Raw genomic sequence first — 144179 nt, 5'->3', positions numbered from 1 at the left:
GAGGGGTGTTACCTAAGGAGGAAATCTACCAAGTTTCATATAATATATCCTCTTTTCTGGGAAATGAGAAAAAAAGTTCATGTTTTTGGTAACTGACATACCATATCACATACTTCATCAATATTTTTTTATCAGATAAATGAATTACTGGTGTTTCTTTCTATTGGATTTTATAATGTGTTATGATAATAGCAAGCTAAATCACAGGGGAAAACATCATGATCAAACCTGTTCTTTAAAAATCTGTCAAAACAAAATATATGTCAATGTACCATTTTCAACACTAATTTGTATCTGTTGGGACGGATCTGAGTATTTTGGTGAATTTGGTTGAGAAAACTTAATGTTTCTTTTTAAAAACAAAGACAAATCAAACACACCAATCAATCAGACTAGGAAAAAAAAGGGGAAAAAACTAAACAAGCAACAACAATTACAGTTCGATGACTTCGATTTATAATTAAAATGATTCGAATGTTTTCTTTGACAAATTTACAAAGTGTTTACAACTCAAAGAAATGCCTGTATGATATATCCAATAATTGAAGACAGTAAATAAAGTTATGTCGAATATTCAAAGGAATTATAACAGAGCAATTGATTATGTAATAAAATAGGATATAAACTCCAAAATAGGCCAAAGCGTTGAGAAGTTGACAGTTCGATCTACTTGGCGAATTGAGTTGTTCGACCTGAACTTGGAACGATGAAATACGTAGCTAGGCCTGCCGTATACAACGGAGAGTGGAAAACCGGTCTAGATGAATCATCGATATCATGCAGGACAAAAACTCGTCTATGGTGAGGGTCTCAGTGGAACCCGATAAATATCAGGAAAAAGAAGTAAAAAGTCAGCTAAAACAGGAGTCCATTTCTCCTTTACAAAATGAAGAACCCAGACAGCATCAGTGAGGTATACGCTGTTGGGAAGCTAAGCCGACGATCTCGGGGAGATATTGGTTCAAATCCCCATAGAAAAAGATGCAACCAAAATCTAACACAGACGACTCTGCTGAAGTATCAGCAACCGTTTTTTTTTTAAGAGTCCCATATCGTTAATTTTGAAAGCACGAAACCGCCCTTACAGGGCTAGATCTAATTGGTCATTTTGCGTAACCAAGAAAAACATTATTTACACATTATTACTAAGTCCGTGTCTCTTAGGGTTCAACACGTATTGGGAATGCTTTCTTTTGAAATTCACCTGCTGTTCCGGAAATACTTTCTTTAATAATAACAGGTGGAAATTTCTTTGCGTCCAACTAAAAAATCCAAATTGCATTTGATTCTTTTTTCTCTTTTTTTACACAGTATCACATAAAAGTGCTTTTGATTCTTGTTTTACACAGTATCACATAAAAGTATTTCAGGCTTCTTTGATATCCTAAAATAAACTCAGAAATTGTCACTACATATCCATACTTTGGCGGCCATTTTGAAGTAACAAATGGCTGCCAGAGTCGGAAAAAAAAATTGTCCCAGAAACTTCAGGTCTTGTATTATTAAAAAACATAAAGCATTTGACATGAATATCAATTTGATTTTTTTGCCTCTGTGTCCATCTGTGGTGAAAATGCCCAGAGACGGATGTCGGCCATACAGCTCATCATGGTGGAGGTTTGACTGATGGGTGACTACAGCGTCTACGGAGAAAAGGCTTCGAAACCTCACCTTCTTTGATTACTCCTTAATTCCCCCATTATATTTGTTTTGCCTTGTATAAAAAACACTTATTAATAATAATATTCTATTTTCTTTGTTAGGAGACTGTTGCAAAAACTGATATCAATATTACAGAAGGAGTTCAGTTATCCCAAAGCCAAGTAAGAAGACCAAAGCAAGAAAAGAAGAAGAAGAAGTAAAAATAAAAATCATTGGTAAGTGATTTTCTCTTTATATCAGTATATTGATCAATGATGTATGCAAAGACAGTTTCAGATGTTAGTTATGGCCATGCATCTTGAACTCGCATTATTTGTGTTACATCGTCCGAATCAAATGAGAGCGCACCTATCGGTATCAAAATGGTCATAACTTTTAATATATTCTCCCTATCTATAAAAATATACATTTTCTGTAAGGAAATTTCACTAGGATTTCATAAATGGAATTGCAAAAAAATTAGGGTACACTGCTCAAATTCTATTCATGAGTGAACATGTTTAACTGTATAGGCCCTCAAATATACTTTATTTCAGACATCCATACTTTCTTTCTCTTTGCCCTTACCATTAAATGCTTACCAGATTTATACTGCTCATGAAATTTCCTTTCAAATGATGTATAATTTAAGGGGATTCATTAATTTCATTGAGATAATTTTGATATAAGTATGCAAATGTATGTTAATTTGAAATATCCAAAATGACATTTTTATGCCCCTGCAGACGAAGTCCGGAGGGGGCATTAAGCGTTGCCCCTGTCCGTCCCCCTACTTCAAAGGTCTAAATTTGTTCATTATACAGTGCGTCCCAGAAAAAATGAAACCGATATTAAGCGACGATTTATCATAACTTAATCACAAATAAAATAGACAAACGACCTACCAATGTAAAGCTTAGAATCTCCTCTTTCGTCTGATATTACTTAGATTATTCCTCATTCACGCATGAGTGAGCAAAAACAATTTGAAGAAAGGATACCAAAAACTCATTTGGCGGGGGGTATCTGAATTTCAAAAAGAAAATCACATGCCTAAAAAATTCAATATCTGCTCTTTTATTTGATACCTTATTCACAAAAAATGGTCAAGAAGTAAAAAAGATATGTTCCCTCGAAAAAATGCTTGTATTTCCGTAATTTCATTAAATAATTGTGTTTTCGCCGGTTTCCCACAGAAGCTATCGCATGGTTAACAAAAGTCTTAATGCATGGCTGATCTTCAACAAAACGGAGTGTCGAGTGAGTTTGAACGCTAGCCTGTAAAACCTCTTCATTTTATGAAATTATTGAAATTCAAGCCTTATTTCAAATAACCAGAACTTTGTTATTTCTTGACCATTTTCTGTAATTGAGGTATCAAATAAAAGAGCAGATATTGAACTTTTTAGGCATGTGATTTTCTCTTTGAAATTCAGATACCCCCCGCCAAATGAGTTTTTGGTATCCTTTCTTCAAATTGTTTTTGCTCGCTCATGCGTGAATAAGGAATAATCTAAGTAATATCAGATGAAAGAAGAGATTTTAAGCTTTACATTGGTAGGTCATTTGTCTATTGTATTTGTGATCAAGTTATGATAAATTATCGATGAATCTCGGTTTCGTTTTTTGTGGGACGCACTGTATTTATGCATATTGGTTTCTGCCCGATATAAAGTTCAATCATATTGAATGAATTTCTGATCGCGTTAAGCGAGGGCATCTGTGTCCTTCGGACACGTCAAATTTCTAGTTAAAATAGATTTTCTTTAAATTTCTAATCATAAATAATGATGCCATGTTGCAGAGCTGCCAAGTAATATGTTTTGTACGTATTTTGTCCGTTTTTGTGTTTAAAATCGGTATGTACATTTTTTCCAGGAAAAATATGTTTTTTCAAAATTTTGAGTATACCTTTAATTCATATACATGTGTGCCTTTAATTTAGAGAGTTATTTGTACGAACATAGAGTGCAGCATACAACACATGGAACTGAACTTCCGTTGGCATAGATCGGCGCGACACTTGCGCTATCTCACATGCACACTGATGCCATGAATAGCTGGTCTGCCGCCATCTTGTGTCGTATAAAAACATGTGGCTGCCGTAATTGTTGTTTCAACATTATGTACACGGCTATGCATTTTGGGGGTAGCAAGATGGCAGATAATCGTGTTCGAGGCGTGCCCAATATCCATTCAAGCAGATAAGACTTCGGTGGTTGAACGGGCAAAGCCTTCAGGAGTGATGTACTGTACTGTGCTTACCTGTCACAGACGCCAGGCCTAGCGGCTTAGGGATCCAGTGCGCTGGTTTCTTGTTGCTCGCGGCTCAAGTGTGTGTAGCTTGCAATGTCATGGCGGTGTTTGCTTGAACTCCCGGTATTTTCATCTTGGGATAATGGATTCATGTAAAAGGGCGAATAACACATATGACTCTGGACCATCAAAAAGACGGAGAATGAGCAGCGTTGATGACAAGTAAGTTTGTCAAAATGCAAGCTCCCGGCCCAGCAGGTTAGGCAATGGGGATGTGCCTCGCCCTGCCCTGCCTCGCCCTGCCCTGCCCGAGTAGTGGCTGCTGATGACCGTGCTGCTGCAATGGCGCTCCAGGCCGGGCCGTGGCAGCGTTGAGCATAGATAAGTTAGAGTCTAGCTACGCCGGGTATTTTGTTCACTTGTGTTCTGATTTAGTTTTATTTGATTGAAAATGAGAATGAAAACAAAAGATGGATGGAGCGCTCTTAAAGATGATGTGAAACATCATTTCAATGAACGTACTTGGTTAATCTTAGTACATGTAGACAGGCTAAGATTTGTTAGTATCTGAACAATTTTCACAAATCTTAATTGAGTTTTTGAAATGTCATTACTTTGAAAGTATATGGATCTCGTTCATAAAACTTTGACATTTGAGTAATCAAGTATCACTGATAATTTTGCATGAGTTTTAGGTCACCTGATTTAAGGTCAAAGGATATGTAAGGTCAATGAACTTATTATTTTTATCATGATCATTTTTTGTCTCACCTGCATAGCAGAGTGAGACTATAGGCGCCGCTTTTCCGACGGCGGCGGCGACGGCGACGGCGGCGGCGGCGGTGTCAACACCAAATCTTAACCTGAGGTTAAGTTTTTGAAATGACAGCATAACTTAGAAAGTATATGGACCTGGTTCATGAAACTTGGCCATAAGGTTAATCAAGTATTACCGAACATCCTGCCTGAGTTTCATGTCACATGACCAAGGTCAAAGGTCATTTAGGGTCAATGAACTTAGACCATGTTGGGGGAATCAACATCAAAATCTTAACCTAAGGTTAAGTTTTTGAAATGTCATCATAACTTAGAAAATATATGGACCTAGTTCATGAAACTTATACATAAGGTTAATCAAGTATCACTGAACATCCTGCATGAGTTTCACATCACATGACCAAGGTCAAAGGTCATTTAGGGTCAATGAACTTTGGCCGAATTGGGGGTATCTGTTGAATTACCATCATAACTTTGAAAGTTTATGGATCTGATTCATGAAACTTGGACATAATAGTAATCAAGTATTACTGAACATCCTGTGCAAGTTTCAGGTCACATGATCAAGGTCAAAGGTCATTTAGGGTCAATGAACTTTGGCCAAATTGGGGTATTTGTTGAATTACAGCCATAAATTTGAAAGTGTGTTGGTCTAGTTCATAAAACTTGGACATAATAGTAATCAAGTATCACTGAACATCCTGTGCGAGTTTCAGGTCACATGATCAAGGTCAAAGGTCATGTAAGGTCAAAGAACTTTGGCCACGTTGGGGGTATTTGTTGAATTGCCATCATATCTCTATAAGTGTATTGGTCTAGTTCATAAAACGTGGAAATAAGAGTAACCAAGTATCACTGAACATCTTGTGCGAGTTATAGTAGTTTTCAAAATCAGCACTGCTGCTATATTGAATCGCGTGATGCAGGTGAGACGGCCAGAGGCATTCCACTTGTTATTGACATTTGTGGAGAAAATGACAAAACAACAATGAAAAAATATGCAGGAAATTTCCCCTTTTTCAGCTTAATTTTTTTTTTTTAATCCCTAATGTGGGAGGAGGACAACCCCTCCCCCTTGCGCGGTCAACTTTTCAAATCACTTAACCACAGTATTACCTAGTGTTTTTAATTTAAATTCATTCACAGGACTTTTTTACACCGACCGCGTTTTTATTATGAAAGAAACATCGTTGCAAGAGCATTTTATAAAGAAAAATACTGAAATGGGGAAAATCCTTTTTTTGACCCAAAAATATGTTTTTTCAAGCTGAAAAATACTATTTTTGAAAGTGACAAGTTGGCAGCTCTACATGATGTGTATAGAGGTGTTAGATTATACCTGTTATATTTAGCTCTAGAATGAGACCAAAATCAAAGGTCTCCCTGGCCCCTTGTTATGCATGTTTGATACGAGCAATACTCCAATCCCATAGAGTTGCATTTAATGTTTACCACTCCCACCACCCCTCAACTACCCTTCTTTTATTGATTGTATCGAATGCATTTTTTATACAGAGGCTGCAGTTAATCTCTAAATGTAGAGAAAACCCACAACTCTTTGGAATTTTGGGGTTGCATTCACTTTAATTTCATTTTTTCCTATAATAATATGAACTTATTTTAGTATTTAAGGCACAGGAAATACAATTTCTTTTGCATGACAAATCGAGTGCGTAGCTTTAGGACCCCTTCTACATCGGGCGGCGAAATTAAGAGGTGTTCGGAAAACACGGCGGAATTTTCGTATTTGTGAGTTTTGTGATATTTTCGGCAAGAGTTCCATATGCATCCCCCACTAAAATTGAAAATAAAAACATGGAGAAGGTTCAGAATAATATATCTAGCCATAATATAGAACATTATATATGATGGGGGAGCGGAAATACATACCAAAATATGGCTTTATTCCGTCAAATTTCGAGCTTGCTTCGTTCCTTTCTTTATTTCTTTCCTTCATTCTTTTTTCCTTCTTTCTATCATTTTACCTTTTCTTTATTTCTTCCTTCGTTCCTTTCTTCCTTCTTTCAATCCTTCCTACCTTCCTTTCTTTTTCTTTCTTTCTCTTTCTTTCTTCCCTGTCTTTCTTTCTTCACTGTCTTTCTTTCTTTTTTCCTTCTTTCCATCTCTCCTTTTACCCTTTCTTTCTTTTTTTATTGCTTCGATCTTTCCTTCTTTCTTTCCTTCATTACTTTCTGTCTTTTGCTCTTTCTTTCTTTATTGCTTGGTTAATTTCTTTCCTTCTTTCTTTCTTTTCTTCATTCCTTTATTTCTTTTGTTCTTTTTTTCCTTCCTTCCTTTCCTTCTTTCAGTCTTTCTTTCTTCAGTTCTTTTTTTTTCTCTTCCTTCACACCTATCCTTTCTTTACCTTTTCTTTTTCCTTCCTTCCTTCCTTTCTTTTTGTCTTTCATTCATTCATGCCCTCATTTTTTTTTTGGAGGGGGTAACAAGAAAGGACAGCAAAATAAACTCGCACCTTTTTTATGTTTTCTTTATCTTTTGGGACCAGTAGATTTTAGGTTCGGACCAGTAAAAAATGGAAAAACTGGGTATCTACGACCAGGTGCGACATAAGCGCTTGCCCGGGGCTTGCAAGTAAAAGTTAGAGTCGGGCAAGTGTTTTGAAGCAAAGACAAAAACTGCTTGCCCGAATCGGGCAAGCAAAATTCTCCTTTGGAAATTATATTTTAGAAAGATTCCCCATATTTCACCATCAAAATATAGAAAAGAAAAAGAGACAAAAAAAAGCAATATCATTAATTTCTTCTTTCAAAAAAGTTTGTAATTCGAATTGCAAAATTTGCGCCATTTTCTGCAATAAACACAAAGCTCAGAGACGTACACACACACACAGAATCAATGGCAGTCTAGCATACCTAGCTAGCTAGCGCCTAGTCCACGCAGCCGATGCATGTAGTTAAGTTTCTACGGAGTACGGTGCTGCACGAACAAAGTTTGCTATGGAAGAAATCTCCCACAGAACTGTCAAAATTCACACTTCTTACCAATGAAAATTCTTGTAAAGTCCATATTTCCTAAAAATTGGGGTAGCTCTGTCATTTGTAAGCAGTAAAAGGAGAAATTTTCACTTCTGTTATGCTTAAAAAAGATGGGGTTTCGAATGATCGTCTGTATCGCACACACTGAAATACATTGTTTGACAGTCCCACATATGCATTTGTGTGTATGTTGATAACGTGGTTTATTTCATAACTATTTTTTTTAGGCAAGGAAATTGATAAATTTTTCTTCTTTATTTATGACTGGATAGTTTGAGCTTTCTTCCTCTCTATGTCTTTCTGCCTATCTTTCCTTCTTTTGAATCTCTCTTTATTTCTTTAAATTTCCTTCCTTCTTTTGTTCATTTTTTCTGTTACTATAGCTGTCTTTCTTTTTGTCATTCTTTTCTTTCTATCTTTTTTTCTTTCTTCCTTCCATCCAACTTTTGTTTACTTCTTTCTTTAATCCTTCCTTCTTTTCCCCCTTCCTTTCATTCTTTCTTACTGTCTTCCTTCTGTCCATCCATTCTTTACCTTTTCTTCCTGTCTTTTTTTCTTCCTTACTTTCTTCATCCCTTTCATTCTTTCTTTTCTTTCTTTCCTTCATTCCTTCCTTTCTTTTTGTCTTTCATTCTTTATTTCTCCTTTCTTTTTGTTGTCTCGCCTGCATAGCAGAGCGAGACTATAGGCGCTGCTTTTCCGACGGCGGCGGCGGCGTCAACATCAAATCTTAACCTAAGGTTAAGTTTTTGAAATGACATCATAACTTAGAAAGTATATGGACCTAGTTCATGAAACTTGGACATAAGGTTAATCAAGTATTACTGAACATCCTGACTGCGTTTCAGGTCACATGACTAAGGTCAAAGGTCATTTAGGGTCAATGAACTTAGACCATGTTGGGAGAATTATTTTCAAAATCTTAACCGAAGGTTAAGTTTTTGAAATGACATCATAACTTAGAAAGTATATGGACCTAGTTCATGAAACTTGGGCATAAGGTTAATCAAGTATTATTGAACATCCTGCCCGAGTTTCAGGTCACATGACCAAGGTCAAAGGTCATTTAGGGTCAATGAACTTTGGTCAAGTTGGGGGTATTTGTTGAATTACTATCATAACTTTGAAAATTTATGGATCTAGTTCATGAAACTTGGACATAAGGTTAATCAAGTATTAGTGAACATCCTTCCTGAGTTTCAGGTCACATGACTAAGGTCAATGGTCATTTAGGGTCAATGAACTTTGGCCAAGTTGGGGGTATTTGTTGAATTACCTTCATAACTTTGAAAATTTATGGATCTAGGTCATGAAACTTGGACATTAGGTTAATCAAGTACCACTGAATATCCTGTGCGAGTTTCAGGTCACATGACCATGGTCAATGGTCATTTAAGGTCAATGAACTTTGGCCGTGTTGGGGGTCTTTGTTAAATTACCATCCTAACTCTGAAGGTTTATGGATCAAGTTCATAAAACTTTGACATAAGAGTAATCGAGTATCACTGAACATCCTGTACGAGTTTCAGGTCACATGACCATGGTCAAAGGTCATTTAAGGTCAATGAACTTTGGCCGTGTTGGGGGTATTTGTTGAATTACCATTCTAACTCTGAAGTTTATGGATCTATTTCATAAAACTTGGGATATAAGAGTAATCAAGTATCACTGAACATCCCCTGTGAGTTTCAGGTCACAAAATCAAGGTCAAAGGTCAGTTAAGGTCAATAAACTTAGGCCATGTTGGGGTAATTGTTGAATTGCCATCATAACTTTGAAAGTTTATGGATAGAGTGAATGAACTGTGGACATGGGTGTAGTTGACAAGTCTTAAGTCACCGTTCAAATGTGATCTATGGTCAATGAACGTGGTATTATGTCATTATATGAATGGTGTTTTTGTGAATGATTATCTTACAGTAGTTTTCAAAGTTAGCACTGCTGCTATATTAAATCGCGTAATGCAGGCTAGACTGCCAGAGGCGTTCCACTTGTTTTTCTTTATTTCTGTCTTTCGTTCTTTTGATCTTTCTTTTTTCCATCCATCCTTTCTTTTCTTCCTTATTTTTTCTTTCTGCCTTCCTTCATTCCTTCCTTCATTTCTTTCTGTCTTTCGTTGTATCTTTCTTTTCTTTTTTCTTTTGTTTCCTTCCTTCCATCTATCCTTAAACCTTTTCTTTCTCCCTATCTTCCTTCTTTCCTTTCTTTCTCTAGAAAAAGAAAAGGATTGATGGAGTCCATCAATCCTTTTCTTTTTCTCTTTTCTTTCTTCCTTTCTTTCTTTTTACCTTTTTTCTTTCTTTTTCTTTTTTTATTCGTTCCTTTCTTTCCTTCCTTTCTCTTCCCCTCAATTTTTTCTATTTTTTTTCTTTCCTTCTTTCTTCCTTTCTTTCCTTCTTTCTTTCTGATTTTTTTGTTGTTGTTCTTTTGATCTTTTTTTTTTTTTTCCCATCCATCTTTTCTTTTCTTCCTTATTTTTTTCTTTCTGCCTTCCTTCATCTCTTTCCTTCATTCCTTCCTTCATTTCTTTCTGTCTTTCGTTGTATCGTTCTTTTCTTTTTTTTCCTTCCATCTATCCTTATACCTTTTCTTTCTTCCTTTCTTCCTTCTTTCCTTTCTCTCGTTTTCTTTCATTCCCTTTTCCTTCCTTTCTGTTTACCTTTTTTCTTTCTTGTTTTCCTTTTATTCATTCCTTTCTATCCTTTCTCTTCCTCTCATTTTTTTTCTATTTTTTTCTTTCTTTCTTTTTTCTTTCCATCCTCCTTTTCCCTTCTTTCTTCCTTTCTTTCTATCTTTCCATCTTTCTCTTCCCCGCGCATCCATTCTCTCTCTTTCTTTCTTCATTTTTTCTTTTTTTCTTTCTTCCTTCCTTTATTTCTTCGTCCTTTCTGTCTTTCTTCTTACTTTTTTTTCTTTCATTCTCTCCCCCTCTCTTAATTTTTTTTCTCTGGTTATTTTCAGTGATTTCCCCTTTTTTTATTGTGTGTCCTAGTCCCCTCCAAAATATATGGAAATTATATGAGATTAGGAAATTAATTAAAGAGCATATTTACCATTTATTTTGTCATGATGTTCAAAATAAAAATCATTAAAAAAAAAGAAATGCAGCTACAAGGTACATCAGTAGTCATGTTGAAAAATGTATCTTTAACGCCGTCAATGGTATGGTAAGTAAAACTATAAGGCTATAACTTGTTTTGAAGCAATAAAACTTTGTTTTGAAGGATTTTTTCGGGCAAGTGAAATCTATATTCGGGCAAGTATTTTTCAACTATTTGAAAATTTACTTGCCCAACTGGGCAAGTGCTTCAAAAAAGTTATGTAGCACCCTGTGGTCCGACATGAATAGGTTGGACCAGTAGAAAAAAAGGGTTAGTGTGGAGCCCTGAATAACAGTTGGGTCATTTGATGTGACCTGACTGTATTTTGGTGTCATCTACCCAGACACCAAACATTCTTAATATCTAGTGAATATTTCCAAAGTTATGCTGAAACCAACTCACATATGTAATGAGCTGTGACCTTTGACCTGCGGACTCCGAATTTAAACTTAGCCTGTATTTTGGTGTCATCTACCTACACACCCAATTTTTTAAAAATCTGTTGAATATTTCATAAGTTATCATGCGGAAACCAACTCGCATATCTGTGACCTTTGACCTGTGGAATACACCGGGTGAAAACCCTACTCTTTGACGAATAGTGTATTGGTTTTAACTAAGCCACAGTCATATCGACTATTTTGAAAACCGGTGTTCGACAGCTTTAATTCGATCGAACATCGATGCATCGAAATTTGAAGGCGGGGAAAATCGAGTCATTTTTTTTGCTCCGGCCGGCTGTCGATGCATGCGCTATGCATGCACTACGGTACATGCACTGACGGTCTGCGCTGGTCGGGTGAGCGTTGCAAAAGCAGATGACAGAGCAAAGGTCGTTTGTATTTTCCATGATCACAAAACACAAAAAAGGTTGGGAGCAATGCAGAATTCTTCCCAAAATATCTTCAACAATGATATTTGCAGATGATAACATGATAAGTTTAAAATGAAACAATATTAAAGACATGAATCCCGCAGAGTCGATCCGAATGATTTTCGGTCACGTTCTAGCATTCGCAGTCCAGACTCGCACACACCAGCCCCATACACTCACTCTCCCGAAACGACAGGCGTGCTTGCCAGCGCCATCTAACAAGTGCAAACAGCGGGGAGAGCGCTGTAACTTGCCTGAGATTGTGTAGTTGGCGGGGGTAGTTGGATCCAAAATTAGCTCCAAATAAATGGATGGGAATAAATACGTAATTTTCTCTGGATGGTCATTTGAATTGGTATTCAATGCTGATCATATAACGATTGTGAGGAAAGATTGTGGAATATGAGTTCTAGCGATGTTCGAGACTTAATCCTGATAATGATAATCCATTTTTTAGACACAAGAGCTTGTGATCGAAATAAATACGAATGTCTCGGATCGAGCTCTAAAAGTGTAAATTCATATAAATTATTATTGGATGTTAAATAATTACGATTTAATAAGATTTTATGGCCATACTAAAAATATTGATGTCAGCAAAGAATGTTATGTTCATATGGAAGAATTAATAGTATTATACTGGCATTATTTTTTTTTTTTATTCTATCTCTGGACGTCTCCGAGAAAAGAAGCACAATGCGTATGCGCATTCGATGACGTCTGACATATTTTCCATTCATGAAATTAGAGCCCAAAGTTGGGCACAAACAAGCTTCAAATTGATGGGAAAAAATATCAAACGCAATTTTCTCTGTTTTGTCATGTAAAATGTTATTATATGGTGATATTACGATCTTGAAAAGAGTTTCTGCATGTTGACAATGTTCGAGAATCAATCCTGACGTGATAATTATTTTTTTAGACAAGTGCACTCACTCAAGTCGATCGTCATGTGATGTCTGTCATTGAAAATTGATACGAAATACAAACGTTTCACATCAAGCTCTAAATTCATATTAATGATTATCATATGCAAATTGTTAAATATTACGATTAAATCATGTTCTATGGTCATGATATTAATCTTGTTCATGAAAAAGCAAGATTTACTTTACGTTGTTTGCGTCAATTTCCGGCCATTTTCTGATTTGATTGAAGCACAGTACTGGTACTGCGCATGCACGATCAATGGCGACTTCCATTCATAAATTCATCGTGCATAAATTATCTCGGCACTAGCAGACGAGCCGGGCAGACGAGTAAGACTCGAACTATGATCGAAATAAACTTCAAATTAATGGTGAATAGGCATCATAATTACACAATCGGTTTCATTTTGGGGGCAATATAAATGAAGTAAGTAGTAGTCAAGTTGGATATTACTGTTTATTTTGATGTTTGTGTGAACCAAATGAATCGGCCGGCCGATGTAATTTTTGTCTCACCTGCGTAGCGGAGCGAGACATAGGTATCACTATTTCCGGCGTCGGTGTCGTCGTCGTCAACAATTGTGTTGTACACCCAATAACTTTCTATAGCTTCGAGGTGGGATCACCAAATTCATACAAGAGGTCCATCTCCTGAAGGCACAGGTCAAGATCGAATATGAGTCAAATTGGAAGAAGGTCAAAGGTCAAAGGTCAATGAACTTTCCATGACTGGCACTGTGCTGTGTTGTACACATAACTTTGTACACCCAATAACTTTCTATAGCTTCGAGGTGGGATCACCAAATTCATACCAGAGGTCCATCTCCTGAAGGCACAGGTCAAGTTCGAATATGAGTCAAATTGGAAGAAGGTCAAAGGTCAACGGTCAATAAACTTTCCATGACTGGCACTGTACTGTGTTGTACACATAATAACTTTCTATATCTTTGAGGTGGGATCACCAAATTCATACCAGAGGTCCATCTCCTGAAGGCACAGGTCAAGTTCGAATATGAGTCGAATTTGAATAAGGTCAAAGGTCAATGAACTTTCCATGACTGGCACTGTGCTGTGTTGTACACATAATAACTTTCTATATATTCGAGGTGGGATCACCAAATTCATACCAGAGGTCCATCTCCTGAAGGCACAGGTCAAGTTCGAATATGAGTCAAATTGGAAGAAGGTCAAAGGTCAACGGTCAATGAACTTTCCATGACTGGCACTGTACTGTGTTGTACACATAATAACTTTCTATATCTTTGAGTTGGGATCACCAAATTCATACCAGAGGTCCATCTCCTGAAGGCACAGGTCAAGTTCGAATATGAGTCGAATTTGAATAAGGTCAAAGGTCAATGAACTTTCCATGACTGGCACTGTGCTGTGTTGTACACATAATAACTTTCTATATCTTCGAGGTGGGATCACCAAATTCATACCAGAGGTCCATCTCCTGAAGGCACAGGTCAAGTTCGAATATGAGTAGAATTTGAATAAGGTCAAAGGTCAATGAACTTTCCATGACTGGCACTGTGCTGTGTTGTACACATAATAACTTTCTATATATTCGAGGTGGGATCACCAAATTCATACCAGAGGTCCATCTCCTGAAGGCACAGGTCAAGTTCGAATATGAGTCGAATTTGAATAAGGTCAAAGGTCAATGAACTTTCCATGACTGGCACTGTGCTGTGCTGTACACACAATAACTTTCTATATATTCGAGTTAGGGTTGCCAAATTCATACAAGAGGTCCATCTTTTGAAGGTGCAGGTCAAGTTCAAATGTGAGTTGAATTTGATTAAGGTCAAAGGTCAATGAACTTTCCATGACTGGCACTGTGCTTTGTTGTACACATAATAACTTTTTATATCTTTGAGGTAGGATTGCCAAATTCAAACAAGAGGTCCATCTCTTGAAGGTGCAGGTCAAGTTCGAATGTGGGGTTGAATTTAATTAAGGTCAGAGGTCAATGAACTTTCCATGACTGGCACTGCTGTGTTGTACACACAATAACTTTCTATAGCTTTGAGGTGGGATCGCCAAACTCGTAACAGAGGTCCATCAAAGTCATATAGCATACATGTAGTTTTGACATGCAGTCTCTTCATGACTGCAATATGCAGGCGAGACAACGCTTGGCGTTTGCCTTGTTTTTTGTTTTTTTCGATGCACCGATTTTGCAAAATCTGCACTGGCGTTCGATGACATCGATCGAACACCGATTTTAAAATCGATTCGACTCAGGCATAGTTTTAACGTGCATAAATTGTGACTCTCCCATACTCAGGACCAACATTTGCATCCTTTCCGATGGACGGAGTGTTTTTCCAACTGCATACTGTAATTTAATATTGAAATAAATAATAATAATAATAATAATAATATGGGGTATTTATATTACCATGGACCTATTACGAATGGACATTCAACGAGAGCTCTTTATGACCACCACCTGTTTCCAGCTGTCAAAATCACTGTCTAACCCTTAACTTTCTCTATACGCGGTTTTCACGACGACCGCCCGGGGCGATTGTTTACACAAGCTCCTTTCGGCCAATGATCGTCACCGATCGATCACTGGCCCTCTTTCGACCAAAGACGGTCATGTTTTAGCCCCGATTGCCAATAGGGAAAGTCCCTACATTACCTAGAATGCAATGCGCGATTCATATCCGGTTTTTCAGTACATTATTTTAGGCTGTCTATAATGTGCGATTGTCATCTGACCATAAAAAAAAATCCCCTTAAATTTCATCAATCCTGTGGAATTTTATGCCCAAATGAAAATCAACTTCTGACCGAAGGTAATCGCTACTATCGACATCAATACTGTCCGAAAAAGATGCATTTTAAACGTTTTTCCACACATTTCTCCGTCAAATTTCAACTGCTTTTTTGCCGTAGATATACGGATCTGCAAGGTGATGTCAATGCATTTCATGTGCGGTTGTTTGCGATGTACGTAAAAAATACGTTTATGCACGCCTGTTTTCTTGTTTCTGCTATCATTTTCATAGCGCTAACGTTCGCTGCTGTGCGTTGCTTTTGATAAAGTGAACGAACAACATCGCAACGGGTAGGAGCAGCGTACAATTGATTTCTGCTGTCCATCAGTGAGAGCGTGTTTTACGACCGACTTGATGGGCGTCAGCTGCCAGCGCTCTGTTTATAAAAGGATTAGCGGTGACGGTCTTTGTCCCAAAGGCGGGGGTTCGTTGAATGTCCATTCGTAATAGGTCCATGATATTATGCACATATCCACATATCATATTTTATAGATAGAGATAGAGATTTTATAGATAGAATCAATGGCGACAATAGTCAAATATGACTAATCACCACTCAAACCAACATACGAAGAAAAAGATATATCATGGGACTGGTAAACACTTCACTAACATGATCAGTATGTGGGACTAGAGTGAAATTTCATAACAGATAATTGGTATCTTTCGAAAAGTTTTAAAAGATGAAGAAATAAAATATCATCATTGGTTTTTAACACATTTTGTCAATATCATACCAATAATTAACATACATGATAATCAAGTTAAAAATTATTCATCCGGGGGTCAAACTCAAGGTCAAAGTAAAGGTCAAAGGTCATAACCTTATAAATCACTCCAATGCATTATTTGATGCAGGTTTTGGATTCCTCTCTGAATTTCCTTTGAATGTACCAGTTTCATGAAAATTGGTCAACACGTTAAGACGCAATGGCCATTGAAAGTTGAAGGTCGCGCCCATTTTTGTCAAAACAAGGAGAAAAGGGCAAGCCGATTGGACTAATTTTTTTTGTTTTGTGCTTGGGCCATGGTGAATTTTATGTGTACCAAATTACAACAAAAACTGAGAGGGTCGGGTGCAACCACTAGGTGAATCCAGATGGAATGACCCAAACCATTGTGTCCAAGTTTCATGAACTAGGTCCATATACTTTCTCTGTTCTTCTGCCCGCCATCTGCAATGAATATCACATATCCAGCTGAGGACCTAATGTTAATGGTCAATGCATCCCAATCTCCACTGAAACTACTGTTCTTGGAGTACCGGTATGCATTGATAACATGTTCACATTGTTTATTCAAGTAAATCAGGTTGTCTCAGCAATTTGTGGAGAATTTGTAGATTCATTGATCTTAAGACATATCACCATGCTGTGCTAGCACTTATTCTTTCTCGGTTAGATTACTGCAATAGTTTATATACTGTTTTGTCAGCTAGAGATAGAAGAAAACTCAAGGTTATTCATAATCATGCCGCTTGATTAATTTTTGGCTTTGGATCCCGAACTCATACTACACCCCTACTTAAGGAACTCCTCTGGCTACCTCTATTCTACCTTAAGCGATGTTCGTGCAGGCTCCACTCCACTTCACTACCGCTACACTACGCTCCACCTACCCGAACATCGAGCCCGTAAACTCGCTCTGATATTCCGAATGACTAAGGTGGGATTTTATGGGGGGAAAATATAAAATTCATGCAACATCACTATCTTTAAAAAGAATGAAGGAAAGAAAGGGTAAAAAGAAGGAAAGAAAGAAAGAAAGAAGAGATAAATATAGGATGGATGGACTAAAGAATTAAAGTAAGAACGAAATCAAAAATGAAAGAAAGAGAGAGAAAGAAAAATATTTAAAGGATAGAAAGAATGAAAGAACGAAAGACAAAGAAGAAAATTAAAAAAGAAAGACAGTAACAAAAATGAAAGAAGAGAGGGAAGAAACAAAGAAAGATTGAAAAGAAAGAAAGAGAACAGAGGAAGAAAGCTGAAACTATCATAAATAAAATTAAGTTTCTTTTTGGCTCAATAAAGCTACGAAAGAAACCAAGTGTATCAACAACACACAAATGCATATGTGGGGCTATCATGTATTCAGACGATATACAAGTGACAGAGTTACCCCAATTTTTAGGAAATATGGACATTAGAAGAGCCTTTCATGAGTGTGAAATGTGAATTTTGACAGTTCTGTGAGATTCTGCCAGAGTTTAGCCAAGCTTCGTTCTTGCAGCCAGTAGAAAAATTACCATGTGGGTTGTGCATGTGTGGCCGGCTGGCTACATGTATATGTACACTGTAATAAATTGTATGCGATTCATTCTGTGTGTATCTGTGTGTGAATGACACAAAATCACGGGAGGAAAATGGTTTGCAATTTGAGTCATGGAATATTTTTTATGTTTATGTTGGACCAGTGAATTTGACAATTTCTGGAAAAGTTACTGGCCCAACAATGGTTTTTATTACTGGTCATGTCGGACCCATAAGTCTTGCTATTTTTTGAAAAATTACTGGTCCGACAGCGATTTTTGTTGGTCGGGGACCGTCGGACCGGCGCTAGTGTCGCGCCCTGGTTATATCTTCTGTCAGAGATAATTATGGAAAGGGCGAGTCTTTAGGTCAAAGGTCTAGATTTGTTAGCATGTTGGTTCCTGCACGATATTAAGTTCAATCATATTGAATGAATTTCTGATCGCATTAAGCGGGGGCATCTACGTCAAATTTCTAATTTGTTTCTGTTTCTGTGTGATCATAGAATAAATTCATTAGGAAGAAAGGGATCACGTATGAATATGAACAAAATTTACAAATACATTCAGATTAATGTTATAATATGATTTTGACCATAATTTTTGATGAACAGAAACAACTTGAAACCATGGCGAAATCTAGGGCTAAATCAAGACACTCAAAGTCGAAGAATACAGCAGCATCTTCCAGTAGCAGAGGGAGACCCAGTGGGAGAAGCCCAAAAGGAAAATCTAAATCTGGACGCAAGCCCCTAGAAATTAAAGTTACAAGAGCTAGAGGTAAGAAAGATGCTTGGGAGTCAAGGGCAGTCTTCTCTTCCAACACATCTGGCACAATGTTCAGGAGCATCGGGGTCAACACAGAGCCTGTTGAGTTTGCCGCTGATGTAAAGATGCCAAGGCGAGCTAAAGTGCCCAAGAATGAGCCATTACTACAGAAGGTTGTAACTTATATGCGTACCTTCAACCATGCTAGAGCTCTGAGTGCCCTACTAACTAGCCCTTCTGTTCGCAGTGCTCTTCCAGCAGTGGTAGAAGTTGAAGTACGCAAAGAAGTTCAGAGGTTTGTGAAGAAACCCCTCAGCTTTCCCAGTCCACAGATCGTAGCTACAGGAGACAAGACACATCGTATTACTGAGTCTGCTTGGGGACATATTCTGGCTGAATTCAAAAAGGAGATGCCAGTTTTCTACATGTCATGTATGGCAGCCTTGGCTCCCAAGAACAAACAGTATACAATCAATAAGTGAGTACATTTTTTTAATATTGAGTGAAAAGAAAAAAATTGTTTAGAATATCAGTATGCAACCATCCTTTCTCAGGTTTTTGAAATAGCATGGATAATCACGGCAACAAGCTTCAGTTTGGTGCACCTTTCAATTTTATGTATGGTAAATTAAGCATAATTTATACAGGAAATCTGCATAAACCATGGGTTCAACCAGGGAAGTGTTATAGATAACACTTCCCTGGTTCAACCGATGGTTTACAAAACCATCTTTGTGAATGTGGGCCAGCGGATCCTTATACATCCTGCTTAAACGTATGTGGGGGGGGGGGATGGAAATATTCACTAGGTTTTAACTTGTTCTCAAGCATAAGTTTGATTAGGATGAGTTAAATCAGCTTTTTTCTTAATACTGTGAGGGTTACATGGATAACCTAAAGCAAGGGAGGAATGTTGTCGGTCTTTATTCACTTTTTGGAGAAGATCAGATAATTCGGATTCATTTTACTATTTTGACAATGATATATTTGTAAAATCACTAGAAGCAAATCATTCCTAATGTACTATAAATTGATATTTTTGATGACTATTTATTTCAGAAAGAAACTTTACTTCTAAAAATGTGTTTGTTTGTTGCACCATGGAATGGGATTATCAAGTCACTTTTATTTGGTTGAATTTCATTCTAATTTTCAGTCCTGACAGCTATGAATCATCCAACAGAGGTAGACTTGGTATGATGATGACCATTCCATTGTTTACTCGTCGTGAGCGTAAGTTTCAGTATCTGTCCAGTCTTATTGGAGGTCAACTCTGGCGTCATGGATGTCGACAGAGGGTACGTATAGACCATAGAGATATATACTAATAACGCTAGAGGGCGTACTTCGTCAAATCGCTGTGATTACGCGGAGACCGGCCGCCATTACTCGATAGGTCTTCGAAGCCTGCCATGCGCGTACAGTACCTATGGGGCATGTACAGTGATAGCACAGAAAGGGAACCAAATGATGACATATGAGCGCGAAAGCAAATTGAAAATTTAAATAGTTTTGAATATACTGAATTACAGTTTAGATTAACAAAAACAGAACAAAAATGCCGATAATAGGAATATCAATAGCGCATATACAAGCCAATGATACATCCCCAATTGTTTTTTGCTTTGGTCATAATAAACATTTCGATAGGTCGCTACATTAATTTTTATGACTTTTATTTTCTAATGATTTGGAAGGGATATTAGAAATAACATGTAGGCCTAGGCATATAACCATGATGCTGATAATTTATTTCTTCATTTTTGTCTCACCTGCATAGCAGAGTGAGACTATAGGCGCCGCTTTTCCGACGGCGGCGGCGGCGGCGTCAACACCAAATCTTAACCTGAGGTTAAGTTTTTGAAATGACAGCATAACTTAGAAAGTATATGGACCTAGTTCATGAAACTTGGCCATAAGGTTAATCAAGTATTACTGAACATCCTGCCTGAGTTTCATGTCACATGACCATGGTCAATGGTCATTTAGGGTCAATGATCTTAGACCATGTTGGGGGAATCAACATCAAAATCTTAACCTAAGGTTAAGTTTTTGAAATGTCATCATAACTTAGAAAATATATGGACCTAGTTCATGAAACTTATACATAAGGTTAATCAAGTATCACTGAACATCCTGCATGAGTTTCACGTCACATGACCAAGGTCAATGGTCATTTAGGGTCAATGAACTTTGGCCGAATTGGGGGTATCTGTAGATTTACCATCATAACTTTAAAAGTTTATGGATCTGATTCATGAAACTTGGACATAATAGTAATCAAGTATTACTGAACATCCTGTGCAAGTTTCAGGTCACATGATCAAGGTCAAAGGTCATTTAGGGTCAATGAACTTTGGTCAAATTGGGGTATTTGTTGAATTACCGCCATAACTTTGAAAGTGTGTTGGTCTAGTTCATAAAACTTGGACATAAGAGTAATGAAGTATCACTGAACATCCTTTGCGCATTTTAGGTCACATGACCAAGGTCAAAGGTCAATGAACTTTGGCCATAATGGGGGTATCTGTTGAATTACCATCATAACTTGGAAAGTTGATGGATCTTTCTCTTGAAACTTGGACATAAGAGTAATCAAGTATCACTGAACATCCTGTGCGAGTTTCAGGTCACATGATCAAGGTCAAAGGTCATGTAAGGTCAATGAACTTTGGCCACGTTGGGGGTATTTGTTGAATTACCATCATATCTCTATAAGTGTATGGGTCTAGTTCATAAAACGTGGAAATAAGAGTAACCAAGTATCACTGAACATCTTGTGCGAGTTATAGTAGTTTTCAAAATCAGCACTGCTGCTATATTGAATCGCGTGATGCAGGTGAGACGGCCAGAGGCATTCCACTTGTTTTAAATAATTGTTACTAGATCGACACATAAAAATCAGAATAGGGCATAACTCCTTTTCCCCATGGGTTTAAACGTCGATGTAACCGTCATCACAATAGCTCGTGAGTCATAAAAAATGACTTTTTATTGATAATATTTGAAAATGATTTACGCATTGGTCCAGTTAATTGATGAATCTATAAGTTATATGATTTAGATTTCCAATGATGGCAACCATCCAATCATTTTAATTACTTTCTTACGTCAATGTAGAAAAGTTTGTTGACAGCAAAAAAACGCGCATGCAGTTGTACAATTTTGTAATGTACAGAAGGCCTAATGGGGGAAATTGTGTTTACAGTATTGCCTTGCAAATAACATGATAAACAAATTACAATGCGTGTTTAACGCAACATAAAAGAGTTTCTCTTTGATTTTCTGGAAAATCTAGACTTGATCCCCCCGGCTGAAATAATATGCTGATCGGCTGAAATACTCTGTTGACATATCGCTGGTTTTTATGATCCTTTCCTTTGATTGGACAAATTATGTGAATAAATCAAGGATCGAATAATAATTAAGGAGAGCTAGGAAGAAGGAGGAGAGGAGAAGAAACAGAGCGGGAGTGGGATTACTACAACTGAGTGTATAAAACCAATTGATTACAATATCCTGAAAGAGATACATCTATTGCAAACTTAATAAAACTTAAAATAAAATTTTTTTGCAAAATTGTGAGTACAAAAGCCAAACATATTAAGCAATAATAGGCATATTGTAAAACTGACAAATACTTGGAATAAGATATTACAATATTATTGTCGGCTGTTGAGTGATCCTAATTTTAACCTCAAGTGATACCTGTCAGGGAGGGGTCCAGTCGAGCCCCCTGTACTTGTATACTTTTATTTTGATTTTTCTTGAATTTTCTTGGGTGCGTATTTCACTTTAATTACACCCCACCCCCTAAAAAGCGAATAAAATAAACAGATTCTAACTTAAAGAGAAGGGTATTAAAAGCAAAACTTTTTAACAATAAAAAGACATTCTAGATATTTTCTAAATCACTTCAATTTCGGTGCGATATAGGCCTGCAGATTTAGGGAATTTATCGTGCTCCTATGATAAAAAAGAATTAAGAAGAGCACTGAAAACCCAATATAGTTTTACCATTGATGGTGTAAAGGGGGTAACGGGAGGCTCACCATGATGTAAAAATCAGTAAAATTAATCAGATGCCCTTTAAATACTCTATACTTGCTAATAAAATAGTAATCAAAGATCAAAACAGTTATACAAATTATTGTACATTAAAAAAAACTAGTCTATACTTCATACAAATTAATGCAAGTTACATGTAGTTGGTCATTTATGCTCAATTTTATAGGCCTACTGGGTTTTTTTACGAGATAAGAATGTTCATCTGTGAAATTGTAGGGCCTATCCGATATATATTACTTTGTATTATGTTTGAATGAAAAAAAAATAATTGAAGTGAAGTGAAACGAATAGAGTTGAAATGAATTAAAATTACAAAATTATATCCATCATAAACAAACTGGTCATGAGAACACGGAATCATGTGGACGAAGGAATGTGCCAAGAGAAGATGGGCTAATCCACTGTCTTTTGAAATGATTGTCAAAATTTACTATTAATGTTGTATGTTTTATTTTTTTCTACTTATTTATGTCATATTATCAATATTGTTTTTTATTAATATCTATAGGCCTAATAGGCATGTGGCAGGTAATCGTAAATGCACTGTATAGAGAATTTCATCAAGCCGAGAATCCAGATAAAAAGACAAATTAATAGCAGAATCCCCATGTAATCACACTAATAGTTTATTGAGATGCAATTTGTCATTCATATTTTTCAATTGTAATGAGGTTTGATTCCTTTCTTCAAGATAAAAGCCGGAGACAGCATCCCTTTTCTCAGCGTTACAACGTACGAGCTATGGGTACATCCGGGTACTTTTGCGAATCTAGACCTATCGAGCAATGGCCGACCATGCTCCGCGCAATCACAGACGTTAAGTACGCGCGCCTATGGCGACTCCGCACTCTAGCGTAATTAGTATACATCTCTATGGTATAGACGCATCATATGTACATTAACCCTCAGCTGTTTATCGCACAGTCGCAAGGAATATCAATTTGAATGTCGTCCACAATGTGATGTACAAAGTTATGTATTTGACTGTTCCAAAATTATTCAAAGTTTTATTTGATTAATTAATTATGTTAAATGAGAGACTCTTTAATGACATAACTTGGCACATATTCCTATAATGGCATCCAAGCTTCTTGTCATTTGCAGTCATGCAAGACTAACAACCTGTTATTTATTAACTTTGTTTATTGATTTTTGTCTCGCCCACCAGAGGGGAAGGCGAGACTTAGGGATCCAAATGTCGTCCGTCCGTCACAAACATTATGACACATAACTCTGCAACCATAAGTTACTTTTCAACTAAACTTGGATGGTAGATGTACTTAGGGGACCTGCATGTTATGCTGCAGTCAGAGGTCACATGTGAAAGTCAAAGGTCATTTTCAGGTCAACCTTAAAGTTTACATGCAAGACTCTTATGACCTACAACTCCACAACCGAAAGTCACTTTTCACCCAAACTTGAGTTTTTGATGTACTGAGGGGACCTGCATGTTATTCTGCAGTCGGAGGTCACATGGTATGGTCAAAGGTCATTTTCAGGTCAATGTTAAAGATTACATGCAAGACTCTTATGACATAACTCTGCAACCGAAAGTCATTTTTCAAGCAAACTTAGGTGGTAGATGTACTTCGGGGACCTGCATGTTATGCTGCAGTCGGAGGTTACATGTGAAGGTCAAAGGTCATTTTCAGGTCAACGTTAAAGTTTACATGCAAGACTCTCTTATGACCTACAACTCCGCAACCGAAAGTCACTTTTCACCCAAACTTGGGTTTTTGATGTACTGAGGGGACCTTCATTTCATTCTGCAGTCGGAGGTCACATGGTATGGTCAAAGGTCATTTTTAGGTCAATGTTAAAGTTTACATGCAAGACTCTTATGACACATCAATCTGCAACCGTAAGTCATTTTTCAAGCAAACTTAGGTGGTAGATGTACTTCAGGGACCTGCATGTGATGCTGCCGTCAGGGGTCACATGGTAAGGTCAAAGGTCATTTTCATGTCAACGTTAAAGTTTACATGCAAGACTCTTTTATGACACATAACTCTGCAACCATAAAGTCACTTTTCAACCAAACTTAGATGGTAGATGAATTTCGGGGACCTGCATGTTATGCTGCAGTTGGAGGTCACATGGTAAGGTCAAAGGTCACTTTCATGTCAACGTTAAAGTTTACATGCAAGATAGTGCTGTACCTGAACTGCCGAACCGAACGGAAGTTCGCCAAACTTGGCACTTCCGAACCGGACCGAACCGAACGCAAAGGCCTGGTTTGATGGTTCGGTAAAAAAAAAAAATAGGCATATCAATTTTGCAAATTGATATGCATAAAAAAACATTTTTATTGGTTAGTGATTGTGCACAATAAGAATTCCACACAAAATATTTTTAAAATCCACTATGAAAGCTCCCATCTCATCTTTTATTGAATTGTTATCAACTATGGAATATTTTATTAACATGAATATATTTTTCTTGATAAAATGAGGGTACATTTGAAGCTAAACTCGGTATAAAAGTGTGGTGTAATTATGTATTGCTGTAATCGATCGTGATTGTAATCGGACCTAATTATTTTGTATTTAATAAAGAAAAGGACCAGACATAAATTCATTCCTCGTAAATGACAAAGTATGACAGCTTTGGTCTCGTCTTTGATTGAATTTTTATCAGTTTCAATTTTTTTTTTATAAACATGGATTTATTTTTTTCTTCATAAAATGTGGGTACATTTTAAGCTTAACTCAGTTAAAAAGTGTAGTTGAATTACATATTGCTGTAATCGGTCGTACATTTAATTGTTTTGTATTTAAAAAAAGAAAGACAAGACATAAATTAATTCCCTGTGACTGACAAAGTAATGGTAAAGTATATATATATTTCACCTTCTGAAATTTCCATATTAATATAAAAGATAAATAAATAAGAGATGAAGGAATGAGGGTAGAAAAAACACCGCGTTCCGGAAATGGTTAGTAACGAGAGTTGAAACAGGAAGTCCAAACAACCTGCTCTCAGTTGCTATTATACAGGTAAAATTCGTATTCCGAATTTGAAATGTTTTCCGTTGTCAATATTTTCTTAAAAGTGGTTTAATCTGGTCAATTACTGAAAATGAAATGATAAATTATCAGTTCCGTCTTGGTTCTGAAGATCAACGCCAAGTGATTTCACAACACAAAAATACACAGTACAGTCCCATGTACTCATTTTCGTGTTGGAAATATGTTTGAAGTCACGTAGCGTCGAACTTTCTTGATCAAGAATGGACTGATATTTTATCTTTTTAAAGTAATCGAATGACCAGATTTAACCACTTTTCGGAAAATAGGGACTTTCTAAAACATTTCATATTCTTTGGAATGTGAATTTTACCAGTATAATAACAGTTGAGTGGAGGTTGTTTGTCTACTGTTTCGACATTCCCGATCAACACTTTCCAATCGGAGAAGCTGCGTTTGCAATGACATTGTAATCGATCATGATCAAAGCTACATGAAATAATCATGAAAAAAAATATTCTGATCTTTGTAATTCTGTTTCTGTCCTGATTCTCTCGTTATCAATATTTTTTTCTTTGTTTTTTTTAATTTCATTTTAAAAATAAAAGTAGAAATGACTCTTATTTTTGTTTAAAGATTAAAATAAATAAAAGAAAGTTATGCAACAATTTTTATAACTATTCTTTTTAGAAACAAAATTTATTATAAATATATGACAGATCTTTCTTAGGATTATCTGTTCGAGGGTCGGCGATCTTTATTTTATATGTTAATAATTTAATTTGGCATTAAATTGTCGCAAGAGTCTTGCATGTAAACTTGCCGAACCCTGCCGAACCGAACCGAACCGAACCCGAACCCGAACATGCCCCCTGACTTGCAGCACTAATGCAAGACTCTCTTATGACCTACAGCTCCGCAACCAAAATTCACTTTTCACCCGATCTTGGTTTGTTGATGTACTTCGAGGACCTACATGTTATGCTGCAGTCGGAGGTCACATTGTAATTTAAAAGGTCATTTTTAGGTCAATATTAAAGTTTACATGCAAGACTCTCTTATGACACATAATTCTGAATCCGTAAGTCAATTTCAAATCAAAGTTGAGTTGTAGCTGTACTTAGGAGACCTGCATTGTGTTCGGAGGTCACACGGTAAGGTAAAAGGTCATTTTGAGGTCAACATTAAGTTTACATGCAAGACTCTTGCGACAAATGTTATTCTATCCCAGTTATTTCATAATGAACTTTTGTTACAATTCTGTTGCATGCCCTTGGAAATCGCGATATTTCTGGTCATTTTCACAAGTTGGCGAGACACAACATCGCTTATGCCTTTTTTGGGGGTAAGATTTGAGCTCACAATTTGTTTCCATATATTAGCTGAAGTTGTCATTCAGTTATGATACTTTTATATTCCGTAGCCAATACAACATGTATTTTATCTGTGTGAATCTGAACAGATTTTCCATGAACTTTATCGTCTTGGTGTAAGCCAGAGAAGACATGGATCTATGGATGCTGCTAGATGGTTAGAAGGAGAAACCACAAAAGGAGACAGAATTATGAAACAAAAATATAAGGTAGGGTAATTTGTTCATGGTTTACTGTTGATAGTATTGATATTCTATCGGACTATCCTATGACTATATTGATCATTGAAATAGAGCACACCGTAATTATATCAAAAGCCTTCAAATTAAATGATTGAAGTAGATATTAAATCCCCCTAATTCTCGCTACCTCAATTAGTGATTTCGCCGAGATCCGGGAAAATCCCTGTAACGCGCATTGCATTATGGGATAGCTTTTCGGTATTACAACTTCCTGTTCGGAAGTCCAATGCACTGTTTTGCCATTCAGATCAACAGAGCCGTCATGCACAACAACACAACATCGCTTTTGCTCGGAAAGTTCGTGATCACAACCCTCTCTTTCACGATACAGTTTAACAGCCTTTTCTGCTTAAGTCACGAACTCTGCCCGACGCTTTCCATTGCACGGTATTCCTCTGTCAGTTAAGATTTGTTTAAGTTCCGAAACTGATTTTTTATCCATTTTGTGGTCGACGAAAAATTGAACGGAATGAATGCTGTATATATTTAGCGTCTCGTCGAATACGATCGTGATGTCAGGCCGGGCGCTAAATGCAAAATTTTAAGATATTCAGTTTTTGTTAAATTTTTTTATAACCAAATAAAAACATATATAAAAATTATTTTCACGTGAAATATATTTTTTATTTTTATTTATAATTCAAATGGAATCAAAACTGACCAAATTAAATAAAAAGTATTATAATCTGTACATATTGCGCTGATTGGCATCGATTTCAGCGTGGTGGAAAACTCAGTATCGCGAATCTCGCGCGAGCATGACTCTGAACCGGAAGTGGTGATGACGACCCGACGGAGTGAAAATTATCTCGTCTCGCGCATTATGAGATTTTTGTTCCTATTTGGGGTAGCAAGAATTGTGAACTATAGATTTACCTACATAAAACCTAATGGAGGCTGAAAGCCTGGGGGGATCTTGGCAAAGATCTTGGCTGTCAATCACGCAATTGTGACAAAAGTCAACAGGCATGTCACTCATGACATCAGTCCACATTAAAAAATTTTTTTTATTGTTCCAAAATTATTCAATTTTTTTGTTTGATTTATATGCTAATTTATGCATGAAATTAGAATCTGGCTTCAGTCTGTAAATTTAGCCCTTGAAGTACTATTTTGTGTTTAGAGGCTATGGGAATCTGATCAAAGACATATAAAAAGTAAGAAGTATTGAAAATATTTTCTTATGCATTTTTTCCTAACATTTTGTATTGATTTTTTTCTAAGGAAATTGTCAATTACACGTTTTATATCATAAAAATATTAATTCAATATATTTTAATCAATAAAAGTAAAAATAGTGATACTATTATGAATTCTGGCTTAATGCAGAATTTATTAGCACTGGATTCTTACTTTAAAAAAAACATTTTTAGGAGAAATTTTGGGTATTGCAGTTAAATGATGTTGCATTGTTTTGTAACTGCATACATGTATGCAGGCATCAGAGGATACACAAGACTTGAAAGAAACTTGGACATAAAGGGTAAGCATCCTGCCTGAGTTTCAGGTCACATGAACTAGGTCAAATGTTATTTAGGGTCAATGAACCATGTTGGGGGAAATCACTATCAAAATCTTAACCAAGGTTAAGTTTTTGAAATATAACTTTGAGAGTATATGGATCTAGTTCATAAAACTTGGATGTAAGGGTAATGTTGTATCACTGGAACATCCTGCCTGAGTTTCGGGTTTACATGGCCAAGGCAGTGTTCACACTTGGTACATATCTTTCTTGGATAATACATGTGTGTCCAAGAGGATGATTGGGTCAAAGGTCATCTAGGAGTCAAAAGGTCAAATGATATGATGAGGTCATATCCATCCTGTTTTGAAGTTTTTGTTCACCTTGCTCTCATTCTTTATTTCTGCATCAATTATGTTCACACTTGGTATGATCTTTGAGTAATGCCATATGTGTGTCCATGAAAATGATGGGGGTCAAAAGATCATATTGCATATTTTATTGATTGCGAAATCAGGCGAGATTTGTGGTTCGTAAACCACCTTGTAGTATAAGTCAGCGCTGCTGCTATATTGAGTTTTGTAATGTAGGCAAGACTGCCAGAGGTGTTCCACTTGTTTTTTTCTCAAATTTGCAATATCATACTTTGCATTGTTAAAAGCAACACTGTATTAATAATTAATTTCAACTTAAATTCAGTATGTTTGAGCGAATGGACATTTCACTTGATTTTTTTCTTTGATTGAATTTACCTAATGATTATGTGCATCTTAATGAATCATTCAGCTTTTTAATTAATAAATACTTAATAAGTCTTTTGTTAATCACAAATTAGCAGTGGTTTTTCTTTGATGGTATAATGATAGAGACAATCACAATGAATGAATTAATGAAACAACAAAGGTCGATCCATAATAAATTCCATGGTTTATTTGATTTTAAGAGGTGTGTTGGGATGGATATTTGATGTTGCTACTGTTTGTAGTAAAAAGAATATGAATCTACGCTTAAGTCACTAGATATTATTAAGAAGTGTTTTATCTACTTTGATCTTACCTTACAGATTATGGATGAGGTAGAAGCTTTACAGAATGGAGTCCTGCCGAGTGCAGAGCGCTATGAAACAAGCGATGATGAAGGAAGCAGTGAAAGTGACGATGATGAGAGTGAAGAGGAGGTTGAGGAGTCTAGTGATGGAGAGAGTGAGGAAGATCTTCTAGAAGAGAGTGATGAGGAAGACGAGATCATGGCCAAACCAGAGAGGGTCAGAGGTCGTGGTAAGAGGGGTCAGCATCAAGTGGTGATTGAAGAAGCAGTGATGGAAGATAACTGGCAAAATGATGCTAAAGGGAAAAGAAGCAGCTCAGAAGTTGTCATCTCTGAGATGGTGAAGATTGCAGAACAGATGTCAGAGACATCAGAGCAGATGAAATCCTCTATGAAACGGAAGAGAAGTGCCAGACCAGATGAGGTAACAGTCTTATCACAGGACAACAACCAGATTGTCTTGCAGGTGAGCAAAGAAGGAATGACAACTGGGATACCCATTTCGGATGCTTCTTCAGGTTTGGCTATGCCTATCATGGTGGAATCATCGGGTCAAGGAGGCACAATGAATATCAACCAAGTTATGATGGATGGTATACCCACTCAGATCGTCCAACAAGAAGTTGTTACTGAGGAAGAAATGGATCCAGAGATGATGGCTGCTCAGCTTTTGCAACATGTTCTTCCAACAGAGATCATTACCACTACTCAGACCATTCCACAGGAGGTAGTGACCTCCTCAACATTGCAGACTGTAACTCCAGAGCAAGGTGTCCATAATGTAGTTACCATCCAGGCAAGTCAAGAAGGACAGCAGACCATAGTCACACAGAATATTGTTCCTCAGGAGATAGTCCAAGAGCAAGTGGTTCAGGAGATTCAAGGAGAAGAGATCATCCAGGAGATTGTTCAACAGGAGGTGGTGACAGAGGGAACTTTGGAGGAAGGAGCAACAGAAGGAGAGGTTCTACAGAGTGAGATGGTACCTACTCAGATCATCACTGACATGGGTGATGGAGAAATGGCTACCGTTGTTGTAACAACTGAAGTTGTCACAACAGATGAGGGAGGGACGACGCAAGTCCTTATGGTCGCAGAAGATCAACGAACCCCAGCCAAGAGGCCTGCAGAAACAGAACCCGAGTCAGAAGGCAAGCGGAAGAGGAAAATAAGAGCTCCTTATTCGCCTTGATAGATTGTTCATAAAATCGGATTCCTGTCTATTTTATTATATTTGTGTAATTTTGTAATTATATATCAGTGCTAAGATGCAGTGTAAATAAGCTTTATTTAAGAAAGATTTTTAAGATTTAAAGAAGGAAACAATTGGAACAAGTAAGATGGTGTGAAAACAGGAAATCAAAGAATAAAATAATGAAAATTGGAGATAAATTGGATCAATGATGAAAATGATAAGAATGATAAGAATTTTATTGGTGGAAACATTAATGCTTAGGGATCCTCCAAAATGCAACCAAGACTAGTGATGCAATACATGAACAACTCTTGCCTTTGTAAAAATAAATCTCATTGCTCATTCTAATGGGTAGTACAAACTCTTCGTCCATGATATACATGTATTTTAACTTCTTTACATTTCCTACAATCAAAAGAACCTCAGATATACTGATAAACCTTATATAAAGGAGACAATTTAACTTTGAATTATGTGTGTACAAAAGTAGTAGGAAAGTTGTATGTGTAGCATCACACATCTTGTTCACATTGCTATTATAGGAGGATCTCCATAGCATTATTGATTTAAACATTCAAGTGCTCATACTTATTTTCTCAAATTTTTCTTAAACTCTGATTTATCTATTTCTTTGATTTTCTGTTTCATGCAGTTCAACTGATTTCAAGGGTTTCATTCTTCTTTGATGTTTTTATTGAACTCTAGTTGATTTACTTTCTCTTTCTTAAATACCTATCTGTATGGATTACTTCCACATGACTTTGGTACAAATATTGCTACCATCACTTCCTATAATGAGTGCTCACTTTTCAGTTATATTTTATGTTCCACATTTTAATGGACTTATGAGTCATGCAGATGCCAACATGAATACAAATCCTGCTATTTAAAAAAATGTATATTTATGATGGATTGTTGTTACTGGTTTGATTAAGGCATTTGTTAACATTGATTTGACAAAAAAACAAATTAAACTACAATCTTTCTGTAAAATATTGCACATGAAAATCCTGACCAAATGCTTAAAAAAAGTAAATGAATTTACTAGATATACCATCCAAAGTGTATTCTAAATACTGCATGGGTTACAATTACTCTCCCAGAAAATGAATTAAATAGTGATTTTTTCAGGCAGAGATATCTTGTAAGTGTCTGCACATTTTTTTTTTACATAAGACCTTTGTAATGTTATTCTATGTCTTTACCCAAAAGTGATAGTATGGTCCTGTTGGACAATCATTAGTTCTGGTATGTAAATTATTTCTTGCTGTTCAATGAAGTCATTCTGATTTTAGATCAACCAACAACGTTCTTAAAGGAAACAAAATAATGTATAAACTCTGTATTCATTAATTGCAATGGAAGAAAAACTATTGCAAGAACCCTTTTGTCCAGGATTCTTGTATTCAGTTGGTTGCATCCAACAAATTTAATCTGGACCCAACTACTAAGAGTTTTATTGCCAGACTTGGAATGAGTCCTCCTTGTAAGCCATCCGAATGGCAACTTAATCACCTTAGAACCACTGTCAATAAGAATGGAAAACAGATGAGATGGTTACCAAAGGAACTGTGCTGTGAATTCTATTATCACCTTGGGTCAATGTGATCTGAATGTAAATCCTGCTTCTCATCCAGAACTAATAAAAACCACAATGATTTCTTTATCCAACACTTCTAGACACACATTATTTTTCTTGTTGTATTGGATTGATTTTTATATTCATGTTTCTTTATGAAAATAATTGTATGATAATGAATATTTAATGAACTAGAATGACTACAGTACCCTTTGGTATTCTTTCTTACTATATCACTGTAAAAGCTCAGAAGTAATGGTTAATTGAATGAAATGAAATATAGTGGTCTGTGTTTTTATGATGTTATAGTGAGTCAGAATATGCCAAAAGATGATTTGAGCAGCTTATGAGTTATATCTTTCAAGCTAACTCAAAAGTATTTTTTTGTTTTGTTTTTGTGTTGTCATTTGTCTTGTTTATTGAATACATATATGATGTACCTGATGATGGCATGATTTTGTACATTTCATCTTGAAAATATGTTATCCAATGAATTTTTCTTCAGTTGTACATTAAAGTTGATTAAGTGTTGAATTCATTCAATGTAGATAGTTCTTTGTTTCATATGTAAATAAAACTAAAGCAAAATATTGTTGGTTGTTCTAGATATCCTTTTGGGCAATGTATTTAAATTGAATGCTAAAGCAAAGAATAGCCCTTTTAGTGTATATATATTTTGTATACAAAAAATATAAAAGAAAGCAAAAATGGATATTGTCAAATGTTTTTTTTTTGTAATTTTCTGATTGGTAATGCATTTTTATAGGTAATGTCTGTAATGACTTGTTAAACAGTTATTTTAGAAATACTGTTTAAAATTTTGATTGTGTTTTTATTTTGATCAACATCAATGTGTATTGACTATCATTGGTTTCCATTAATGTTTTAAATCCAACTTGGAGATACACAGTGCATCCCAGAAAAAACTAAACCGAGCTTAAGCGATGTTTTATCATAACTTAATCACAAATACAATAGACAAATGACCTACCATTGTAAAGCTTAGAATCTCCTCTTTCATCTGAAATTACTTCGAATATTTCTCATTCACACACGAGTGAGCAAAAACAATTCGAAGAGGGGATACCAAAAAGTCATTTGGCGGGCTGTATCTGGGTTTCAAAAAGAAAACCACATTGTTAAAATGTTCAATATCTGCTCTTTAATTTGATACCTCGATTACAGAAAATGGTCGAGAAATAACAAAGTTCTGGTTATTTGAAATAAGGCTTGAATTTCAATAATTTCATAAAATGAAGAGGTTCTACAGGCAAGCGTTCAAACTCACTTGACACTCCGTTTTGTTGACGATCAGCCATGCATTAAGTCTTTTGTTAACCATCCGATAGCTTCTGTGGGAAACCGGTGAAACACGTTTATTTAATGAAATTATGGAAATACAAGCATTGTTTAGAGGGAACATAACTTTTTTACTTCTTGACCATTTTTTGTGATTAAGGTATCAAATGAAAGAGCAAATATTGAACTTTTTAGGCATGTGATTTTCTTTTTGAAATTCAGATACCCCCCGCCAAATGAGTTTTTGGTATCCTTTGTTCAAATTGTTTTTGCTCACTCGTGCGTGGATGAGGAACAATCTAAGTAATATTAGATGAAAGATGAGATTCTAAGCTTTACATTGGTAGGTCATTTGTCTATTTTATTTGTGATTAAGTTATGATAAATCATCGCTTAATCTCGGTTTCATTTTTTCTGGGACCCACTGTATATTTAAAAAAAAAATTTCAAGTTCTAGTCACTAATATGAAAATCAGATATTTTGTCAATTATTTCATTTCTGTGAAAATTGAATTTAATTACCTGCTCAAATCAGCACATATCAGTGTTAGTCTTACAAATTATGGGTATATGAAGGGATTCAATAGACAAAAGTAGTTTGACCTTTTTTGGTAAATGACACAATGCTGTAAATATATTTTGATTTGTGTACACCAATCCTCACATATAGGCTTATAGCTACATTTGTATCAGAATAACCACCTCTTTTATATGACAACAAAAAGTTATTCTTATTTTATGGGAATGATAAAATGTAAATATGCAGTACAAACTGCACATTTGAGTTAAGTGTAAAGTTTTGAAGTGCATGCTGAGTTTCTGTGTAAACTATTTCTATGTGTGTGTACTGCTAGAACAAGATATGGTATATTGGAAGGAAATGAAGCACATAAAACAATCATCTTTTTTTTAAGTAGAAGGTTGCTATTTTTATTATTCAGGACAAGAACTATCAGTATTTGGTTGGTTGTATTTTGTTCTAGCAGTACAAACCAACATTTTCATTGTTATCGTGTTCACGTATGTGTACAAAAACAAATTCTATATTTCATTTCCTTTAAAGTTATCACATATTTTGCAAAGGGTGGAAATAAAATGTAGTCTCTCTGTAATTTGGTGTATCAGTAGTTGTTTGATTAGAAGTCTGAGTTGATATCTTCAGTTTTTAGATCAGAAGTTGAATTATATTTGAAAAGAAACATTACACTTTTCCTATCTCTTTTCATAACTCTATTTTCATAACTGCATTTATTTCTATTATCCATATATCGTGTCCCAAATGATCAGAAAACACTTCTGGCCAGGAATGAGTTGTTATGTTTATTAGCTTCGGACCAGTACTTAATAAACTACCAGTCACAATTCTTTGACTACCCGTTTACCTGTTTCAACCAGAGAACAATAGATTTGGTCTACTGAATCTATTGTTCTCTGGTTAAAACAGGTAGTCATATTTCATGCCCAATTGCAATATAGGTATATTTGTATTTTTTATTAAAAAATTTGGTACCAGACATGTCCTTTTCCCCTTCTTCCCTCCCTTTTCCATTCATCTTTCTCTTTCCCTTCTTTTCCATTCATCTTTCTCTTTCCCTTCTTTCCCTTTTCTATTCATCTTTCTCTTCCCCTTCCCTCCTTTTTCCATTCATCTTTCTCTTTCCCTTCTTTTCCATTCATCTTTCCCTTCCTATTTCCATTCATCTTTCCTTCTTCCTTCCCTTTTCCATTCATCTTTCTCTTTCCCTTCCCGCCTTTTCCATTCATCTTTCTCTTTCCCTTCTTTTCCATTCATCTTTCCCTTCCTATTTCCATTCATCTTTCTCTTTCCCTTCTTCCCTCCTTTTTCCATTCATCTTTCTCTTTCCCTTCTTCCCTCCTTTTTCCATTCATCTTTCTCTTCCCCTTCTCCCCTCCCTTTTCCATTCATCTTTCCCTTCCTTTTCCATTCATCTTTCTTCCCTCCCTTTTTACTCATCTTTCTCTTTCCCTTCTTCCCTCTTTCCATTCATCTTTCTCTTCCCTTTCTTCCCCCTTTTCTATTCATCTTTCTCTTTCCCATCTTTCCTCCCTTTTCCATTTATCTTTCCTTTCTTCCCTCCTTTTCCATTCATCCTTCCCTTCCCTCCTTTTTTATTCATCTTTCTCTTTCCCATCTTCCCTCCCTTTTTCCATTCATCTTTCTCTTCCCCTTCTTCCCCCTTTTCTATTCATCTTTCTCTTTCCCTTCTTTCCCTTTTCTATTCATCTTTCTCTTCCCTCCTTTTTCCATTCATCTTTCTCTTTCCCTTCTTTTCCATTCATCTTTCTCTTTCCCTTCTTCCCTCCTTTTTCATTCATCTTTCTCTTTCCCATCTTCCCTCCCTTTTTCCATTCATCTTTCTCTTTCCCATCTTCCCTCCCTTTTTCCATTCATCTTTCTCTTCCCCTTCTTCCCCCTTTTCTATTCATCTTTCTCTTTCCCATCTTCCCTCCCTTTTCCATTCATCTTTCTCTTTCCTTTCTTCCCTCCTTTTCCATTTATCTTTTCTATTCCTTCTCCCCCTTTTCCATTCATCTTTCTCTTCCCCTTCTTACCCCCTTTTCCATTCATCTTTCCCATCTTCCCTCCCTTTTCCATTAATCTTTCTCTTTCCTTTCTTCCCTCCTTTTCCATTTATCTTTTCTTTACATTCTTCCCTCCTTTTTCCATTCATCTTTCTCTTCCCCTTCTTCCCCCTTTTCCATTCATCTTTCTCTTCCCCTTCTTCCCCCCTTTTCCATTCATCTTTCTCTTCCCCTTCTTCCCCCTTTTCCATTCATCTTTCTCTATTACCTTCTTCCCTCCCTTTTCCATTCATCTTTCTCCTTCCTTCCTTCTTCCTTCCCTTTTCCATTCATCTTTCTCTTTCCCTTCTTCCCCATTTTCTATTCATCTTTCCCTTCGTATTTCCATTCATCTTCCTCTTTCCTTTTTTCTTCCCATTTCCATTCATCTTTCTCCTTCCTTCCTCCTTCCCTTTTCCATTCATCTTTCCCTTCTTCCTTCCTTTTCCATTCATCTTTCTCTCTCCTTTCTTCTCTCCTTTTCCATTCATCTTTCTCTTTCCCTTCTTTTGTCCTTTCATCTTCCCCTTCTTCCTCCCTTTTCCATTCATCTTTCTCTTTCTTTTCTTCCCTCCTTTTCCATTCATCTTTCTCTTTCCCTTCTTCCCTCCTTTTTCCATTCATCTTTCTCTTCCCCTTCTTCCCCCTTTTCTATTCATCTTTCTCTTTCCCTTCTTCCTTCCCTTTTCCATTCATCTTTCTCTTTCCCATCTTCCCCCTTTTCTATTCATCTTTCTCTTTCATTTCTTCCCTCCCTTTTCCATTCATCTTTCTCTTTCCCTTCTTTTCCATTCATCTTTCCCTTCCTATTTCCATTCATCTTCCTCTTTCCTTTTTCCTTCCCTTTTCCATTTATCTTTCTCCTTCCTTCCCTTTTCCATTCATCTTTCTCTTTCCTTCTTCCCTCCTTTTCCTTTCATTTTTCTCTTTCCCTTCCTCCCGCCTCTTCCATTCATCTTTCTCTTTCCCTTCTTCCCTCCCTTTTCCATTCATCTTTCTCTTTCCCTTCTTTTCCATTCATCTTTCCCTTCCTATTTCCATTCATCTTTCTCTTTCCTTCTTCCCTCCTATTTCCATTCATCTTTCTCTTCCCCTTCTTCCCTCCTTTTCCATTCATCTTTCTCTTTTTCTTTTCTATTCATCTTTCTCTTCCCCTTCCCTCTTATTCCTTTCATCTCTCTCTTTCCTTCTTCCCTCCTTTTCCATTCATCTCTCTCTTTCCCTTCTTTTCCATTCATCTTTCTCTTTCCTTCTTCCCTCCCTTTTCCATTCATCTTTCTCTTCCCCTTCCCTCCTTTTCCTTTCATCTCTCTCTTTCCTTCTTCCCTCCTTTTCCAATCATCTTTCTCTCTCCTTTCTTCTCTCCTTTTCCATTCATCTTTCTCTTTCCCTTCTTTTTTCCTTTCTTCTTCCCCCCTTTTCCATTCATCTTTCTATTTCTTTTCTTCCCTCCTTTTCCATTCATCTTTCTTCTTCCCTCCTTTTTCCATTCATCTTTCTCTTCCCCCTTTTCTATTCATCTTTCTCTTTCCCTTCTTCCTTCCCTTTTCCATTCATCTTTCTCTTTCCCTTCTTCCCCCTTTTCTATTCATCTTTCTCTTTCCCTTCTTCCCTCCCTTTTCCATTCATCTTTCTCTTTCCCTTCTTTTCCATTCATCTTTCTCTTCCCCTTCTTCCCTCCTTTTCCATTCATCTTTCTCTTTTTCTTTTCTATTCATCTTTCTCTTCCCCTTCCCTCCTATTCCTTTCATCTCTCTCTTTCCTTCTTCCCTCCTTTTCCATTCATCTCTCTCTTTCCCTTCTTTTCCATTCATCTTTCTCTTTCCTTCTTCCCTCCCTTTTCCATTCATCTTTCTCTTCCCCTTCCCTCCTTTTCCTTTCATCTCTCTCTTTCCTTCTTCCCTCCTTTTCCATTCATCTTTCTCTCTCCTTTCTTCTTTCCTTTTCCATTCATCTTTCTCTTTCCCTTCTTTTTTCCTTTCATCTTCCCCCCTTTTCCATTCATCTTTCTCTTTCTTTTCTTCCCTCCTTTTCCATTCATCTTTCTCTTTCCCTTCTTTTCCATTCATCTTTCCCTTCCTATTTCCATTCATCTTCCTCTTTCCCTTTTCCTTCCCTTTTCCATTTATCTTTCTCCTTCCTTCCCTTTTCCATTCATCTTTCTCTTTCCTTCTTCCCCTTTTCTATTCATCTTTCTCTTTCCCTTCTTCCCTCCCTTTTCCATTCATCTTTCTCTTTCCCTTCTTCCCTCCCTTTTCCATTCATCTTTCTCTTTCCCTTCTTTTCCATTCATCTTTCCCTTCCTATTTCCATTCATCTTTCTCTTTCCTTCTTCCCTCCTATTTCCATTCATCTTTCTCTTCCCCTTCTTCCCTCCTTTTCCATTCATCTTTCTCTTTTTCTTTTCTATTCATCTTTCTCTTCCCCTTCCCTCCTATTCCTTTCATCTCTCTCTTTCCTTCTTCCCTCCTTTTCCATTCATCTCTCTCTTTCCCTTCTTTTCCATTCATCTTTCTCTTTCCTTCTTCCCTCCTTTTCCATTCATCTTTCTCTTTCCCTTCTTTTTTCCTTTCATCTTCCCCCCTTTTCCATTCATCTTTTTCTTTCTTTTCTTCCCTCCTTTTCCATTCATCTTTCTCTTTCCCTTCTTCCCTCCTTTTTCCATTCATCTTTCTCTTCCCCTTCTTCCCCCTTTTCTATTCATCTTTCTCTATCCCTTCTTCCTTCCCTTTTCCATTCATCTTTCTCTTTCCCTTATTCCCCCTTTTCTATTCATCTTTCTCTTTCCCTTCTTCCCTCCCTTTTCCATTCATCTTTCTCTTTCCCTTCTTTTCCATTCATCTTTCCCTTCCTATTTCCATTCATTTTTCTCTTTCCTTCCTTCCCTTTTCCATTCATCTTTCTCTTTCCTTTTTCCCTCCTTTTCCTTTCATTTTTCTCTTTCCCTTCCTCCCTCCTCTTCCATTCATCTTTCTCTTTCCCTTCTTCCCTCCCTTTTCCATTCATCTTTCTCTTTCCCTTCTTCCCCCTTTTCTATTCATCTTTCTCTTTCCCTTCTTCCCTCCCTTTTCCATTCATCTTTCTCTTTCCCTTCTTTTCCATTCATCTTTCCCTTCCTATTTCCATTCATTTTTCTCTTTCCTTCCTTCCCTTTTCCATTCATCTTTCTCCTTCCTTCCCTTTTCCATTCATCTTTCTCTTTCCTTTTTCCCTCCTTTTCCTTTCATTTTTCTCTTTCCCTTCCTCTCTCCTCTTCCATTCATCTTTCTCTTTCCCTTCTTCCCTCCCTTTTCCATTCATCTTTCCCTTCTTTTCCATTCATCTTTCCCTTCCTATTTCCATTCATCTTTCTCTTTCCTTCTTCCCTCCTATTTCCATTCATCTTTCTCTTCCCTCCTTTTCCATTCATCTTTCTCTTTCCCTTTTCTATTCATCTTTCTCTTCCCCTTCCCTCCTATTCCTTTCATCTCTCTCTCTTTCCTTCTTCCCTCCTTTTCCATTCATCTCTCTCTTTGCCTTCTTTTCCATTCATCTTTCTCTTTCCTTCTTCCCTCCCTTTTCCATTCATCTTTCTCTTCCCCTTCCCTCCTTTTCCTTTCATCTCTCTCTTTCCTTCTTCCCTCCTTTTCCATTCATCTTTCTCTTTCCTTCTTCCCTCCTTTTCCTTTCATCTCTCTCTTTCCTTCTTCCTTTCTTTTCCATTCATCTCTCTCTTTCCTTCTTCCCTCCTTTTCCATTCATCTCTCTCTTTCCCTTCTTCCCTCCTTTTCCATTCATCTTTCTCTTTCCTTCTTCCCTCCTTTTCCTTTCATCTCTCTCTTTCCTTCTTCCTTTCTTTTCCATTCATCTCTCTCTTTCCTTCTTCCCTCCTTTTCCATTCATCTCTCTCTTTCCCTTCTTCCCTCCTTTTCCATTCATCTTTCTCTTTCCTTCTTCCGTCCTTTTCCATTCATCTCTCTCTTTACTTTCTTCCCTCCTTTTCCATTCATTTCTCTCCTTTCTTCCCTCCCTATTCCATTTCTCTTCCCCTTCTTTTCCTTTCATCTCTCTTTCCTTCTTCCCTCCTTTTCCATTCATCTTTCTCTTTCCTTTCTTTCCTCCCTATTCCCTTTCCCTTCTTTTCCATTCATCTCTCTTTCCTTCTTCCCTCCTTTTCAATTCATCTTTCTCTTTCCCTTTTCTATTATCTTTCCCTTCTTCCCTCCCTTTTCCATTTATCTTTCTTTCCCTTCTTTTCCATTTATCTTTCTCTTCTTCCCTCCTTTTCCATTCATCTTTCTCTTCCCCTTCCCCTTCTTCCCTCCCTTTTCAATTCATCTTTCCCTTCTTCCCTCCTTTTTCCATTCATCTCTCTCTTTCCCTTCTTCCCTCCTTTTCCATTCATCTTTCTCTTCCCTCCTTTTTCACTCATCTTTCTCTTTCCCTTCTCCCCTCCCTTTTCCATTCATCTTTCCTTTCTTCCCTCCCTTTTCCATTCATCTTTCTCTTTTCCTCCCCTCCATCTCAGTTAAGCTTCCAGATTGACTTTTCCTTCACCCCTCGCTCCCCCTTTCCTTTCCCTGTAGCATGGACCTATAAGAAATGGACGATTAACGCGGGCATTCTTTTGATGCAATCATAGTCGCCGTATCCTATGTGCATATTAATGAGAACATACAGGCGTTTTGACAATAGCGGCTACCAAGGCGAATCTGATCTTTACAAAGAAATCTTTTTCCTCTTCTTGGCGTTTGTTGGCTGATGTCCTGTAACAGATTATACCTTTCAATTAAGATGGTTCAGTTTTGGAACAGCAAATTGAGAAGCAGACGATTTTTGTGCTATCAAATATATTATTATCGATTTGCACACTTCTGCACTCATAATGACCTTACTAACAACGAGAGGGGGACGACCCCTACAAGAAACCCACCACGTTTCCCTGGAATATTATGAAGAAATCTTTAAAATGTGATTATAAGTTACAATCAATCAATTTCATTTCAGCCTCTATCTCGAAATATTCATACATTTTCCCAATTAAAAACCATGGAATTAAGATATTTATTTGTATACGACAACTGCACATTAATTTCAGAGAATTTAGGTAATTTATTACCTTCTGCGCATACAATTTGTCTAATGTTAAATGTCTAGTCGCCGAAAGCTTCTGTAACTCATGTTTAAATTGACGGCGACCATGATGGTATCACAGGAGATAAAATATGAAGAGAATGTTATTCACATGACAATAACGGTCAGATGTTAGTGAATTCATTAACTAACCGATGAATGTCCAGCTTTCATAGGTCCATGCCTGTAGTAAACCACTCTTCTTAACCGTAACTAGGGAGGGCTTCGCTTTGATTTTGACAGATTTTTCAAGTTATGCAACATTTTGTAAGTGAACGTTTAAACCCAATTTTGCACAGGATTTCACGCACAGATCCAAAGTGAATTTTGTTTCTAGCTGAAATGCATAAATTCATCATAAGTTTTACTTCTGCTGCTTAAAGTACATGTACATAAATTATATGTTGTTTATGAGTGAATAGTGTCAATGATTTCCATTGAAAAAAAAATACAAAGTCTAAGAAGAAATACATGTGAAAATTATGAAATTCAATACCAGTACATAGGAAGTCAAAGGCCAAGTCCACCCAAGAAAACTGTTGATTTGAATAAATAGAGAAAAATCAAACTTACATAATACTGAAAATTTCATTAAAATCAGATGTAAAATAAGAAAGTAATGACAATTTAAAGTTTCGCTTATTTCTCATAAATCAATGAAATGCACATCTCAGCGACATGCAAATGAGACAGTCGAGGATGTCCATCACTCACTATTTCTTGTTTGAATTATACAATATTTCATTTTTTACAGATTTGGCAATAAGGACCAACTTGACTGAACCATATAGTATTAAACAATACTAATTCTACATGTTCAGGGAGAAATTAATCATAATTTTACTAGACAATGAGAAAATTAGAATATTTCACATAATACAATACAAAACAAATAGTGAGTGGATGATGTCATCAGTCTCCTCATTTGCATACCTAACAGGATGTGCATTTAAGTGTTTTGTGAAAGTAAATGAAACTTTAAAATGTCATAACTTTCTAATTTCACATCCGATTTTGATGAGATTTTCAGTGTTATGCTTGTTAGATTTTTCTCTTTTTATTCAAATCAATTTTTGGTTGGAATGGACTTGTCCTTTAATTTGGATAACATAATTTTAAAGATTTGTCAAGAAAGCTGCAAAGAGGAAAATTGTCATATTTGGACCTTTATCTCTTGATTTATAGAGGGCAAAATTCTGATTTCAGTCAAAATAGGCATATTAAATGAAATTTTCTCCAAAATCACTGCAATTTTTTAGATGAGCAAGATGCCTGCCAAATTTTTGACTCGGACAATGGCCAAGATCCTGACGAGGGCCTGGGAGGCACTCTTCCCAATAGCCCTGCCTAGTTAGGGTTAACCACTCTTTCCCTTCCTTCCTGTAGAACAAATGAAAATGCTACTATATTCTTATTACATATAGAATAGTTTATTTTCTTACACCCAGTACAAAATTGAATAATGACCTCAATTTTCATCTTGAAAAGATTTGGATGACTAAAAACTTATGTTTTAATGAATATTGCCAGATTTCTAGAACCGTACTCTTCTCAGCCTTTTTAGATTCACAAATTACATGCTTCATAAAGGGAAGAGATTTTAGTCACCAAGGTTTAACAAAATGTTTAATCACAAACTTCATAAAGGGACGAATCATAAGCATTTCATAAATTAAACAATGGGGAAAATATAAACCAAGTAACAAATTTCAACAAAAATAGCAAAAAATGACAACTTTACTCAAGGGTAATGCTACTTGATACAGAACACAATTATCAAGGGAAAAGTGAAAGATTGATAACTAAGTAGAATTAATTTTGTTTTCACACTCTTGAAACATTAATCATATACATGTAGGTTTTATTTTTCCAGCACAATAGGACTATATGATATAATACCAGCTTGGCTTATGAACATAGAATTACAAGTAATGAATATACAAAGGCCTGCTTTGTCTACACAAAATAAAGTTTCTTGTGTTTTATTATATTTAATTGACAAAGCCATCTTTTAACATCCTTTAAATGTATAAACTCCACTTTATATAGTAACAGGTGAATTGCACTTTGTATAATGTCTGTTTATATTTCCATCCACAAATTCAAATCCTACTTTCATCTACAGCCAGTCTGACTGTGTTACTGATTAGTCCAGTGCTACTCTTGGGGGGGGGGGGCACTTCCATTGACGAGTGGATACCATACGTGACCATGGGGTTTCGAAAAGCACCCTTAACAAGTATTTTCCATGTTCTGAAAATGCACCCCTTAACAAGGATTGGTGTGTGAAACTCTACCCGTAACAAGTATTGGAAACAAAACGGTACCCTTGACAAGTATTCCCTGAATTGACCCCATAAACAAGTACAAAAATATCTTCATTGTTATGTCACGGACGTCGGCTTTACCTTTACTTTCACTGGGATTATTAAAACCCCACACACCTCGCTCAAATCGGACCCTAAACACGTATTGGGGCAAAAAGAACATGTACATCCTTTATATGAGCATTTTAGTCTTTTTATACCCTTGCAAATTGGATCGTACACACATAGTTTTCCTAGCGAAACATATACCTTTTTTCATTTGAGTGTTTTATCACCCTTATACGTTACTTATATAACGTGCCCTATCTTGAAAAGCTAACTTACTACTATGCCTGTTTAATACTTGGTATTTACCCAGTAAGGCTCCTTAATAAAGTGAGAGCTGCGTCTTTAATGCAGAAATCCCACTAGTATTTTTTCATCCTTATCCTTGCATTCATCATGGACAAAATAAATGGGAATGCAGAAAACCATTGTGATAGATGTAAAAAGGTAAAGTCCCCAGTTTTCCACAATATAGAAAATTGATAAAAAACAGAATTTCACAGAAACACTATTTTCAGGCTAAAAAATTAGATTTAAAACAATGCATCAGTGGAAACGCTGCCAATCAGACCTGGGGACAATTTTATTAAGAGTTACAACTGTTGTGTCTTTGCCACTATTTCAACTGCCATGGCAACAGGGCTCAGCAGCTAATCAAAATCAAGGTTACCATGGTAGTTGCCATAATGACAAAGTTACAACAGTTGTAACACTTTATGAAACAGGCCCCTGGTGGGTGTTTCATAAAGCTGTTTGTAAGTTAAGAGCGACTTACAGAACGACTGGTGAACCTTTCTTGTGGTAAATTGCATACACCAAAATGTTCAATTGCGATGGTTTAGCGCATAAGAAAGGTTCACCAGTTGTTCTTGAAGTCGATCTAAACTTACGAACAGCTTTATGAAATGGCCCTCATTTTGCATGTATATGAATATGACAAAGCATAATTACATGTAGAAACTTTAGATTTTTTAAAAAGGATTTTCACTATTAATAACAATCGTTTTATCAATTGTTTTGAATATGTCACTTAATATTAAAGACCCAGACCGGACCCAAAAATGAAATTGATAAATCATATACCAATTGAAAGCTAATAAAGTACTTAATATAGAAATGCAAGTTTTATGCATTTTCACCGCTTAACAGCTGAGTATTTTGCTTAAGAATAGCGCCAATTATCGGGCTTCCAAAATAGACTTTCTTGTAAATGCTTTCACCGGCCTTGAGACCGTGACATCTTGTTTTAAAAGCGGAGTAATTCCATAGAGTTGTACACAGAAAAAGCAGGTGAGTTTCCCCCTTTCAGAATACATGTTTTATTTTCTTCACTTCTGTCACATCGAGATATCATAAAATTCTTTTTCTGCAAGCTTGAATTGGTGAAATCTACAGCTTTTGACTAGTTTTCACCATATTTTATCTCCTGCTTATTTGGCACAGCTTTCAAATTATGTGTAACAAGCTTACCTGACATTTTAGGCCCAATAAGAGCTAAGAAAATAAATCACAAAACATCTAGAGAAGAGATGTAGGTTTCCATCCATTTGAGCTCTGAATAATTGTCATTGTCATTTTTTTCCTGCATATTGAAAAAAAAATCAAATTCAGAATCTGAAAAGCAAAAAAAAAAATCCCTTCTTTCAGTGTACAAGCCTATGGAATCACAACGCTTCTAACACACGACGCCACAGGTCTTAAGGCCGGAGAAAGGCAATGGAAAGCCTTTTGTCCAAATCCCAAGCGAAACCTGTTAATTTAAGTTTTTCTTAGGAAAAATACTCAGCTGTCAAGCTGTGAATATGTATAAAACTTACACTGTTGTACTATGTAGTTTACATATTTCCCATTTGTCACGTGCACTTTTAAAGAATTTTATGTTAAGAGCACCATAGAACAAATTTTGCACATCTTTCACCGCAGTTTTGCCCAAATTCTCCTTTGTTTTGGCTGTAATGAATAGATATTTGTTAAATTCCTACATGAATGAAGAGGCTTTGACTTGGTAAAATGCCCAAGGACATGCCCATTTCTTCCCATACACACTTATTGTTTTGTCATCAATTGCTAATTTTGATTGCAATTCAAATTCTGTTATCCTGTTTTAATGTCATTGCACTTCTTTTGAACCTCATCAAATTGTGAAAACATGAATTTTTCAGCATGTCTGAAATAATGATTTGAATCTACAAAGATTTGATTTCAACTAGTCGATGGGAATCAAACTGACTGAGAATCTGATTTACCACCAAAAATTGCAGTTAAGTTCTATTGGAAATAAATATGACTTACAAGTTTCTAGCAAAGCAAGACAATTGACCACATTTGATCAACTGACAACTTGACAACTGGCCAAAGAAATAATTGAGTCAATCAACAAACCAAATTCATGTCAACTAAATAGAAATATCACATTAGTCCCCCCCCCCTCCCCCAACAAAAAAGAGTCCTTTTAAGTTGTAAAATGACTCCTGTAAATTGATATTGGTTTCAATGGTTCTTGGCATGGACAGAAGTACATTAAATAGCCCCAATTATAAGTTTTACCCCTGGATAAAATGATTTAGAAAGTAGACAAAGTAGTATTACACAAGTGACTATTAATCTCTTATTCTATACCTTTTAGTAATTTCAGATAAAAATTAGAAGTGACAGATGCAGCAAAAAGAATTCTAAGGAAAAGCAAGCTGGCTCCAGGTCAGCTTTGATCTGACCAAAAAAGGATGTAACAATTATATGATACACCAAATGATATGATCCCTGTAACAAACATATATGCAATTAATAAAAAATTCTGAACATATTTTTTATTGATTAACAATGGGTATGTTAAATATTATGCACACGCGTACTGATTTTGATTGCCTATTGTCATTGACTATTAACCTCTAAACATGATTTTTTTTTGCATGCACAATTGCAAACATAACTTTGAATCTTCTGAACAAAGCAGACAAATAATGGGACAACAGTTAACATGTACATTTGAGACTTGATAGCATGCAAACATTGAAGTCATGTCGATATAGTTCACCATGTGGTTAGGACTGTTTGATGAAAGTGTCATTATCCGATAACACAGTCAAACACAAGTAATGAAATGGATAAGGGAGAATAGTGAGAGGTTCAGAGCTAAAAAGATTGAACCTGAGTGGAATCTAGGTAGTAACTGTGGTGTAATGACTTGAAGCATATGAAGAGACTTGATGTTCAAGGAAGCTTGAAAGTCATTAGGATTGCCAATTAAAGATTGTCAGGGTGTCTAGAACATTAAGTCTTTTCACCTTGCTTTAAGGACTTTACTCAGTTTAATGACCCCTCTTTCTCGCATTTCTATTTTATTCTCATTATTTCCCCAAAATAATCTAGAGCTACCAAACTCAATAGTGCTTGACTGCATGGTGAACCATAAGACTCTTAAAGGGGAATCCAGCCTTGGCCATTAAATGTTGTGTTGGGAAGGAGAAAAATAAATTAAACAGAATGGTGAAAGTTTGAAAGAAATCAGACAAGCAATAAGAAAGTTATAGCTGCTTTAAAATTGAGATCACTAATACTATGTAGATTTCAAATTGGCAACTGGATAAGTAAATTATGACAAAGGGCAAGGACAACTTTCCCATAGGCCATGTACTTTATTATCAGGGATTAGTGGTTTTCTCCTAAGTACCCATTCCCCTGGGGCAGTAATCTAAATATAACCCAGGTAGTATATTGTTTTATGTCCTCATGAAAGAAAAATATTAATTTGAAATAAAACTTTTGGGGAAAAAAAAATCACATTTTCGCCATAATATGAATTGGAGTACATGGAAGAGTAGTCCTTGCCTTACATCACTATGACATCCCATATGCAGCCAATTTGAAGTCTCCATGGGTACAGTGATTACCAATATTTACAACTTTTAAAAATTCATAACTTTCTTGTTGTTTGTCCAATATTGTTCAAACTTTCACCTATCAACTTGTCTGATTTTTCTTTTCCTTATAAAAACAATTTTTTATTTGGGTTGGATTCCCCTTTAAATATTATTTGTATTAACATGCAAACCTTGAGATATCATACTCCTATCAATAAGCAAGGAACCAAATAACCGAAGTTCTACAGTACTGATGACAAGTCACTAAGTTTTCTCAAAATCTTCATAACTTAAAACCTCTTTTCACATATCTCAATCAAAGTGTACCAGAAAGTACAGAAAATAACTTCAAAAGGGAAAATGACACATTCAATCATCTATAAAGGCACAATGTGACATATATAATCTTGATCACACAATTTTTGCTCAGAAAAAAAAGTTTTTAAATCTGAGCACTAGTGTTCATCAATGAGATATTCTTACGACATGGAAAATATGTAATAAATAAATTAAATCTTAATTTAGATAACATCATAATTCTTCACGAGGTGTTTCAGTTAGTATATTTTCTGTACTTTCCTCTGTCACATCCTTTAAATCATCAGGAGGATTTGGAATCTCCTGACCAGCTTTTAAAATATCATTATTTTCCTTTGATAAATCTCCAAATTTATTTGTATTAGCGTCTTTTTCATTAGTTTCCCTGCCATCAATTAATACTGCTTCACCAGTGGATGCATCAACCTCCCCTTCGTCAGTGGTGGTAGATTCCAAATTCTCAGATGATTCTTCAGATGCCTGGTCTGTTTCATTGTTAGCTGGATGGGGACATTACATGCAGAAATTATGGAAAAACACAGAAAGAAACACACTTATTAGCATATATTAGATCACATCAAACTGACTTTTTGAATAAAAAACACAAATAACTTCAAAGTGGAAAACAAGTTCACAAAACATGTGCAACAAAATTGAAATAGAAAAAATTAACACTTAGTAGTACACAAAAGAGAATATAAAAATGGTTAAATATTGCATACATAAAATATTACGAATAAATAAATAGAATACATTTCATTTAAGTTTTAAAATTCTCTCATTCATATTGATGCAAACAGCTATGTTCTAATCAGGGAAGTGTTAACACTTCCCTGTTCTAATAGACCAGTTCAGAGTTACCTCAGGGAATAACACTTCCCTGGTTACCTCATGGGCAAGGTTTTTTTTTTCAAAATGACCTTTACATTCTTCTATTACAATAGGCAAATTTCAAAGCAAGATATTGTGTAAACATGCTTCACATAGCAGGATGCAGAAATTTTTATAGACCATTTGACTAGAATAGTATGTTAATGACTTTTTGTAAGGTATTTGGTATCACGTTTCCATTAAAATGAAATTGGCCAACTGTTAAATACCAGTTGCTAATGGATGCATTGTTGCTTTCCAGTGGATCAAACGGGAAGCACAATTCAAAATTTATGAATTAAGACATAGTTTTTGGTGCGTATCTCATTTAATATTAAACCACCATGTCATTTGCGCTCAAATGACCTTCTGAACATGCGCAGAATAAAACTACATGTTCGTGTATTTTTGGAGAGGAGACTAAACGATCCCTTAGGATACAATGCAATGAATCTAATATACTTATGGTAACCAGATGAACTTGCCAAATTCTATATTAGTTTGCCCTAACATATTTTGTTTTAAAAATGTAATGTTTCACTTCTGACTAGATTTGTAGTACTTTTTTTTTTACTCTGAATATTTTAGATGTTATTTCGAATTAATGTCACCTAATGCCTATCAATCAACCACAATTCATTTTTTCCTTATAAACCTATAGATATGAAGTTTATGATTATCTAATACAATCATAAATTTACTATGCAGGATCCAAATAATGAAATACTTACATGAGCATGTATTATTTGCTTTGACATGGGAAATTCAAGAGAGTTCTTACTGTTCATTGTATTGTCTTTCATTCCTTAATGTAGGATTGTATTATTTTCAAGTTTTGATAGGAATTCAGCAAAATAACATCACCATAAGGTATTAAACCCTATCTTTAATTTTGGTAAATCCCCTCAAAGTGATGTCATTATATTCCACATCATTACTAGATTATATCAATTCATGTGCCCCAAAACAGTTGTGGTGTGAAGGATATAAACTAAAAATGTGTTTTAATTGATAAATTCAACAATTTCACATCAGGATTTCATTTGATCGGGTGCCAGATCAAAATATAATATCTGTATATTTTTGTCTCGAGTAAACACCTTCTACAGCATGAAATTGGCTGAAATTTTCATGATAATCTTTGTCAGTAGCTTTCTAATATATATAATTACTAAAGTGCATGCTCAAACAGTTTTCTTTAATTCAAAACATTACTGAGAGAGGGTGCTAGATTCAAATTTAACTTCACAAACTGTCAAAAAATGCCTTATTTAAATTCAAATTGGTGAAACATGCATTCATTGACCACTAAGCTTTTGTAATAATGTAATGTTTGATGATACTTGAGTATAGTTCACATTACTGACCATTACCAAAGCTAAAGACAGCCTTTAGTGTACATAGAATATTCATTCTAAACTCTTAATGCACTTAAAAAATATCAGTACTCATCTCTGACAATGTCAGTGAATTCACAGTACCCAGAGTTCCTGATTTTTTTAATGAAATCAAATTGTACTTGCACATTACCCCCCCCCTCCAAGTTTTGTTAGAATTTTACACAACAAAACAGAATCAATATTTGCATGGGAAGAAAAACAGAAACCCCCATCCATGTGTGGATTAAAACTTCTCATGAGGAGACAGTACATGCACTGAGATATTTGGAGTTGGACAATGATAAAATGCGTCTACCATGCATCTGATTTTTTTACCGAATTTGTGCGGACTTTATTTTGGTAGATTTTAAACAAGAAAAGATACAGGAATTTGAACTGACCTACAATATATCAAACAGACTGTAATTATACTGTTTACAACATACAATTTTTTTAAATAAAAATTCACAGAACACAAAATTTTCCTGAATATTGTCAAAAGCAAAATCATTCAGGAAGCTCACTATGGTCTGAACTCTGAAGTATCAATTTGACTCAAATCATACAATATGGAGATAATTTGTGTATCAAATCCATATTGTAGATTTTGAGATTAAGAAAATTCAACTTCTAAATCTGGAAAGCACTGTACATGTACCATCAAAGCTATAACACAATGATTACAACAATAGTGGTTCTGACAATGTCCTATTACATCAACACATATGGACTGTAACACAAAATACGTTTTTATGATCTGTTATATAATTAAATAACACATGATGGCTGTGTCATTATCTTTATTGCTTCCATTTAATGCACATTTCAATCCATGAATGTATTTACATGATTTACCATGTTAAATACAAATAGCAATCTTATACGAGGTTCAGCAGCATTTTACTTACATGCATTATTATTAATTACCCAATATTATAAGTAGCACTCTGACAAAGCCTCTATGCCACATCAAATTTTAACAGAACCAGATCAAAATCTAAACAACTAAATATAGATCCTAGATCCTTAACCTAGAGGAAGAGTATAATCAAGTAGTCAATGATAAGCCCATGAAAATGATGAATAATATTCATAACAAAATATTTGTCAAGAAACATCATATTTATACTAAGGTTTTCAGTTTTCAATAAAGATGAAGAATGGCCATCACAATTTTTAAAATTGATTAGTTATTAACATTTATGTATCAAGCTTATCCTAAAGCCCAATGGCTTTTGGCTGGAGATTCAAGCCATTTCAAGTTTACAGCTGAAAAATAAATGGCACTAGAAATAGGCTCTTCATTTATAACACACACTATTATGTGTGTATTCTGATCAGGCAGTGTTTATATATAGTACAAACTTGAAATTTATACTATCATGGCATGAAACCTAAGAATGCAATTTATATTATGTAATTCATTTTTTCTTTTCAATTTAATGAAATCGACCTGTTGTTAGTCCAGTTGAGAAGTGACAAAATCATAATGGTATAATATCATAATAATCAATATAAATACATGCTGATTTCGTCTGAGATCCTTTGCATTTAAAAGTATTAAGGGTCTTTAAATTTAGGCTACCTTTGGCACAGTGACTGAAAAGAACCTTAATCTAAGCTGGTCTAACATACATTCCTTACCACACTCATCATTACACTCAATCATACGTATATGCACACTGGTTTTCACTCTGTATTGGCTTGGAAATTAGATTTACTGATCATATACTGAACAAATAATGTGATTAAGAATCAAATGTCCATTTTGGGCAAAATTGTGTTTGTTTTAAAAATCATCTTCAAATGCATTTGCCAATGACAGAGAAATTCTAAATGTTATATGATAATGCATTTACATTTATCTAAGTCCCAGTCTATGATGATAATAATAGAGCCATAGGATAGATTTACATGTAATAAAATATTCACAATCTAATTGTTTTGAAGCCAGAACACTCATCCTTTGTCATCATACCATCAAAGTGGCCTATTATATGACACATACACCATCACCTTAAGAAAACCAAGGAGCGACAGTCAAAGCACAGATAAGGGGGGGGGGGAGACATGTGCCCATTCAATCACCCTTTTTATCCCAAATTGACATCAACTTATGTCTCTAATTTCCTGTAAACCTTCTTTCCTTTTTGAAGAGATAACTTTTATGTTTTTGCTTGTCAGAAAATTTTTACAAGATACACAAATTTTCATAGAATTTTGCAGTCTTCCTTCCATGAAATAAAGATAACCCCTCTATAAGTTAACCTCAGTCCAAACAATGCATACAGTATTCACATCATCCCTGTCTAATTTATATAATTATCTCCTTTCTATTTATTATTCTTTTTTATTATTACTTTTTTTTTTTGGGGGGGGGGTTGACACAAGTAATTGTTTTGTATAAGTCAGTGCTATGTCATCAGCAGATCCAGCCATTGCAAATTTGACAATAACTTACTTAACATATAAAATGATATCATTGGTCATAAAGCTTATTGCAGAGAGCAGACCTCATAGTTTATATGCAATTGAATACAAAACAGAAGCAATCTACAAGTACTCCTGAATTCATCAGTCAATCACAGATCATCATGTCTAGGACTCACACTATAGTCACACATAAATGTACTAGCTGCATGTGTGCTGACATTGAAAACATCAATAAATAATTCCAAAACAGGGAAAAACAAAAAAAGAGAAAAGAGTAGAGAAGTCTGTCGTCATGATCCTTTATCACCTTCAGGGTAAAGAAACCTCGAGACATACCAGCTGCCTAGACCTATAGCAAAGATGATTGCCATGAAAGGACTGTTCCTTGAAGCTAGCACAGTCCCAACAAACAAGAAGAAGTACATGAGATAAACCAAAACTTCACCTTTAAGACTAAGTTTAGGTTCAAATGGTTTACCCTTACCTTGGACTGTGGAGAGAATAGGATATAAAATCGGACAGACATAAAGAATAGAGAAATATATTTTTGGTGTAATAATTAATAAATGTAAAAATGGAGAAATGGTTTCAATCTGCATCTAGGTATTATACCAACAAAACTGCAATGGGCACAATGAGTTTTCATTCTATAAACCAGCCTGTGTAATAGAAACAAAAACTGATTTTGTGTGTTCTTAGAGGAACACAAAAGTTTTGTTTGAAAATTTGAATGATGAGATATGTCAGGATTTTTTTCGCCTTCATTCTAATAAATCTACCTGTGTAATGATTATTGGATGACTTCAGAAATTTATTTTGTACTGAAGCCAACTGTGGCGAACAATCGCAGTGTAATTACTCTTGAATTATAAAACAAAATATAAAGCTAATCAATGTCAGTCGACCTAATACAACTTCTTCACCACCAGGCAAAATCAATCCTGAAATTCCACTGGATATTTTGAATTAACATTTTTCAGAGACATTACGAAATGATATAATCAAAACAAAATAAAAACAGGATATGGTTATACAGCCCTGCTACCTATGAAGATATTAATAAGTCAATGATCAATACTTACAAAGTGCTTTGTCTATGCATTCACTGCCCATTCTTTCATAGCCATCTTCACAGTCACAATAGTGGCTACCTGGCACATTATGACAAGCCATGTGATCACCTTCACATATATTCTCTTGCTCACACTCATCAGTATCTGAAGGATAAATGATGAGAATTTAAAAAATACTCAAAAAGATCAATACAAAACAGACATGCTTGGATGGAGATTACATTATGTGTATATTATTGATTAATGTTAAACCAGGGAATAATTTTGCTTTACAAATTTGAATAGCATTTTTGGTCATAAGAAAAAAGCTTTCAACTAAGTAATGTACAGTCCTGTAGATGTAAAAATGTGCTATACAAAGGACTTTATGCATAGCAGTCTTTTAAAAATGTGGAGCAAATTGCGATGCGATACCAAAAAAAATTATCCCTGCTGTTATAGTGGGTTGCTTGTAACTGATTTTCAGGTTCGTAGTAAAACCAATTTTGATTTAATAACAAAGAAATAATCAATCACTTAGAGGCAATGACCAATTAAGGTAATGGCTGCAGGAGCATTTTGTTGAAACACTGACCATGAACCAATCAAAATTGTTCTTCTGCACACCTCTGTGTTACAGGACTTACCAATTTCAAATCATGTAAAATAGATCTTATGCACTGACGTCATCACGCCACCATCTAAGCGTCTCAAACCATTACCTTAAAAGTGTTGGTAATCGGCAACTGGCACATCTCTAACAACCCTGTTCACACGTATATGTATATCCTCTAAACGGAGGGCGCTATGATCAGGCACGAATCCAGCCAGATTAGACACAATACCATTTGAGGGCCCACATTGTTTTTGCACAATTGTTTGCCTGCAAGAACTTATCTGGCTGGATCCATGCCTGGATATGAGATTATGACGTCATATATGCATATTCAAAGGTCTATAATAATTGGACTGAATTCTTGGCCCTCGCTGTCAACAAAAGCAATAACAATTTGTGGGTGATAAACCTTCATTATTATGAGGGTGTGAATCATTTCACTATATCTCGTCATTAAAATAAGCATTTTTATTAAGAGGATATCTACCAAAGAAGAGGAATTAGTAAGATTAAACTCACCTCCACACCCATCTTCTTTCATCTCATAGCCCTTCTTACATTTGACACACTTATCCTTGCCCTCTCCTATACATTTATCACATGAGCCATGACATGCAGCACACTTATAGGATCCTTGGGTGTTCTCACAGAACTCTTCTTCTTTGCATGGTTGCTCCTCTCCAACACATTCATCCACATCTAAACAAATGATAATAATGACAACAAAGCATGGTTATCTTGGTTCTTTGAAGAATATTTTAAACAGACAATGATGATGGTGATGGTGATAAAGATGATGGTGGTGAGGATGACGATAATGTTGACAGTCAGTATGAAAGCACTTTATCAAATTTCATTTCTTATAAGTTGATAAAGAGACACTCTTCTATTCACAACCTTTTACAATCCGACATTTCACAAAATAAATATTTCATGCCCTTTTGGGGTATGCTATAGATATGACAAAACTTTTAACGTAGCTTGTCTCTACTTTGACTTCTTTATTTTCAAAATCTAAACTTAATCTAGAAAACTTGCATAGGTTACTTGCCAGCAGACCAGCACCACAGAATGGGTTTGATGGGCAATGTACAACTTAATCTACATTGCTTGTAACCTTAAAAATTGAATTTGTGCCAAAATTGATCCCAACTACCTGAGTGAATCAGTACCTTAAACTGATGTTGCTTATTAAAAATTGATACCCTAACATTAATTTCATCCTATTTACAATTGATTAGTTCTAATTGAATCACCATCAGAAATTTCATCAGTCTTACAAATTCTTACCCAAGGCTATTCCTAATTACAATTCACTTCCCAGAAGAAAAAAAAAGAAAAAAAATTTAAAGGATAAACCTGTAACATAGAGTCACCTATATAGTACAAGGTTGGAAGATGTAATAAATTGAGAATAGTGAATACAAAAACTGAAATCACAAGATCATAGAACCAAAGTGATTCTATTTGTTCTGAATAAACATGGCAGATGTGCAGTAATTGTAAGTATGAAAATGAAAAGTAAATATTGATTTGAACAAGTAAATAATGACCTTGGCATCCTGTTTCATCATCCCATAGCCATCCTGCTTTACATTTCTTACATCCTTTAGGTCCTCCACTTGTACAGAGAGCTGTACAGGCTTTATAACAAGCTGCAAATATTAATGAAACACAGAAGTATCACAAGATAAACACATGCATTAAAGAATACAAACTAAAAAGTCTTACATTGAAAGATCAATACGTCACAATGTAAATGATTATCATTTATGTGATTTTACAGGAAATTACCTTTCTACTTAAAAAGACCGGGAGTAGAGAGACTTATTCCCCCCCCCCCCCGTATCCTAGGGCGTTAAAATAGAAAATAGCCGTCTTTTTGGGGATAAACAAAAGTAATTCTAAAAGAAAACAAGTGGAACGCCTCTGGCAGTACCGCCTGCATTACTCGATTCGATATAGCAGCAGTGCTGACTTTGACAACAGCTATTATTCACATAAGAAACATTCATATGATAATAAACTACTATGTCCATTGACCCAAAATGACCTTTGACCATGATCATGTGACCTAATACAAGTTTAAAATACTCATTCATACTTGATTATCCTTATGCCTATGTTTCATGAACTACATGTGTAGATCCATAAACTTTCTAAGTTATGATGCCAATTCAACAACTACCCCTAACATGGCCAAAGTTCATTGACCTTAAATGACCTTTGATCTTGGTCATGTGACCTGAAATGTGCACAGGATATTCAGGGATACATGGTCACTCTTATGTCCCAAGTTTCATGAACTATATTCATAAACTTTTAGATTTATGATGACAATTCCACAAATACCCCCAACATTATAAAAGTTTGTTGACCCTAATTGACCTTTGACCTAAGTCATGTGACCTGAATCTTGAACAGGACGATCAGGGATATTTAATCGCTCTTATGTCTAAGTTTCATGAACTAGATCCATTAAATTTCTCATAGTTATGATGACAATTCCACAACTACCCCAATAGGCCAAAGTTTGTTGACCCTAAGTGAGCTTTGACCTTGGTCATGTGACCTAAAACTCAGCCAGGATCTTCAGTGATACACCATTACTCCTATATCTAAGTTTCATGAACTAGGTCCATATACTTTCTAAGTTATGCCAACATTTCAAAAACTTAACCTTGGTTAAGATTTCGATATTGATTCCCCCAACATGTTCTAAGTTCATTGACCCTGAGAAGTCCAAACAGAATTGACCATGTTACTAGTAGTCCCAAACATACCTTTGCATGTTGTATGCGTCTCATTCTTCATAACTTGATAGTAACCATCCTTACATATATCACATAGTTCTCCTTTATAACCAGCATTGCATTTGCATTTTCCAGTACCCCCTCTAGTGCCTGCGCCCTGTTAACAAGAAATCAAGAAGTTATTATCACTCAAGTTTAATGGGGTTATTTTCATATTTTGCAGAGAAAGCAAGGATTTTTTATAAGATGATTTTTTCTTCATTTATAATTTTTTTCAGATCAGTTAAACTTTTAATACATATGGGCTTATCCCAGTATTCACATTGCTGTAACAATATTACCATAAAGATTCAGATATTTTTATTGTCCATACTGCCATCAGCTACGAATGGAAATTCAATTTGTTTCCATAAAATAATTGTAGAATGTCTTATGATACAAACAAAGATTACATGATACATATCTGTTAACATTATATAAAGCAACAAAGATAAATGAAATTAAGAAAGAGGCTGGGATGGGGGGGGGGGGGTAATACCGTTTCAGGTATGGCTATTAAATGTACTGATTGAAACAGGAACAAAATAATTTACGAAGCATGAGGTTCTGCAGGGAGGTGGTCTCAGGCGTTTGCCTGACCTCATCAAATTATAATATTTATGGAGGGTATGGTTCTCATTGGTCAGAACCTCTTTGGCTTTTCCAAGGACTCTACCTTCATTCTCGTCTACAAAGACGAGAGGCTTGCTTTTAAATTCTTCCTAGTTTCCATATATCCTCTTTCCTACTTGCATGTATCCAAACAATTTAAGAGAGAACACCAGCATTGATACAGACCTTTACAAGTACCCAGCTCCCCCCTTCCCCCCCCCAAAAAAAAAAAAAAATAGTAACCATCCCAGAGTAAAGAAGTTAAGAAGTCAATTATCAAATCATGCAAAATAAATAGCAATGAAAGCTTCATCAATTATGCAACAATCAATAATGAATATAAAATGTATGTTACTGGTAAAAAATTTCCTCACACATTTACACCTGTGAAGGTCTTTTATACCACATGTCTGACAATTGTCTTCCTGAGATGTTAACAAGCAATTGCTCCAGATATGTGAGTTTCATGATGAGCACACATACACAACTAACACATGCTGACATTTAAAGATTTGTTTATGATGATGATGGTCTATTGTTTTTATAATGTTTTTTTATATATATCATTAGATAATAGAATATAATTGAAAAAGGCTACTTACGTGACATTTTCCAGTTCCTTTACATGATCTTTCCACTCCATACGGACATTCTATGTGGTATGACAATAAAAAGAAAAACAGTTCTCATCCCCTGATAAAGAATACGCACCCTAACTTTACATGAATTGTGTTCAAATCTTAAATTAAAATTGCATCAAGCATTACAGCTCTATCTTACAACAGTGCATAATCAAAAATTCATTTGTAGATTTCAATATAGGCTCAATTATCTCAAGTATAAAAAGTACTAGATTACAGAGGACTCAATTCAAACTGATTTCAGTGCAAATCATTATCATAACTTTATATCAAAATAATTTTCATTCTCACCTTCACATTCAGGTCCAAATGTGTTTTCAGGACAGCACACTGCAAAGGAAGAGCAATAAATAATAAAACTAGAAACATTAAGTATTAATAACTTCCCTTAGAAAACTTAGTATACATTTGCTGATAAACATTTAATGACAATGTTAACAATTTTTTACACCAATCATTTTCCAAAGTGACCGTTTTACATTCATATTACTGTCTTCAGTAGTCTTCTGATACTATCAGAGTTGTTGTCTTTTTTAACAAGGAAAATAATAATTATAATTATAATAATAACATTTATAGGGTGTTTCAAAGTTTCATAATGCAATGAAAGCTCATGAATTTCCACACATTCATTAAACTCATTAACTTTTGCTGACATATCCTAACTAAATAATCTGATAAAGTTTCTCTCACACAATCCAATGTACTTAACCATTTGCATGTTTAAGTAATGTATTACAACATTTTATCTGAACCTTTGGTGTCTTACTCCATCATTCTTGCTGGTAATTATTCTTTAGATGTTACTTGAAGATAAATGAAATGAATCAGTAAACACTGATTTCATGAGAAAGCCTGTAAAACCAAGATTAATTTTCACTACATGATCATGGATCTAGATGTGGTGCAGTTACATAAACTGAACTTTGATGAAATCATTAAGCTAAAAACATGCACAGTATAGATCGAAAGCACAGATAAGCACATGTAGGACAGTGTAATACGGTATCATTGCTAGGAAAAAGACCTGCCAATTGGCTTAAATCCAAATCTTATATTGCTTATTTCTCTACAATTATACAATTTCTTCCAGAATCCTTTAGCACATATTTTTATTTATGCACAGACACTTCATTTTATTGGATTCAGTAGGAAATCATTATTAGATTATTACCACATTTGGAAATTATCTTCAAGAATAATAACAATTTATTAACTTCTCTAGTACCAATGTGTAGAAGCTGCAGAGAAATCTAATTATTATGGTTGTTGTATTTAACTGTACTTATGAGCAAAATTGCAACTTTATCATAGAAAGGGTTAGTATAAGAAATTACCTTTATAGTTTTCAATGCAGAACCATTTGAATAGTTCTGGTTTCTCGAGATGTTCTTTCCACCATTCTTCTAATAATTCCTCCTCTTTCTCTAATAGATTGTGACACTGTGGTAAACAAAATCAGTAATATATAGGAAATTAACTGCTTATTTTTCTATATAATATTTTTTTTAAATTAATTTATTCTACAAGTACAAAATATACTGTATATTTTGCTCATTCAAAGATAGGGGCAAGTCCAAAGATATTTGGTGACAAGTCCAAAAATCATTCACAAGTTAGATGAAGGCCCAAATTGAACTATGAACAATGCCAAATGATTCAGTATCAGCAATTATAATGTCATTTTTTCACTCTTAAATCTAGCTCCAAGATGCTTCCTTTTGTTAATTCACCATGCTTATCACCCTGTCAAGATTACTTCTCCAGCAGAGCTATTAAAGTGCCTCACAAGAAAATGAAGACACATGCTAATTCAAATTTATTTGCAGGTTAAATTTAAATTTCAATATTGTGAAAAAGCTAAAATAAAAAAGAATTGAGAATTTTACACTTGAATGAAATTTATAGTATGAATTGAACTACTGTCACTTGTTTAATCTTGACACTGGATGTTCTACAATGGTCCCCTCATGATTTAAAATAACTGCCTACACAATAAAACTCATTTTGAGGGACAACTTATTTTTGTGTATTTATTCACTTACATCATGTTCTTTGCTGTCACAAAGGCTTTCTGTAATTTCAATAAATCTCATTTCACTGTGAGGAACAACAGGAGAAAAGAGAGAGTACATTAATACAAGTAATTGCAGTACATCAAAATTATCATTATAAAAAAAGGGAGGAAAATTTATGCTTGCATTTGTTATAATTTTTATATACAAAGGATAACTTCTCAGTATTTATACATCATCATCTACTGTTATGAAATTATTACAAAATCCAATAACAATGTTTAACACAAAAAGTATTCATCCTGGTGAAGGGAGGATTATTCTTAGTCACAAGATTTAAAACCTGATTAATAATAGTATACAACTTGAAGCATTACATTATATGATAGAGGCATTCAGGCGTGACTAATCACAGTAATCAATAGGGTAGTTAGCTCAGCAAATGCTTCCAACAAAGATATTTTAACAAGGGGTCTATAACAATACACATTAGTATTGATTTTTTAGTGTTTTATGCACAGCTGGTTAATCTGGGCAGCTGTTACATAACAAATAGGGGCTTTATCTTTTCTATGAAACTAATATTACATCTGCCTCCTTTTGCTTCCAATTTTTACATTTCTTCATTTGACTTGCTCTTCTATTCTACTTTACTTTTTTTGGTAAAAGCATGCCTTCCCTCTCTCTCTCCCTCTCTCTTTCTCTTTCACACTATCTCTTAGTTAAACTCCTGAATAATATGACAAAGAGTCACCAATCTAACAAAGATAGTTTATCAATGCTGTAAAACCATTATAAACACCCTACTACTGTATGTACTACAGGGCTCGGGAGCCCAGTGGCAAATGGCTCCCTAAAACCTCTGCGGGCTCCCTAAGTTTTTATAGCACCAGCCACCAAAAATGCAATTTCTTACCAGCACACTAATCCACGGTTTAATCTATAAAAAGTCTAAATTATGTTTTCAAGATCATAACAACCCTTGAAAATGGCGACAGTTTCAAATTGCTTAGGTGCGTCTTTTTTTCTGTACCACGTTTTTCCATACACATTCTATGGAAAAAAAAAACAAGCGGCCACACTGCCGGTGCGGGAAACAGTTGCATGTACAGGGGTCCATTATCATTACCGCCATGTGTTATTTCCAATGCACACATTTCCCCTAGGGATATCACGATTCTGTGATGTAGGAGTTCGAATTGCACACGAGATAAATCCCATAATAAGCTCGCATTGGTGAGTCCGTCGTAACTCCGGATCTGCTTAAAAACGGAGCCTTACCTAAGACTTAAATAACTTACCTCGGTTGTGAATCATTACTGAAAAATCATTTGTTTCATCTTTTTTTAAGGGAGGGGGTAAATATCAGACAGTAAATCATCAAAAAAGGCACCATCTGATTTTAGGAGGCCGCCGGATTTTACTCACACACACACTGACACTTGTGCAAGTCTGAGCTCTCTCTCTCTGCCAGAGCTCTGGGGGACGATTCGGTCAGTAAAGGCCTCAATGATGATGATTTTCTGTTTCAGATAGAGTTTACATTTCAGGTTTATTTTTGAAAACCACCGATAAAGTTGGATGATTTCTTCATTGTGATGTATATTTAAGTTATTAATGAATACTTTTTCACCAAATTTAGACTGCCCCATAGAGAAATGCAATTTTCGTGGAGATCTGCATTTTCAAAGAACTGCAGGAAAAGTTAGGGTACATGAACGTGTAACATGTGACATACTTAGCCTGTGTGGTTTTGTACTGATATAAACAGGATACTATAGAGTAGAAATTAGATAATGAATTAATCTCTTTAACTAATATACATGTATATCCAAGACCATCGCACAGTCACACCCACACAAACACACACCAACCCACACCCATGATTCTAAGCATGAAAAAAAATAATTGTTTAACAAATAATTTAGAGTTCTAGATCTATCATAATTAATTATTAGTCAGGGCTCCACACTAACCCTTTTTTTCTACTGGTCCAACCTATTCATGTCGGACCAGTAGATACCCAGTTTTTCAATTTTTTACTGGTCCGAACCTAAAATCTACTGGTCCCCAAAATAAAGAAAACATTAAAAAAAGGCGTGAGTTTATTTTGCTGTCCTTTCTTGTTACCCCCCCCCCCCCCCCAAAAAAAAATGAAGGAATGAAAGACAAAAAGAAAGCAAGACAAAAAGAAACAAAGGAAGAAATAATAAAAGAAAGGAAGGAAGAACAAATAAAAGGTAAAGAAAGGATAGATGTGAAGGAAGGAAAAAAGAAAGAAAGAAAGAAAGAACAAAAGAAAACAAGTGGAATGCCTCTGGCCGTCTCACCTGCATCACGCGATTCAATATAGCAGCAGTGCTGATTTTGAAAACTACTATAACTCGCACAAGATGTTCAGTGATACTTGGTTACTCTTATTTCCACGTTTTATGAACTAGACCAATACACTTATAGAGATATGATGGCTATTCAACAAATACCCCCAACGTGGCCAAAGTTCTTTGACCTTACATGACCTTTGACCTTGATCATGTGACCTGAAACTCGCACAGGATGTTCAGTGATACTTGATTACTATTATGTCCAAGTTTTATGAACTAGACCAACACACTTTCAAATTTATGGCTGTAATTCAACAAATACCCCAATTTGGCCAAAGTTCATTGACCCTAAATGACCTTTGACCTTGATCATGTGACCTGAAACTTGCACAGGATGTTCAGTAATACTTGATTACTATTATGTCCAAGTTTCATGAATCAGATCCATAAACTTTCAAAGTTATGATGGTAATTCAACAGATACCCCCAATTCGGCCAAAGTTCATTGACCCTAAATGACCTTTGACCTTGGTCATATGATGTGAAACTCATGCAGGATGTTCAGTGATACTTGATCAACCTTATGTATAAGTTTCATGAACTAGGTCCATATATTTTCTAAGTTATGATGACATTTCAAAAACTTAACCTTAGGTTAAGATTTTGATGTTGATTCCCCCAACATGGTCTAAGTTCATTGACCCTAAATGACCTTTGACCTTGGTCATGTGACATGAAACTCAGGCAGGATGTTCAGTAATACTTGATTAACCTTATGGCCAAGTTTCATGAACTAGGTCCATATACTTTCTAAGTTATGCTGTCATTTCAAAAACTTAACCTCAGGTTAAGATTTGGTGTTGACGCCGCCGCCGCCGCCGTCGGAAAAGCGGCGCCTATAGTCTCACTCTGCTATGCAGGTGAGACAAAAAGGAAAGAAAGAAAAAACAAAAGACAGAAAGTAATGAAAAAAGGAAAGAAGCAATAAAATAAGAAAGAAAGGGTATAAGGAAAGATGGAAAGAAGGAAAAAAGATAGAAAGAAAGAAAGAAAGAAAGGAAGAAAAAGGGTAAAGAAAGGATAAATGTGAAGGAAGGAAAAAAAGAAAGAACTGAAGAGGGAAAGGAAGGAAGGAAAGAAAGAACAAAAATAAGAAAGAAAGAACAAAAGAAAAAGAAGAAATAAAGGAATGAAGGAAAGAAAGAAAGAAGGAAAGAAATGAAGCAAGCAATATAGAAAGAAAGAACAAAAGACAGAAAGAAGGAAAGAAGCAATAAAAAAAGAAAGAAAGGGTAAAAGGAGAGATGGAAAGAAGGAAAAAAGAAAGAAAGTATTGAAAGAAGGAAGAAATAAAGAAAGGTAAAATGATAGATAGAAGGAAAGAAGGAAGGAAGCAAGCAAGCAATAGAAAAAAGAAAGAAAATGTAAAATAGATGAAAGTAAGAAAAAAAAGAAAGACTGAAAGACAAAGAAAGGAAGGAATGAGGGAAAAAAAGAACGAAAGAAGAAAGGAAAGGAAGCAAGCAGTAAAAAAAAAAAAAAAAGGTAAAAGGATAGATGGAATGAAGGGAAAAAAGAAAGAACAGAAAGGAAGGAATGAATGAAAGAAAGAGAGAAAGGGCTGAAAGAAGGAAGAAATAAAAAACAAGAAATGGTAAAGAAAGGATGGATGGAATGAAGAAAGAAACAAAGAATGAAGGAAAGAAAGGGTAAAAAGAAGGAAAGGAAGAAAGAAAGAAGAGATAAATATAGGATGGATGGACTCAAGAATAAAAGAAAGAAAGAAATCAAAAAAGAAAGAGAAAAAGAAATAGAGAAAAATGTTAAAAGGACAGAAAGAATGAAAGACAAAGAATAATTAAAAAAGAAAGACAGTAACAAAAAAAATTAAAGAAGAGAGGGAAGAAACAAAGAAAGATTGAAAAGAAAGAAGGAAAGAAAGATAGAAAGAAAACAGAGGAAGAAAGCTAAAACTATCATAAATAAATTATCAGTTTCTTTTTGGCTCAATTAAGATATAGCTACGAAAGAAACCAAGTGTATCAACACACACACAAATGCATATGTGGGGCTATCATGTATTCAGACGATATCACTCGAAACCCGATCTCTTTGAACTAAAACAGAAGTGAAAATTTCTCCTTTTACTGCTTACAAATGACAGTTACCCCAATTTTTTGGAAATATGGACATTATAAGAGCTTTTCATTAGTGTGAAATGTGAATTTTGACCGTTCTGTGAGAGATTTCTGCCAGAGGTTTGCCAAGCTTCGCCAAGCTTCGTTCGTGCAGCCAGTAGAAAATTCACCATGTGGGCTGTGTGGCTGGCTAGCCATATGTACACTGTATGTTACCCTAGTAAAAATTGCATGCGATTCTTTCTGTGTGTATTCTGTGTGTGAATGACCAAATTTAACGGGAGGAAAATGGTTTGCAATTTGAGTCATGGAATATTTTTTATGTTTATGTTGGACTAGTGAATTTGACCATTTCTGGAAAAGTTACTGGCCCAACAATGGTTTTTATTACTGTTTATGTCGGACCCATAAATCTTGCTATTTTTGGAAAAATTACCGGCCCGACAATGATATTTTCTTACTGGTCTTGTCGGACCAGTAAATCTTGCTATTTCTGAAAATCTACCGGCCCGACAGTGATTTTTACCGGTCTGGGACCGTCGGACCGGCGCTAGTGTCGAGCCCTGTATTAGTAAATCAGATTCTCTCCCTAGATTTTGTATATTCATTTTGTTTGTTTATTTATTTCATTTTTGTTTTTTTATTTATCTTTTTTTGGAGGGGGGGGGGGGGTCATTTAAAATGATAAAAAAATGTCAGTGTATTTGTGATGTTGTCTACCGTTGTCTAAGGGTGTTCGGGTGTTAAAATACACTAAAACACTTAAAATCTGATTTACCCTGAATAAATACACCCGGTGCTGATGATTATTTTAAAAAACGTATCGTGATGGTGTGTTTTAATTTGTGAATATTTAATGACCAGTATTATGCAAAAAAAAAACTGATTAACTTGGGCTCCTTAAAACCCTTGCGGGCTCCCTAAAAAAGTGCTTGAGGAGCCCGGCTGGCTCCCTAAGAAAAAAGTAAAGGTCAGGCCCTGATGTACAAACAATTATCTAAAATTGTTGTCTTTGAGCAATATTGACCCAGACGCATTGCACAAGCTTACGAGCAATTATGTGTTCTCTGTGCAGGAATCCATGATTATCATTAAATCAATAAAAAAGCACTAAACCTGGTAGCATAACTGCCTAGTTTCTTCTCCTCCCAGTCTGCATCTCCACCATCATACATAGAACGTGCTGTGCGCTCCATGCCCTACAGATGGGGGGAGAAAAAAAATCTGATCAGAATTATTTGGAAAACAAGTGGAATGCCTCTGGCGGTCTCACCTGCATCAAGCGATTCAATATAGCAGCAGTGCTGACTTTGAAAACTATTATAACATAATTATTCACAAAAAACACCATTCATATAATGATACAATACTACGTTCATTGACATTTGACCTTGATCATGTGACCTAAAACTTGTCCGTGATACTTGATTACCCCTATATCCACATTTTATACACTAGGCCTATATCTATTAACTTTGAAAGTTATAACAGCAATCTAATAATTACATCTAAAATGGCCAAAGTTCAATGACCTTAAATGACCTTTGACTTTGGTCATGTGACCTGAAACTCGCATGAGATGTTCAGTGACACTTGACGACTCTTATGTCCAAGTTTTATGAACTAGACCAATATACTTAGTTATGATGGTTATTCAACAAATACCCCCATCATGGCCAATGTCTATTGACCTTTGACCTTGGTCATGTGACCTGAAACTCGCACAAGATGTTCAGTGATACTTGGTTAATCTTATGTCTACGTTTTATGAACTAGACCAATACACTTACAGAGATATGATGGTAATTCAACAAATACCCCCAACAGGGCCAAAGTTCATTGATGTTACATGACCTTTGACCTTGATCATGTGACCTGAAACTCGCACAGGATGTTCAGTGATACTTGATTACTCTTATGTCTAAGTTTTATGAACTAGACCAATATACTTTCAAAGTTATGATGGTAATTCAACAGATACCCCCATTATGGCCAAAGTTCATTGACCTTTGACCTTAATCATGTGACCTGAAACTTGCACAAGATGTTTAGTGATACTTGATTACTATTATGTCCAAGTTTCATGAATCAGATCCATAAACTTTTAAAGTTATGATGGTAATTCAACAGATACCCCCAATTTGGCCAAAGTTCATTGACCCTAAATGACCTATGACCTTGGTCATGTGACGTGAAACTCATGCAGGATATATATTCAGTAATACTTGATTAACCTTATGTCCAAGTTTCATGAACTAGGTCCATATATTTTCTAAGTTATGCTGTCATTTCAAAAACTTAACCTTCGGTTAAGATTTGGTGTTGACACCGCCGCCGCCATCGGAAAAGTGGCTCCTATAGTCTAACTCTGCTATGCAGGTGAGACAAAAACTTGAATGTAGACATTATTCCTGAATCAATTACATTTTTTTATCATGAGGAATGGGATGACCCAGAAACCAATCAATACCAAATAGCAACAATGATGGTGAATGAATTACTAAATAAATGATTCGCAGAACTCTGTACATAACTGGAAAAAGATAAGCAAATGAACATGAATATTATATAAATAATTGATAAATCAATAAATGAAAAAACATAAAGAGCATATACAGCACTGGCAGATGACTTAACTTTTGTTTTGAAACCTTACAATATTACACTGTACACTCAGTCAAACAAGATATACATGTAGCCATATTAACCGTGCCATTTTATTCAAACAAGTAAAAGATAAGTTTTTTTTTCATTTACTTGCATAAATTAATATTCCTGTTTTCCATTATAAGTGAAATCAAGTATAAATGTACCTCTTTGAAGCTGTCTGTGAGTGATTTACAAGTATCGCATTTCTTCTTGATGGTTTCATTCTCCTTCTTTCCTCCATCACATAATGATAAGAACAGGAATACCTCAATGATGACAAGGAGAATGAGTCTCCAGCGTAGATTTAACCTCACCTCCATTTGAGCAGTTCTTATAAGGCAAACTGGAACAGATATTTTCTATTTCTATAGATTTTCAAGTCTAAATGGTTCCTTTAGCTGCACAGAGATATCATCTGGAAAATAGAATAAAAAGAAAAGCAAAATAATGATAGAAAGACTAGACAAAGAGGAAATAGAAAAGTAATGATGATAATGATAACACTAGCACAGAATTCTTTTATGGAAAAGGGGGGGTCAAGACATAAATAATTTGGGAAAAAAAGTGAGGGAGCGAAACGACCGAACTTGTTTAGGGGCACTTTTGCATTTTCTAAAGTGAAATTGAAGGATTTTGTGCCCCCCTTGGTTAATTTTGTGAAAATTTTCAGTAGAAAATAAAAGTTGGATTCAAAATTTCGGGGAGGGGGGTAGTCTAAGGGGGGGGGGGGGGGGCAACTGCCCCCTTGCATCCTATGCTACATAAGGCACTGGCATTAGTAAATCAAGTATTTTTAAAAGATCATGTCAAAACCAGACCTGGAGGGCAGATGTTTAACAAACACTGTTTACAATGTGGATTTAGAAAAAAAAAAACACATTATTTACTTTTGATTTATTGAATGTCTCAAATCAGTAATCAACATCTGGCGAACATGTGTTTATTTCAAAGGTAGTATTTTGTTTCTGATTGTTGGTAAATTGATCAAATGCATCAATGGTTTGAGTTTTATTCCCAGTCATAAAGTTCATTAGAAACACTGGGATGCAACCCATCTGGACCTGGTGAGCCTTGCCCTTGTGGTAAAAAAGCACTTCCCTGTCTGTCACAACTTCCCTTGGAATTGCTCATGAAATGTGGAGAAAAAAAATTCATTACAAAATTAACTCAATTTGATGATTTTAGCATCTAACATTTCGAAAACCCACGATCCCCGGTCATGGTGGGGGGGGACTAGTGCTTCGCCACTACGGTTTGCCGTTTACATTTAAGCCTTGCACTAGTAAAAATGGTATATGCTTGTTCGTAGCTACACTGATGATGATTGAATTTAGGAAGTGGTCAGTAGTAGTGAGTAGAGTGAGTGGTTGTATTAGTACCTACCGGCATTGTACATTACCTAATGTGCACATTTACGCATCAGAAAATAATTACAATACGCTTTTAGCCTTCTAACATCCTAATCAATATAAAGATGATGAAAAACGGCAAAAAACATTTCAAAGTCTTTCTGTAAGCCCCAGTCACATATAGACACGGATCATCACGGATCAACACGGCAACGCCGGCATGATCCGTGGAGGTCCGGGATCGTTTTGCCCCGGATTAAGCGTTGATGACTGTAAACACGGCATCTTTACACGGATCTACACGGACCATGCCGGCAGAGCACGTCGTCAACACGGACCTACACGTCAGCTACACGGATTAACACGTCAGCTCAAGGACCAACACGGCAGCTATATTGACCAGCACGGCAAATGAAAATCTGCTCATAATAATGAGCTGATTTTTATTTATTTTTTCTCATCCTTGTCGCAACATTATATTATGTTGTTTTTAAAAAAAGATATCAAAACTTAAAACTTCCTTAACCAGTAAAAACGCTGTTTTTTATACAACGCAGTTTACTGTTTTAACAGTAGTTGTTAAGTACTTTAAGTATTGAACGACAAACTTAATTTCGATTTGATTTGATATCACTTTATTGAAATCACAGTAAAGGAAAGAAATTTACAAAGTCAATAGAAAACATAATAAAAATTAAGATAGGCCCAGGTCATGATGCATAACTGTCGATGCAGGGCAGTGGTATAAAACTTAATGTACAATTTTGATGTAACAGGTACATAACATTTATTTTAAGAAAATGAAATATGAAATAGTAATAACAGACAAAGTTGGGGTAAATATTTACCAAAAAAAAAGAAAAAGAATTATTGATACATGCACTAAGTTTACAAATATTAGGTTGGGGCCAATCTCCAAAGCGAAAGAAAATATCCTGAATCGTTAAATCATCCATTTAATCATAAATAAATTAAGCATGTTTGTGTCAACTGCTTAACAACTCCTGAAAAGTTCATAAAGTAAATAGCGTTGTAAAGATTTGATGGGAAAAAAGAACACGGACTGCCAAGGATACTCCAGGCAGCCACACGGACCTACACGGACCATCCCGGATGCCTTTGCCAACCCGGCAGTCCACGGATGACGCCGGATGTTTTTGACAGTCAAAAACTGCCGTGTTGGCCTCCCGGACGTTCAAGGACCAACACGGACCACCCCGGACCTCCAAGGATGCCCAAGGCACCAACACGGATCTCTCCCCGGACCACCCCGGATCAGATCCGGGATGGTCCGGGGTGGTCCGGGATCTATATGTGACTGGGGCTTTACTCATTATAAGTCCAAAAACAACAAAATATGGTGAAAATTAATTGCTGATCACTGAATTTGTAAATTTTCAAACTTTTCCCACAAAAAACATGCTTGGTAATACAATATAATTTTCAAGTGACTAAAAATAAAATATTTCACATTTGAAGAGCAGTTCAGAGGCCAGCGGAAGCGGGGCTTGAGTGATAATATTGTATAAAAAAAAAACTGATCTCTGCAATTTTTTTTTGTAGGTAAAGGTGCGTCATTTCACCTCAATATCTGTCTGAACTTATTGCCAAATATCTAATCTATCCTTAACCTAAATTTTAGGCACATCGAGCATCAGGACAGCCTATTTTGGCTTCGACAATGTCCTTCAATTGAGCATTTTGCCTGTTCTAAACTTGATACGACCACTGACGTAAATCCCTGGGCCAGGGAATATTGCATCATCAAAGAGTGTGTGTGAGTGTGGAGTGTCATTGTGCAGAGATGATTAAAAGGTGATCAAATAAATAATCATACAAATATTTCTTTTTTTCATTTACCATCCTTATTCGCGTTACAAATGATCCCATTTTCAAATTCTCATTTCACCTAATTTTCATTGAACAAATCTGGACTGTTTATTCTACATTCGATCATTTTGATAAAACTTTGTATTTCTTTTTGCTTTTCTTCTGAAGTTTCATTTTCTTATTGAAAAGGGAAAGTTATTATTCTCTGTATAACCCATTATCTTAAAGGGGAATCCAACTCTTTACTTTTACTCCGTTTTTCAAATGTAATGTGGCTAAATCTTTTGCTATCGAATCTGATCTAACCAAGGTAGGCATTTTATACCACTTCTGTTTTTAATTTTTATACGATATTTTCGCTTCCGTGCTTTGCGCCGGAAGAAAAATTATTTGAAATTCCTCAATCTTATTCCCATATTTGTGGTGCTCATAATATCTTTCAAAAATAAGTTTTTTCATTTCAGCATTTCAATCAAATTCAAGTTCAATTCGGTACTAGAGACGCAAGAAAACATCTCTTTTGATGAGACATCAAAAACTTTGTGCTTCGCAAACTCCCCTCCCCCCTAAGGAGCACGCTTTGTGCGCTCTGTAAGTGTTGGCACGCTTTGCCCCTCCAAAATTAAATCCTGGCTACGCGGTTGGAAGTTCCGTCTGCGTTAGAATGATAAATCCGCTGTTTCGGAGGAGTTTTTAAAACATTTTCTGATTTTTTTTGTTGTCCTCCTCCTACACTGACGGATGATGGCCTTTGCGCTTGTAATTGTGGAGCTCCAACAACACCTTAACTACAGCGTCTAGGGAGAAAAGGGTGCTTACTCCTAAATTTCGCTTTTTTGACGGGGGGGGGGGGGAGGAAGAAATAATAAAGATAAATTTATACAATCAGCTTACCACCTTTCCGAATAATATGCTAATAAACAGTGAATTTTTATGACAAACAGTTCAGGATCAACCAGGTTCTTCGATCGCAGTCAGCTACAGCCGAGCATACGGACGCGCCAGCAGATTGGCTGAATCGTTCATATGCTCAGCTAGCTAGCTGTACTGTAGCTGTGCTAACGGCGATTGAAGAAGAAGCTGGCTGATCCTGATCTGTATGTCATCAAAATTCGCTATTTTTCGGAAAGGTGGTAAGCTGAATGCATTTAATATAAATTTATCTTTACTATTTCTTCCCTTTTCCCTCGTCAAAAAGCAAAGTTTAGGAGTTATTGAGTAGGGTGCACTGGCGCACCCTCGTCTCCATAGACGCTGTAGTGTAACTTGTTTGCGTTGATGTACCTCAGGTGATGGTTCGTGTAGGCTCCACTACACCTACCCGAACCATCAGGGTACATAACTTGCTCTGATACTCCAAGTGACAAAGGTGTCACTTTATGTGGGGAAAACATAGAATTCATGCAAAAATGACCATACAATTCATTTATAACAACTCATATCTTACATTTCATCTTGTTTCACTCCTTTTCCATGTTTTTATCAGTCTCAAAATTGAGTGATTTACAGCCAATAGCTATTTCCTCGCATGTATTATTCACTGCCAAACCAAAACATGGCAAACGCAAATTGCGCATGCGCGGGAATCATGGGTCAAGACTCATGAATATTTATGAGTAGAGGTCTATTCCTTTCGATCGAGATTGTTTCGCCATTTCAGATCGCGATATATATTGGAATACTCATTCTTGAAATTTCTTTCAAGTAAACAGCTGGTACAAATTCAAGTCTTTGCTGCATTCGTTGGTGTAGACTTACTGGGACTTTGGAATAAAAGTTAGCTATTCGTGCAGCAGAGAAGTTTGCGATCGACTTGCAGCCAGGCGCCCGACCAGCAAGATCAGGATCAAACTAACGTTACATCTTGCCCAGAACCAGGTCAAACATCATTTGTATCACTATCATCGTGCAATACCAGCAATCAAGCGATCGAAGGTGAAAAAAAAACAGAGGTTGATTTTGAAGATGATGATCTTTGTGACAGTGATCTTTGTTTATGCTAACATTTTTTCACTTTGTGCTCTTGCATTTCATTCTCTGCAAAAGCATTGCAAACTTTGATGATTGAAGATCTAGATTTCTTAATTGAGTTGATGAATGTGACTCATGACTTACTTCATCTTATATTCACACGCCTAAGTGTAAATGTGGTGGTTTCTGTTTTCATTACTCAAGATTGACAAATGAACTGATTGAATAAGAATTTGTTATATAATTTTAGATGTTCCTATCTTTAAAATGCTGGTCTTAGGAAACAATGTTTATAAATCTATTTTTATGCTCTGAAATTGCTAGGATAAGCCTAACAGTGATGTTGTTAACAGAACATGTATATGCGCATCACCTCAGTGATCCGAGTCCCCTTCTATGCGAAATTGGCAGTCTCAACACGGGAAGGGGACTCGGATCACGAGGAGTAATTAGACAGTTAAATAGTGCTTTTAATGTGATTAAATTTTGTTTTATTCAGTGTTTTTTATCATTGTTTACCAACTTGGAAGAATATACAGCCACAGGAGAAAAGAAAAAGACTATTATTGTCGTTTGAAAAATTGTCAGAGTCATTTGTTAATTATTGTGTCAATGGGAAAACGTGTGGTGGAAGGAAGTCCCCGTTCAGTGAGAAGTTTCGCACCGTTTCGCATCGCGAACAATAGATTTCTTTTGAAAATCTTCCAACCGTGGATTCCATTGAAAGTTTGCTGATATTTGAGGTGTGTCTCAAGTTTGTCCCCAGTGACTTGGATCACTCACACGTATTGTGAGGTTAGTATTAGTATACTAACCTCGCACCACGAACCGCGTTTGGCAGTGGATTTCTAACTAGTGGGTCGCGCGTGCTGGGATCTCACTTCTTGGGTCCACAACACACAACTTCTATTAGGGATCTCAAAAGGAAAATCTATTTTTTTTAATCTATGTTTTAAAAGCGTTGAAAAGTACCTCACCTGAATCAGCATATTAAAAAACCCCAAGTGAATGACTTTTAGTGTTCCAAAGAGATCTAAATATCTGTTAATCTGAGGCAAAATTAGGTCCGAATTGTGACAGATTTGTGTACAAATTTCTCTTTGAAATTTGGTCGACACGTACGCACAGAGCTCGGCACTGAACGAGGGATTGTGGGCGTGTCCTTTCTCGCCTCGGTCTATTATTACGCAAATACACAACTCGAAACGAAAGTGCGTTCACCATATCAGTTAGTCTCGGATCCGAGCTTATACAAATAAACAATGATTAAATAACAAGAAAATAATAGAAAGAAGAGAAAAGGGAAAATGAATGGCTCAAAGGCAGTCGTTTGGTGACGGATAGTATGCTCTGACCTCTTGCTGATATAAGGATTAGATATGATATAAGTTTTATGCCATGATAACTAAAGCATGGGAGGGGGGCGAGGGCACTCTGACTTTCAAAATAATTAATTCTTTAAACATCTATATCTAGGCAATTAAGGGAGGGTCCAGGATTTCCAAGGGGGGGGGGCACTATTAGCAGCGGCAGTCAAAAAATTTAGGGGGGCACCAAAATTTTTGACAAAAAAAGGTTATCAAAGGGGGGGGGACCGAAAAAAAATTTAGTCAAAAAAAAAAAGCTAACAACATCCCCATAGGCAGCGGGGGGGGGGGGGGGGGTCGTGCCCCCCTAAATTTGAGGTGGGGGGACGATCGTCCCCCCCTAATTTTTTTGTTGATAACCTTTTTTTTTTGCTTGTCAATTTTTTTTCCTGCGTGCCCCCTAAATTCCAGTGGACCCCCCCTAAAAAATTCATGTGGTCTCCCCTAAAATTTGGGTTGATAAACTTTTTTTGGGGAGGGGGCTTGTCACAAAATTTTGGTGGTCCCCCTCCCTAAATTTTTGATTTCCGCTGCCAATGGTCCCCACCTCAAATTTAGGGGGGACAGGGCCTATGGAGGGCACATTTTCCCGATGCAAATTTGATGAGCATTACAAAATGTTTTTTTACCAAAAATTGAAAGTCATTTCGTCCCTAAGAATTGACAAGCAAAAAATAGGGCATATATATATATATATCCTCACTTTCAAGGGGGCATGCTTGGGTAAAAAGGGCATGCTTATATTACAAATTACAATTTTGGCTCTCGATAATTATGCCCCTTGGATTCACCAGTAATCTAAGGGGAATTTTTTGTTTTTAGTTTTGATATGGCTACCTTCTCGGAGGGCGTCCTCGCCGCGGTAGCTGGATAGTGCTGCAAAAGAGTAGGCCTTATACATCTTTTGCAGCATTAACTGACACTCCGAGACTTATAATTTTACCTTATACTTAAAAAATGAATAATACAAAATAAAACATAAACACTTGTTTTTAGAGTAAGTTGATGTCAAAATATATTCAGTCTGGGGCATGAAGACTTGGAACTCTGCCACATATCATTGTGCTTGCCTCGCTCGATTTGTATCATTAAAATTTTTTTTTTTAAATGTTTCCACATTAAAATTTTGATCTAAGTACAATGGCCAGAAATAATAGTACGAATAAGCTAGCAGAATTTGTATCATACCACCCATATTATTGAACGCCAACGAAGGCAGTTTCTAAATCATGTTTGCTTTATCCCACTTTTCCACTAAGATTTATCCCTTTTGCGTGTCATATGAAAGCAGTTTTGTGCGCAGATCTAGCGTACCGGTAGGACCACATGCAGTCATTAATAGGTCTCTTTAATTTTTTTTCAACAAATGATGTCTCATGCTTTCTTTAAAATTAATAAATTAGAATCCTTGTATATGGCCCTGGGAAGTGGGGTGCTCGGGTTGTGACCCCCAATTTTTTTTTTTTAGCTGGTGGTGCGTTTTTTGTACACGTATATAGTTTAAAACAGGAAGAAGAATGACATTGATTTTTGTACCGCATTATTTTCATTAATAATTTTATTGGTAGAAATTAAAAAAAAAACATTTTTCAAAACTATTCCGCGGCTCCTCGAAGAATGGAGAGATGGACGGAAGGAGAGAAATACATAGGATGAAGGGGTGGATCCAGCTTTCGCCAAGGGGGGGGGGGGGGCAATTTTTTTTTCACCATTATTTTTCCCCAATCGGCCGCGCAAATATGATTTACATTTGTTTCTTTGAAGAAATGTCACTTCTTAGCTTTTGTCTTATAAATCAACATAAATATATAATATCATAACCCTTTTTATATAATGCGAGCTAATTTATTTAAAAGAATTATGTTTTTCCCCAAAGTTTGAAATTTCTGGGCAATGTTTATCATGAAAAAGATGTGTATGCAACTAAATAATTACTAAGAACGCGAAGTGCGAACAGAATTGAAATCATAGGCACTTTTTGTAACTTAAACAGGATAGGTATATAACTTAGCAATTGATGCGAAGCGCAAGCACAAAATTTGAAGATTTAGACCTAAAAACGAGACATGTCTAGTCATGTCTTTTAATTCATCATGGAAAGGATGTCAAATTGCTGATCTTTGTTACTTTAATAATGCTCGCGCAAAGCGCGAGCATAAGATTTTTGTATACGTTTTGAACTGATCAAAAAGGTACCTGTTAAGGACTGCCTATTTCACTTAGCCATGGAGACGTTACATATTTCAACAATAAAATAATGCAAGCGCGAGCCGGTTTTTTTTTTACACTTCTACATAAAGATTGGAAAATTTTAATCAATTATTGTGACCATGCATGAACAGGATCGTCGCTATAAAACAATTAATGCGAGCGCGAAGCGCGAGCGGAAAAAAAATCGAGATTTAGACTTAAAAAATGAGACACTCTATTCATGTTTTGTATAATAAGGATGAGTAATAGGGGTTCTTCCTACATAAAAAATGCGAGCACAAAGCGCTAGCAGAATTTTGTTTTTCAGAAACTGGATAATGATTGAAATACTAACAAGTTGAGTATCTAGTTAGACATGCGCTCGCGTGTTTCCGATTTAGGCCTACAATCTAGGCATTCTGAATATATATTTAAACATGAAATTGAAAATCAAAGCGAGCGCGAAGCGCGACCTTAAAATATTTGACATTCTGATCTGAAAAAGGGGTCAATTTCAGCTCAAGTACTTTGTGAAGTGGATTTGGATCGCACTTAATAAAGAGCTGATAGATTTGACAAAGGACCGGGACATGAAAGTGATGAATATCTTCCTATTCCTCTTGCTAAGCGCGAGATGAAACAGAAAGGACAATTTAACCATTAAAATTAATATCTGATCTATAAATGCCTAATGAGGCGCGAAATCTGATGATAACATGGTATGAAAACTGGAAATTTCAAGCACTTTTGTAATTATGAATAATAATAATGAACCAATTCTTTTATAGCGCATATCACAAAAAGTAAATTTAAGTCCCTATGCGCTTGAAAGAAGAAAAGAAAAAGAGAAAAAAAGAGAAATAGATATATGGTCAGTGTCATATAAAGATGAAAATACCTTGGCACAAATTCCAAAAAATATTATTATAAAGAAAGAAAGAAATGTGTCTTTAAAAGACTCTTAAAACTCTCAATTGTATCGGCAAGTTTCAGGTTAAATGGTAACTTGTTCCACAGCTCTGCTGCAGCGTGTTGAAATGGCCTCGCACCATAGAAATTTGTTAACACCGACTGGGAAGCCAACTGACATTTTGATTTGGAACGTAGATTTCTTGCAGGAGAGTATTTAGTGATCAATTCTTGCAAATAAGCAGGGCCCAATTCCTGCATGCACAAGAAAACTAACGTCAATATCTTAAATTCAATACGCTGTCTCATCGGAAGCCAATGAAGCTGTCGTAAGATTGGGGTAATATGATCATGAAGTCTAGTGCGAGTCACCAACCTTGCAGCAGAGTTTTGGATTCTTTGCAATTTCTGAATTTCACTCTCAGGAAGGCCTTACAAAATACCATTACAGAAATCAAGGCGAGACATTACTTGAGCATGCACAAGTCTCTCTGTTGATTTCTTTGAAAGAAAAGGTCGAATTGTCCCAATCTTTTGCAAAGCAAATGAAGTAGCCTTACAGATCTGTTTCACATGACCTGACAAAGTCAAATGCTCATCAAGTCTAACACCTAAGTTTCGAGCAGAACCAACAGTATGTATTACCGTGTTACCAAATGAAATGGACTCAATGGATTTACTTTGCCTAAATTTACTTGTAAAATGTAGTACCTCAGTTTTCTCCTCATTAAGTTTAAGACCATTATGAACAGACCAATTCTTAATATCTGTCATACAATCCTGGATTTGCAAAATTGCTTCATTCTGATGACTCTTTTGAACCAGCACATAAACTTGGGTGTCATCAGCATACATCATACCTTTTAATCTATGCTTACAGATTATATCATATAATGGTGCAACATACAGACTAAATGCTACCGGGCCGAATACCGACCCTTGCGGAACACCGTAAGGAGATGACTTAGCATCTGACATGGAATTTCCTATTACCACCTTCTGCGACCTATTTTGAAAGTATGACTTAATCAGTTTAAGTGCAACACCACATATCCCGTATCTTTCCTGTAAGCGCGATAGGAATTTTTCATGTAAAATTGTATCAAATGCTGCTTTATAATCAAGCAAAAGTAGAATAGCCTCCTCTCCACGATCAAGATTCAGAAGGATGTCATTAACAACCCTTACCAATGCAGTCTCACAGCTATGGTACTGTCTATATGCTGACTGAATAGAAGAATACAAATTACTTATGAATATGATGTATCAGGTAATATTTTTAACCGTTTATGCGAGCGCAAGTCGCGAGCCAAAATTTTTATAAGGCCAAGTCACAAGGATTACCCTCCTTTTAACTGCCATTATCAATATGTTACTACATTATAATCATGTATTTACTCTACATATGCATTAAATTCTGTGAATCCCATAAACTAAAGAAACTTGTCTTGCTGAAACATTCTTTGTTTAGAAACGCTAGACGGTCTAAAAGACCTGACGATTGGACTGCTTACAAAGCTCTTAGAAATAAGGTAAAGAAAGAAACTAGGAAATCTTACTGGACTTATGTGAACTCTCTCTTTACTTGTAAAGATAACAGGCGTAAATTCTGGTCATTTATACGTAATAGAAAGCATGCTGTACCACCTCCTAAATTCAAGTTAAATGATATTAACATGTGTAAACCTTGTGACATTGCTAATGCTTTCAGCACTTATTTCTCCTCCGTTTTTGGTCCTTCTTTACCTCTTCCTAAGGCTCCTTCTTCGTGTACTTTGCCTATCCCTTCTCTCTCTGACCTGTCCGTCTCCACCTCTGATATTCATTCTGCTCTTCTTCGCTTATCCAAGAACAAACCACCGGGACCTGACGGATTGTTACCCAGTGTACTCAGTAACATTGCCCTCGAAATTTCACATCCTCTATCTATTCTCCACATCAACACCATCTGGCACCCAATCCTACGTCACCACCCAACTTCTAACCAATCCACAACCAACTCCACAAGCAACTCGCCGTCCACCGTCACCCTACCAAGCCCTCCTACCCAACACAGCAGTCTGATCGAATCACCAACTCAACCAGCAACTTCGCCGACGCACACGCCACCGACACCGACACCTCGCTACAACCTCCGCCGACGACCCAACACCTCATCAGTACACCAGGCCACCCACTCAATCCCGCCGAAGCTTACCCGACGAGTCCGCCGACCAACACGCACGGAACGCCACCACTGATGTACTTACCACGCCGCCGACACACACACCGCCGCCGTAACTCACCGCGCCGTCTACACACCGCGTCCGCATACCACGCCAACTCGTTTCCCGCCAAAACCGCCGACCCACGCACAGAGCGCCACCTACGACGTCAGCCCGCCGGCCCAGCGCTTTCCCCCACGTCCACACGAACGCCATAAGTACCACCGCACGCCAAGCGAACACTCACTCCTGAAGACGGACAGTCAACCTGCCCGAAACGTCGAGTCTCTCTACTACTCATCATCTCTACTCGTCGACTCAAGCCAGCATCTCCTCACTAGCTCTACTACTCAAGCTGTTCTCAACTCATCAATCTTTCCTGGTTTACAGTCCTTTTCAGGACTACTTTCAAGAAAGAATACTCTACTCTCAAATCTCCACTTTCTCGCCTATCCATTTCTTCTCTTCTCCTATCCATTGTTTCTACAACACTTCACATGGTGTACCGTAAACCACATCAGCGATTGTACATACCACCATGCAAACCTTCAAACAACATCTATCTATTCTGTTTAATGCTTCTCTCCACAGTGGAACTGTACCTTCTTCTTGGAAACGAGCCCATGTTACCCCTGTTTTTAAGAAAGGTGAAACATCCGACATTACTAATTACCGACCAGTTGCCCTAACATCTGTGTTGTGCAGAGTGCTTGAGAAGATGATCGTGAAGGCTATTGATAATCATGTCGAATCGTTTGGTCTCCTCAATAGATACCAGCATGGTTTTACCAGAGGGAAGAGTTGTGTTACTCAGCTGGTGAATGTGCTCCATAGATGGGCGACTGTCTTGGATAAGAGATCCCCACCACGAATCGACGCAGTCTTTCTAGACATGTCGAAAGCTTTCGACAAAATGCCTCACAATGCTCTTCTTGCCAAGCTATCCTCTCAATTCAACATTCAGGGTAACCTTTGGAGATGGATTTGTTCTTTCCTTTCTAACCGCTATCAGTCTGTTCTCTTTCAGGGTTCAACCTCTCCTTGGATTCATGTCCCTTCCGGAATTCCACAAGGGAGTGTTCTGGGGCCCAAGCTATTCAATCTCTTCATTAATGACATCTCCATTTCCCTTTCTTCTGAAGCTGTTCTCTTTGCAGATGACCTTCTTTTATTCCGTGTTATTTCTTCTGATGCTGACGAAATCATAGTCCAAAATGACTTAGATAGTTTGATACAGTGGACTGCCAGCAATGGTATGTCCTTTAATGCACAGAAGACTAAAGCTATGCATGTGACCAGGAAGAAGAGAATCAAAACTCCTCATTACTATTTAGGAAACGCATGCATAGCATCCGTATCTTCATTCTTGTACTTGGGTATTACAATTAGTTCAGACCTATCATGGAACCCACATATTGAATCAATTGTCTCTAGGTCGAACCGTCTGCTTGGTTTTATCCGTGTTGTTGCACGTGGTGCTTCTACCAATGCCATTTTTGCATTGTATAAAGCTCTCATCTTACCAATCCTCGAATATGGCATTCCTGCCTGGCACCCGACGACCTTAACTCAATCTAGAAAAATTGAAAAGATTCAGCGTACGGCAACCCGCTTGGCTCTCAAGCAGAGGCGAGGCGAAATGCCATACGATGAAAGACTTCTGGCACTTAACTGGTCATCACTCACATCTCGTAGGGACTACTTGTTATGCTCATTTGCATACAAGTGCCTATCAGGTTTATGTGACTGTGAATCTCTTCTTGAAAACATACTCATTAACCCACGTCATATGGAAGTTCTTTCCTTTCGACATCTTTCTTCTAGGACACAATCCCTTTTCTGCACCCCCTCCAGAAGACTACCTCGACTGTGGGATACACTACCCAACGACATCAAGGATGTTGCTGTTCTTTCTCCTTCTACTTTCATCAGGTCTGTAAAGCAAGCAATTCTATTTCCTGATTAGGACTATTATGCTTTTCTACTTTTTCTGCTTAATACAATGATTCTGGTTCTGCCTTGGAGACATTTCCTTTTCATTATCTCTGCCTCTCTTTCTCTCTCTCTCTCTTTTCTCTCCTTCTTACTTTGTATAAATTATCTCTTTCTCTCCAATCAAAATTATGCAATTATACATTATGCACTTAATGCATGCTTTTTCTCTAGATTTTATCTTGTATTTTATCTTGTAAATTACCTTAATTATTTTAAGACTTGTACAGGGATACTCTTATCCTTCCTCTTTATCTCCTCGATTCGTTAATCCAAAGCTGTATCTTATCCCCATTTCCTATCCTGATGAGTTTTATTGTGTTATCATGTTTTTTTTTCCATTCCATCCTACTTTGGATTTCTACCCCCCCCCCCTATATTTTTTTCCGAACTCCAGTTACCCCAGATCTGCTTAATCTTATATATTTGAATTCCTAATTTCTATTGCAAGTTTATTTCAAATGCCCCTTTCTTTACTGTTCAGCACCGAGGTGTTAATTTTTTACTATGTTATATCCAATTTTGCAGTGGTATTTTTTTCTATTGCTTCTCAAGACTTTCTAATTAATTATTTTGGCACCCTTTTCAGTATTCCCTTTTTTAACGTGCAATATTTTGTGTAAGAGTATATATTTTATTTATGTCTTGGGAGCGGCATGTGTGGGGGCTCATGCCTTCGGGCAACAGTGATGTATTTCGCTTTTGTGCCCCCTGACCCACATGCCGTTCCCGCATTTCTTTGCATGTTAATGTACTGTAAATGTTATTCTAATGTAATGTATATGTTCTTTTTTATATTGGTCAAATAAATAATAATAATAATAATAATAATAATCTTGAACCATTAATGCTTCTTTCTTTGACCCATGCTATTTCTGCCCATATATCTCTTGAGGGTTTTTTTTCTCTCTCTCAAGGTGTGTATGGCACATTGAGGAGTATAGAAGCATGTTGGAGATATTGAAAGGGGTAGAATAATTGAATGAAATTTACGAATGGGAGAGAAGCCGATGGGGGGGGGGGGCAAAGATGTTGAGACAGAAAGGGGGTTTGAGAGAAAAGAGGGGAATTAACTATAAAGGAACAGCAGTCAGGAGAGGGAAAGAGATAGGGGGGGAAGGAAATCGAAGGAAGATATGCATACGATAAAAGAGTCCTTGTAGAAAGAGTGAGAGAGAGGGGGGGATATGGAACTGAGAGATCATAATGAGATAAGAAAGAAGTATAGTAGTGCATGGGCGGATCTATCGCCAATTGGGGGGGGTGCCAATTCGTCTACGGGCCAACTTGTCCACTCACTACATGGTCTACTTTCATTTAGTCTAATGCCAATCTGTCCATCAACATTTCGTCTAACAGCCATTGGTCCATTAACCATGGCATTTGGTCCAATCATCACTTTGTCTAATAACCATCTCGTCTATGACCATTTAGTCTCATAACCGGTTGATCTAATACCCATTTTATTTTCATTCATTTTGCACAATAATACACTTATAGTCCAATTAGATGAAATGGTATATGGACCAAATGGCTTTTGGGTCCACTGGTCATTAGACGGAATGGCATTAGACTAAATGAAAAAAAAAAGACTATGTGGTGAGTTGACGAACTGATGGACCAAACGATAGTAGACGAGTTGGCAATTAGACAAATTGGAAATAAACCGGGGAAGGGGCCGAAAAATATTTGCACCCGTATTTTCCACAATCAGCCGCTCAAAGTTAATAGGGGTAGTCCTAACAGTCACTTCTTTATTCTCATTAAACAGCATACACAAAACACAATATACAATAATCTCATAGCCCCTATAGTGCAAGTGCGATGCGCGAGCTAAAATATTTTTGAAATTTCATTTTTTTTTATCCTCAAAATTGAACATTCTGGGCAATGTTTGTGAACTTGAACAAGATGCGTATTTTACTAAAATTGCTGCGAGCGCGAAGGAGCAAAAAAAAAAGTAAGTAAGAAAAGAGAGAAATATACGTTCTGGCCTGATCGAAAAGGGACTTGCTAATGGCGGTTTACAGTTAGCCAAGAAGACGATGCATATTTCAATCAGAATAATGCGAGCGCAAAGCTCGAGCTAAAATGTTTGAAATTCTGACCATAAAAATGGACATTCCAAGCACTTTGTGTATGAACAGAACACAGTGGGAGCACGAAGCGTGAGCGGATAACAATTGAGATATATAGACCTAAAAAGGAACACTATTTTATATTTATGTTTTCTAAATCGTGAAAAGGGTGGGTAATTGGTTACCGTCTTACATTATTTTATAATGGAAGAGCGAGAAGAAAATTTTTTATATTCTAATCTGAAGCGAGATAATTTAAGCATGCTGTTTTCAATAAAGGATAAGCAGCCCGTCTCAATAAACATGCGTGTTCTAGAATTTGTGCATTCTAAATACACTTTTTATCACGGAAATCAATAATGCGAGCGCGAACTGATAATATTGGATATTCCGATGTGAAAAGGTCAAATTAAGCACTGCACTGTGTAGGAAAATAATCGTTAAGTGGACATGGATTGCTCTTAAAAAATGAGGCGAATGCAAAGCATGAGCTGAAGTTATTCTGGCCTAGGACCGGGACATTCTAAGGACATTTTTTCATCATAAATATGAATGTCTTCCGATTCCTCTTCCCAAGCGCAAAAAGAAACATGTCGATCTTCCATTTTGAAAAAGTGACAACTTAATTACGGTATTAGGAATTAATGAAATGTTATTAATATCTTATTTACTAATAAGCCTAATGAGAGCTCTAAATTTGTTGATATTAAAGTGTTAACCCTGGACATTATAAGCACTTTTGTAATTATGAATAGGATGCATTAATTACCGGTAACGTACTTTTAGAAATTAATACGAACGGCAATTGCGAGCAAATTTTTAATTTAATAAACTTATTATTTACTCAAAAAACTGTCATGAAAAGGCGATTTTAAGTACTTTGATATATATATATTTGAGGTATACATAACTCACCAATTTAAGCACGTGCGCGCAATGCTAGCTGATAAGATTTGACAATGATCAAACCATAAAAAGATATATTTTGAGAAATTTATGGAATAGGGCCTACATGAAGAGGATAGGTACTTCACAAATGAAATAATGCTAGGGCACAGCATGAGCTAAAAATGTTGATACTCAGATCATAAAACGAATATTTTACAAAGCACCTTTTTATTGATTCGTTATACCTCGGTCACACTAAATATAGGTGGTTTGAATAAAAATGAATAAAACGGCTGTTTCGACTCTCCGTACGGCCGCCGCAGAGCAAATGTGACCGAGGTATAAATCAAAAAAAATAATGAAAGTTCAATGTCCTAGCTGACCGTACAGTATATGTTTTGTATTTTGACTGCAAAGCTTAAATGTCAAGCTCATATATATCAGTCTATTGAGCAATATGTACTCATCGAAAATGAGCAATGCGAGTGCGAAGCGCGAGCGAAAATGTCAATTTTGCATGTTCTTTTAAATCATCAAAGTCTCCCCTCCCTAATTTTATTCACTTTTCTCCCTCCCTTTCTCCCTCTTCCTTTTCCCCTCTCTTTTCCTTCTGTTTCTTATTCCTTTCTCCATTTTTTGGTCTTTAATCCGCCAACAGTGGGGGGGGGGGGGATGACCGCCCCCCTGGATCCTTCTATGGTAGCGATGGTGAAAGCATTTAAATTATTCACCTCACAGTGTTAAACGGGGAAAAAAGGAAATGGCTAAATTTTGAAAATCATTAATGTGGAGCCCTATTCAAGTTTAGTTTCATCTTTATATACCTTGACAGGGGCTGATCCAGGATTTTCTAAAGTGGGGGCATTCAAGACCTAGTATACTAGACCCCTCTTCTTAATAGGTGAAATTTTGCTAGGAAAAAATCATTCCATACACAAAATTCCTAGGAAAAGTTGAAAAATAAGTCCTTACTTGAGAATGAACGACAAAATCCACTAACAAATATTTGATACATTACGGGAGGGGGCACCTTTATTTTTCTCCCCTTTCCTTATTCCTCATCCATTCCATAGGCAGATCCAGGTGCCGGACCCAATTATGGGCGGCGGCAACCCCTCCTACTGGCGGTGCGAAAATTAAAAAGGTTAGATCGTGCTGTTTTTTTTTTCTTTTTTTTTTTAACGGCGCAGATCGGGGAGAAAAATTGTAGCCCCCCCCCATTAGCAAAATTTTGATCTACATCGGGTATTTGTCTGTCGTACCTTCCAGTAAATGAAACAACAAAATAAAAAATATCACCGTTGCACTAGTATTAAAATTTTTGCGAGTCTTTATTTTTCAAATATTTTTGTTTATAATGGTATTCATTAATTATAATTATAGTGGAGGTTCGCATCCCGAGAATGTGAAATGAAAAAAAGAAAACAAAAATTGCACTGAACAGGAAACACTAAACGTCCTTTTCAATTCCAATTTACTCAAAGTCATTCAAATAAAAAAAATAAGCATCATTTTTTGATACCTTAACTTGTTCATCACGAATACAATGAAGCCGACAATTATTTGCTTTGTTTTGGATTAATCTTTATAATAATTCACTTCAAATATAAATACATACATAAACAGGAAAATATCACAGAAAACAATTAAAAAAATTAATTGCAGTTGTATAAAACATCATAGAAAATAACATGACAGATAATTTTTATCTCGACAGGCACACTGTTCATTCGATCATAAAACAATCGCGCTGTTTCACTCCTTGTACACGCACAACTCTATCAGTGTTGTTTCATCTTCATCTGTCCTCAATGGCAAGGACACCAGCATAATTCATTCACTTCAAATAAAATTCATGGTACATACAGGAAATATCAAAGAAAATAATATAACAAATCAATTGCAGTTGCATAAAACACGATAGAAAATAACATGGCAGATGAATTTTATCTCGACAGGCACACTGTTTCATTCGATCATGAAACGATCGCGCCGTTTCATTCATTGTAGTGTACACGCGCAACTCTATCTGAATTGTTTCATCTGTCCTCAATGCGGCAAACACCAGCAGTGCAGTGACGATAATAAGTTGCAGTTGCACGTGCGCGGAGAATGAATTAAATTCGGCGGCTGAGTAAAGTCTAGCGAGAAAGGTACGTCACCAGCGAACTTCACGATAGACCACGCCTACTTGCCGAGGTAACCAACGTTGATTGACAGCCCATTTTGTTTTTTGAGTAGTATGAAAAAGTGCAAGTATTGTATAAACTTCATTTTAGTTTGAATTCATTCAAAAAACACATTTTTCTTCTAATATAGATGTTTCAAACATATTCCATGTAGAAAACATAATTTTAAAAACATTTATTGCTATATTTTTATCATGAAAAAAGGATTTCTTACGCAACAACAAGTATATGTGTGGGCAAGAAAACTACCGTTTTAGCCATAAAGCATATTTTTTATGATTTTATTGTGAGCCTACTCAAAGGATTTTTGTTTATTTTTTATGAATTTCCAGACCAAGTTCAACAGCGCCGTCTCGAGCTTGCAATAACGCATGCGATCGCACGCATTTTTCTCCATAGCGAATACACGCGACGATACTCTGTGGATTTAACCTCCAAAGACCAAACGTCACTTTCGATACCACATGAAGGTAAGACACTTCATCCCACATGTCATAAGTCAATTTAAATATAGAAAACACAGGGCCTAATATTTTTCACTAACATGACTAAGATGAACTAATATGCTGAGGAAAAGCATTTCAATGCTCATTTTTGCCGTCGAGAACAGACGATGGTGGTAATGCAGACTGTTTACGCACTTGCAATTGGCTTTTCATTTGCCCATAGCAATTTGGCTCAGTGGATCGGCCGACCTTAGTTTTGGTAACCCTACTTCCGACTAGGCCTATGGCTTGATTTTTCTGTGCGCGGCGGCATGTAATGGTAATGAACCCTTGGGTGGACTTGGATGACGATAAGGCCCCTTCATCCATATAATCGTGGTAAGTGCATAATTTATGTTTTCACAATTCATTTGGAGAAATATTTAGACCATAAATCACGCTAGTCCCGTGAGTATGGTCAAATACACGGTAAGCCCCTGGGCTCCAGCCCGGCGCTCCCTAGGTTACTACTACTAGGTACCGGTAGTAGTAGCAGCGTAGCGCGAGCGTAAGGAGCGCGAGCGTAAGGCAAGCCGCAGCTAACCTCCCTGGATAGCTGTCGAGTTCACCCGTTTCGATTTTCACAAAAAAAAATTCTTGATATCAAACTCAACCCATTTTCAAATAACGAAATCATATAGGCCTATATACGAAAAGGATAAATGGAACCTACAGCTACGGTACCTTGTGAAAATGAGCTCGTCGTACCGTGTATACTTCGACGTTCACGTTAATGCAAAAATTCGTATGATATGTATGAACACAGGGCGCCGCCATATAACCAGCATGATTGACCAATGAGAAACGGCCACATTACACAATATCATTATGCCAGCGCCACATACTAAATGAGACTTGAGAGAGAAATATCAAATTTTATAAGCATTCAAAATTAGTTTAATACACAAGAGCAAATGAAAAAGGGGGAATCGTTTACAATTATAGCATCTTCATTTTTGAAATATATATTTTTCCAGTATGATAAACTGGAATACATATTCAAAATATGAATATACTTTAAAAATGAAGAAGCTGATCCCCGGAGCTGATCATTGTCCAGCTTTACACTTCACTATATTACATGGGCGGAAATCCCAGGGGGCCGGGGGACGCGTCCCGCCTACCAAAAATAATACGGGGGACACAATATCAAATTTCCCCCTACTTTTTATGGTCTTTTATGATGGAGACAAATACATCACTTCACAATCTAAATAATACATGTGTTTTGGACGGGTTTTGGACGGGTTTTGGACTAATAAACCTTACATTTTGGGTGAAAACCTTTTTTTCAAGTTTTTTTTGTCAAATTTTCCAGGCCCTGGTCCCCCCTACCTTTGGGGACAGATTTCCACCCATGCTATATTATACCGGTAGCGGGACCGGTAGTGACGTTACAGGCTGCTCACTGGGGGACGAGTGGATACCATGCGCGACCCAAAAAACATGTCAAAAGGATGTCTTTTTCAAGAAAGGGCACGTTTTGTACGTAATGTAATAAGGGTGTCAAAAACACTAAAGTAATGAAAAAAAGATGAAGGAAAGATATGCGTTTAAGGTCAAATTTGCGAGGGTATAAAAAAGACTAAAATGTTTTATAAAGGATGCACTTTTTGCCCCAACAGTCAACACTACTGTTTAGAGTCTGATTTGCACGAGATGTGGGAGGTGTTGCCGTACTAAACCCAATGCATGTAGGTAAAGGTAAAACCGACGTCCATGACATATAAAAATTAAATATCTCTGTACTTGTTTAGAGGTTCAATTCAGGGAACTTCTTGCCAAGGATATCGTTTTGTTGAAAACAAGTTAAACAGCAAGTCTGTATCCACAATTTCCGTCACTTTCAGTGTCCATCATAACACCACCCGCCTTGTAAACTCTAAAAAACTTTAGGTCATACACACAAATCAAGACCAATTGGTCGAATGGGGGGGGGGGGGGTAGTAGAATACTCTCGGCCCTTCAATTAAATGATTAACCCCCCCCAAAAAAAGCAACTTTAATTCTAATTGACTTCATAAAAAGTTCATATACTTTTGTTTTTTTTCTTTTTCATCTGAAATGCATTCAGCGGATATCTTTTTAACACATTTTTCTAGTAATACAAGTTAAGTTACATTCGTCTAGTACACAAACACCCCCCCCCCCCCCCCCCGCCCACACACACACAACTACCTCACAGGCTAATGTATAACCTTAAAAAAATCTCTTTATGACAAGAAAATATATTGATTACAAAATGAAAAGCCCCTTTATTTAGTTTTTTTTTCAGCAAATAGTCCAGGTATAACATTTAAGTCTATCAAAAATTAATGAACTCTTCTGTATTTGTCAATTTAATAACTCTATAATCACATACAAAAACAACTCAATGATGGAAAAGCTGTTAAGTAGAAGCACTAAATATTGCTGTCTGTGTCACAGGTTGTCTACAATTCAGCTAGCACAGCAAACCTTTCAGAAAAGAGAAGATTGAGATTGAATGATATACATGTAATACACTAATCCTACTTAACACCAAATTTATTAAACATGAACATAAGTCTATAACCAAGTACTGGTGGCGCCAAAATACTTGTGCATAAAAGATGAAGTAACAACAAAACATACACTGAGTTTGAAATTGTACATACACAAAAAAATGATTTTAAAAAAATTGCACAATGTTCTGAAAGCAATCAAGGCAAAATTGTGATTAGGTGGATTGAACAATAATTGCATGTATTCAAATTCAAAATTATCAAGCATTATCCAACATATTAATGAAATAATATACTTTTAGGAGCCATACTCCTAAAAAGATTCCAAGTTATTTGTCAAGTTCCTTACATGCAAACCTTTTACAATGGAAAGTCATACACCAGATTAAGAAGGTTTGGCAATCAACTGTTAGTTCAGTATCTGTTCTACTTTACAATTGGAAAAAAAGCATCATATGATGTTTACACACGCATGTTAAGGGTCGCCTTGAATATTTCATGGAAGTTCCATATGAAAAACACAGAACCATGCGGTGATCTACCAAAGGTGAAAAGTAAAAAACAAAGTAAAGAGATTGAGAATTTGAGCACACTGTGTTAAGAATTGTTAACACAAAAAACAATTCTTTAGGTAACAACACAAGGAAGAAGCGGAAGGGGTAGGAGGATGGCATCATACATTTGATAGTATTATTAGGGACACTACACTTGACATTCATGACTTAAAAACCATAATGCTACATTGGACAGCTTGGAGAAATTTTGTTGATGAATCCTAAGTAGAAGTATTACCTGCTTTAATATCCTACGTTTCAATACAGGCTGCTTCTACCAGAGATGCTGTACAGTACATTCACCAAGTCACCATTATTACTACAGTGTATGACATTGACAAATATTTTTATACACATAACCCAAATAAAAACCATACTAAATGGTTGTAACCAAATAAGTCTGTTTATTATTATTATTGTTATTATTATCATTTATTATCATCAACATTATTACCATCATTATCATTATTAATATTGCTATTATTATTATTTGCATGGAAAATATGTGTTTCTTGATAAGCAAGGTGCAGAAGGAAATGAAAATAAAAATGTATCTTAAAGGGGAATCCAACCTTGGTCATAAAATGTTGTATTGGAAAAAAAAAAAAAAAAAAGAGAATATTTCAAATTGACAACTAGGCAAGTAAATTGTGACAAGGGCAAGGACAAGTTTCCCATTGGCCATGTACTTAAGTATCAGGGTTTTGTAGTTTTCTCCTAAATACCTATTCCCCTGGGGCATAAATCAAAATATAACCCGGGTAGCATATTGTTTTATTTCCCCATGAAATAAAAATATAATTTGAAATAAAAACTTTAGCCATTTTATGTATTGGAGTAAAGTGGAAGAGTAGTCCTTGCCTTACAACACCATGACATTACAAATGCGGCCAATTTGAAGTCTCCATGGGTATAGTTATTACCGATTTTTACAACTTTTAAACATTTATAACTTTCTTCTTGTTTGTCCAATATTGTTCAAACTTTCACGTATCAACTTGTCTGATTTTTCTTTTTACTCTAAAACAACTTTTTGTTTGGGTTGGATTCCCCTTTAAGCACAATAGACTGAAGCTCAATTAAAAAGGTTGATTTTTATCCATCTGCATTCCAGGCCACACTTTTTTCTAATGGCATTATGAAAAAAGCAATATGTCGGTACAAAATTGAGAAAGAATGATAAGAAATTCATTTGTACATAACATACAAATTCAAGTATAAAGTTTACATACATATGAACATATCCTTTGTATAAAGATACAATGTGAACAAGGGCAGGATAAGAAGCATTGTAAGTCGTTTACTAGCATTGATGAAAATGGTTCTTAAAAAGATTAAAATCATTATTTTTTGTATTGGAATAATGAATATCATAATGAAATCTCTCAAGAAAGTTTTAAATGGATATCACTGGCAATGTACATTCAGATACAGAATGACAAACTATCTAGTGAGCAGCAATAGTACATCATATTATATACAACATGTACTCAATAAGATGAACATTTGATTGTGACTTTACACTGTATTATACTGATAAAAATCGAAAGTCCATCATCATATACTCTTCTCTCAAACATCCCAAATCCTGCATACAGTGAAAACTGTAAATATACATGACAATAAACATTGATTAATGCCTTTTGTACAATGTGAAATCATAAAAGATGTCTAAAACTAAATTTCTAAGTTTTCTCTTTTTATCACAAATCATGGCAATAATAGCAGCATCAACTGTAATTCATACGTAAATACAAGTATAATGAAGATTGTAGGCAGTAGTGTGTACATGCATATCAAATACAAATGATCCTGAATGTGTAAAGGCATACTGAGCAGCATTTGTTCTCTTCTCTTGCTCCAAAACATTAGGAAGTAAAAGTATGTAAGTATATGTAATTCAATTCCAAATGGTAGCATTTGGCTCTTTACAAGTGAAGACACTGGATTGCATTCACAAAAACAGGTTTGAACTAGGAGATGGTGCAAAACCTCAAAGTGTGAACCTAGAGCTTTTATATAATTGGATAGTGTGCTCGCATGCTTCAAAAACCTGCGTAGCGGTTTAAACATCTTTTGTCAATTCTGGCCGTAGAGTTACAAATTGCTAAATTTAACTAGAATTATAAAACCTTACCCTGTGAATCTTTGAGAACCTTATAAATATTCAGAGCAAAATTCAAGGTGAAAAAAAAACATATCCAACTTAGATTATCTTAAAAAAATAATTCATTGCAGTAACTCATATATACATTGTATTGCATAAAATGTACATGCAATGTTGATACTCAATTGAAGACATTAAATACAAGATGTACAATTCTGAAACCTTAAGATATTTGTGATTTTGAGATATGATTAGAAACAGATTAACAATGCTTTCAGCCGGTTTGTCTAAGATCCATTAAGATATTTTCTTAATCTCCATCAGTGGAACTAAAATCACCACCACGCATTTTCATAGAATCATAGGCACTTCCTTGGATAGTTGGCTCAGGTATGATATTATCAAGTCTCAAAGATCTGCAGGTACCATGAAGAGAATCAGTTCTACCTATGCTGTTTGAAGGACTTGTTCCACTCTTCTTCAGTAAATCTTTTCCCCCACTGCTTCTTCGTCTAAGCACTTTATTGATAAACTTTGACACAGGACTTGATTCATTGTGAGGCGAAGGTGGCACATTGCAGGTTGTCATACCCTTACTCTTTCCAGTCAACTCATTACTGATCTGACTTGAAGCAGTTTTAATGGCTCCTTTTAATTCTTGAGATGATGGGGTCAATGACTCAGCTTTGATGTTATTTTCACGATCAAAGTGTGTATAGGGACTGCTAAGAATGTTCATACGAGGTGTATATCCATCTGGAATCTGTTTACAGTGTGATCCTTGCCTGTTAGGAGATGGACTTAACTTACGATTGGTCTCTTGCTTCTGTTCAAACAAATCTTTTACATGCTTTCTCTGCTTCTTATCAACATCATTTTCAAAATCAATATCAATGTTGATTAGCTTAGCTTCCTTCATCGTGTCCTTCATGCTACCTTTAGCGAGATTCAGGCGAATAGTGCCCTGATCAAACTTGGAACCTCTCCGTGGACTAGTGCTCTCAAAATCTTCATTTCCATGTACTAGATACATCCCTCTCGCATTCTGATGTGATGATTCTTCCAGTGTTCTCCCAGACAGGTTGGAGAGGTTGAGATGAAGAGGAGCATCTAGGTCACCACCACCACCTTCATCCCTCATGCCTTGAAGGATACTATCCTCATCTGTGGCAGCACTATTGTACATCTCTCTCAGATACTGATTCCTATTCTTGATAAGTCTAGGATCATCGTCAGGTGGGAGAGGTGTCGAAGTAGATACAGGAGGGGTTGACTGCATCTCCTGTCACAGAATAAGTAAGATATCAACATTAACCCATTGAACATGATTTGATTTCAGGACAATATAATATTTTAATATAACCTATCCAAGGTATCTTGGGCTTGGGGCTAAAAGGGTTCTTATTCAGAGACACATCAGCATCTAACAACATACATCCTACCACAAATGCAGGGTATGAACACATCTTGAAAGACATGATATAGCTTGAAATGTCTTTTAAACCTAATCCTTTATTCACTATTTGTTATGGATATAAATCAGCAGCATACTAACTTACAGCAACAAACTGTGCAATCTCCTGGGCTGTCTCTGGTATGGGTGACCTTAGACCTCGCCGTACACTAGACTGAGTTAGAGATTCATCAAATTCATTTCCAGAGGCAACTAGAATGTAAAAAATAAGAATAGTACATAAGATATAAGTGTAAAAGAGCTGCCAACCTTTGTATTCACCTTTCAGGGAAAATTTACTGAAGGAGGGAGATTATGTGGAGCGTTGTGGCCCAGAGGATAAGTCTTCTGACTTTGAAACAGAGGGTCGTGGGTTTGAATCCCAGCCATGGCGTAATTTCATCCAGCAAGAAATTTATCCACATTGTGCTGCACTCAACCCAGGTGAGGTGAATGGGTACCCAGCAGGATTAATTCCTTGAATGCATGAGCGCTGAAAGGCAGCTCGAGCTAAAGCAGAGGTAATAATAATAACAACGCGCCTCGGAATAGAATATTTCTAGATAGATGGCACTATGTAAATAACTATTATTATTATTATTCTTGATCACACATAATCCGATGAAAGAATTCAACGTATGCATCAGTCAATTTTGACAATCAGGGAGACTCGGCAGCCCTGTAACCTTGATTTCATGATAAAAATTCTATGGAAACAGAATTGATTGAATTTATAAAATTCCAGCGAAATAAAAGAAAGTTCTACCAAAAAATAATTTACCTCCAACATGGCCAAAGTTTATTTACCTTAATGACCTTTGACTTTGGTCATGTGACCTGAAACTCGCACAGGATGTTCAGTGATACTTGATTACTCTTATGTCCAAGTTTTATGAAAGAGACCAATACAATTTCAGATTTATGATGGTAATTCAACAAATACCCCCAAATGGCCAAAGTTCATTGACCTTAAATGACCTTTGACCTTGGTCATGTGACCTGAAACTTGCACAGGATGTTCAGTATTATATGACTCAAACATAGATTCTTGCCATCTGATTGGTTGAAAGGTGTTCAATATTTGGTCCATTCTTTACTGCATGCATTTTTAAATTTTCCATTGCACGGTGACTGCATTTTTCATTTTTCCATCGCACGGTACGCTACCGCTCCCTCAGTATGTACCACTAATCATGTGCAGGTCTACTTCCCTTTTTATGTGTGTGTGTTTGCGCGCATGAAGTTAGCGCAGATCAAACTAGACTGACTGTGCGCACTTGACAGATCCATGAATCTATGCGCGTCACAAAAGAAATAAAGCAAAGGGCTGATCAGCTGTCGATAAATGGGCTGGTGGGAGGAATCCGCCGTAGGTCGACTAGTAATTATCAGAGAAAATAGTTGCTGGAAATAGGCCCACCTAATCTTAATTTTATCTATTTTCTTCTTTTTTAAATATTTTTTTAAGACTTTGTAACTTATATGAGTTATATAAAACAAATAATGAATGTAAATACTTGTGCAATGGAAAGAATATTTTCATTTGATGAAAGATGAAAATGTTCCATTCAACTCAGCTAATGCCTCGTTGAATGGAACTTTTCATATTTCATCTCATGAAAATATTCTCCCCATTGCACACAACACATTCATTATTTGTATAATATTTAATTACACTTATGGCCAAGTTTCATGAACTAGGTCCATATATTTTCTAAGTTATGATGACATTTCAAAAACTTAATCAGAGGTTAAGATTTCGATATTGACTCCCCAACATGGTCTAAGTTCATTGACCCTAAATGACTTTCGACCTTGGTAATGTGACCTGAAACTCAGGCAGGATGCTCAGTAATACTTGAATAACCTTATGTCCAAGTTTCATGGACTAGGTCCATATACTTTCTTAGTTATGCTGTCATTTAAAAAACTTAACCTTTGGTTAAGATTCTGATGTTGACGCTGCCGTAGAAAAAACAGCGCCTATAGTCTCTCTCTGCTATTATAGATGCAGGTGAGACAAAAAAAACCAAGGGGGAGAGAGATGGAGAAAGAGGCTGAAACATAACTGGGGATTAAAAAAAAGTACTTCAATTTAGTTAAATTCTAAATTTTGTCAATGACAGATCTGCTATTAAAGGCAAAATAAAACATCGCTCCCTGTTTTAAAAAAATCAATGTTGATACCTGAAAATAGTATGGGTATAACAGTTACAATATTAAAATGCCGTCATGAAAATCTCACATCACAAAAATCATTGGATATATTTATAAAAATATGAAATATAAGTGACCCTCTTTCAGTTGCAGGAGTCCGTTGTGACAGAAAGTTCGTTGCAATTCAAAATTGTGCCATGTATTTATTAGTAGCGCCCTCTTCCGATGAGAGTGTGCAATGCTCATAGATGATCGTTGATTGGTGCTCTTATGTGTGGAGGCGGGGCAACGAGCGACGAGGAACAAGTGTTTTGCTTCTAGGAAGTACGTTCCCATATACACATCGGCGTTTGCGAGGTGCCAGTGCAGTTTGGCCGATTAGCGTGTCTGTGAATCCCCACGTTTCCACTGCCGCCATGTCCTCGCACTGATTGTGAGCGCTGATTGTGTTTATGATACGGTCTCATGTGGTCGTAAGAGGTCAAAGGCCAGTCTAGTGTGTCTGTGTGACTATTTATAGAAATCCCAACACCATTTGGATTTATTGCGTAGCATGCCTGCATGTTCGAACCAGGGATACGCATATCCCTGCTCCATGTAGGCCTCTACTCTCTGTGTTTGGCAATACTCAAACTGATGAGGGGGAGGGGGGGGGGGTGCGGTGCGGTGTGTGAGTTCCTTGGTTTGCTCTCGAGTATTATTCTCCAAAATTGTTACAAACGGTAACGGTCATTTTTTAGTATCGCAACTGTAAAATGTATGTTAAACAAACAGCACTTGTTTATAATTATGACTTTGTTTTCATGATTATGTTTTTACATGTTTTATGGGTTTGTAGCTTATAATAAGACCAACATGATTATGTTTGTTTTGTTTTATGGGTTTGTAGCTAATAATAAGACAAAATGATTGTTTGAATTTTAAATCCCCCAAGCATTTTTGCAACAATCAAAGTAACAGGGGCCGCGGAACGTTTTTCAAAGTGGGGGGGGGGGGGGGCTGACCATCATCGGCTAAAAATCACAATCATATGGTCATTTTTACGTATTTGTACACGGTTTTGGAAAAAGGGGGGGGGGGCTGATGATGAGCCACCTCGGTTCCGCGGCCCCTGCATGCTAGAACGTAGTCAATTTGCAATTGAATCTGTTTCAACATCCTCACGATACTCAACGGGACTCTGTTATAGTTTGTAGGTCTGTGAGTTCCTTGGTTTGCTCCCGAGTATTATTCTTCAAAATTACAAACGGTAATGGTCATTTCTAGTATCGCAACTGTAAATTCATTTAAAACAAACAGCACTTTTTTATAATTATGACTTTGTGTTCATGATTATGTTTGTTTTGTTTATGGGTTTGTAGCTTATAATAAGACCGAAATGATTGTTTAAAGTTTAATCCCCCAAGTATTTTTGCAATAATCAAAGTACCAGGGGCCGCAGAACGTTTTTCAAAGTGGGGGGGGGGGGTGGCTAGCTGAGACAACTTGTGGGGGGCTGACCATCATCGGCTAAAGATCACAATCATATGGTTATTTTTACGTATCAGTGTACACGGTTTTGGAAAAAGGGGGGCTGATGATGACGCCACCTCGGTTCCGCGGCCCCTGCATGTTAGAACGTAGTGTTAAATTTGCAATTGAATTTGTTTCAACAACATCACGATACTCAACGGGACTGTTATAGTTTGTAGCCTATGCCTAGGCCTTTTATTGTCCAAACAGTTGTAATGTTTGCAATTATGACTTTGTTTTATGCTTATAATTTTTTTTTCGCTTATAGTAAGACAAGACGCGGTAGTTTTAATTGATCCATTTCAAGTTGATATATATTCATGGGCTTACAGGACAAATACTTATAAGTCTACAATAGTATTCATTATAGCCTTGGATTACATCTTTCATTTTATGAATCGTGTAGGCCTATAATGTTGATTAAATTTTGTACCCCTATTCTGGTTTGTGTGTGATTTATTATATTGTGGTGGGAGCTTACGAATCACTGGCGGATCCAGGGGACACATCCTGCCCATGCCCATGCACCCCTATAACAACGTACAACACCCTCAAAATTGTAAATGTAAGTATCCCAAGTGTGCAAATTACCTATGCAGGGGGCCCGGTATGGAGCGGCATTGCGCCCCCGTCATGGATCATGTAGCCACTGATTTTTTTTTCTTCTGAATTCATTGCACAACTTCCCCTGAGCCATGCACCGTTCAAGAACAAGTCCACCCAAACAAAAAGCTGATTGAATAGAAAGAGAAAAATCAAACAAGCATACCACTGAAAATTTAATCAAAATCGGAGCTAAAATAAGAATATGCACATCTTAGTTGGTATGCAAATGGGATGACTGATGACATAACCCAATCACTATTTTTTTTGTACTTTATTATTATGAAATATGAAATATTCTCATTTTCTCCCCATTGTCATGTGAAATAAAGTTAAATTCCTACCCGAAGATGTATAATTAAATTGTTTTAACATTATCTGGTTCAGACAATATATGGTCCTAATTTTCAAATCTGTAAAAGCTGAAATGATATATAATTCAAGCAATAAAAACAAAACAAAAATAAATAGTGAGTGACATCATTGACTCTTATTTTGCATATCATAGTATTGAGCATATAACTGTTTTTTAGAAATCAGCAAAACTTTAAAATGTCATAACTTTCTTATTTTACATCTGATTTTGATGAAGTTTTCAGCGTTATTTTTGTTTGTTTGATTTTCTCTATCAAACAACTATTTTTTCTGGGGTGGACTTGACCTTTCAGGTAGGCATAATCTTGCCCAGCGCACTTGACATGATTTACAGGCCTAGCCTATATTATATCGATTTCACAACCGAAGAGTTGTCGAACATATCTATTTTTAAAGGAGAAAATTCTTACATCACCTAATGACCAGACCCCGTCACTGAACGAATTTATGAAACCATATATTCCAAAAAAGGCTTTATATGCTTTGTGCCAAAAAGTGCTTGTCAAAAGGAGGAAAACGCGGCTCGACCAGATATAGATATCAGTTTTATGGCCGCAGACGTTACTCCGGGCTGAAAATGTCTAAAGTAGAATTCACTAAAATTATTAAATTTGAAAGTTTAGCAATATTTTGTGAAACTAGTCGTCATGAATATTCATTAGGCATAGGCGGATCCAGGGGGGGCCCGGCCCCCCCCCCCCTATTGGCGGAGCAAAAAAGAAGAAGAAAAAAAGGAAAGAAAGAAAAAAGGAGGGAAAAGAGAGGGGAAAAAAAGAAGAAAAGGAAGACGAGTGAATAAAATAAGATGAGGGGAAGACTTGGAAAATAAAAAGAATCTTTCATGTCACTAAAATTTTCGATCGCGCTTCGCGCTCACATTCCCTGTTAGGTGATTTACATAATCTCTTTCAATATGGAGCTTAAATATCAAGTTTGGAAGTCAATATATATTTCACCTCGGAAATCGAACTTTCATTATTTTGTGTGATTTCCAAATCAATTTTAAAAAAGTGCTCTTTAAAAATGAAAGTTTATGGTCTGAATATTAAAATTTCGGCTCGCGCTGTGTGCTCGCAAATTTTGATTTATCAGGTACCTATCATTTTCGTGTATTCCATTTAGTTTTCAAAATATCCCTTTTTCAGGTCTAATTGTCAAAACGTATCAGATAGCGATAAATGCTCGCATTTTGATTGGCGAGTTATGTATGTCTCAATATTTATTATACAACAAACTACTTAAAATCCTCTTTTCAATACAGTTTATCAAACATTTTGGCTCGCGCTTTGCGCTCGCATTAATGGTTAAAAATAGATTAACTGATGCATCGTATTCCTAATTACAAAAGTGCTTGAAATGTCCAGTTTTCAGGCCATAATATCATCAGATTTCTCACTCTCATTAGGCATTAATAAATAAGATTTAATAATTACACTGTCTCTTTTGTTTCATCTTGCGCTTAGCAAGAGGAATATGAAGATAGTCATCATTTTCATATGATGATAGGTCCCAAGGATGTCCCGGTCCAATGTCAAAACTTGAAGTAATGATAATGAAAAATATCAGCTCTTTATTAAGTTCGAGCCATATCCACCTCACAATTTTCCTTCAAACTGCTTGAAATATAGAGCTGAAATTGACTTTTTCAGATCGGAAATATGAAATAGTTTAAGCTCGCGCTTCGCGCTCGCTTTGATTTTCATGATAAAAGATGTATTTAGAATGCCTCGGGCTAAATCTGAAACGCGCGCGCATGTTTATTCAGATACTCAACTTGTTCTCTATATGTAAATCATTATCCAGTTTCAGAGCACAATATAAAAATTTTATGCTCGCGCTTTGCGCTCGCATCATTAATGTAGGAAGATCCCCTATTACTCATCCTTTTCATGATTTACAAAACATGAGCAGATTTTTTTCGCTCACGCTTCGCGCTCGCATCAATTGTTTAGTTATATAGCTATCCTGTTCAAGATTACAAAAATTGATTAAAATTTTCAATTCTTTGTGTAGAAATGTCAAAAATTTTCAGCTCGCGCTTCGCGCTCGCATTATTTGATTGTTGAAATATGTAAGGTCTTCATGGCTATAAGTGCAAGCAGTCCTTAACGGGTACCTTTTCAATCAGTTCAAAACGTGTATAAAAATTTTCTGCCTGCGTTTTGCGCTCGCATTATTAATGTAAGGAAAACCCCCAATTACTCATCCTTTTCATGATGTACAAAACATGAATAGAGTGTCTCGTTTGTAGGTCTAAATCTCGTAATTTTCCACTCGCACTACGCGCTCGCATCAAATGTTTATATATATATATATACCTATTCTTTTTAAGTTTCAAAAAGTGCTTAGAATTTCTATTCTTTAGGTCAAAATGTATAAAAATGTCAGCTCGCATTATTTAATTGTTGAAAAATGTAACGTCTTCATGGCTAACTGCAAGAAGTCTGTTACGGATACCTTTTCTATCAGTTCATTTCTGCTCGCACTTCGCGTTCGTAGTAATTATTTAGTTGCATATACATCTTTTTCAGGATAACAAACATTGCCCAGAATGTTCAAATTTTTGGAAAAATACATTAAAATAAAATTTAAAAAATTTGCTCGCGCTTCGCGCTCCCATTATACGAATAAGGATTATGATACTGTATATTCATGTTGATTTATTTAAGAATAAAGCTAGGAAGTTACTATGAGGACTACCCCTTCAAAGGAATAAAACAAAAATCATCTTCGAGCGGCCGATCGGGGAAAATATGGCTGGAAAAAAATCCCGGGCCCCCCCCCCCCTATCGGCGAAGGCTGGATCCGCCCCTGATTAGGTGGTCCCATGATGTCAGATCCCCACTTGCTCTTTTCTTATGATGGCCTACTAAATCAGTTGACAATCCATTTTTTTTAGTTCTTGGAGGAAAAAAGGTGAATAAACCAGGTAATAAAATACAAAATAAATGAGTGAGGATATGACATCAGTTGCCCATTGAATATTTATGAAGATATGTTTCACCAGATAATGCAATCTTTAAAATGTCATAACTATGTTATCCCTTGTCCGGGCCGATTTTGATCAGATTTTCACTGTTTTGTTTTTCTGATTTTCCTTTATGTGTTCAAATCATATTAATTTCAGATTTAAGTACCCCTTTAAAAAACGCATTACAATTGCAAATTGCAAGTATCAGGCAGTTATATCATGAATGTTTACAGAACAAAAATCACAAAAATATATAGGCCTATAGGAAAACAATGCTGTAACAGAGGCCGAAATTATAACATAACTTGTAAATATACTTTTGAAGAAATATAATTGTTTCACGATTTCGTTCGATCGACAAATAAAGCCAGATTGCCGATTGTAGTAGGCCTATATTGTAACAAGTGGAATGCCTCTGGCCGTCTCACCTGCATCACGCGATTCAATATAGCAGCAGTGCTGATTTTGAAAACTACTATAACTCGCACAAGATGTTCAGTGATACTTGGTTACTCGTATTTCCACGTTTTATGAATTAGACCAATACACTTATAGAGATATGATGGCAATTCAACAAATACCCCCAACGTGGCCAAAGTTCTTTGACTTTACATGACCTTTGACCTTGATCATGTGACCTGAAACTCGCACAGGATGTTCAGTGATACTTGATTACTCTTATGTCCAAGTTTTATGAACTAGACCAACACACTTTCAAATTTATGGCTGTAATTCAACAAATACCCCAATTTGGCCAAAGTTCATTGACCCTAAATGACCTTTGACCTTGATCATGTGACCTGAAACTTGCACAGGATGTTCAGTAATACTTGATTACTATTATGTCCAAGTTTCATGAATCAGATCCATAAACTTTCAAAGTTATGATGGTAATTCAACAGATACCCCCAATTCGGCCAAAGTTCATTGACCCTAAATGACCTTTGACCTTGGTCATGTGTCGTGAAACTCATGCAGGATGTTCAGTGATACTTGATTAACCTTATGTATAAGTTTCATGAACTAGGTCCATATATTTTCTAATTTATGATGACATTTCAAAAACTTAACCTTAGGTTAAGATTTTGATGTTGATTCCCCCAACATGGTCTAAGTTCATTGACCCTAAATGACCTTTGACCTTGGTCATGTGACATGAAACTCAGGCAGGATGTTCAGTAATACTTGATTAATCTTATGGCCAAGTTTCATGAACTAGGTCCATATACTTTCTAAGTTATGCTGTCATTTCAAAAACTTAACCTCAGGTTAAGATTTGGTGTTGACGCCGCCGCCGCCGTCGGAAAAGCGGCGCCTATAGTCTCACTCTGCTATGCAGGTGAGACAAAAACAGTGGCAACCCCCCCCCCCCGAAACGCGGCGCGTATGGTAGGGTTAGGGGATTGGAGAGATTATGTGCATCCCTAATTTGCATACCTATCAGTCCAAAAGTGCGAAACATGCGGCTTTTGGATAGCCATGCTTACATAAGGAAGGTTATCTCTGAAGTGCATTATTGTAAGTATCTGTGCGACACTTTCCTTCTCCCTACCTTCGTCCATTTCGGGGTTTTTTTCGTCTAACTTTTTACTTTTCGAGTTGAGCACAAAACACTGCGGCAAACCAAAGAACCAACTACCGTATAGCGCATCACATGTAGACTCTATGTACACGTACACGTACAGCGCATCCGCTGTATGGCCGGTAAAAACGTGGTAGTATAGTTGCGTAATCCATTGACTGCATGTGCTTGCAGCTGATTCACACAGGCACAGAATCGCATGTATCATGCATGCCCATATATGGATGGAACTGCGAGTTTGATTGGCAGACCTACACGGTCTCTTATCACAGAGGGAGGCAGACAATGTTTTTTTTAACTCGGCCGTTGCAACTGTTTTGAATTATTATCGGCACGATAGAAATTATACAAAATCTTCAATTATAACCTATCAAAAGCATTTCTTTCGATGTTTTTGATGGTTTCAGAGTTTTTAGGTTGATAGAAAGGCATTCATATACATATTTCATCTCTCACTTGATTTTTTTTAAATAACATGTCTACAACGTTAGTCTTTGCCTTTAATTAGATAACAAAAGTTTTTGGAAAGATAGATGATTGTGAGTCATCAAATTTTGCTCTTCATATGCCCTCACATTCAAATATAACAAATATCAGCTGACAATGTGGGGACCACAATTTGGGTGTACTCATAGCATGCTTATCTGTGTGCAGTGCATATAACCTTTGAAAGAATTGATTCAATTTGTCAACATTTTGATGATTTCATTGCTTTACATCACCCATTAATAGATGCATATATTAACAACCTTTCACAATCAGTTCGAGGTATCCTCCATAGTTCTCAATGAGAACTACATCTTATCCTTTAAAAACTGTATAAATCATTGTTCCAAAATCCCCTTGGTGAATTTTGGGGATTGAATACATGAACTTACAGTCTTGCTTTGCTCCTTTGCTTGCGGTAGATGAGCTTGATGATACATGACGACCCCTCATCTTGGATGATACAGCACTACTCTGAGATGATCTCCTTGGAGCTGTTCAACATATCAAATCAAAGTTTAGTAATATCTTACATTATAGAAAATAAGTAACCAACTGAAAAAAAAATCATCTTAATGATATGCAAGAAATATATATGTTGTAGAAAGCTGGGCATACAGAAAGTTAAAAATAACTATTTTAACAAAAAGTGAAAATACACTGATATAACTCATCAGTTAATATTTCTGTTATCCCATATAATGATTCTGATTTAATGTTTGTCAACACTTGGAAGTCAAACTAACTTGAAAAACTGCAATTTTTAATATGTTCCATGATATCAATAGGCAATTCAACTTTGATGTTGAAAGGTGGATTTTGGGCCAGCAAAAACTTCCAACTACATGCAGTGCGGCTAATGTTGACTTTGCTGTCACTCATTGTTGAGTTACATATATAGCTTTAAAGGCCAGGGAGAGGAGGAATCTGCCCCTGCCCCTTGACAAAAATTTTTGACCGCGCCACTCGCTGACATTTTACTTTCAAGTCTCGCGCAACCTTCGAGGCCAAATTTGCAACCCCTGTGTATGCGGTTATGAAATGCAGCATTATGTAAGTGCATGGCAGACAAAAATTGCTTTAAACATGTGAATTGTGTAAAATCTAATGCAAATTGTGTTTTGAGCCAAAATCAACAAATGTATCACTATTTCTACTTTTACTGATTAAATTCAATTCATTATGTCTTTTTTATGATCAGAATTAAGTCAGCAATGATTTCCATTGAAAAAAAAACAATCAAGAACAAAAAGTTGGAAAACAAGTAATTAATTAAGAAATAAAAAAAAACAATAAAATACATACCAAAATTGCGATACCGAATTTTTTTCTAAGCACACTGTACATTAAATCAGAATCATACAAAGAGTATGTGACTAAAAAATTATCTGTTTGTGGGCCATATTTATTTAAAGAACAAGTCCACCCCAACAAAAGTTGATTTGAAAAAAGGAGAAAAATCCAACAAGCAAAACACTGAAAATTTCATCAAAATCGGATGTAAAATAAGAAAATTATGACATTTTGAAGTTTCGCTTAATTTCACAAAACAGTTATATGCACATCCTGGTCAGTGTGCAAATTGGCAGACTGAGAACGTCACCCACTCACTATTTCTTTTGTATTTTATTACATGAAATATTCTAATTTTCTCTGGGTGTTGTGGCGTGCGCCTGTAATCCAAGATTGAAGGTTCAAGCCCTGGTCATGTCTTTCGGATGGTGACGTTAAATAATAATAATACATATATGATTTATATAGCGTCTTTTCCATTTTGATTAAATGCTCAAGGCGTTTAGAAGTGAGCAAAACATAAAAGTAAAGAGAACTAAGAGAAGTACAAGAAAGGGTAAATTAAAAATGAGGAAAAATTACTGTCTTCAAGCCTAGTACCTGCTGGTGAACAAATGCAATTTTAGGTTGCCCTTAAAGGATGCTGCAGAGTTTGAGTTCTTCAGCTCCTGTGGTAGTGAATTCCACAGGGCTGGTCCGGCATGAAAGGCTCGATCGCCCCAGGATTTTTTAGATAGTGGGATATGCAAGAGACTAGATTGGGATGATCGCAGTGTGCGTGCAGGTTGATAGTGGTGTATAAGAGACTTGTTGTAATCGGGTGCGGATCCATTGATCATATGATGAACCAAAAGTAGAATTTTGAAAACTATGCGATCCTTTATGGGCAACCAATGGAGGTCTTTAAGAACAGGAGTGATGTGATCGTGTTTATTAGACAGAGGAACAATGCGAGCTGCTGAAGTTTTTGAAGTCGGGTAATTTTAGAGTTAAGTATAATAAAGAGAAGACTATTACCGAAATCAAGACGTGAGGAAATGAGTGCACAAGTTTCTCTGTTGCAGAACGAGTTAAATATTTTCGAATGAAACCAATGTTGCGCAATTGATAGCGGGCAGATTTACAAATACTTGTGACCTGATTTGACATTGACATTTGGGAATCAAAAATGACACCAAGATTGCGGCATGAATCAGAGAGAGGAACAGGATTACCGGCAATGAAAATGGAGTCTATGTTAAGTTTACTTAATTGAGATTTGGAGCCAAAAAGCATGAACTCACATTTACTGTGGTCTAGTTGCAGTGAATTTGATTTCATCCAGGTGTCAATGGCAGAAATGCAATTTTCCAAAATACGCAAAGCTTGGGAAGCTTGAATTCGGTCCGGTGGAAAAGAGACAAAAACCTGAATATCATCGGCATAAATATGGTAATGAACAGGGTGATTTAGAAAAATATGGAGAAGACCGAGTAGATAAATTGAAAATAAGGTCGGTCCGCCTACAGAGCCCTGCGGTACTCCACAACCTAATGACCGTGAGGAGGATGTGAAACCGTCAAGAACGACAAACTGTGAATGGTATGATAGGTAAGATCTAAACCATTCAAGAGCCTGGTCCTGGATACCTAAGCTTGCAAGAGTATTGAGAAGTATCTTGTGATCTACAGTATTGAAGGCCGAAGACAGATCTAATAGGACCGTTGCTGTAGCGGATCCAGAGTCCATTTTCTCCAATATGAAACTAGAAACGTTTATGAGTCTCAACACTGTGGTGGGTCGGTAAGCCGACTGAAAAGGGTCAAGTAAATTGTGTTCTAACAAATAATTGTTCAGTCTAGTGAACACAACTCTCTCAAGGATCTTAAACAGAAAGGGAAGATTGCAAACTGGACGATAATTCTTCAGGGCTTCCCGATCCAAAGAGGGTTTTTTCAACAGAGGAAGAATCAGAGCAGACTTTGACAAAGAAGGTACAGTAGCTTGATCTATACTGAGGTTAACAATTTGACAAATTGGGGCAAAAGTGAAAACGCAATCCTTAACTAGAATAGTAGGAACAGGATCTAACTGGCAAGATTTGGGAGGCACTTTACGAATAAGGGAAAGAATTTCGTCTGCACTGGTATGTTGAAAAGTCCTGAGGTAGGAAGAGGTGACTGGCTCTAATTCAGGTGGCACGTTATGATTTAGACTATTTCGGATTTTATTTACTTTAGAGTGAACAAAATTGATAAATGATTCAGCCATCGAACTACCATCGGTGTAAGTCGGTAGAGGAGCAGACTGCTTCCGGTTCAGAAGTCGATTTGCAACGTTGAACAGTTTCGTGTGATCATTCCCACAGTTCTCGATGAGTCTGGTGTGATATGAGCGCTTGGCTTGTGAAACAAGGTAGTTCACACAGTCTCGCTGAGCACAGAATGACTGACAGTCTGCTTGGAGCTTGCCGTTGTTGCGCCATTTCCTTTCAAGTCTCCGCCGCATCTTCTTTGCATCAGAGATATCAGAGTTATACCATGGACTCTCCTGATGTGATTTGACTTGCGAGTCCTGGCTGGGGCATGAGTGTCAAGTAATCTGCAGAGTTCTGAATTGTAACGAGTGACAGCGTCATCAACGCCCTCTGTACATGAAGCCATAATGTTGCTACTTGAGATATTGTTGGCGAATGCAGTTCTATCAAAGCCCTTGATATTGCGAGAAGAAGAAGTTACATCTTTCCGTTTCGGCACGTCGAAGCGTAACTTGTAGGTCACAGCGGAGTGGTCAGAAATTCCAGTGAAGACTCGTGGGTGGGAAAACAATAGCCTGTAAGAGTCACCAGCTGTGAAAATCCATGGCCATCTATGAGATCGTTGAATTTCTGAGTGTGCAGGGATGAAGAGACATCTAAATGTATATTATGATCTCCTGTAATAATCAATGGAGACAATCTCTCATCCAATAAATCAAAAAAATCATTAAGAAAGAAAGAGAATGATTGAAAACCTGGTGGTCTATATATTTCTAAAATCTTAAAACTAGTAGTGCCATTAGATACCATAACTGACATAGATTGAAAAGATGTACAGACATTAGATGAAGTAATGACAACTGAGAGATTATCTCTGAATAAGAGCTCAACACCTCCTCCACGCCCGGAGACTCTTGGGTGATGCAGAAAAGCAAAACCAGGGGGAGTGAGATCTGTAATGATGGCGTCATCTAATTGAGTCAGCCATGTCTCTGTAATGGCAACTATATCAAAATTATCAGAAACAAAATCTTGAAAGATGGTGGACTTATTACACAGGGAGCGCGCATTTAAAGTACATATTTTTAGAGAATTCTTGAATCTTTCCTGACCAGCTCTTTTTCCTCGATGTGTCTTCGGCCCTCGAGCAATATCTAGGGACAAAATCCTCTTCCAGGCTGTGATGTTCTCTTCATGCCATTTTTCAGATTTATTACCTGGATTACAAGAATGCAGAAATTCATTAGTATAATCAATCTTACCAGTATCCAAACTTGGGTTGGGAACATCACTAGAAGGACCTGGATTGGGATTAATGTCCCCACAAATAAGTAATCTAACTTGGAAAGTTGAAACAGAGTTGGTATAGTACAATATGGGAGTCCCAATGTACTTACCCTTTGAACCTGTCGAGAAGCCACTGGATACATACTGAAAGCAACATGGTGTTATGCGACAATAGGTCTGTAATAGCTGAGTGCTACTATACAACAGAAACACATTAAGTACAAAAGAATGCAATTTCAATGGCAACATTGTGCCAGTGAGAGTGAACTACATCAACACACAGTACAATACACATGTAATGCACACAAGCAGTACAAAATGGCGATAGGCCTACAGTGTGGCAAAAATTGAAAACGAATCTACTCAAACTACAAAGAAACTACACTGTAAAAAACCCTCAAATTTGTCCACTTGAAGATAGGCATAGAACAGTGAAATACAAATCACAATAGATAATTACTCAGAAACCAAATAATCGAACACAAAATCAAGAGCTCTGTAGGAGGGCCGCCACCTGGCGCGCAACCTACAAAAAAAAAAAAAATACAATAAAGGTCGGTCCCAGACGTAAATAATCATATCTGATTGAAACACGTCTGACAAAACTCAAATACACACACACTCTCCTCCTTGTCAAGTGAAACAAAGTTTTATTTCTCCTGAACATGTGCAATTACCATTATTTTAACAGTTTATGGTTAAGTTGGTCCTTATTGTCAAATCTGTAAAAATTGAAATATTGTATTATTCAAACAATAAAAAACAAAATAGTGAGTGATGGACATCATCGACTCTCTCATTTGCATATCGCTGAGTTGCGCATTGAACTGTTTTGTGAAAAATAAGCGAAACTTAAAAATATCATAACTTTCTTATTTTACATCCGATTTCGATGAAATTTGCAGCGTTATGTTTGTTTGATTTTTCTCTATCGATTCAAATCAACAATTTTCTAGGGTGGACTTGACCTTTAATTAGTGCAAATTTTTTTATTTTATGCATAAACTAGTATCATTAATTCATATATAAAGAAATCTTATTATTTCAGAAAAATTAACCATAAAGCCTTGTAGATTTCATCGCAAGCAACCCCTGTGCAAATTTTCACAGCTCTCACGAGAACGGCGGCCGAAATCTCGGGGGGGGGGGCGGAATTCCCCAGGCTGTGACAAGGGTAAAAATAACCTGGCTCTATTAGGGTTAAGATCCCAACCAAAGATTTTTATAAGTGAAATTGACAAATAAAACATCATACAAAAGATACAAAGAACAATGCAAGTTTTATGCAAGTAATAACCACTTGCCAGCATAAATTAGTGGGTTTTGAAAGTGTGCTTCGATAAATGTGCTTCTCACATTTCGTATAAGTCATAGTTTGTCAGGAAAGTTGCAATTATATGGGTTTGTACAATCATTTTCTTGATTTCCAGATTACAAATTCAATTTTTTTTATTTTACAATTAAAGAGGAAAATAGCACTGACAATACTTTGAGCATGAATGGATGAAAACTTCCAGCTCTTGGCCATGTCTTATTTTTGTCAATTGTATTTAATTAGCAAAAGTAAAAAAATTGGACATACATGAATTTTGGCTACATAAAAATTTGCATCAGGTTTGTACATGAAATCACCTTTTGGAACAATTTTGGGTGTGACATGCACTTAGGTAGTGTTGCATAACTTTGCACCCGGGTGTTGCGAAAAGTGTCTTAAAAGTTGCGCAAGATTTGAACAAAAAAAGTTGTGTAATACTGCGGTGCAATCTTTCTTCAGACTACATTTTTTTGTAATAGAATACATGCACATGAATGACTGACATCACTTACCAGGTTTCACATGAAGAACAACAATACTAGCAGACAAAACCAGATTGACAATATGCATGTGTTCTAATCCTTCAACTGGCGTACCATTCACCTGTAAAGAAACGTTTAAAAAATCCATCCTTTTACATCACACTCCTTTCAAAATACTGTTTTATGCATTTCAGGTACATTTTTAAAAACATTTCTACAAAGATATGCAAGATAAAAAAAAGGAATAGCACTAAGTTGACAAAGATTGAATTGATCAAACTTCTACAACAAACTAGGTTAATATTCGGTAAAGGAAATAATCTGTTGTCGTACCTTGGAAGCATTGTAACACATGATGGAGGTGCAGGAGTAGATATAATGAATCGCTTGAACAAAGCAAGGACTGCATTCTCTATGCTGAATCCTATTTGGAAGTCACAACAGTTGAGTATCAAAACCAAACTAAAGATTTATCAAAGTTGCGTCCTTTCAACTCTCTTGTATGGATCAGAATGCTGGAGAATTACAATGAAAGACCTTCATAAGGTATCAGTTTTCCACAACAAATCTCTAAGGAAAATATGTCGCATTTTTTGGCCGAATATGATATCAAATGAAGAACTATATGATAGATGCCAATTGGGATGCATGGAAGGCATTATACAAAGAAGACGCTGGAGCTGGATTGGCCATGTGCTAAGGAAAGAGGATGGTAGCATTACCAAAACGGCACTCTATTGGACTCCAGAAGGGAAGAGGAAGAGGGGGAGACCCAAGAACACCTGGAGAAGGACCGTAGAGAGGGGAATGAGGGACCTGACCTGCACCTGGGGGACACTACGGCGCCTGGCTTTGGACAGAGTGGAGTGGAGGACTTTTGTTGCTGCCCTACGTGCCCACCCGGCATAATGGGCAGTAAGTAAGTAAGTCAGATGCGGCAAACTGAAATTGCGACATTTCAACTGCAACTGCTAGTCTTCGTCAGGCAATGAACTGGACACTCGCTGCATGCGCCTTTTATACCGTAAGCTGCTTGCCGTCGGTGCCAGAACCGTCGCGCTATGATTGGTCGGAGCAACCGATCAATCAGAAGCCGCGGACGGTGCGAAAATCCTGTCGGCATTGACATCCCCCGAGGAATGGCTTCCAACCGTTCGCCGGCATGCACCCCCTACGACCACCCGATACTGATCGGTGAATCGCCCCCTTTCCACGCTGCCGGCAGACGACGGGATTTCCCCCGACGTCCGCATGCCGCCCAGCAATCGCAGTCCGCGGCTTCTGATTGGTCGGTTGCTCCGACCAATCATATCACGGCGGTTCCGGCACCAACGGCACGCAGCTTACGGTATAAAAGGCACATGCAGCGAGTGTCCACTTCATTGCCTGACAAAGACGAGCAGTTGCAGTCGAAACGTCGCAATTTCAGTTTGCCGCATCGTGAGACAACAGATCATTTCCTTTACCGACTCTATACTACCAAGATGATCAACATCTTCCGTACTAGGTTAATATTGTCTTTGACACTTTGGTATAGTGTTTGATTGACAATACTGACCTTCAAAATGCGTTCTCCCTTCTTCAGGCCTGCTCTGTCAGCTGGTGATGAAATATCTACATTAGCAACTGTTATGTCCATATTCTGATCTGTTCCACTGCAAAGATAATAACAAAATCTCATAGCCATAGTAAAGGGAATTTGTTTCCTTCATTACTGAGGCATATGTTATACCACTTTGCTAACCCGTGTGTTGGCTCAGCTTGTAGAGCATCTGTCTCACAATCAGGAGGTCAGCAGTTGAAGCCCCGGCCGTATTAGACCAAAAGACGTTAAAAGATTGGAGTTGCTGCTACCCCGTCTGATTTTCCACAATTTAAGGGATAGAGCAACATTGATCTGGTGCTGCACAGTGGCTGCTGGGCCCACGATCAATTGGGCCAAATGAATTTTCAGAGTATTTCTATTTCGAACAATAAAATATGAATTTTCATTTGTTTTCATTATAAAACTTGCAACAGGATGCTTTGCAATAATGAGGAAAGTGTGTTATTTAAATAATTAACCAAACTTTACAATCTACATGTATAAAACAAACAGACTAAATTTGCTATGCTTGTTTTATATTCATTCAATCTAATTCATTTATAATGCTGGGCACCGGGCCGGGCTGGAACTCGGAACCCGGTGAGTTGAGGGGATTTCCCCCGGGTCAAGCCGGTCCGGGTTGAGAGCTAAAACAGCAAAAATCAGAAGCTGTTACATCTTGGAAAAAATATATTACCAAATAAACAGTGGGATAATATGACAATTTACCTCCCAGCGTGATCTAAGCTCATATTTATTCCCAAATAATCTAACTTAATCAATTCTTAAAGGGATGGTCTGGGCTGAAAATTTTCATATCTAAATAAATACAGTAAAATTCACAGAGCAAAATGCTGAAAATTTCATCAAAATCGGATAACAAATAATGCAGTTATTGAATTTTAAATTTATCAATATTTTGTGAAAACCATCATATTTGGCAATTCCATTGGTTGGTGGACATGAGCTTAAAAATTCAAATTCAATATATAGCCCATCTGAACTGTAAATTTTAATTGTGTTTGCCTTATTTATACTTATTGCTGGTTCTTTAATTGATGTTGAGGGCTTGAGGCAAGAAATGGAATGCATTTGTTTTAAATTTTTTGATTTACACAGCCCAAGCCAGATCTCGTACAGTTTAGTGAATACATTACCAATATACTGACCAATAAGTAAAAGAGAGGAGGAAACTTATTCAGAATGTTACCTTTAAACATAAACTGGTGTCTGAAATCCTACTCGTATTATTACAGAAACAGAAACATGAATCTTACACACATTATTGAATTTTTAGTGACATTTATGTTGTTGACCATACATGGACAAATTGTAACGTGAGTAACCGTAATGTGAGTAACCACTTTATCTGCACCCCTAGTAAAAACCATGTGTTTTTTATTTTTTTAATTATATACAAAGTTTGTCTCCCAAATATACTTCTTTGAAATGGATATAATCAACTTTCATAAAAGCCTTATTTGAGGACACTTTTCACTTATGTCGACTTTTCATTTTATGCATGTCCAAATCATGTAACATGAGTAACCGACACATTTCAAAGATTTGCCAGGAGCATAATAAAATTTCCCAAGTTTTGTTTTATACAAACGATAGTCAGACTGCATACTTTGTTGTGATAAAGAGATGTTTAGTTCCTATCAATAATAATGGAGTTACAGCTCCAAGTATGAGTCAAGGTATATCCAAATGTAATGTGGGTAACCGTGGAATAGCCCATATGCACATCATCATGAACATTCAGTAGGTGGGCTGATGATGTCAAATCCCCACTTTCCTTTTTCTTATGTTTCTACATGAAATCATTGTTTCATTTGTAAATGATGTGTCTCCATTATGATGAAATACGTTGCGGCAATAAATAACTAATGCACTTAATCAGTTGTCAATCCAATTGTTTTAGTTCTTGGTAGAAAATTTTTGAATAATCCTAATTTCATATAATAAAATACAAAAGAACAAGTGGGGATATGACAACATCAGAACACCTAATGAATATTCATGACATGCCTAGAACTGTTTTCCCGGAAAAATGCAAATCTTTAAAATTCAGTAATTCTGTAATTTGTTATCCAATTTTGATCAAATTTTCAGCATTTTGCTCTGTGAATTTTACTGTATTTATTGAGATATAAGTATCTCCAACCTAGACCATCCCTTTAAAATGAATTTAGCCATATCTTATTTCCCTTAGTTTGGCTTCGATCTTGACATCTTTGTTCGAATTCTTAGTCAGACTTCGTCAAACGAACGTAGAGGGCAGCGTCACGTTTGATGACTTCGACTTGTGTTTGCTGTTTGTCTAATTTCAGCACATGTCAAAATGAACATACGACAGACTGAGACCCTATATCTGAGAACTTGAACGATGAAATCAAGATCGAAGCTAAAATTAAGCCGTTCCTTATGCTCAATGTGGTTGAAAATCAGGTTAAGATCCATACATGGGAATTGAATTGGACAAAAATTTAAGTTAAATTAGTTCGATGACATCGCAGGCTACAAACGCGCACTAGGGCCTAGATCTAGTGCGAGTGTGCACCGAGCGAGGACCAAGCTTCTCGGCGCTGCAGCGGCAGTGTTATGCTGTGGCTCCGAGTTCTGGGCCGATAGAGGACCTGGAATTTTTTTTGCTAAACCTCCCGGTCCGGGTTCAAGCCGAGTTTAACTTCCCACAGTTATGTTTGTGCGCATTATGATCTGCGCATAGTTTACACTCTGCGCGCTGACGTCACAATGGATGAACAGGTGATTAATTAGCTGCGGGTATGAGCTGATTTTTCTCATCTTCTGCACTTTAACTGCAGATCCGATACGTTATTTCATGAAGCTAAAAAATTGAATTATTCCATGGACCATTCAAAAAAAATTCTCTACAATTTCAAAATACTTTACTCTGCAGTGCTGCCAAGAATCACGAATATTACCCCGAGTTTGAATAAATGGTAGAGTGGTTTTGATTTTTTCTTCACATAGATACAAGGCATTCGGCGCATTTTTGGTGTTTTAAAAAGCACATTTGCTCTAATAAAAATGCTGATAGTTTAAAAACAAGCACATGAACCCCTATTTTTTAATGTTTGTACCTTTTAGGTATACCCTCCTCTACAACTCTGCAAATTTTGGTGAAAATGACATGGATTTTAAATAAAGTGCAGCATTTGTTGTACGTTTGTAGTTTGTGGCTGAAATTTTACATTTTTTAGATTGGGATTTTGTTATCTTTTACGCCATTTTAAAGAACTGACAGTGCTGTTAAACTTTTAATTGCAAACAAATAGCACTTTAAATAGATTCTCTATTCTAACGATACAATTATTAACTCTCTCGCGAAATTTGATGACTTTATCATGTATTTTGACTGAGTAATACATGTTTAAACTCATTGTAGTAAACTTGGGCGGTCTAAAAATGCCAAATTCTTTTGAATGCGCAATTCTAAAGAACATCAATTTGGGTGAACTTTGAAGCTCTATAGCAAAAAATCAAGCACATGGACCTATGTTAATTTTTGCATATTTCGAATATTAAGGTTCTACAGTATCTATGTGCAAAGTTTGGTGAAAATGACATGGATTTCACTTTAACTGTGGAACGTCCTTAAGGCCCCATTCATTTTTTCAATAATTTTGTTAAAACATACAAATGTGACATAATACAAAGAAGATAGACATGCAGAAAACAATATAACGATTTGTACACATACACATAACTATTAAATGTATTTGTGGAGGCAGAAAGGCTGGGCCTGTTAAGCCGATGTCCATAGATTACATTGCACATCGTACATTTTGAATGGTTGATTTCAAAATATTGAATTACAAGTAATTAAAAGAAGTATGTACATGTATACAAGCAGAAGCATGTACAGTTGAGGCCATAAGTTTACATACACCCAGGAAATTCAAAGAAAAGTTGACACTTGCCAAACATCATAAAATTTACTGTATCTTAAAAATATTTGTGCTATCATGATGAATTAATATCAAACAACAAATAAGTATGTCTTGCCCCTTCATTACATTGCTTTGTCATCGGGAGCTGAAAAATATTTAGGTGTCATTGACCCAAAAAAAAAAATTCATATTTTAGACAAATTAAAAATAAAAACTTGAATTTTTTTGTGAATTTTGAAAAATTTGCATAAATTAGCATATTCCATGAGTTTCAAATTCTGTGTAGAAGTTTTAAATCCCCACCTAGTGCTTTCATATAAAGCAACCAGAATTGAAATCAGACTTGAAATGACGAAGAAGCATTTTGAAATTTGGTCAACAAATAAAGGAGATGTATTTTTTGTGAATTTTGAAAAATGTGCATAAATTAGCATATATATTTAATGAGTTTTAAAATTCTGTGTAGAAGTTTATAATTCCCCCACCTAGTGCTATCATATAAAGCAAACATAATTGAAATAACAAATAATAAGAAGCATTTTGAAATTGTGGACGGATGACAGAAAACCATGGTGCGAATGCACTAGTATCTTGCGCAATTTTCCGATGACGAAGGCTGGGGAAAACCATTATTTCGCCGTGTGCGCATGCTCCATACATCAGCACTACATTATAAGTGAGCCTATTCCTACCGCTGCAAACTTTGTGACGAGATAAATTTATAGAGGCCTGGTCATATGATTATCTTTTACAACTTTCAAAGTTTAAGTAGCATACTAGAGCCTGACCATGTAAGAACACAAAATAAAAAATGTGGCAAAATTAAAGCATTGTATGAGGTCATGAGTTTCCTTCTTTTGGACATATTTCAATTTGCAAAACATGGCAATATGTTTGGTAATATGTCCATAAATTTGTATACATTAGGATGTACATTGTACACATTAAAACAAAAGGAAAAGAAAAAAAAGGAAGAATAAATAGGCATATGATTAGGTATGTCAATTGAGTATGTTTTAATATGATTTCAAAATTACCTAACTTATTTATCTAAACACAGTTAAATACCAGCCAACATTTCGGTAGAATCAAGGAACTGATCCGGATAGAATACAAGGTTGGGAGAAACAACAGAATTAGTCTTTAATACCCTCTAATACTGAAACCAAGCCAACCATCTTCTTCAGCCAGGATAGTGACCTTTCGAACCCTAGACTTGGAAGATTCTGTGTTAATGGTATCTGTGCTTGGTAATCTCAACTGGCAGCCAAGGCTTCCAAATATGTTATCATCAATCCTGAAAAAAAACAGATGGAAAATAAAAAATATCTAAATAGTGTAATTGCACATAAAAATATGGCTACATTGTAACTCCCCCAATAGCATGTCATTGGAAAGCCTGCACTCAAGACTAGATGGAAAGAAGACTAGTCTTGAGTACTGTTGCATAAGAGTTACTCTATGGTAGCCTATTGTCAAGGCCACGAGCTTAACCCTATATAGCTCGGGCCATTTTGAAATTGCATAGCCTGGGGAGGGGGTGTACCCGTTTTGGCCCCCCCCCCTCAGATCTCGGCCGCAGATCGCACGGTTGCCACAAAAATTGGCATGCAAATCACCCTGACGTAATCTCCACAATTTGATTGTCAATTGCACCAAAATTATCAAAATTTATTTGCAATTAATCAATTATACTAATTAATGCATAAAATCATATTTTAGCTATAAATCTTTAATTATAGCCCAAACAAGTGGAGCACCTCTGGGAGTCTCACATGCATTATGCGATTCAGTATAGCAGCAGTGCTGACTTAGAAAACTACTCTAAAATAATTATTCATAAAAAACACCATTCATATAATGATACAATACTACGTTCATTGGTCCTAAATGACATTTGACCTTGATCATATGACCTATTAAAGACTTGTCAGTGATACTTGATTACCCCTATGTCTATAATTCATAAACTATATCCATGCAACGTTCTCGCTACTACGCGTCACGGTTGGCGGGCGCCGCCAACCCTGAAAATTTTCAGGGCAAATCCGCCAACCGTGAACTTCCCCGACAACCGTGGCCGACAACTGTAAAGCAGGCCTAGATCTACACAAAAACTGAATAATATATTTAAAAAATAATCTGCTTTTCAGATCCTAAAATAAACTTGTCGATTATTTCGTCCACGATTTCTTCCCGGGATTTCTTTGACTCACTCACTACTACTAGTGCGCTATATACGATACGACCTCGACTCGCGGCCCAATCTAGCTCTTTTGTGGGAAGCGCGAAGCTGTTTACCTCGCATTTGCGTATCGCATTGCTCACATTATTTACGTCTTTAAAATGGTAGTAAATACGCTCAAAAACAAGAGCGGGGGAGAGGGATATCGTGGGTTACTGGCTTGGGCAATGTAATTTAGATTATTACGAATTTCAGTTGATATTGTCACTTATTATGTCAAAAATAAAGTGTGTCAAAATTACTATGAAAATTCGATCGAAATATAGTTTCATCTCGTCCCAGGCCCCAGCCTTTATAGCTACATCTACATGAATTCATTGAATGCATTTCTGATGACACTGCCGTAGAGCGAATTGAGAAAACTATTCAAAGATCACGTTAATAATGACAAAGCCAATGGAATGGATTGATATAATGTCCAACTCATTTACTTACATCAAAATGATTTATTCACATTTAAATTCCAATTTTACTCCATTATTTCCAAAGTCTTGATCTCTACATCGATCTTTTGAAACTGTTGATTAATTTCGCGACGGCGTGTCTACCAAGTTCTGTGCCACTGCACTTGCGCTCGCAACGGTCACATTCATAATACAAATCACACATGGCATCAAAATCCTTGATCCGGGGATCCGATAGTCTTCTAAAATTAGATGGGATCGAAAACTAATTTGATTTGATTTTTTTCATATATTCATTGAATCTGTTATAATTTTCATAATTAATAATCTTCATTAATATTATTCACATTTGTATCATTACGACTCATTTTTTAATGTGAGTTATACGTACAGTGTATTTTCATTTGTATTGTTCTTTAATACTCTTTGCCTGCCAATTAAATAATGAGCGCACCTGTCACGGGCCTGAGAAATGTTTTTAGTCATCACAGTGAATGCTTTATGAATTTGTTGTACAATTGCTTAACTACGATTTAAAATAAAATATAATTTGAAATTAATTTGTGTAAAGGAAAAAAAGAAAATAATGGGGGGTGGCCGTGGGCAATGTAGATGAAAATGATGGGATGTTTGTGACTTTGTGGGGAGGGGATTGTTCGTAGCGAATGAAATTGATATTCATTTATGGATGTCTACTGTGTTTGTGGCTGCATAATCTTTATGGTGATTGGAAAATCCACCTTGGGTCGGGAGGGGTACGTGATTCAATAGATTTCGATAGAAGTACACATTCAACAAAGTGGAATTGGCAATTCATTCACAGATATTCGTTTCAAGTACGAATTATTGAAGTTGATATGTGTGAACGTTTTAGAGGATATGTATATCGTTTTTTCACGCCCACAATGAGTTGCTAGTATAATTTGAATATCGTTGGATGAATTTTTCAAGTTCACTTATGTCTTTATGTTTTATATCGGAATTGTGCTTTTAATATATGAGTTATATCTTGACAACGTCGTTAGCCTAATTATACTGCGAGTGGATGATATTTATCAAATGAGTTGGAATGTGAACGAGACGCCCCAAAGCCGATGGCACGTGATCTAATTAGTATTCACTTTCTGGGTTGAGCCAATCATTGTGCTTGAAAACGGGTTTTCCCGAATTCCCGCCCTTGGAATGTGTCCCACGTGTGTGACCTGTTAATCTGTTGTTTGAGTGCGAATCAGCTGATTTCGTGACCTCAAAAACTCTTCATGGTGTTTACGCTGGATGGGGGCTATAAAATTAAGAAGATCTTTCTCTTTTATTCATTTTTAATAAACTGTTCGTGATTTTCAAACTACACCTATAGTGATATTGTGATGCAATTTATTGAATCACGTACCTCGATCATCCCACTCATGGTGGAAAATATACATGTAAAGAAAGATTATTCGGCCGTCATCATCGGTAGAAGTATAGACACGTCTATAAAAATGTATTCGCTTCGAATATTGACTTCTTCACAAATCCCACACACACGATCTCAACATCCCCTTGTCATTGTCCATGCCACGACCCCTCTTCTATCGCTCTCTCCCTTCGACCATCCTACAACCCCACCCCTCTTCCTCTCTTTCACACACGCTGTATTTGTAGGCCTACATAATGTATTATGTAAAAATAGAAATCTTATTTCCTGTCAATTAACCTATACTTTCAAAACATTTTAAATCGCATTTAAGAACAACAAATTCGTAATATTAGATTATTATGAATGACTAAAAATATTTTCGCGGTGATTGCGCGATCAGCAGCCTAGATCTGAGGGGGGGGGTCAAATTGACCCCCCAGTATATACTGGTCTGAAATAGCCCAGTTAAGATAGAGTTAACTTTTTTACCTCAAAATCAAAATACTTCCTGGGATACATGCTAGTATCATACACACCAAATTAAATGAGCCTAGGTAAAGTTAAACTGAAGTTATCGCGTTTACAAAGACTTCAGAAGGGTAAAATAAAAGCATGTCACTGTGACCTTGACTTTGACCTTTTGACCTCGAAATCAATAGGCTTCCTGTGATCCATTCTAGTATCTAGTATCTAGTATCAGGGCTCAATCATTTATTAGTGGTCGTAGAGAGCTGAACGAGGTAACAAACTGCTTGGAATTTAATGCATTTACAGAAAAGAAACGGTGATTCTATGTTGCATATTGACATTACGCACAAAAACGCGTGTGTATATGTGCATGCGCGCACTAAATGTTGAAATGCTTAAAATAACCTAAAACATACCCAAAATAAATAGACGATTTTGAGCATTTTTCGTCATGACCCCTACATGGCCTTTGATGACATCGACAATTGACCTTTGACTTAACCCTAAAAGGCCTGGGGGGGGCGGAATCCGCCCCCCTCAACATTTTTCGTGATTAATCCGCCGCGCGAATTTTTTTTACCGCACCGCTCGCTGACTTTTTACTTTCAAGTCTCGTGCAACTTTTGAGACCAAATTTGCGATGCCCGGGTACGCGGTTACGAAATTACGCAACATTATGTAAGTGCATGTCAGACCCAAAATTGCTCAAAAACGTGAATTCATGTAACAAATCCAATGCAAATTGTGCATTTAGCCAAATTTCATGTATAATTATTTCTACTTTAACTGATGAAAATTAATAAATTTTGTCTTGTTTATGATCAGAATTAAGTCTGCAACAATTTCCATCAAAAAAACAATAAAAAACAAAAAGTAAAAAAACAAAAAAATACATACATGTAAGAAATTTAAAAAACAATAAAATACATAAGAAAAAATTTGCGATACAAAAGTTTTTTGATGTACATTTGATCAGAATCCTACAAAGAGTCTGAATAAAAAAATAGCAATTTTGGGTGCCATAATAAGTTAATTAGAGCAAATTTTTTATTTCATGCATAAATTAGTATAATTAATTCATTTAAAAAAATCTAATTTTTTCAGAAAAATCAGTCATACAGCATTGTAGATTTTATCGCACACGACCACTGTGCAAATTCTCGAGGCGCTCGTGCGATCAACGTCCGAGATCTCAGGGGGGGGGCGGAATCCGCTCCCCTCGGCTGTGAGATGGGTCCAAATAACCCGGCTCTTTTAGGGTTTAAGTTTATATGCTGTAAATATGATTGATTATTGAGGATCCGTTATGTAGATATGATTGAATAAAAAATCTTACTAAAAGGCGCCTAGATGACGTCATCGTGACCTTATGACATTGAAAAGCTTATTACAACATGTCTATGATAGACTTTATAGATGACGAAAAATTCTGCGAAATTGATATAGCCAATTCAGAGAAAAGTTGGCGACAAACAATGGTGCTAAAAATAAAGAAATAAAGAGATAAATAATAAAGAAAATTCTGACAAAATCAAGAGGTGATCTGTCAGAGACAGACCACCTAAAAATCATGATACATTCACAAATTTTGGCAAGAAACAGAACTTGCTATGGATAACGTTTTGCACCAATTTTGGGTTTGACATGCATTTATAAAATGTTATGTACAACTTTGGAACTGTGCACCAGGGCATCACAAATTTGGTCTCAAAAGTTGCGCAAAATGGCAAAACCGCAAAGCATCCCCCCCCCCCCCCCCCCGGCCTTGTTTTTAGGGTTAATAGTCTAATGTGCAAAGACTACATTCACAAGCTGTTACATGCAATATGCTACAGCTGATCTGTTGTACAAGGTTAGTATTCTACCCTTGCAATAAGTGTTAAACAATATTAAACACACTACATTTATTTGGGCAAGATTGGCCCTGATAGCTACTTACCTCGGTGTTGTACCAGTAGAACCAGGCATTTGACCAAGTGGTGCTAGGTAGACATGAATACGAGGAGCAGACTTGATAGCTACTACAGCTTGTGAATGACTGATACTCTTAAATACAACATTATTCACCTTGAGAATTCTTTCTCCTACTTTCATTCCCTGAAATGAGAGAGAGACAAAAAAAAAAGTGTTTATTACCAGCACTTTGTTTGAAATCATTTACACAATTGTACTCATTGCCGTACTTGTGAATAGAGCTACATGTAGGGCTGAATCTATTAAAATATCCACATGCAAAATTGCAATTACCAATAAAGAGAGCAGGGATCAAATTTTTATTTGCACTATTTTAACATAATGAAACAAAATGAAAATGTATTTTGAACATCATCATCATGCTAATATTATCATATCCTGTAACCATAGTACAGAATGAATCAAACAAAAAATATTAATATTCAGTCTGTAATTTTATAGCGTATATAGAACAGCTGATATATAAAAAAAAGTGGAGCGCCTCTGGCAGTCTCACCTGCATCACGCGATTCAATATAGCAGCAGTGCTGACTTTGAAAACTACTATAAAATAATTATTCACAAAAAACACAATTCATACAGTGCGTCCCAAAAAAAATGTCCCTCTGATATTCGGCTTAATTACTTCCAAAAATAAGAATTATTTTCAATGAAATGTATGGAACTAGGAAGCTCCTCTCATGTTCTAACTTCTATAAAAATTCAATTGGTCTCACTTCAGTGGTTTTGAATACACAGTCTATTATGTAACAGTGGTGCTTTTCAGCCCATTCCAAGTTTGCATGCATGCAGCACTGCTGTGTGTTCTGCACTTTCTATAGGATATCAACCCACTTTGACCATTCTGACCAGGCTGACCAAGGAATTCCCTGATCTGACCAGAGAAATCTCCATGATCTAACCAGGCTCATTAAATCACAACCTTGAGCATGTTCAGAAGGCCCAGTCAGAAGGGCAAAAACAGTATTTGACAGTTCATTTCATGTTTGATAACGGGAGATGTAATGATTGAGACAACGGGTCATGTCTGTTTCATGCCTAATTCCAACAATACTGCATTTTTGTTTTCATTCCTTTTTGTTTAGTTAATAAGCTACTGAAGTCAAGTTAATTCAATCACTGTAACTGTTTAAAAGAAAAAAAAGTTTCTTTTCGCAAAGGGTGATTAACTTGTGAATTCCCCTTTATTTTTCAGCTTATTTTCCTCATCCATCATTCACATTTTCTTTCAAGTTGGTTGATTCCCCTTATCAATCATCAAACAAACTTGTATTTTATGTTTCTTGTCCTTCTGAACATACCAAAGTAGCCTGGATATATTTAGGGAAATGTGCCTGCTCAGATCCTGGATGTAAAATGGAGGTTGACATGCCATAGACAATGCAGAAATGCATCAATGCTGCAAACTTGGAATGGGCTAAAATGCACCACTGTTACATAGCAGAGTGTGTATTCAAAACCGCTGAAGCGCGACCAATGAAATTTTTGTAGAAGTTAGATCATACAAGTGGAATGCCTCTGGCCGTCTCACCTGCATCACGCGATTCAATATAGCAGCAGTGCTGATTTTGAAAACTACTATAACTCGCACAAGATGTTCAGTGATACTTGGTTACTTTTATTTCCACGTTTTATGAACTAGACCAATACACTTATAGAGATATGATGGCAATTCAACAAATACCCCCAACGTGGCCAAAGTTCTTTGACCTTACATGACCTTTGACCTTGATCATGTGACCTGAAACTCGCACAGGATGTTCAGTGATACTTGATTACTATTATGTCCAAGTTTTATGAACTAGACCAACACACTTTCAAATTTATGGCTGTAATTCAACAAATACCCCAATTTGGCCAAAGTTCATTGACCCTAAATGACCTTTGACCTTGATCATGTGACCTGAAACTTGCACAGGATGTTCAGTAATACTTGATTACTATTATGTCCAAGTTTCATGAATCAGATCCATAAACTTTCAAAGTTATGATGGTAATTCAACAGATACCCCCAATTCGGCCAAAGTTCATTGACCCTAAATGACCTTTGACCTTGGTCATGTGATGTGAAACTCAAGCAGGATGTTCAGTGATACTTGATTAACCTTATGTATAAGTTTCATGAACTAGGTCCATATATTTTCTAAGTTATGATGACATTTCAAAAACTTAACCTTAGGTTAAGATTTTGATGTTGATTCCCCCAACATGGTCTAAGGTCATTGACCCTAAATGACCTTTGACCTTGGTCATGTGACATGAAACTCAGGCAGGATGTTTAGTAATACTTGATTAACCTTATGGCCAAGTTTCATGAACTAGGTCCATATACTTTCTAAGTTATGCTGTCATTTCAAAACTTAACCTCAGGTTAAGATTTGGTGTTGACGCCGCCGCCGCCGTCGCCGTCGGAAAAGCGGCGCCTATAGTCTCACTCTGCTATGCAGGTGAGACAAAAATGAGCTTTCTACTCATGAACATTTATTTGAGAATACTACCACATTTTAGAAATAATTCAGCCCTATGTCAGAGGGACATTTTTTTTGGGACGCGCTGTATAATGATACAATACTACGTTCATTGACAATAAATGAAATTTGACCTGGATCATGTGACCCAAGACTTATCAGTGATACTACTTGATTACCCTATAATCCACATTTCATAAACTATATCTATAAACTTTGAAAGTTATGACAATCTAATAATTACCTCCAAAATGACCAAAGTTCAATGACCTTAAATGACCTTTGACTTTGGTCATGTGACCTGAAACTCGTATGACATGTGCAGTGATATTTAATTACTCTTATGTCCAAGTTTCATAAATCAGATCCATAAACTTTCAAAGTTATGATGGTAATTCAACAAATACCCCTAACTTGGCCAAAGTTCATTGACCTTAAATGACCTTTGACCTTGATCATGTGACCTGAAATTTGCACAGGATCTTCAGTGATACTTGATTACTCTTATGTTCAAGTTTCATGAATCAGATCCATAAATTTTCAAAGTTATGATGGTAATTCAACAAATACCCCTAACTTGGCCAAAGTTCATTGATCCTAAACGACCTTTGACCTTGGTCATGTGACTTGAAACTTAGGCAGGATGTTCAGTAATACTTGATTAACCTTATGTCCAAGTTTCATGAACTAGGTCCATATATTTTCTAAGTTATGATGACATTTCAAAAACTTAACCTTAGGTTAAGATTTTGATGATTCCCCCAACATGGTCTAAGTTCATTGACCCTAAATGACCTTTGACCTTGGTCAAGTGACCTGAAACTCAAGCATGATGTTCAGTAATACTTGATTAACCTTATGGCCAAGTTTCATGAAAAGGGTTCATATACTTTCTAAGTTATACTGTCATTTCAAAAACTTAATCTTCGGTTAAGATTTGGTGTTGACGCCGCCGCCGCCGCCATGGAAAAAGCGGCGCCTATAGTCTTAATCTGCTATGCAGGTGAGACAAAAAATAATCATGACAAATGTTCTATTCTAAATCAGTAGAAATTGATAAGATTCCATACAAAGATTCATCAGTTCAATCTCTACAGGACTATATGGATTTGTTGAACAAGAACATTTCTTGGAAGGGGGAGGACAGATTGGAATTAAACCATTCTACGAAAAGAAAGAAAAATGCAATATTTTCTGTTTCTTACTGCACAAACAGCTCCTTGGTATTATACAGAAGTTATTATATTTTACCCATAGATACAAGGTAAAATTTCAAAGTAAATTTATCTACCTATACTCTCATTTCACATTTCACAAAAAATGGTACGAGAGTACTGTTTTTCACTTTTTATTAACAGAAAACCCCCCAAACCCCTAAAATGAGGTATTACTCATCATTCTGGGGCATGGGGTTCAATTTTTTAATCTTGTATTTCTTATTTCTTAATCCCTCTTGGCCTTACTTACACTAACTTCCCTTTGTGTCTGCCTACTCCTTTTCTTTCATCCCCTTCACTAACCTGATTGGTCTTCTCTACTCACTAATGCCCCTTTTGTCTCCTTGTTTCTAGTGTTGCTGTAGCTTGTTTGTGGTCTATATTATGGTTGTTCCACTTTATATGTTTGTCATTTTGCCTCCGACGAAGATTCTGCTAGGATCGAAAGCTTAGGCCCCTTTTTGACTTTATAATTTACTCCATTGGCTCTCTTTTATTAGATAAGCAGTTTTCAGCAGCTTCTTTTTGCCTTGTATAAATTTGTAAATATATTCAATACCTTTCGTTCAGCTTGGCCCCCAGCATCCACTTCAGAGACAAAGATTCCAGTGTTAAGATCAATTCCACCTCGAATACAGAAACCAAAAGATTGTCCATCTCGCCTCTCAAGTGTCACTCGCCGCACCTACAAGTTCAAACAGAATGCAACAAAACATCTAGAAGTGACACATTAGTGAATGGTGATGATCATGAACTACACAATATGGTGGCAAAGAGCTGAAATCAACATAAATCATTTCAAACTTTCATTGGGTAAAATTAATTACAAAAAGTATTAAATAGGGAAAATCATTAACTTGTAATTTTAATGAAACTTTTAATGAATTCTAATGTAAATTTCACTGACATTTCAAGAACTTGACCTTCGTTAAGATTTCAAAGATTTCTTGACGACCTAAATATACCAAAACTAAGTGAAAAAGTACGATCTTTGTTGGGTAAAAAAATAACAGAAAAGGAATGTTTTGATGTGATGTGTACTTTTTCTAATAATAAAACACCGGGTTCAGACAGTCTTCCAATAGAATTTTATAGATCTTTTTGGAACGATATCAAAACTTTATTATGTGCCGTTTTCAATGAATGCTATGAAATTAATTCGCTTTGCCCATCAATGCGGAGAGGAATCATTACCTTAATCCCCCAAAAAGACAAAAATATACTTCTTTTGAAAAACTGGCGCTCTATTTCACTATTGAATAATGATTATAAAATTTTGGCTAAGATCATTTCATTTAGGTTAAAAAAAGTATTAGACCAAATTATTCATGAAGATCAGTGTGGCTTCTTAAAAGACTGTTACATCGGCGAGAATATTAGACTGCTTATTGACACAATGGATTATTGTAAATATAGAAATATACCTGGTGTTGCACTCTGTATAGATTTCGAAAAAGCATTCGATATGGTTGATTGGAAGTTTTTTACTACAGTATTACGTAAGTTTGGTTTTGATGAATGTTTTGTACGTTGGGTACAATTGTTATACTCTAACATTGAAGGATGTGTTATCAATAACGGATTCTCCTCAAACCCTTTTCCAATAAAGCGAAGAGTAAGACAGGGGTGCCCCCTCTCTCCCTATCTTTTTCTTTTGGTAGTAGAAATTCTAGGTATAATGATTCGTCACCATAAGAATATAAAAGGAATCTCCATAGAAAATAATTAATTAAAATTAAGCCAATATGCAGATGATACTGTGATTTTTCTCCATCCCACCGAATCCAATTTGCAGATGTGTTTAAAAGTTTTGAATGATTTTAACTCTATGTCAGGACTAAAAGTTAATATTGATAAATGTAACGTCGTTAGACTTGGTAATTTTGAAGGTGTTCTTTGTGGAGATACTCCTTTCTCATGGCCAAGTGATTTCATTTTGTATCTTGGTATAAAAATTCCACTTAACAATTTCCATAATTATTATGAGCTCAATTACAAACAAAAACTGAAAGAAGTGAAATCGACACTTCGCATTTGGAATCTTAGAACTCTTACCCTATACGGCAAAATTGTGATTATAAAAACTCTTGTAATCCCGAAATTTATATATGTATTTGGTATAATACCGAATCCACCACACCCCTTTTTTGTTGAAATGCAACAACTCTTTTTAACTTCCTATGGAGTAACAAGCCAGATAGGATAAAAAGATCTTTACTTTACAACGATTATAAAGAAGGAGGGCTTAGAATGCCACATGTATTGAATTTTAATTATGCAATAAAAACAGCTTGGGTAAAGCGTTACTTAGACACGGATAACAATGGGAAGTGGAAACTGTTTTTGAAACGTTTACTTGACAGGTTTGACAATGTTTTTTTCTTTCAATGTAATATGAAGTCTGTTGATTTACATATCAACTTTGACAATGTATTTTGGAAAGACGTTCTTGATGCATGGACTTTTTATAAATACTACAACCCTGTAAAATTTAAAGAAATTATCTCTCAAACTCTTTGGCTTAACTCACATATCAAAGTTGATAAAAAATAATTTTATACAGAAACTTGTTCCAAGCTGGTATGCGATATGTCAAAGATGTTTTAATGTAGACGGTTCAATTTATGTCATATGAACAAATATGTGATAAATTTGGAAATGAATCGTTTTTATGCTATTTTTCTCTTTTACATGCTATACCATTAGAATGGAAAAAGTTAATAAAAAATGTCCATGACATCAATCACGATGATCACATAGTAGATGAAAGATTAGGTCATTTTACGAAAAGTAAAAAGGTCACAAAATTGTGTTATAATACTTTTTTAGAAAGGAACATGTCCCTTTCGACATGTCCCTTTCGATGACGAACCCAGAAATCAAATGGCAAGATGATCTGAGTGATAATTTGTCAGACTCTCATATTTGGAACTCTCGCTTCTTTCTTTTATATAAGTCATCAATTGATAATAAACTTCGAAACTTCCAATTTAAATTTATTTACAGAAGAATTTCAACACAAGATTTTTTATTCAAAATTGGAGTAAAAGATTCTCCTTTATGTAATTTCTGTGAAAACCACGTTCAAACAATTGCTCATCTATTTCTTAGATGTTAATATGAAATTTCATTTTGGAACGAAGTTCACGAGTGGTTGAAGGCCAAGCATAGTACACAATTCAGTGACATTGAAATTTATTTTGGAGTTATAACCCTCAATAAATTTCATCTTAGCAATATAATTGTGTTGTTTGCAAAATATTTCATTTATTCATGTAAATACAGAAATATTAAACCCACTTTTGCTCATTTTATGCTTGGTTTGGAAAAAATCTAAACAACCGAGAGAATTATTGCTTTTAAACGTAATTTGATGAACGTGCATAAAAAAAAATTGAATATTTTGTATACAAAATGAACCATTTATTTGAATTTGTTTGAAATGTAGGCTATTTTTACAATTATGATGTATCTGTGCATGTGATACTTATGTATGGAATGAGTTGAGAAATAAAAAAATCTTGAAAAAGAAAAAAAATTTCAAAGTTGACAGTGCCACTGAACATTGCAACTATTGTTACCCTGGTCATTGGAACATTTCTCTGTAGACGTTTCACCAACCACTGATGGCTTCATCAGGCAAATGAAACGTCAGCATGTCTTTCCATGTGAAACTGCATACAGATCAGTAGACCGTAGCGCCACTTGGTTCCCCAGGGGCGGGTAGTTAGTAATGTGGGAGACGGCTTTGAACTTTGCGTAAAATGCTGTCCCAAGCGTGTGATAGTATCAAGTAGAGAGCCTCTGGCAGTCTCACCTGTATTACGCGATTCAATAGAGCAGCAGTGCTGACTTTGAAAACTACTATAAAATAATTATTCACAAAAAACACCATTTATATAATGATACAATACTACATTCATTGACCCTAAATGACATTTGACCTTGATCATGTGACCTAAGACTTGTCAGTGATACTTGATTACCCCTATGTCCACAATTCATTAACTATATCCATAAACTTTGAAAGTTATGACAGCAATTTAATAATTGCCTCCAACATAGCCAAAGTTCATTAACCTTGATGAAATTTGACCTTGGTCATGTGACCTGAAACTCACACAGGATGTACAGTGATACTTGATTACTCTTATACAATGTGTACATTTTATGAATTAGACCAATACAATTTAAGAGTTATGGAAATGCAACAAATACATGTACCCCCAAAATGGCCAAAGTTCATTGACCTTAAATGACCTTGGTCATGTGACCTGAAACTCACACAGGATGTTCAGTGATACTTAATTACTCTCATGCAAGTTTTATGAATCAGATCCATCAACTTTCAAAGTTATGATGGTAATTCAACAAATACCCCCAACTTGGCCAAATTTATTTACCCTAAATGACCTTTGACCTTGGTCATGTGACATGAAACTCAGGAAGATGTTCAGTAATATTTGATTACCCTTATGGCCAAGTTTCATGAACTAGGTCCATATACTTCTTAAGTTATGAAAAACTTAACCATAGGTTAAGGTTTGATGTTGACGCCGCCGCCGCCATCGGATAAACGGCGACTATGGTCTCACTCTGCTATGCAGGTGAGACAAAAACCGCAAACCACCTCTCCAATTTAAAGTCGGCTTTTCCACCCTCTCCAAAATTACTTCCTTAACCCTCTCTCGAACCACCTGCTTTCTCTATCCAAGATCACTACATCCTTGTTGTTACAGGGGTGTCCCGTTGTGTTGAGGTGGGTGTACACAGCTGATTCCAGTACTGCTGCGAAACCAGATTTCCAGTGTTGGTACAAGTGAGCTCTTATGGACTGTTGTGTTTCACCAATGTATGAATCCAAACAATCAGTTTGCTCACATCTGATCCCATACACAAGTTTCTCTTCTTGTCCTTGGGAGGCTGGTCTTTGACATGCACCAGCAGTTGTCTCAGTGTTCTATGTGGCTTGTGTGATGTCGAAATCCCAAACCAACCAAAGGTACCACTGATCCATTCCGACAGACCTGCAACGTAGGGGATGGTAACCAGAGTCCTCTTGCGACGAGGTTGAGCTGTCACAGCGGTGGGCTGGTTGTCGGGACTAGACTGGGTGTTCAGCTGATCCTCCGAGGGCCTTACACATCGCTGTTGTTTGGGACGTGTAGCTTTCTGGAAGGCCCAACTTGGGTATCCTCACTTTCCAAGAGAGTTGGTGATGTTCCTCTTCTCAGCAGAATTGTTCTCTGGTTTGCTGACTACGTTATCCGCTCGGTGAAATATTGTCCGTATCACCGACAGCTTGTGCACCAGAAGGTGATGCCAGTTGAAGTGTACATGTAGGTATTGGTTGGTGTGAGTTGGCTTCCTAAAGACTTGGAAATCCAAACTACCTCTTTCAACTATCTTTACTTCAGTCAAGGAATGCAAGTTTGTTATCCTTACAGGCTTCCTGTGTGAACTTTATATTCGGATCTTGGTTATTAATATGCTCAAAAGAATCGCGGAGCTCTGCCTTATGAATGATCACAAAAGTGTCATCCACGTATCTCAACCATGTTAGAGGTTTTCTGCCAGGATAGCTAAAAATTGCCTTCTGTTCAAAGTCTTACATATAAGTTGGCAACTATGGGCGAGACAAGCAAGCCCATGGCACACCCATTTTGTTATATATAATGCACTCCCTTGAACAGGAAATAAGTAGTGTGCGAACAAGTGGAAACGGCCTCCACAATCTGATCAAAATTTAAATTGGTTCGGTCTTTCCAGCTGTCATTGTCGATCAAGCATTGGCGGACTACGGTGATGGCATCAACAACTGGGATGGAAGTAAACAAGGCACTTACATCAAATGATACAGTTGTTTCATTCTCATCTATCTTGACCATTTTAAGTTCCTCAACTAAATTCTCTGTGTTCTGGATATGATGCATAGTATTGCCTACTAAAGGGCCCAGAATTTGTGCAACCAATTTGGCCAGATTGTAAGTTACAGCGACAATGTTATTCACTATAGGATGTACCGGAATAGGAGCTGGCTTGTGAATCTTCGGAAGACCGTAGAATGGTGGTACTGTCGATTCCGTGGCAGGGGTGAGATGCCTGTTTAATTCATCACTAATGTCACCGTTAGCATGAAAAGAATTGATGAGGGCATAAATCTTCTTCCTATAGCCGTTTGTTGGATTGTAGTTGATCTGGCAATAGGTGTTTTCGTCCTTCAGGCATTTATCCTCGAAATTAGTTTTGTCAAGCACCACTACACATCTCCCTTTGTCCGCTGGAACAATGGCGATGTCCTTGTGTTTAGCCAACTCATCTTTTGCTAAACTCTCCTCTGCTGGAATGTTCACCGTGGGGAATTTGGCATGCTTGACAGCAGCACTAACGGTGTGTCAGAGTTCCTCCACCTGGGCTGTATCTAGCTTGGCTTTGTGTATAGCCGACTCAGTGCTCTGTGAAAATCTCAGTTATCAGCAGCCGGTGTGGAGTGATAGCAAATTTCAGTCCTTTGGAAAAAAATGAAGATAAATTTCTCACCCATCCAGTAGATTCTTGATTATTCTGGGCTCTGAACATATTTCTCCAATTATTATCTAAATCTGCACGTGTAGGATTTTGCCAATCGAGTAACGTAGAAAACTTCGCAAGATGGCGTTCCTTCGTTTTCTGGTGTTCCACTATTAAACTGCACACGCGTTGTATGGTCGTTGAAGGAAGCTATTTGGGAGAGGGACAGCAGGTGGAAAACCGACTTAGAATCGGAGAGGTGTTTTGCGGTTTTTACTATCACACGCCCGGGACGGGATTTACGCAAAGTTCAAAGCCGTCTCTCACGTGACAACTTCCCGCCTCTGGGGAACTAAGTGGTGCTACGGTCTACTGATCTGGATGCGGTTTCACTTGGAAAGACGTGCTGATGTTTCATCCGCCTGATGAAGCCAACAGTGGTTGGTGAAACGTCTACAGAGAATTGTGAGTTTCTACTTTACAATTTTCACAAAATTCCAGTAAAAGATTGATAACTGATTGAGTTTTTTGTATCACCATAAGAGCAAAAATAGACATTTTGGGGGTATTTTATAGTCCATCAAAGGAAAATTTGTTCAAATGTGACATCACATATCTTTGTCACATTGCCAATGGGAGAATCTCCATCTACTTAGCATGAGTGATCGCAATATTCAAATGCTCATACATGTAACTTTCTCCTTGTCTGGTTTTTCTCAAACTTTCTTTGATCTTATTCTTTGATTTTTCTATTTCCACACAAATCCACTTGTGACAAAGGTTTTATTTTCCTTTAACCCTATCTAGGCCGGGGGTTGAGGGCCTCAGAGGCCCCCCTCGACAATTCGCCCAATATTTTTGCAGCGCAAAATTTTTTTTGACAGCACTGCTCGCTGACTTTTTACTTTCAAGTCTTGCGCATCAAATTTGCGATGCCCAGGTACGCGGTTCCGAAAGTTTGTAAGTGCATGTCAGACCCAAATTTGCTCAAAAATGTGATTTCGTGTACAAAGTCAAAGCAAATTAAGTTTTCAACCAAAAGTCAAGGGGGGGGGGGGCCTCCCAGGCCCCCCCCCCCCTCCCGCCATATGATCTCCCAAAATACCCCGGCCTAATGCTGTCCTTCTGTTGTTGAACATGTATAGCAATAAATATGGTTTACATATACCTGGAGTGATTTAGGTGTAGCCTCCTGCTTGAGCTCTCCTAGTCTAACTCTTGGTGTGGAATCGCTACTTCTTTGGCTTGTATTGAGTACTGGGGGCTGTGGTTCACGAAATGCCGACCTACTGGCTTCATCCCCACTAACAGGCTGTTCAGGAGCATGATATGTCTTGCTACGCTTATGTTCCTTTGCTACTCTGGTCAGCTCTACAGCCCGTTGGCTTCCATTACGATGAACCTCACTGCGTCTGCCTTTGAATGTTTCCATGGTGTGTTCTCTGGCCTCTGCTAGGTTGTGCAGTTGTTCTACTGGCAATAAGACACGTGAAGAGGATTTTCTGCTCAATCCTTTGTTTGGACTTGTCACCTTTGCACCATCTAGTTTGTACTTCTCCACAAGCTTAGGTCTAACCAGGGTGCTGTAATACTCAAATTGCAGACGGGACAAGTTGTCAAAGTCAACTAAAAGGTCCTTAGGAATCATTGGAAAGATAAGAGTCATCAAATGCACTTTATCTGGGGTATCCAAAAACCTCTGGAGAGACGTGCAAAGTCCAAGCACTGACTGGGTCTCCCTGAATCTCCGGATACATATCTTGAGTGTTGTGCATTCTGAGTCAGTCAAGTGTTTATGGGCGGCTGTGCGTAGCTTGTATCCAGCCGAGTTTGCCATTCTGATCAATATTGTAGAATTTTCTTAACCCATTATGTGCTCATATTCTCTTTATTTTAAACAAGTTGAAGAAATTCTGACACAAGAAGAAAAACAAAACAAAACAATTAAATTATGATTTAAACAAATCAACAAGGTGACATCAGAAAATAAATTTCACATGCTTTTAGGATATATATATATATACAGTGCGTCCCAGAAAAAATGAAACCGAGATTTAGCGATGATTTATCATAACTTAATCATAAATAAAATAGACAAATGACCTACCAATGTAAAGCTTAGAATCTCCTCTTTCATCTGGTATTACTTAGATTATTCCTCATTCATGCATGAGTGAGCAAAAACAATTCGAAGAAAGGATGCCAAAAACTCATTTGGCGGGGGGTATCTGAATTTCAAAAAGAAAATCACATGACTAAAAAGTTCAATATCTTCTCTTTTCTTTGATACATAAGTCACAGAAAATGGTCAAGTAGTAAAAAAGTTATGATCCCTCGAAACAATGCTTGTATTTCCATAATTTCATTAAATAAACGTGTTTTCACCGGTTTCCCACAGAAGCTATCGCACGTTAACAAAAGACTTAATGCATGGCTGATCGTCAACAAAACGGAGTGTCGAGTGAGTTTGAACGCTAGCTAGCCTGTAAAACCTCTTCATTTTATGAAATTATTGAAATTCAAGCCTTATTTCAAATAACCAGAACTTTGTTATTTCTTGACCATTTTCTGTAATTGAGGTATTAAATTAAAGAGCAGATATTGAACTTTTTTAAAATGTGGTTTTCTTTTTAAAACCCAGATACGGCCCGCCAAGTGACTTTTTGGTATCTCCTTCTCATATTGTTTTTGCTCACTCATGCGTGAATGAGGAATAATCTAAGTAATTTCAGATGAAAGAAGAGATTCTAAGCTTTAAAATGGTAGGTCATTTGTCTATTGTATTTGCGATTAAGTTATGATAAATCATCGAAAAATCTCGGTTTCGTTTTTTGTGGGACGCACTGTATATAGACCAATTTAAGCTTCAGCTCTGTACTAATACTCTGTATCATTGGTTGTTTGTTGGCTTCATTTACCTAGCAACAGAGCCTAAAAGCCTTTTTTTTTTTTTTTTTGGTTAATACACATACCAAAAATCATCTTTCTTCCAAGTTCCGATAAATCTTATTTCTAGCGGAAATCCTAATTGGTGTCATTTTTCCCTTAACCCTATTCAGGCCAGAGAGGGGGGGGCCCCTTTAACTATTTTTGCCGTGCAAATTTTTTTTCTGAGCTGCTCGCTGTCTTTTTACTTTCAAGTCTTGTGCAACTTTTGAGACCAATTTTGCGTCACCCGGGTACATGGTTCCCAAATTACGCAACCTCATGTAAGTGCATGTCAGACCAAAAATTGCTAAAATACATGATTTTGTGTACAAAGTCAATGTAAATTGTGTTTCCAACCAAAAATCATACATGAATGACTATTTTTAGTTTTGCTGGTCTAAATGTATTCATTTGATGCTGTTTATGATCTCAGAAGAGTCCCAAACAAATTTTATTGAAAACTCAATGAAAAACAAAGGGTAACAAAAAAACTAAGAAAAAAAAAAAAAATACATAAGAAATTGATCTGATATTGCAAAGTTTTCATACACTTGCTAAGAATACCACAAAGATTTTCTATACCAAAAATTAGAACATTTGGAACTTTATTTAGGGAGTTAGAGGAAAAAGTATGATTTTGCATACCACATGTAATTATGCATAGATTAGCATAATCATGTAATAGCAATTTGCATGAGTTCTATACAATTTTGTAGATTATGTCCCCAACAACCTGCGTGCCAATTTTCAGTGCGATCGCGTGGTCGACGGATGAGATCTCAAGGGTGGGAGGGCCTGGAATGCCCCCCCCCCCACTGCCCATCTGAACTCCCAAAATACTCTGGCCTAGATAGGGTTAAAAAGGTACTTAACACTAATTGGCAGCTCTGAGTCTGTAGTACATAGACTGAACAATTGGATGCCCGTAGTTTAGAGACAGCCTTGAAGAGAAGAGGTAGAGTGACATGTGGTAGACGTATAGACTCTGTTTAATTCTCCTGGTAATTTTTACTTGTTCAGATCACAGAAAATATATATTCAAATTTTTATAATTTAATAAATAATAATTTTAATCTATGAATTGTTCTTCAAAACGGCACTTCGTAACATAGCTCATCGAAGCTACGTCATATCGAAGCAGTTCAAGGAGGGTCAAGCCTATTGTATTTGCAGTGTCTACGAATGGATACACGACATCGGTCAGGTAAGAAACTCTCATATTTCAAATGGTCATACCTTATAAATTTAATTATGTAATTTAATAAGATTTCAGTTAAAAAGAGGATTGGTAGTGCCAATGTTAAATATGATGGGAATTCCCTTCTTGTTTTGATAGTTCGCTAGGCACAGTCCCATATGCGTGTCTAGGCTCCGTGATGTAATGACAATATCAAAATCATAAAAAATATCAGGGAATCCTCTAGGCTACATCTTGCCGTCTTTGTTATCGTAGCCTACATGTAGCTACAAGACGCGTATAGAGCCTCATGAGCAGTGAGATAAAAAAAAAATACTTGCATCAGCCGATAAATATAAATATCACCTTAATGCTAACTTAAATATCCTGCATGCTAGACCAGTTGAAAAAACCCTAGTAGGGCCTAGAGGATCTAACTGTCAGATCTGAATCATGTGTGAATAGCCAGGAGGCTCTTGGAGATTAATGTCATATCACAAACGTGCTTAATCTCGTGGGAAAAATGACGGTGCTTGTAACGTTTAGTGCAATGGCATGCCGTCCCTGACTCCGTGGAGATTAAGCACATCATTGGAACGACTTCCATCTCGGCAAGAGTTCCATATGCACCCCCACTAAAATTGAAAATAAAAACATGGAGAAGGTTTAGAATAATATATCTAGTCCTAATATAGAACATATATGATGAGGGAGTGGAAATACATAGCAAAATATGGGCTTATGGCTTTATTCCGTCAAATTTCTAGCAGGATCTAGTGCGTGTAATTTTCCATAGACATTGGTTTATTTACTTAGTCAGTAGAGGGTCTGTGAGTCTAGACTAGTCAAACTATCGGCTGATAATCGTTAAAATACCTCTTCTGATATCAGCGCTTCTCTCTAGCATTGCGGGAAGAGGTCTTGACTGCAGATAGGGAGTTTGGTGACTTTTTAAAATCTTTAAGGAATCCAAACAAATTCGATATCATTGGAAAGCTTGTGAAATAAGAAAAATAATGGTGCTTCAATCAACTCATTGTCTGATATATTGACAGAGATATTCCAATTTACAGGGGGGAAAATGCAGATTTTGTTCTGTCAAAAAAAATATATCATAGGCTTGTTTGAGTGGGAAAGAAGATGGCTTTTTGAAATCTTGAAGGAATCCCAACAAATACATTGGAGAGTTTGTGAAATAAAAAGAATGGTGCTTAAACCAACTCATGATGTCAAATATTGACAGAGATATTTATGTTTAAAAGGAAGAACATGCAGATTTTTTTACAGCAAAAGTAGATTTTCATAACTTACACAAAATGCAATGAATGGGACTGTGTGATCCTTTTTTTAAGTGCAATTCTCTGCTATGGCCCATGTGAGGCAAGGCATGCCCTTGAATTAGATCTAGACCCTATAAATCATTTTATTCATAAAACTTTAAGTTAAAAGTTTCTCATGGTATAGGTTTCTATAGGGTTTTCCCTCCTTTAATGGCTTCATAATAATAATAGCCAATTTTTATAAAGCGCTTTTCCCTGAATGGCTCAAAGCGCGTTACAGCATATTATTACCCCGGTCATTGGATTCATTTCAATCCCGCACGAAAAGTGCACAATTTCCACTCCCTGGGGAGCATTCCTTGCATTCATCGCAGCCTCATTATGGCGCTGGCAAAATCAAACATACAATATCTTTCGCATCCTACCGGGTACCCATTTAGCACCTGGGTCGAGAGTGGCAAAGTGTGGATTAACGCCTTGCCAAAGGACGCTAGACCGCGGTGGGATACAAATGATTTGGAATACAACACAGCATCAATGAGAGTGGATAGGTCGTATAATGGACGAATGAAGACATGCATCATTTGGTTCATACAACACATTTTCTAGATTTTGTTATTTGACAATAGAGAGAGAAAAAAAAACAAGGCAAAAGCGATTTTTGTGTCTCGCCCACTTATAAAAATAACCAGAAATATCGTGATTTGCGAGGGCACGCAACAGAATTGTATCGAAACTTCATTGTGAAATGACTGGGATGGAATAACACTTGTCATAAAAGCCTTGCATGTAAACTTTAATGTTGACCCAAAGGTGACCTTTGACCTTACCATGTGACCTCCGACTGCAGCATATCATGCACGTCCCCCAAGTCCATCTACCATCCAAGTTTGGTTGAAAAGTGACTTACAGTTGCAGAGTTAGGTGTCATAAGAGAGTCTTGCATGTAAACTTTAACGTTGACCAGAAAATGACCTTTGACCTTACCATGTGACCTCTGACTGCAGCCTAACATGCAGGTCCCCAAGTCCATCTACCATCCAAGTTTGGTTGAAAAGTGACTTACGGTTGCGGAGTTAGGTGTCATATGAGATGAGAGTCTTGCATGTAAAGTTTAACGTTGACCTGAAAATGACCTTTGACCTTACCATGTGACCTCTGACTGCAGCATAACATGCAGGTCCCCCAAGTCCATCTACCATCTAAGTTTGGTTGAAAAGCGACTTACGGTTGTGGAGTTATGTGTCATTAGATTTGTGACAAACGGACGACATTTGGATCCCTAAGTCTCGCCTTCACCTCTGGTGGGCGAGACAAAAAATCAGATGGAATTAAGACATATTTTGCCTTTGTCCATTTTCTCTGAAAAAATTATTTTCCCCGTGTATGAAAACAGTTAATTGTTTTTGTTCTTTTGTGATGGACTTTGATTCATGAATCTGAGCGCGCATAGTCAGCCCTGTTGATGCGCTTACTACGATGCGCACAAACACACACACATACAAAATGTACGTACGCGTCCGTAACGTTGGGGAAGAACAATAGGAAACAAGATGGTGGCGTAAACATCGGGCAAGTCTCCTCAGTCTTTTCATAATATTTTTCTCATTTTTCGATGAATTCTTGTTTAAAAATGAAATTGATAGCATAGAAATGTCGGAAATGAATTTGTATCCCATTTACATGATTTAGGGCTAGATCTTTTAGAAGGAAAGTAGAAATCTCAGGGGCGAAAGTTTCAGGTTTTTTGCCAGTACGTGCAGATGAATGGGAAGGAATTCCTGGCTCCGTGGAGAGTAAGCATACATTAGTAAATGATTTTTACTCTCTAGGAGCCTCCTGGCTTATTGGAGTGGTACGTAGCTTTAGGACCCCCTACCATACAAGGAAAAATGAAAAAAATTTAAAATGTTAAAAAAACTCCTCGAAACGAGTTCAAGTCCCAACTAACTATGGTAAGTCCGGGGGGGGGGGGGGGGGGGTACTCGACCAAAAAAGTGGTAGGTATGTGCCGCGGGCGAGACAAAAAACAGGGGCCTTGGAGCGGGCTTATTGTAAAAAGGACACACATCGCACGATGTGCTTGCTGTCGCCAAGAAGACAAAGAAATCAAGATGGCGACGTAAACACGGCCGTAAGCTCTTCCCATCTTTTCATAACATTTTTCTCATTTTTTTAAAGGAAAATGAAACTCTTGGAGCAAGTTAGCTTTTGTGAAAGCAGAAAAATCAAAGAATAAGATCAACAAAAAATTGAGTAAAATAAGACTAGCAATAGAAGAGTTATGAGCATTTGAATGTCGAGATCACTAATGCTATGGAGATCCTCCAATTGGCAATGCGACCAAGATCTATGATGTCACAGATGAACAACTCTCCCCTTTTGGACACTGAAAATATACCCCAAAACATCTCTTTTTGCTCATTCTAATCATATGACAAACGATTCATCAATGATATAATGTTGTGAAACCTCTGTACTTGTCCTTTCATAACGAGAACACCTCAGCTCGTGATAGACTCTATAAAAGTGAGAATATAAGTGAAATAAGTACTAAAGTAATGAGGGAGTTGTACGTGTGTGACATCACAGATCTTGGTCGCATTGCCAATGGGAGGATCTACATGGCATTAGTGATCTCAATATTCAAATGCTCATAACTTTCTTATTATTCATTCAATCTTCCTCAAACTTTCAACAATATGTTTCTTAGATTTTTCTCTTTGATATGGATTCAGCTGGTTTCAAGGGTTTCATTCTCCTTTAATGAATTCTTCTTTAAAAATGAAATCGATATCGCAGAAATGTCGGAAATGAAGTTGAACTCCATGATGTACATGATTTAGGGCTAGATCTTTTAGAGGGAAAGTAGAAATCTCGGGGGCGTAAGTTTCAGGTTTTGTGGCCGTATGTGCATGACTATGCCTAAGCGTCCGTCCCAGGCTTCAATGGGGAGTAAGCCTACGTAGAGTAGATGATTTTTACTCCCCAGAAGCCTCCAGGCTAGTTCCAACTTACCCCGTATAGGGGTAAGTTGGAACGCTTGCGATGGTCTTGTTCAAGGTGGATTTTTTTCAGTAACCATCATAGAGTTAAAAATTCTATGGGGTACATTAATTTGTAGCCCCTAGATATATGCTTTAAGTTGATTTATAAAATAGGTGTAATATTTCGAGCATCGCGATTGGCCAATACGCGTCACATGACATCCAACTGTTTTTTGTGCACTGCACGGCAGTGCAAAAGGTGCGCAATGAAAATTGACATAGCACGCTCAAGCAAACCAGTGCGGTAGAAGTCCCGGAAGAAGTCCAACAAAACTGTACTGTAACTTTTTAAGAATTTGTTTGTGTTGCTATTTTATAAAACAAATAATGCACTTGCTCTGTCGTGCGTAAAAGTAAATGCAGAGAAAGCTTGGTTTCTTCAGATGGTGCACACTGGGCACTCGCCGCCAGCGGCTCGTGCACAGTGCAGCACCTATCTAAAGAAACCTCGCTTGCTCTGCATTTCCACTAACGCACTCGACTGCATGCATTATTTGTATATTGTTTGCTTCGTGAATAAAATCTATTTGGTTTTTACAGCCATTTTTGTCAAAAATGTTCCAACTAACCCCGGTCTCCCCTACTAAGAGACACATTTACACAAAGATGGATTTCCCTAGGAAATCCATAGAGGGTGAAATCAGTTTGTAGGGGTGAATTTTATTTATCTATGAACCTTCATGCGCCTAATGCGTATAAAGGGGTAAAAATTATTTCACTATAAATGGTATTAAATCATGAGACGTTTCTTACCAATACCAGACTGATCTCCTGTAGATCCCTCAATCCATTTGTCAACAAAGCAAAGACAATAGGCCCGACCCTTGAAGTTGAACCGCTTCTGTACATCCGGTTAGCGATGCCATTTTGAAGAACAATATATAAATAAAAATTATTATTTCACAAATACTAAAATTTAATACGTGATTATAAATAATTATTATACACTACTCATTTATAATCACGTATTAAATTTTAGTATTTGTGAAATAATAATTGGATAAAACCAGTAGAGGCGCACGGCCAATATGGGAGACTCTCTCCAATAGTACAATAGGGGAGACAATCTCCCACATTGGAGACTTGCTTTGCAAAAGGACAAAAGAAACAACACCAACAAAAGCATGATTTTTTCCACCCAAAATTTTGTCTCACTGAGGTCAGAAGCCCATTTGTTTTGTGTGTGATTGACAACAAAAATCCTTTTCAAAACAAAAGTAGAGGGTGAATTTTTAAAGTAGACGGTGAAAAGGGGTAATTTTTCATGAGGAATCTGCTTATCACATTTTTATTTGCCGCCAAGGTAATCCTTTTGCAGCAAATGTAAACAAAGGAAATTGGACTCCAAAACTGGAGACTGCCTCTGAAATTGGATACCCAAATTCTTTACAAGTCTCTGAGTCTGATATTGGAGATAATCTCCCACATTGGAGACAGTCTCCAGAGTCCAATATTGGCCGTGCGCCTCTACTGAAACAGGAAAGTGAAGTTGCGCGACAGCCGAAGTCACTGTTTTTTCCCTTAGTTTTTTTCCCAGTTTTGGTGCATTTCAGGCCAAAACGAAATAATATTCTTTATTTTGGAACAGTTCTTTTTTAGGCCCTATATATTTTTATGAAATAAAGACAAAAATCGATGAGCCCCGTCGGGGGATTTTGCATTGTTAACCCCCTGGCCCTAGGCCCCCTAAATATAATTTATAAATAATGGTGGCTGCACGATAGCGAGCCGTCTGTGTAAGACTCTTAATATTTTTTTATTTCTCCTCTTACTAAGAGAAATACAAAAATATAATAAAAATGTTTTTAAAAATGCTCAAAACAGACTGCTGCCAGCTGTCTAATGTTTTTGTCTTTTGACTAGACTGTAGACAGACAGGAATAACCGTCAAGCGAGCGTCGTTTCTGGGGATTTATTCAACAATTTCTGACATTTTAGTTTTTACTATAAATCCCTATTCAGTGAGCTGAGCCAACGCAGTTCAGCGGAACAACCAAAATACAGAGACTTAAGCTTTTGGTCTAGTGTTTGACTTGTATTACACGGACGAGTCCTGGGCTCCGGCCCGCAAAGCCAAAGCGGGCCGGAGCTCCCTGCCCCTGGGTTAGCAAATACCGTGACTGTGAACATTCCACATTCTACCGTGCATGAACCCTGTGAATGAGTCACCCATCGCAACGTTCCCAAGCACGCAGCCCAGGGCCAGGCCCATCGATAGTCAGTGAGTCACACTCAGTCAAGTGACAGTAACATAGCAACAATTAACAAATTCCCATGAAATGAAACAATGAGAATCTCTTCGAAATATTCAAGCATTCAAAATGCACACATATTAATATCATGAACATGTCATAGGAAACAGAAAAATACAAAACTCTGAATATCATCCTCCGTCGTCTTACCTTTCCATTCGATACACGCATACCTGCGCCTGTAGGCTGTAGTTTGCTTGCGGAGTACAGTAGCTAGCTAGCTAGCTAGAGCTTTTATCTCAGAAGACTGCTACTGATTGGCTAATTCATGCGACGCGCACACCCTCAATCATAATCTGAACCAATCATAATCAAGCAACAATGGAATTTCTATTCTGAAGAATAAGATTCCTGTCAAACTACGATCAGAAATCACCAAAAATATACAATATAGAGAGAGCAAGGAGATCTCGGTAGCACTTTTGACGACAAAGTACAACGAGCGGCGATGAAATGTCCAGCTCTACTACGTCACTCACAATGGGACGGTTCGCCGATGAATATTCATTAGATAGTGGTCTTGTGCATGTGTGTTTGTGTACAATACCGAGTGTGCATAACATAACCAAAGAGTTTTCAAATGGTGTGTGTGTATAAAACAACGTAGGAGTTTATTAAACAGAGAATGAGTAGTATAGTGTAGAAAATAAAAGTGTACAATAATGTTTTATAAAAGAGGAAATAATACAAATATATTATGGAGGACAATGTAAGATGAGATATGAGGCAAGTGTACAGTGAGGTTTTCAAAGAATGTATAATGATAACATATATGTAGAGGACAATGTAAGATGAGATGAGGCAAGTGTACAATGAAGTTTTACAAAAGAGGAAATAATACAAATATATATATGGAGGACAATGTAAGATGAGGTGAGGCAAGTGTATATACAGTGAGTTTTTTTTTCAAAAGTATTAATAGTAGGCCTAGAGGAAATAATACAAATATATTATGGAGGACAATAAGATGATGAGGTGAGGCAATTAAGTGTTCATTGAAGTTTTTTTTTCTCAAAAGTATTAATAGTAGAGGAAATAATACAAATATATTATGGAGGACAATAAGATGAGGTGAGGCAAGTGTACAGTGAGGGTTTTTTTTTCAAAAGAGGAAATAATACAAATATATATGGAGGACAATGTAAGATGAGATGAGGCAAGTGTACAGTGAGGTTTTATCAAAGAATGTATAATGATAAGATATATGTAGAGGACAATGTAAGATGAGGTGAGGCAATTAAGTGTTCATTGAAGTTTTTTTTCTCAAAAGTATTAATAGTAGAGGAAATAATACAAATATATTATGGAGGACAATAAGATGAGGTGAGGCAAGTGTACAGTGAGGGTTTTTTTCAAAAGAGGAAATAATACAAATATATATGGAGGACAATGTAAGATGAGATGAGGCAAGTGTACAGTGAGGTTTTATCAAAGAATGTATAATGATAAGATATATGTAGAGGACAATGTAAGATGAGGTGAGCCAAGTGTACAATGAGGTTTTTTCGCAAGAGAAAATAATACAAATATATGATAGAGGACAATGAAAGATGAGATGAGGCCCCAGTCAGCAAAATA

General features: G+C 36.5%; 3 protein-coding genes across 7 annotated transcripts; 1 reads left to right on the top strand and 2 right to left on the bottom strand.

Annotated features, from left to right (window-relative positions):
* The first annotated feature begins 17799 nt into the window (after window positions 1-17799).
* LOC129256734 (uncharacterized) lies at window positions 17800-34728 on the top strand. The gene is made up of 4 exons (XM_054894903.2): window positions 17800-18863; window positions 19542-19683; window positions 26882-27001; window positions 29560-34728. The coding sequence occupies exons 1-4, from the start codon at window positions 18202-18204 to the stop codon at window positions 30733-30735; spliced, it is 2100 nt and encodes a 699-aa protein (XP_054750878.2). The 5' UTR covers window positions 17800-18201; the 3' UTR covers window positions 30736-34728.
* A 7989-nt stretch (window positions 34729-42717) lies between these two features.
* On the bottom strand, window positions 42718-67806 carry LOC129256735 (cysteine-rich with EGF-like domain protein 2). Of its 2 annotated transcripts, none has more exons than XM_054894905.2 (11): window positions 67547-67806; window positions 65850-65932; window positions 60302-60356; window positions 59594-59699; window positions 58548-58586; window positions 58218-58267; window positions 56995-57121; window positions 55765-55866; window positions 54731-54910; window positions 53626-53760; window positions 42718-48361 (listed from the first exon to the last, which is right to left on the bottom strand). In XM_054894905.2, exons 1-11 carry the CDS (start codon window positions 67700-67702, stop codon window positions 48075-48077), a joined length of 1320 nt encoding a protein of 439 aa, XP_054750880.2. In that variant the 5' UTR covers window positions 67703-67806; the 3' UTR covers window positions 42718-48074. The 2 variants fall into 2 exon arrangements, with proteins under 2 accessions (XP_054750880.2, XP_063953756.1); XM_064097686.1 differs by having other exon boundaries at window positions 47853-53033.
* Window positions 67807-89063: 21257 nt separating this feature from the next.
* On the bottom strand, window positions 89064-143086 carry LOC129256736 (uncharacterized). Of its 4 annotated transcripts, XM_054894906.2 has the most exons (12): window positions 142752-143050; window positions 141103-141190; window positions 136389-136657; window positions 133086-133830; window positions 125967-126092; window positions 121688-121845; window positions 116383-116529; window positions 111289-111385; window positions 109761-109851; window positions 103510-103611; window positions 93538-93644; window positions 89064-93260 (listed from the first exon to the last, which is right to left on the bottom strand). In XM_054894906.2, the coding sequence occupies exons 4-12, from the start codon at window positions 133752-133754 to the stop codon at window positions 92289-92291; spliced, it is 2469 nt and encodes an 822-aa protein (XP_054750881.2). In that variant the 5' UTR covers window positions 133755-133830; window positions 136389-136657; window positions 141103-141190; window positions 142752-143050; the 3' UTR covers window positions 89064-92288. The 4 variants fall into 4 exon arrangements, with proteins under 4 accessions (XP_054750881.2, XP_063953754.1, XP_063953755.1 ...); XM_064097684.1 differs by lacking the exon at window positions 136389-136657 and having other exon boundaries at window positions 142752-143078; XM_064097685.1 differs by lacking the exons at window positions 136389-136657; window positions 142752-143050 and adding an exon at window positions 142392-142410.
* Window positions 143087-144179: the final 1093 nt, after the last annotated feature.

Source organism: Lytechinus pictus, chromosome 3, assembly GCF_037042905.1.
Source record: "Lytechinus pictus isolate F3 Inbred chromosome 3, Lp3.0, whole genome shotgun sequence".
Lineage (NCBI taxonomy): Eukaryota > Metazoa > Echinodermata > Echinoidea > Temnopleuroida > Toxopneustidae > Lytechinus > Lytechinus pictus.
This window is presented reverse-complemented; position numbering and strand designations above follow the sequence as displayed.

Coding starts and splice junctions, on each gene's coding strand:
- LOC129256736 (XM_064097683.1), bottom strand. CDS start 133,754: ATGGCAAACTCGGCTGGATACAAGCTACGCACAGCCGCCCATAAACAC. Junction 126,093..133,085: donor CTACACCTAAATCACTCCAG/GTATATGTAAAC, acceptor TTGAACTTGTAG/GTGCGGCGAGTGACACTTGA. Junction 93,261..93,537: donor AGATTGCACAGTTTGTTGCT/GTAAGTTAGTAT, acceptor ATTCTGTGACAG/GAGATGCAGTCAACCCCTCC.
- LOC129256734 (XM_054894903.2), top strand. CDS start 18,202: ATGATTTTGACCATAATTTTTGATGAACAGAAACAACTTGAAACCATG. Junction 18,864..19,541: donor AAACAGTATACAATCAATAA/GTGAGTACATTT, acceptor TCTAATTTTCAG/TCCTGACAGCTATGAATCAT. Junction 19,684..26,881: donor GTCATGGATGTCGACAGAGG/GTACGTATAGAC, acceptor GAATCTGAACAG/ATTTTCCATGAACTTTATCG.
- LOC129256735 (XM_054894905.2), bottom strand. CDS start 67,702: ATGGAGGTGAGGTTAAATCTACGCTGGAGACTCATTCTCCTTGTCATC. Junction 60,357..65,849: donor CTAGGCAGTTATGCTACCAG/GTTTAGTGCTTT, acceptor TGTTCCTCACAG/TGAAATGAGATTTATTGAAA. Junction 54,911..55,764: donor TGATGAAACAGGATGCCAAG/GTCATTATTTAC, acceptor TCATTTGTTTAG/ATGTGGATGAATGTGTTGGA.